Source organism: Bufo bufo, chromosome 7 (genome assembly GCF_905171765.1).
Source record: "Bufo bufo chromosome 7, aBufBuf1.1, whole genome shotgun sequence".
NCBI classification, from domain to species: Eukaryota; Metazoa; Chordata; class Amphibia; order Anura; family Bufonidae; genus Bufo; species Bufo bufo.
In genome coordinates, this window is record NC_053395.1 from 65,723,585 (window position 1) to 65,867,763 (window position 144,179).

Here is a 144,179-nt window from a genome sequence, read left to right on the forward strand (position 1 = left end):
ACATGCATAAATCAGGCAGTTCCACTGGCTTAGGAACAAGTGACGGTGAAAAGGGGCGTCGTTCTCTTCTCTCAGGATAGTGTGAGGGAACAGGGGCGCTGACCTGGTGCAGCGTATCAGTGATACCAGGATAGTCCATAGATACCAACTAGGCCTGCTTACACATTACACAGGGGAATCTTGCATATAAAAACACATTAGAAAATACATTAAATGCACAATTAGATATAACATTTCTGTCCCTTGTGAGTAGGAGTAACGCGCACACCAATTGACCCTTGTGTAGTGCCCACGCCTATCTAGTGGGACACTACATATACACTGCTCAAAAAAATAAAGGGAACACTTAAACAACACAATGTAACTCCAAGTCAATCACACTTCTGTGAAATCAAACTGTTCACTTAGGAAGCAACACTGAGTGACAATCAATTTCACATGCTGTTGTGCAAATGGGATAGACAACAGGTGGAAATTATAGGCAATTAGCAAGACACCCCCAATAAAGGAGTGGTTCTGCAGGTGGTTACCACAGACCATTTCTCAGTTCCTATGCTTCCTGGCTGATGTTTTGGTCACTTTTGAATGCTGGCGGTGCTTTCACACTAGTGGTAGCATGAGACGGAGTCTACAACCCACACAAGTGGCTCAGGTAGTGCAGCTTATCCAGGATGGCACTTCAATGCGAGCTGTGGCAAGAAGGTTTGCTGTGGAGACACCAGGAGACAGGCCAGTACATCAGGAGATGTAGAGGAGGCCGTAGGAGGGCAACAACCCAGCAGCAGGACCGCTACCTCCGCCTTTTTGCAAGGAGGAACAGGAGGAGCACTGCCAGAGCCCTGCAAAATGACCTCCAGCAGGCCACAAATGTGCATGTGTCTGCTCAAACGGTCAGAAACATACTCCATGAGGGTGATATAAGGGCCCGACGTCCACAGGTGGGGGTTGTGCTTACAGCCCAACACCGTGCAGGACGTTTGGCATTTGCCAGAGAACACCAAGATTGGCAAATTCGCCACTGGCGCACTGTGCTCTTCACAGATGAAAGCAGGTTCACACTGAGCACATGTGACAGAAGTGACAGAGTCTGGAGATGCCGTGGAGAACGTTCTGCTGCCTGCAACATCCTCCAGCATGACCAGTTTGGCATTGGGTCAGTAATGGTGTGGGGTGGCATTTCTTTGGAGGGCCGCACAGCCCTCCATGTGCTCGCCAGAGGAAGCCTGACTGCCATTAGGTACCGAGATGAGATCCTCAGATCCCTTGTGAGACCATATGCTGGTGCGGTTGGCCCTGGGTTCCTCCTAATGCAAGACAATGCTAGACCTCATGTGGCTGGATTGTGTCAGCAGTTCCTGCAAGACGAAGGCATTGATGCTATGGACCGGCCCGCCTGTTCCCCAGACCTGAATCCAATTGAGCACATCTGGGACATCATGTCTCGCTCTATCCACCAATGTCACGTTGCACCACAGACTGTCCAGGAGTTGGCAGATGCTTTAGTCCAGGTCTGGGAGGAGATCCCTCAGGAGACCGTGCGCCACCTCATCAGGAGCATGCACAGGCGTTGTAGGGAGGTCATACAGGCACGTGGAGGCCACACACACTACTGAGCCTCATTTTGACTTGTTTTATGGACATTACATCAAAGTTGGATCAACCTGTAGTGTGTTTTTCCACTTTAATTTTGAGTGTGACTCCAAATCAAGACCTCCATGGGTTGAAAAATTTGATTTCCATTTTTAAATTTTTGTGTGATTTTGTTGTCAGTACATTCAACTATGTAAAGAACAAAGTATTTCAGAAGAATATTTAATTAACTCAGATCTAGGATGTGTTTTTTTTGTGTTCCCTTTATTTTTTTGAGCAGTGTATATATATATGTTAACTGTGTAATGTAATACAACAAAGCACAGAGCACAGCAATGGCACTGCTGTCTCTTTCATAACTGCAATAAACTTTAGAAAATGGCTGCTAGGGAGTTTCTTATATAATAAGGGGTGGGCAACTTTTCTATCGGTTGCTAGGGATGTTGCTAAGCTGTGACAAAGCCTTCTCATTGGCCCACAAGCTGGAAGAAGGGAGGGATGATCACCTGAAAAAAAAAAAAAAAAAAAAAGTGGAATCTGTGGATAACATGGATGTCACAGTTAAGGGGTGGGGGTCTGTGGATGGCACTGTTATGGGCTGGGGGGGGGGGGGGGGGTCTGTGGATGGCACTGTTATGGGGTGGGGGGGGTCTGTGGATGGCACATATATAACAGTGCCATCCACAGATCCCCCCTGTAACAGTGCCAGCCACAGATCCCCCCTGTAACAGTGTTCGTCATCCACAGATCCCCCCATAACAGTGTCCGTCATCCACAGATCCCCCCATAAGTGTCCGTCATCCACAGATCCCCCCATAAGTGTCCGTCATCCACAGATCCCCCCATAAGTGTCCGTCATCCACAGATCCCCCCATAAGTGTCCGTCATCCACAGATCCCCCCATAAGTGTCCGTCATCCACAGATCCCCCCCATGAGTGTCCGTCATCCACAGATCCCCCCATAACAGTGTCCGTCATCCACAGATCCTCCCATTACAGTGTCCGTCATCCACTGATCCCCCCCATAACAGTGTCCGTCATCCACAGATCCCCCCATAACAGTGTCCGTCATCCACAGATCCCCCATAACAGTGTCCTTCACAGATCCCCAGTAATAGTGCCATCCACAGACCATCATTAGTTCCAACCCCACCAAAAGCACACCTTTTGGTTAAAACATTTTTTTTCTCTTATTTTCCTCCCCAAAAACCTAGGTGAAAACCTAGAAAAATACGGTAGTTAATAGATATTTTCTAGCTTGTGACTTGTGCCACACACGTTTTTTGATATGATGCCCCCTTCTGCCCTATGATGATGTCTAATCTGCATCTGTTAATGAATAGCATTATTGATGTAAATGGCCATAGTAGCTAAAGGAACTGGAAGTAAAGGATGGACCTCACCTACAATCTTCTGTGTTTATTCAGGTGTGACAACTGAGTCATCAGACCTGAAGTGACAAGATTGTTGACCTGTTTAAACCATCCATAATTTGGATACCTCCTTTCCATCAATTATCTAACCCAGGGATGCCCTCCAGCTGTTGCAAAACTACAACTCCCAGCATTCCTGGACAGCCTACTGCTATCAGCCTGCAGCAGGGCATGGTAGGAGTTGTAGTTTTACAACAGCTGGAGGGCCGCAGGTTGAGCATCCCTAATCTAATCTAAAGCAGTGAGTCCTTGTTGATCATTTATCTTGATACCTTTTAATTGATCACTTGATATATAACTATGTCCATCCAGTTCAGCCTGTTATCCTGAAAAGTTGATACAGAGGAAGGCAGAAAAAAACCTCTTATTAGCTAATTTTCCTCATTTTAGGGGAAAAAATTCCTTTCCAACTCCAGTCAGGAAATCAGAATAAGTTCCTGGATCAACGAGCCTTCTCCAGAATTCTACTGACTGTAACCTGTTATATTATTACACTCCACATCTGTGGATGTAGTGTTTTTGGATTTTGCAAAGGCTTTTGATACTGTCCCTCATAGACGCTTAAAGGGCTTCTGTCACCCCACTAAATATGTCACCCCAACTATAATATGCAAATTACCTGCAGCCGCATCCTCCTCTCATAAAGATGCCTCCTCCTCATGTTGATTGACAGGGCCAGCTGACGCGCTCGTTCTCTGCTGGCGTTCAAAAATCTGGCGCCGGCGCCGTACCTGACTTCAGTCGGCGCAGGCGCACTGAGGGGAGGACGCTCGCTCGGCCGCTCCTTCCTCAGTGCGCCTGCCCCGGGTGTAGATGTGACGTCACCGGCGCAGGCGCATTGAGGATGGAGCGGCCGTGCGAGCGTCCTCCCCTCAGTGCGCCTGCGCCGACTGAAGACAGGTACGGCGCCGGCGCCAGATTTTGAATGCAGACAGGGCCAGCAGAGAACGAGCGCGTCCGCTGGCCCTGTCAATCAACATGAGGAGGGGGCGTCTTTATGAGAGGAGGATGCGGCTGCTACCAGCAAGTAGCCACCCTACTTGCTGGTAGACAGGTAATTAGCATATTATAAAAGTAAGTTTTTTGCAGTATCTACTGAACCAAAATGATTAATTACATTATGTATGGATAAATCGCAGTATAGGGATTATAAGTACCCCCCCCCCCAAAAAAATGACCCTTTAATAGGTAAAGTAAGGTCTATAGCCTTGGAAAGTATAGTTTGTAATTGGATTGAAAACTGGCTGAAGGACCGTGTCCAGAGAGTTGTGGTCAATGATTCCTATTCAGAATGGTTCCGGGTTATAAGTGGTAAACCCCAAGGTTCGGTGCTGGGCCCTTTATTATTTATTTATTAATGATATTGAGGATGGGATTAATAGCACTATATCTATTTTTGCAGATGACACTGAGCTGTGTAGTACTGTACAGTCTATGGAAGATGTCCATAAACTACAAGCTGACTTGAACACTCTGAGTGATTCGGCATCAACTATTAACTTGGCAAATGAGGTTCAATGTGGACAAATGTAAAGTTATGCATCTTGGTAGTAATAATCTCTGTGATTCATATTTCCTAGGTGATGTAGCACTGGGAGAGTCACTTATAGAGATGGATTTGGGTGTCCTTGTGGATGGTAGATTAAATTACAGCATACAATGTCAATCAGCTGCTTCTAAGGCCACCAGGATATTATCATGCATTAAACCAGGCATGGACTCGCGGAGCAGGTATGTAATATTACCACTTTACAAAGCATTGGTGCGGCCTCATCTGGAACATGCAGTTCAGTTCTGGGCACCAGTCTATAGAAAGGACGCTCTGTAGCAAAAAGTAGAGAGTAGAGAGACTAAACTGATAATATAGAGGGATGAAGGGTCTTAGTTATGAAGAAAGATAAAAAAAAATTTTTTAATTAATCTTGAGAAGAGACGTCTAAGGGGGGACATGATTAACCTATACAAATATATAAATGGGCCATACAAAAAATACAGTAACATAGTAACATAGTACATAAGGCCGAAAAAAGACATTTGTCCATCCAGTTCGGCCTGTTATCCTGCAAGTTGATCCAGAGGAAGGCAAAAAAAACCTGTGAGGTAGAAGACAATTTTCCTCACTTTAGGGGATTAAAAATTCCTTCCCGACTCCAATCAGGCAATCAGAATAACTCCCTGGATCAACGACCCCTCTCTAGTAGCTATAGCCTGTAATATTATTACGCTCTAGAAATACATCCAGGCCCCTCTTGAATTCCTTTATTGTACTCACCATCACCACCTCCTCAGGCAGAGAGTTCCATAGTCTCACTGCTCTTACCATAAAGAATCCTCTTCTATATTTGTGTACAAACCTTCTTTCCTCCAGACGCAGAGGATGTCCCCTCGTCACAGTCACAGTCCTGGGGATAAATAGATGATGGGATAGATCTCTGTACTGACCCCTGATATATTTATACATAGTAATTAGATCTCCCCTCAGTCGTCTTTTTTCTAACGTGAATAACCCTAATTTTGATAATCTTTCAGGGTACTGTAGTTGCCCCATTTCAGTTATTACTTTAGTTGCCCTCCTCTGGACCCTCTCCAGCACTGCTATGTCTGCCTTGTTCACTGGAGCCCAGAACTGTACACAGTACTCCATGTGTAGTCTGAAAAGCTGTTTCATGTAAAATGCGCTCAAAAGACAAGGGGGCACTGCCTCCGATTGGAGAGGAAAAAGTTCAGTCTCCAGAAGCGTCAACGCTTCTTTACTGTAAGAACTGTGAAGCTGTAGAATAGACTTCCTCAGGACGTGGTCACAGCAGGAACAGTGGACAGTTTCAAAAAGGGTTTAGATGAATTCTTAAAAGTAAAAAACATTAATGCTTAGGAAAACGTGTAGAAATCTGAGTCTCAATTCCTTTTGGGATTCGCATCCCCACCTATCCCTTGGTTGAACTTGATGGACACATGTCCTTTTTTAGCCGTATTACCTACAGTATGTAACTATGTAACTGGAATCTTAATATATTATAGTCACTATTTCCCAGGGCTCCCTCAACCTGCACATCTGTTGTTCTGTCAGGTCAATTGGTTAATACTAAGTCCAGTATGGCTGTCCCTCTAGTTGGGTTCTAAACCAGTCAGGAAAGGTAATTGTCTTTAGTTATTGCCAAGAACCTGTTTTCTTTATGAGGCCTATGGGTTTCAGTTTCCCAGTCTATATTTGGGTAGTTAAAGTCGCCTGTAATAACAACCTCATTATGATTTGCCACCTCATCTATTTCCCTTATTTGTAGATTTTCTGTGGACTCTATTATATTAGGTGGCTTTTCAAGTCTTTGGGGTCCGATCTGGTGTAGATAGCGTGGCTGATCACAGAGCTGTGGGATTCATGCTGCTGCGGGTCGTATGGATCCCACAGCTCTATGATCAGCCACGCTATCTACACCAGCTCGGACACCAAAAACTTGAAAAAGGAGCATATTCACTCCGAAACGCGTTGTCGCTCTGTACCAATCGAAAATAAAAAAATTATTTTATATACATCCAATGAGGTTGTGTATTTGCGCCAAGAGGTATCATATTTGTGCACTATCCTAGTACACATGCCCCCCACTGCACTCTACATCATTCCTCTGGAGGACCGGCAACTACACTTCCGTGGACTGAAAGATACCGGCAGCACCGACCCTTCGCCCTCACGAGTGTTGTGCCTGCGTATGCACAACACCAAAAGGTGAGTATAACGGCTAACACTTTTTTTTTCATAAACATCGTTTATTCTACATACTACCCTATGAGCGCCTTTCCCCTTTCTGCCACATTTACTAAAGAGTCTCATGTGGCAGTGGAGCTGCCACAGGGGCATTGAAATGGTGTTTTCTCACCCAGAGGAAGCTGGATGAGAAGAAGAAAGGCTGGGGAAATAGTGTTTTTCCTCAGTGTGTATCAGCCAGGCTGTTAATGAGAGGTAATTAGCAGCCAGCTGAAGAGCTCAGGTAAATGTTGACTGGGCTTCTCAATCAGGGCTCCCCTCTGGGGAAGGAGCAGGCTTTGCCAAGGCCTGTGGGAGCCGGGACTCTCTAACCCTGTGTGGGATAATCACTGAGTTGTGTTTTGGGGAGCTGGGTGGTAGACCCAGAACCTGATAGAGAGGGAAAATTACTGTGTAGTCAGTGGCCAGACGGCCGAGAATTTATGTTTATGATTTATGTTTTGATGCCTGAAAAGTGATAATAAAGCTGGTCGTGGCCAGTTTTTCACCCAAATCTGCAGTGTTGGAGTGGCTTCTTGAGGTGTTCCAACCGTCTAAGGTGAGAAGAACGCGATCCTGGAGAGCTAAGTGACCCCGAGTTGTTACTCTCCATATAGGACTAGTCTCTTCAAGGACATTCATTACCCTGCCTAAGTAAATTAAATTTAGAAACTCACAAGGCATCATTTTATATAAAACCAGAACATATCAGAAAATGAAATAGGAAATACAAGCAAACATTATTTGAATTTGCAACAACTGAGCAACTATTTTTCAACATGGTAAAGCATTCCATTCTTTACATTTATGTCCTGTGACCTTCAGTGGGAGGATAGTGTGCGAGAACAAGATGTACTGACTGCTTTGTGCTATCTGTGGATTACCATGACAGGGGTGGCAGTAGCAGTCCCACCTTGACTTTAACAATATGCCCATGAATTGATACACTTTATCATGTTAGGAAAGAACGAAGGGCACCATATAATCTCTGTTATGCATTTCCAACATTCATCAAATAAAGACATACAGTAGATAAATGTTTAATAGGTATGTTAAATAAAACCACCTACATAAAATGCAGTTACACAGATAAACCTACCTTAGAACATGTACAAATTCAACTTAAAGTCATAATTGAATAAATCTCTACTCTACATTTAATATTATTAAATGTAATAATTAGTATTAAGCGAATCGAAGCATCCAAAGTGGAATTCAATCCAAAGTTCAGGAAAAATTAGATTTTTCATAAATCCAAATTTCCTTGCGATTTCTGGTAACGAATCGTTTCTTTTCCCCTAAAATGGCAGCTGCACGTTTTACACAGTGAAAGTAAGAAGCCCGGGAACGCAAGTTCACCCATAATGCTGTGCAGCCAGCCAATCCGCTGTTAGCCACCCCACTGTGGTGTCACAGCCCTATAAAAACTTCATCCTGTGTGGTCTTCACCATTTCACTGTGAGAGACCTGGCAAGCAGGGCCGTTTCTGCAGTGAAGGAAAGCACTGATTTATGAAGGATGGAAGGAAATGTCACCACTTTTCTGGTAAAAATGTTTTTAAACAAGTTCCTGCTGCACACCGCTCTGGTCCTCTGCACTGCCTCCGCTGCCTCCATCTTCCAGTCCCCATGCTGTTTACACCTGGCAGTGCATTGCCATGGTCACTGGCAATTGGGGCAATGCGAAGGACTGGAGTGGTGGGGAGCAGGTGGGGCTATGCTGCCGCACAATATTTGGGAAAATTACTGGGAAAAAGTGTTCATAGGAGCGCTCATATCTTATATCTGGCCAGTATAATCCTGCAGCTGATCAGTCAATAAACAAGGAATTGATCATTAGTTGGCTGATTTGCATATTTTATCAGAAATGACTGTGGCAGCGATCAATCCTTCCCAGTCACTTTGCACTGGCTTGTGTAATAGGCAGATGAGGGCAGATCAACATTTTTTTATTTGCGGCCCCCAGACCACAAAAGATTGTGCACCCCTGCCTTAGAGGAAATCTGTCACCAGTAAATACACAGTTAAATCAGGCATAATGCCTTCTAGGGCTAGCACCGCTGAATTTAGTTAGCCACCCCACTGTGATGTCACAGCCCTATAAAAACTTCATCCTGTGTGGTCTTCGCCATTTCACTGTGAGCTGAGCATAGGGAGAGACCTGGCAAGCAGGGCCGTTTCTGCCATGAGGTGGCAGTTTTCAGTATATTTGAGGGGGTGCATCCACTCAGCAGTTAAACACTCCTGGTGGATGCCGCAAGTGTTCCCTTTAAGCTGCATGACCAGAGGGCATTGCTACTATAAAGGGGGCACAGACGGCATTGCTACTATAAAGGGGCACAGAAGGCATTACTACTATAAAGGGGGCACAGATGTGTCTGTTCCTGTGTGTGTGTGTGTCTGTCACTGTGTGTCTGTCACTATGTGTGTCTGTCACTGTGTGTGTGTGTCACTATCACCATGCCCACAGTGTTCCTATGTCTTGACGCAGCTTCATCAGGACGTTCTGTGTGGGGCAAGAAGAAGGAAGAGGTGGTAGCGCCGCTAGCATGGAGTCCAGTGGGAGAGGCACACTAAGAATGTAGGTAACACTACCACATGATCTGCACTAGTGTTATCTGTGGTTTTTCATAGGACTGCAGGTAACACTACCACATGATCAGTAGTGTTATCTGTGGTTTTACATAGGACTGCAGGTAACACTAACACATTATCGGCACTAGTGTTATCTGTGGATTTATATAGGACTGCAGGTAACACTACCACATTATCAGCACTAGTGTTATCTGTGGTTTTACATAGGACTGCAGGTAACACTACTACATTTTGTGTACTCAAATAGCCATCACTGTGTTATCTGTGCTGTTACATAGGACTACAGGTGACATCTACTATAGTATCTGTACTCAGAGTTTTATCGCTGTGTTACCTGTAGTGTTACATAGGACTGCAGGTAAAATCAACAACATTATCTGTACTTGTACCCCCCAGATGTGGCAGGACAGTCTCGGGGGATCAGTGGCTACTTGGCTTTCATACAATTTTTTAATGGGAGAGGGGCACCATTAAAATTTTTGCCTCAGGCAGCAGAAGAGCTAGAATCAGCCCTGCTGGCAAGCACACATACACTAGGGACAGTGTTGCTGAAAACAGTTTAAAAAAGAATATTGGATAGGGAAAGTGCAGGGACAGTGCAGAGGGAGAGTTTTTTGAAACTGTAGGGAGAGCATAGGGAAACAGCAGGGACAGTGCAGATAGAGTGTAATAATTGTGTGCATCTTGTTGAACTGCTGCGAAATTCATAATTAATCTGTTATTTTATAGATAAACTTCTTGTGCCTCAGTATTAAAGGACGGTCTAATTTCTCGTCGCTTGCATCCTGTTCATCTACTGCCACATGTATAGTTAATCCGTTACTTTACAGATAGACTTACTGTGCCTCAGTAGTAAAGGGCGGTCTAAAATCTCGCCGTGTTTATCTTGTTCAATTGCTGTGGCATTCATGGTTAGTCTGTTATTTTACAGATAGTTAATGTGCCAAGGAATTAAAGTGCAGTCTAATCTATCGCTGTGTGCATCTTGTTCAACTGCTGCCACATTCATAGTTAATCCGTTACTTTACACATAGACTTACAGTGCCTTAGTATTAAAGGTCGGTCTAATATCTCGTAGAGTGCATCTTGTTCAACTGCTGCAACATTCATAGTTAATCCATTACTTTGCAGATAGTCTTACTATGCCTCATTATTTAACGGTGGTCAAATATTGTATATCATCGCATGCATCTTCTTCAACTGCTGCCACATTCATAGTTAATCCGTTACATTACTGATACAGTTACTGTTCACTGTGGCCCAAAAAACAGATGCCTGGGCCTCCAAAGGAACGGGCAGTGGCAAAAATGTTGCTGCAGCTTGCACAAGTAGCAGCAGAAGAAGGGGGGGAAGGTGGTAGTAGCCACAGCAACAGGCCAGAGCTGCCACTGTCATCCTGCAGTCGTGTTTTGACCAACAATCCAGCTGTACTGAAATGGTTGATTTGCTCTTCAACATCATCTCAAGTGACAACGGATACACACAGCCAGGAATCAGTGGGTTCCTCTGACACCAACAGTTGGCATGGCCCAGGAACTGCCTATGTGCTCTCACCTGTTCTGAATCTGCCTCTTACTTTTACTGCTCCTTTTGCTAGCTATGTAATGTATGCTGCCAGCTCGGCTACGCTTTTCAGTGAGGATGAGCTTGTGAGGACAGTCAGCAGTTACAGACCAGCACAGACTTGGAGATGATGATGTAGCTGATCGCATGTGGGAGCCAGTTAAAGAGGGGCATCGTCATCATCAGATGGCGAGGGTAGCAATGTTCCTGTAACGGTCGCTTACACACACACACACGGGGGAGGGAAGTGACCACTGCGCTCCACCCTTACCCCTGGCCCTGCCTGCTTGCCTCGCAAGTCCTAATGACAGGGGACAACTGGACGGCAATCCCTAACTTGGAGTAAGTGCAGGGATGACAGACAGACAAACAACAGGACGTGAACGGACCGAGTCAATACCAGGAAAGCTGCAAAGTACAAATGGAGCAAGCAGAGAATTGTCAGGAGAAGCCGGGGTCATAAATACCAGGAGAGCAGAGAAGTACAAGAGGAGTCCTAAGAGAGTAGTCAGGTGGGAGCCGAGGTCACAATACCAGGACGGATGCGCAGTACAGGAGGATCAGGCAAAAGGATGGTCAAGGAACAGGATCAGGTAAGTATTCAGCAGTCCAACAAATACCAGGAACCTAGAAATTAACAGGCAACCTGTAGCCAGCAGGCTGCCTGTATTTATAGTGGGGAGTGAGGGTCATGTGACGTGGCCAGCGTCACATGACCGACAGACCAACCAGTCGAGCACCGAGTGATCAGCTCGGCGCTCAAGGCAGACTTAGGAGCAAGGAGCCACCCAGCTAGTAAAGCCGCCCTGGGAATGAGGTCAAACACAGAACCTCACTCCAAAAGCTAAGCAACAGTTCTGCGGGCAATGGGGGACCGAGTGCACCTTCGGAACCCCGTGACAGTACCCCCCCTTTTACGAGGGGCCACCGGACCCAAGACTTCAGGCGATGGCTTTTCAGGGTGTTCTAAATGAAATTTACGAACAAGTCTAGGAGCATGAACCTCCCTGGCAGGTACCCAAGATCTCTCTTCAGGTCCATACCCATTCCAGTGAATCAGGTACTGCAAGGAATTACGCACCTTCCTGACATCCACTATTTTAGACACCACATACTCGACAGCATCATTAACAAGAACTGGCGGAGGCGAGGCTTTTGATGGTACTACCGGTTCAAAATATTTTTTAAGCAGAGATTTATGGAACACATTATGAATGTGGAATGACTCAGGCAGCTCCAACCTAAAAGATACCGGGTTAATCACTTCCGTGATCTTATATGGTCCAATAAATCGAGGAGCAAATTTTTTAGAAGTTACCTTGAGAGATAGATTCTTGGAGGACAACCATACTTTATCCCCAACCTGAAAGTTTACCCCCCTTGAACGTCTCCTATCGGCCTTGAGTTTTTGAGAACATTGAGCCTTTTCTAGGTTCGATTGAACCCGGGCCCAAACTGTGCACAGTTCGGAGGAGAGTTTATCAGCTTCAGGGTTAGAGGAGGAGACGGACGACCCAGAATGAAAACGGGGATGAAAACCATGGTTACAAAAGAAAGGGGAGACCCCAGCAGAAGAATTGACACGGTTATTCAGAGCAAATTCAGCCAACGGAAGGAATTTGACCCATAATTGCTGGTCATCAGCAACATACAACCTCAGGAATTGTTCCACAGACTGATTAAGGCGTTCAGTCTGCCCATTACTCTCAGGATGGTAGGCGGAAGAAAAAGACAACGAAATTTTACATCTTTGACAGAAGGCCCTCCAGAATTTGGACACAAACTGCACACCCCTGTCCGAAACAATATTTTCCGGGATACCATGCAATCGAACAATTTCTTTCACAAAAATAGACGCCAGGGTTTTGGCATTCGGGAGTTTAGACAGGGGAATGAAATGGACCATCTTGCTAAACCTATCCACCACTACCCACACTACAGTCTTACCCTCCGCCAGTGGTAGGTCAGTTATAAAGTCCATCGAGATATGGGACCAGGGTCTACTGGGAATGGGTAGGGGTCGTAGGTTACCAGCAGGGCGAGTCCTAGGTGTCTTGGACCTGGCACAAACCTCACAGGCTGACACATAGGACTTGACATCCCTAGTTAGAGTGGGCCACCAATAAGATCTAGAAACCAGATCCTTAGTGCCCTCAACACCCGGATGTCCACAAAAGGCAGAATCGTGACACTCACCCAACAGCTGGAGACGAAATTGTACGGGAACAAACAACTTATCTGTTGGGGTGGATACCGGTGCCAGATGTTGTTCCGACCTAATGCGAGCCAAGATATCCTGGGTAAGAGCTGCTAAGAAGATTTTTGCTGGTAGGATGGATTCAGGTGGTACCTCAGTAGGTTGAAAAGCCTGGAAGCTCCGAGATAATGCGTCCGCCTTCACATTTTTACTTCCCGGCCTGAACGTGATGGAAAAATCAAAACGAGTAAAAAACAGAGCCCATCTGGCTTGACGGGGATTCAACCTCTTAGCAGACTCGAGAAACATAAGGTTTTTATGGTCAGTGACAACAGTTACACAATGCCTTGCCCCCTCCAGAAAATGCCTCCACTCCTCAAATGCCCATTTAATGGCCAGCAGCTCCCTATTCCCTATGTCGTAGTTTCTCTCCGTGGGAGAGAATTTCCTGGAGAAGAAGGCACATGGTCTCAGATTAGTCAGGCTGGCAGGACCTTGTGAAAGAACTGCTCCTGCGCCGTCCTCGGACGCATCCACCTCCACAATAAAAGGTCTCTCCTGATCAGGCTGGATCAGAATGGGAGCGCTACTGAATGCCTTTTTTAATTTTTCAAATGAAGAAATGGCCTCAGTAGACCAATTCTCCAAACCCGCCCCTTTCTTAGTAAGGTCGGTCAACGGTTTAGCAATTACAGAAAAATTCATAATAAATTTACGATAGTAATTGGCGAAACCTAAGAACCGTTGTAAGGCCTTTAAGGATGAAGGTCTTACCCATTCCTTAATTGCTAGTACCTTACCAGGATCCATCTTGAAAGGTGTGAGGAGTCAGAACATGCCCTAGAAACAGAATCTCCTGCACACCAAAGACACATTTCTCTTGTTTAGCGGATAGCTGATTCTCCCTCAACACCTCTAATACTTGTCTAACATGAGACACATGGGATTCGAAGTCAGGAGAGAATATCAAAATGTCGTCAAGATAGACAATAACAAATTTACCTAAGAACTCCCTAAGAATGTCATTCATGAAGTTTTGGAACACAGCTGGGGCATTGCTGAGTCCAAAAGGCATCACCTGATATTCAAAGTGTCCTACCGGAGTATTGAACGCCGTCTTCCATTCGTCTCCCTCCTTGATTCGGATTAGATTGTATGCCCCTTTCAGGTCAATTTTGGAAAACCAGGTTGCCCCCAGGACCTGGTTAAATAAATCCGGAATCAATGGGAGGGAGTATTTATTCTGGACAGTGATTTTATTTAATCTCCGGTAATCGATACATGGCCTAAGACCACCATCTTTTTTCTTAACGAAGAAAAACCCCGCCCCCATAGGAGAGACAGAAGGTCTAATATGCCCTTTACCAAGGCTCTCCTTAATATAATCTTCCATGGCCTTGCGTTCGGGCATAGAAAGATTATAAATTCGTCCTTTAGGAAACTTGGCCCCCTCTACTAGCTCTATGGTACAATCATAAGGTCTATGGGGGGGTAGAACCTCCGGGGTTGGTGATGAGAATACATCAGAATATTCTCTAACAACAGAGGGTAAAGTATCAGACTTTACTGAGACCCCAGCCTGTACCACGGACAGGCACGAGTCACACTTAGGCCCCCATCTCACCAACTCCCCATTGGACCAATCTATAGTGGGGTTATGTAGTCGGAGCCAAGGCAACCCTAGTACCACCTCAGCAGGTAGGTTCTCCAGGACTAGAAGCGAACATCTCTCTGAGTGGCACACACCCACGGTTAGAGAAATCTCCGAGGTACATAAGCTCACCGTACCACCAATAAGAGGAGTAGCATCAATAGCCATGACATGGATAGGAGTTGGTAAGGCAAACATAGGAATACCCAATCTAACAGCATACTCAGAGTCAATAAAGCTAACCGCTGAGCCAGAATCAATAAAGGCCTTACCCGGCCATTTATCTACTCCCAGAGAAATCGTAATGGGTACCGAAAGCTTACATTTAGAAAATTCAGGGTGTACCTGGTCTTTAGGTTGCCTTGCCTTAGGAGACTTGACAGAGAGGACCTTCTTAGGACACTGGTTGATCCAATGGTCAGAATCTCCACAGTAAAAGCATTCTCCACGTCTGCGGCGAAGATTCCCTCGGGTCATGCCAACCTGCATAGGTTCCTCGGTGGAGACCTCAGCATTGTCTCTGGGATAGGCCTCTGGCTGGACCACCATCTGGGAAGAGAACTGTTGTTCCTGTCGTCTCTCTCTAACCCGTCGGTCAAGTCGGACAACAAGGGTCATCATCTCCTCTAAGGTCTCCATCCTGAGGGGACACACCACTTTCTGAATTGGGTGCAATAATCCTCCGCTGGTAAATTGCCCTGAACCAGTGCCTTTAGGGCCGTCTTGGCTACTAGAGCCCTGTCTGGTTCATCATAGAGGGTACCTAGGGCCTGAAAGAACCCCTCCACAGAATATAAACAACTGGCGCCAGCAGGTAAAGAGAACGCCCAGTCCTGGGGATCACCCTGTAATCGGGAAATGATAATGCCCACGCGTTGACTCTCGGGGCCAGAGGACACGGGGCGCAAACAGAAGTAAAGTTTGCAACTCTCCTTAAAAGAGAGAAACTTCTTCCGGTCTCCAGAAAAGGTTTCTGGGAGCTTAATCTGGGGCTCAAAATGCGGAATGGAGGCCTGAGGAGTGGAAGAGCCTTGCCCTAACTCAAAAGAGCTGAGTTTTTCCCCTAAATCCTGCACCATCTGCGTCAGATTAGAGACATAGTCAGTCAGGGTCACCAGAGGATTCATAATACAGTGGTTATTGGGCCTGTTAATCTGTAACGGTCGCTTACACACACACACAGGGGGGAGGGAAGTGACCACTGCGCTCCACCCTTACCCCTGGCCCTGCCTACTTGCCTCGCGAGTCCTAATGACAGGGGACAACTGGACGGCAATCCCTAACTTGGAGTAAGTGCAGGGATGACAGACAGACAAACAACAGGACGTGAACGGACCGAGTCAATACCAGGAAAGCTGCAAAGTACAAATGGAGCAAGCAGAGAATTGTCAGGAGAAGCCGGGGTCATAAATACCAGGAGAGCAGAGAAGTACAAGAGGAGTCCTAAGAGAGTAGTCAGGTGGGAGCCGAGGTCACAATACCAGGACGGATGCGCAGTACAGGAGGATCAGGCAAAAGGATGGTCAAGGAACAGGATCAGGTAAGTATTCAGCAGTCCAACAAATACCAGGAACCTAGAAATTAACAGGCAACCTGTAGCCAGCAGGCTGCCTGTATTTATAGTGGGGAGTGAGGGTCATGTGACGTGGCCAGCATCACATGACCGACAGACCAACTAGTCGAGCACCGAGTGATCAGCTCGGCGCTCAAGGCAGACTTAGGAGCAAGGAGCCACCCAGCTAGTAAAGCGCCCTGGGAATGAGGTCAAACACAGAACCTCACTCCAAAAGCTAAGCAACAGTTCTGCGGGCAATGGGGGACCGAGTGCACCTTCGGAACCCCGTGACAGTGCCTGTGAGACAGCAGGCTGGAAGCAGTGGGAGATCTGCAGCCAAATGTGGGAGGAGTACACACTCTGCTAATCCAGAGACTACCTGTGGAGAACACACTAGCAATGCACGGATTCATAAAAGCAGCGTAGGGCAGGCATCACTCAGTGGTGGAGGGAAAATGCCATACTCACCTGTGTGGGAATTTTTCACCAAGTTGCTAGGGGACGTAAGCATGGCGGTATGCATGATGTGTGGACAGAAAGTGAAACACGGCCAGGGTGCTAATATTGGAACGACAGCCCTGCGTCAACACATGGAAGCGTCACAAAAAATTGTAGTGGGAAAACCATGCCACTCATTCAGTGTTACAGCCTGATGCAGCAACCGTTGCATCTCCCACCGGCCTCACCTTCTCTCCAGCAGTCAGGGCTCGACAACCTCAGCAAAAGGAACCTGTTGTTCCTTCCCATTGACTTATTTGTCATCTATTGCTTCTGATGCTCCCCCTCCTCCCCTTCCTATTCCTCATCATTGTTTTTGACAGCAATTGATCACTGAGGCGATTGCAAAAATACAACAGTATGCGTACACTCAACCAACTGCGCAGAAGTTGAACATGGATCTAGCCAAGTTGCTGGTACTACAGTCCCTCCCTTTCCATGTAGTTGACTCTGCCATTTCAGAGAGTCCCAAGCTGACATTACTTTTCTAAAAAAGCTGTACTAGCCCTGCACACGTATGTTGAGCAGAAGATTGGCTAGTCCTGGGGCCTCTCGTTGTCCGGTAGAGTTCACGCCAATGCTGATGTATGAAGTTTTAACTGTGGTCATGGAAAATATATATCGTTCACAGCCCACTGGGTAAATGTCGTTCCAGGCCAGGCACACCAACAACTTGTCCAGGAATTGGCAATGCCACCTCCGTGTTGTAATCATGGGATTTCTGCTCCAATGTCCTCCTCTGCCTCCTCACCCTCCACCTTGTCTTCATCCCCCCCTCTAGGCACAGTTCACAGTGATCCCCCATCATATCACTATGCAAAGCTAGGTGTTGTCACTTGGTTCTGCACCTGGTCAGCCTTGGCAAACTGAGCCACACTAGGGAGGAACTGCTGTGCCCCAACTGGAGATAGGAACAATGGTTACTGATAACAGGAAGAACATTTTGTCTGCACTGTGTCAGGGAGGACTGAACTGCAAGAGCTGTTAAAAATGTCCAGGAAATTGTGCATGCACTTCAGCCACTCTTACCCTGAAAAACACACCCTCCTTGAGCTGCAAAGGCAAAATGCTTTTCCCCAACATCGCCTCATATGCAATGTTAACTTTCCACCCATTGGAACTTTACGCTACCTATGTTAGACTGCCTATACGAGCAGACAAGTCTACTTCCCAGTGTAGCTTCTCACACTAGCGTCGCTGGATTCCAGCAGGCAGTTCCGTCAGATACGGCAATCTGTATGCAAACGGATACCATTTGTAGATGGATCCGGATGCGGATCCTTCTCACAAGTTTATTGCAATACTGGATCCGTCTCTCCGGTTGTCATCCCAAAAAAATGGATCCGGTAATTATCTTTTTCACATTTAAAAAAATGTACTAAATAAAAGAGTGTTCACTGTCCCGCAACAGTCTTTTTATGACCCTTGGGGGACATATTATGTGGCAAAAAGATATTTAACAAATAATAGAAAATTCTACAAAAAAAAATAAAAGAATAAAATAAAATACAAATAAAATGAAATAAAAAGAAAATTAAAAAAAGAAAAAAATAATAAAATTCAAATAAAATAAAAAATAAAAAGGAAAAATGTTCATTGTCCTCCAACAGTTTTTTTTGTGACCTCTTGTAATATAAATAATGTCCCATATTATGTGGCAAAAGTATATATAAAAAAAGTAATAAACCAATTATAAAAAAATAATACAATATAATAATAATAAAATGTAATAATACAATATTACTAAAATACAAATAAAAGGAAAAAATAAAATAGGTCTTTTTATGACCTATTATGTAGCAGAAATATATTAAAAATGAAGTTAAAAAAAGATAATAAAAAAATTAAAATACATAAAAGAAAAAACACCCACACCAACCAAAACCGTCACCATTACCGCCCCATTCACGTAAAACTATGCATATTATATAACAAAACGGCCTACACAAAATAGGGAACTAATTATAATAATTCATTTTGGTGTCAGTTTGCATATTTAAAGAATAAAAAGCTTTAGTTTGAAAAAAATACATTTTAAAAACGTTTTGTATAGTTTCCCCCAAATAAAAATTGTTTTGGTAGTCCAACAAATAATAGATTTTTTACAAACGTTTGAACCACCACGTGCGCTAAATAAATAAAAAAATGTCTGGTCATTAAGGCCTTTTCAGGCCTGGTCATTAAAGTGTTAACCAATAAGCGCCTTCCCCACTAGCAAGGTAAAGTTCTTACTGGTTACTGCAGGGCACCTATAACTGGATTGGCAGGAAATGGTGGTAACCAGTGACCTCCATCCTCTGCAGTGAAGGAAAACACAGATTTATGAATAGGAGGCAGGATGGAAGGAAATGTCACTTTTCTGGTAAAAATGTTTTTAAACAAGTTCCTGCAGCATGGCCTATGAAATTGAAGATTCATAATTACCTGCTCCACACCGCTCTGGTCCTCTGCGCTGCCTCCTCTGCCTCCATCTTCCAGTCAGGGCCGGCCTTTGGGGTGTGCGGGCTGTGCGGCCGCACAGGGCGCCATAGCAACAGGGGCGCCGGTCGGCCGACAGCTCGCAATGTAATATGCGGCAGGCGAGGCGGCACTTGTGTTCTCCATCGGGGCGGGGTAGGCCCCCCGCCCCCTCCATCTCCCCCTCCCCTGTCTGACCTGATTCCTCCTCCCCTGTGTCTGACCTGTCACCTGATGATCCTCTGTGCCGTGCGTCTGGCACGTCTGCACCATTTCACAGTTCACACCGGCCAATCAGCTTTTCGCAGCGCAAAGATCCTGCTGCTGATTGGCCAGTGTGTAGGACTGGAGCAGCAGGCGCTCCGCTCGCATCCCGCTTGTTCCTGTGTCACTTACCACGTCAAGGTCTGCCGACTACAGCCCGCCCCAGCCCAGACAGACTGAAGGACTGCTCCGGAGACTGTCGAACCGGACTATAAGGTAAGTTACCTTATAGTAATTTACATGCACTAGAAAACTGATCCATACCCTGCCCAATTTAGCAAAGTGGCAAGACTAAGCAAAAAGTCACAATTGTTTGAGCAAAACAAAGCTTGTGCAAAAATATGTGGCTTCTTAGTGCCACAATTCTGGTGCAGGGGGAATGATAAATCTTCCCATTGTGTTTTCTAGCACCTTCTGAACTATGTTATAGGCACAGGTGCTAACATTGTTGTGCCCATGGAGGGAAAAGTAGGGTAAATTAATGATGGCACACCAGGGCCGGTGTAACGTTATACTTCCCTACCTCGTGAGATTTCCCTACTCTCGTCACTTCCGGTCGCACCAGACATGACGTGAGGAGGTGTTCAGCACCGCGCAGGCACACAACGACGGGTTAGGGAAATTTCACAGCAGAGTGCGCATGCACCGGGAGCCTGCAGCGCCGCGCAGGCGCACAGCGACGGGTTAGGGAAATTTCACAGCAGAGTGAGCATGCGCTGGGAGCCTCGCCGGCGGTTAGGGTAGGGAAAAATTATGGGCCAGTGCACAGGCGCGGTGATTGGATGGATGTTCTCAGCTGGACACGTACGTAATTTTTCCCTTCCCTAACCGCTGGTGAGGCTCCCGGTGCATGCGCAGTGTCGGCCGGTGTCCAGCTGAGAACATCCATCCGATCACTGCGCCTGTGCACTGGCCCATAGTTTTTCCCTACCCTAACCGCCGGCGAGGCTCCTGGCGCATGCGCACTCTGCTGTGAAATTTCCCTAACCTGTCGTTGTGCGCCTGCGCGGCGCTGCACACCTCCTCACGTCATGTCCGGTGCGACCGAAAGTGACGAGGGTAGGGAAATCTCACGAAGTAGGGAAGTATAACATTACACCGGCCTTTAGGGTGTGCGGGCTGGTAACTACCTGGTTGAATAGTCAGCCAGCCTATGCCATGATGCCAGCAACAAGCAGTGTTTTTTTTTTTTTGGGGGGGGCGCCACAAGGTTAGCTCGCACAGGGCGCCTGAACACCTAAGGCCGGCCCTGCTTCCAGTCCCCATGCTGTTTACACCTGGTAGTGCATTGCCATGGTCACTGGCAATTGGGTTGGGGCAGTGTGAAGGACCGGAGTGGTGGGGAGCAGGTGGGGCTATGCTGCAGCACGATATTTGGGAAAATTACTGGGAAAAAGTGTTCATAAGATAGCTCATATCTTATAGCTGGCCAGTATAATCCTGCAGCTGATCAGTCAATAAACAAGGAATTGATCATTAGTTGGCTGATTTGCATATTTTATCAGAAATGACTGTGGCAGCGATCAATCCTTCCCAGTCACTTTGCACTGGCTTGTGTAATAGGCAGATGAGCACCGATCAACATTTTTTTATTTGCGGCCCCCAGACAAGAGTGATGGGACAATGCGGCCCCCAGACCAAAAAAGATTGTGCACCCCTGCCTTAGAGGAAATCTGTCACCAGTAAATACACAGTTAAATCAGGCATAATGCCTTCTAGGGCTAGCACCGCTGAATTTAATGATACCTTTCATTTAGTGAAGCATTGCTTCATTCTGGAGAAAGGGTACTTTTAATATTTATGTTAAGTGCACCAAGAGTAGGATCAAACCACTCTGCACACCCTTGCTTTTCCAGCTTCCTCTGGCAGCCTCACCTTTTCCTTCTTGACTGACAGAGCGAGGTTCCTGCATAGTCACGTAACACAGCAGTGATGTGATGCTTGTCGACATGTCTCTAATGAGGCCAGTCATTAGCTGCAGTCGCTCATGTGACCCTATCCATGCAGAAGTTAAAGGATAACTGTCATATTTTAAATTTTTTATTTTTTTGGGAGTATTGGATTGTGGTGATTAATATCACCTTGGTGGCCCTATTTCAACTTTTCACTGTGTATTCAATTACCCCTTAATTCCACATTTTTGTTCCCTGTACTGCCTACTTTTACCTGTGCTTAAAATAGGGTTGCTAGGTATGGTCCGTCTGTCTGCGCAGAAGCAGGCAGCGTGCATGGTCAGATTTCTGACAGCTAGGGACTGTAAGTAAATGATTAAAGCCAGGTGCTCCCCAGCAGCTGATAACAGTGCCTGGGCTGTGTGCACTTCTCCCTGTCCCTGCGCTTGGCAGACGCTCCCTCACTCAGCAGAGCTGGAGAATGCAGAGTTGGAGCAGTGCACAACAGGGAAGGGAGATCTGCCGTCTGCTCAGTGTATAAATGAAAGCAACATGTGGTAAGAGGACCCTTTTGTGCTGCAGGAGATTAACCCTTTAGGGGGGAGGGCTCTGGTTACTTTACTTTTGGGGGGCTATTGTTACTGGCTAGTGAGGGCAGGCGGGATTAGCCTCAGGGTGAGGGCAGTGGCGGCCATCTTAACTGAATAGTGAAATTGCAGTTTTATGCAGACTGGTTGCTAAGGGCTGAATCTTATTAAATATGGGGTAAGTCAGTCAAATAGTAACTGATTCTGGAATATCATGTTATTAGTAACTACATATATGACAATTGAAATTAGGGTCTAAATGTGACAGTTATCCTTTAATAAAAAGGCACTGAAAGTCCAGTGAAGACAGGCTTGGAGCAACAGAACAGAGCAGTGGAAACTAGGTAAGTATAGATTTCTTTTCAGGTACCGCTAGTTGGGGTCGGGGAGGGAAAAGAAAAAAAAATCTGAACAACCCCTGTAGGGGGTTTCATTCAACTTTGCATAAATCAATAGTACAGGCCAATATAGGAACCTTTATGATATATCTTATCTGGGAAAAATGCCTCTTTCTCCACTTATCAGTTTATGTTATGCCCTTCTCAAGCTAACTTTCTCCATCTTGAGAGAGTGAGATGGACTGTCACCCTCCTCTGCATCTAATCTGATCTATTAGCAAGTTGACAGTCCATCTTGCCCTTCTAATCTGCAGGATATTAGTTTAGGAGAGGGAAAAGAGCCTGACAAGTGAAGAATGAGGCAAGTTTCTTGTATTCAGTTGTAATATTGATTTATGCAAAGTTTGTGTAAGTTAGTGACCATTTAAAGATTTTGACGATGAAAACAAAAAACGTTATTTTACTTTGTGCGACTGTAATAACATAACAAAGTATCCATTGCTACCACCATGTTGATCCTCACTTCACATGGATTCTTTGCCAAGGTTCCTTGAAACCTGAGCAGCACGTAGAAACACATCTCTGATACAGTTATCCCTCAATTATACATACACTGTCACAGGTCAGGACCTTAAGCAAGGTCATTTACTATTCAGTGGTGCATGAAATAAGAATGGAGCTGGGACAATGTACTATTGATTGTTGTTAAATGGAAAAAGTTTGCTGCAATTAACAGATGAAGTAAAATAATAAGTGAAGAAACACGCTGACCTCTGAATGTACAATCAAACCTAAAACTTGATACAGATACGAATAAAGGGATCATGATTAAAGGGAAATGTGTGTTAAGATCAGTTCATGCTTTATATGGGCACAGGGAGACAATAGATCCCCTGTAGTGATTGACTCTGTCTGTGGAGGACAATGGGTGTCCATTTATCACATAGACAGGCATTGACTGGAATTGGCTTTATGCAATTCTTAAAGGGAACCTGTCACCGGGATTTTGGGTATAGAGCTGAGGACATGGGTTGCTAGATGGCCGCTAGCACATCCGCAATACCCAGTCCCCATAGCTCTGTGTGCTTTTATTGTGTAAAAAAAACAATTTGATACATATGCAAATTAACCTGAGATGAGTCCTGTACGTGAGATGAGTCAGGGACAGGACTCATCTCAGGTTAATTTGCATATCTTTAAAATCGTTTTTTTACACAACAAAAGCACACAGAGCTATGGGGACTGGGTATTGCGGATGTGCTAGCGGCCATCTAGCAACCCATGACCTCAGCTCTATACACAAAATCCCGGTGACAGGTTCCCTTTAATTTTCCTTCCAGCTAGGCTGGTGGGGAAACATGCATCTATTGAATGGTTCTCCCATTTAAAGCATGGGGACCTGCTTAATCAGTTCAAGACAATGCAATTTACCCATCTTCCTTCACAGGTGTATTTTCAGTTTTTTTTTTCAGTGCACACACATCTTTGAAAAACATAACTTTTTTTCTGTTTGGTTATGTAAATAATGTTTGCATCTTTTTAGGTGACATACTGTTTGGGGTGTTTCTTTTTACTTTTTCATATATTTTTTACTAAAATACTTTTTACAAAAAAAAATTATGTCCCCCTTCCAAAATGCTCATTTTGATATAAGAGGTTTATGGGTTATAGTCTCTGGGGGCAGGACTAGAACATGCAGTGGGGCATGTGGTGGCGAGATTTTTTTAGGTCTTTAATTTATTTTTAATTTTACACTTAGTATACCAGTTATTGCACTTTGTGCTTTTATTTTACCTTTAAAAGAAAAGTATTGTTAAATGCCCCCCAAATGCAATGTATGACCTTATAGTGGACATTTAACAACACAATTTCTCCTGTCTTCAAACACTTGTGAGCACTGTGACTATTTTTCACAGCACTCACATGCCTTGCAAACCGTAATGATTGATCTCCAGGGTAAAACCCCATGATCTCAGCTGCCTGGAGACCGCAGGATCACGGAGGTGCTCTATGCAGATCTTATCAAGGTAGGACTAGCTCATCAGAGTAAAAGAATGTCCTCTGGTGGGCCCAGTCATAGTGGGCCCCAAAGGTCCAGGAGAAAAGGATGGGGAGGTGGTCCAAATATTTGTGAGTCTCTGACTGGCTGTCACAGAGATCACAAGCTAGAGATACCTCTTATTGGTCTTCAGGATAAAACTCCAGTGATCTCAGCTGTCTGTAGTCAGTGGGATCACAGAAGTGAAGGTTGCATGTAGCAACCACAGTACAAGCCTTTGTGATTGCTGTGACTGTCACATTCATCACAAGTCAGGGTAACTCAGGGCAACTCAGCTGTCCAAATATGTCGAATATGTCCAAAGTTGACAACACTTTTGCGCTAATAAAATAATGGAGGGCTTATGTACATTGGAAAAATCTATACCACAAACTGACCACATATACTTAACCTCCCTGATCACATGGTGACAATGGATTTCCATAGCAAGGGGGGCCCAACAAATGCCCCCACGTCAGCCATGAGTATCAGCCTATTAGACAATGCTAGAGGTGTTGCCTAATATATAGTCTGTTAGTATTACACTGACAGGCTATAATGATTTGGAATACTAAGCATTACAGAAAATTATATATGTGATCAAATTATAAAGTTTAATAAAGTTTAGTGAAAAAAAATTAAATAAATGATCAGGCACCTTCACATATGTAATGACCTGCAGAATAAAGTTATCATATTATGTACATTGGACAGTGTATGGAGTAAAAAATAAAAAGGTTGAATTTGCCATTTGTACCCCATTATCCTCTGTAGGAAGGTGCAAGGGACCGTCATTGACGGAAGGTATGTGTCACCGAGGTTCCTGGCTCATGTGTCAGCAGCAGTTGCTGTTTGACACCTTGCTATTTAGTATAGCTGTAATAGCTGATCCGGGACGGCTCTTACTGGGAGCAGTTAAAGTGCTGGGTGGGTGACTACTCCACATATTCCAGGCCCACGTCTTGACTGGCCTATATAAAAAACACAGCCAGCAGTGTCAGCTGGTGGCAATTACCTCTCCCTCTGACAGAGGAGCTCTGGCAATCTCTGGATTGGGATCTGAGCCGTGTGCTAGGCTGGAGGCCTGAGTTTGGGTGGTCTGTTCTCTCCTGAGCAATGATGAGCGGGTGTGAACTAACACCTAGGATAACAGGTGACTGTTTTGCTGTATGAACTGTAGGTGTGAACGAACACCAAAAATGCAAATCGCTGTTGTACTGCTTTGTTGCCATAAGTGTGAATAAAACACTGAATTGTTTGAGTTACAAACTGGTCTCTGCCTCTATACTGGGTCTGCTTGTCCTGTCTCCACACCGTCTACCCCAAAATTTATTTTAAAAAAAATTCAATAAATTATATGCATCCAAAAATTGTACAAATGAAAACTTCATCACATCAATCCCAAAATTGTCATTCAACTATGTTGAGGGAAAAATGGGAGTTGTGCTCCCTAAAATGAATAATAAACCAGTCTATTCTACACGAGTCTGCACACTATGTAAAACCGTACAACACAGCTGTATAAAATGGACTCCTGCAGTACCTCGCGAATATTGTACCTTAATTCCTGGCTGATGTAATTGAACTCATGCACATTTGAGGACCATGCACTGAAAGAAGTCTACATCAGCAAAGGACATAGAGAATTGAACCCATTTAGCAGGAGAGAAGGAAGTAGCCACCTCCTTGGCCTGTACACATCAGCCAGGGGTGTACGTAGGTATGATTACCCTACTTCAGGAACCTACTTTTTACGGTTGTGTTGTACGGTATTCCATAGTGCATAGCGGTGTTATCACAATTGGACTCTGAGAACTGACTTATTTTTATTATTTTAGGGAGCATGAGTCTTTTTTTTATTATTATATTCTGTAGAAACTTCTGTAATTCCTTAATGGATGGCACTGAGACTTGCAGCACCCCGTCCATTGTATTGCAACACATGCCATGCCTATGCAGTAAGAGGTAGTGCCAGTACTGACAAAAAAAAAGGCAGAATTGCTCTTTATTTCATCCCTCTAAAAACCTGTAATAAAAGCTAATCAATAAATGATATTACCCTATAGTGGTGTCATTGGACATCTCTATAGGGTAATATAAAATTTCCCTTATGCAGCTACATTATCAGAAAAATGTAAAATGTAAAAATTTTAGCTCTTGGAATGTGACAAGGAAAAAAATCCATGGTCTGTAAGGTTCAAAACAGGTGAGACATAAAGTGGGTAATGCCCTTCAAGTAAACCTGCCTATTGTACCTGGTTACAGTTGTCTTTCTCACAGCTGGGGATTGTAGGGACTGTATCCGTCTTATACAGTATGTGATGATAGCTAGTATTGAGCGAATTGAAGTGTCCGAAGACTTCAATCTGAATGTCAAGAAAAATTTGATTTGACGTGAAGCCAAATTTCCTCGTGCTTCGTGGTAACTAATTAATTTTCCTTGAAATGGCGAAAAAAATAAAAAAAAAATACCTCATCTATTTGCACAGCGGCCATCTTGATTGAAAATACAGCTCAAAATCTCGCACAAGATTTTTGTGAAATTCGATGAAGCAGCTGAATCGAATTTTCCTTAACTTCGCTCACCTCTAATGGTAGCTATTAACCTCAATTCTCAGAAAGACCTAGATTACATTTATGAGATTTGAGGAGGCAACAGAGGATGGTTTGGATTAGTAGAATTGTTCTGGAGTAGGGGCTTTCTAGATAGATTGGGCATCCAATCTGCTTGTTTCTCAGTTCTTTAGATGCCTGATCAGGCAGGCTGTTCTAGCAGAGTACAGCCTACCACCCACTCATTCTGGAAAAAGGCCAGATCTCCGCTACATCCCAGTGTAGTCTATGGGGTGCAGAGGCGAATGTCAGTATCGGGCAATGCCACATCCATGAACTTTGGCAGGCTGCTTTAACAGCTTGTCGGATCAGGTTACTGGAGATGTAAATATAGCCTAAGGCCTCATGCACATGACCGTTGTTTGCGGCTAGGTTGTGGTCCCATTCACTTTAAAGGGGCTACAAAAGATGTGGTGGGCACTCCGTATGCTGTCCGCATCTGTTGGCTCCATTCCTTGGCCCTGCAAAAAAATAGAGCATGTCCTATTCTTGTCCGTTTTGCGGCGTTTCCATAACAGGACGCCTGTCCTGTGCATGTAGCCTAACTCCAATACTTCTTTAAACCAAACTGAGAATTTCTTCCAAACTTCTGTTTGTGTCACACTCCTTGTTCTGTCCCCAGATTCAGATCCAGTTGTTTCTGTGTGTTTATCAGTTGACATTGCATTTAACTGTGTTGTAATTCATTTGCATTACATTGTATGGTAACAGCACCATCTACTGATGAGTAGAGTTGAGCAGACACCTGGATGTTCGGGTTCGGCCGAACTTCACAAAAAAGTTCGAGTTCGGGACCCGAACTTGACCTCGAACCCGAACCCCATTGAAGTCAACGGGGACCCGAACTTTTGAGCACTAAAATGGCTGTAAAAATGTCATGGAAAGGGTTAGAGGGCTGCAAATGGCATCAAAATGTGAATAGGGAAATGACTTTAAATAACATAAAATACATAAAAATAAAAAATTATATTCTTGATCTAGGAGGACGAGGTCCATATATAGGAGGTTGAGGAGGCGGTGAATGTGGCGGTGTAGGTTGAAGAGGCGGTGGAGGAGGAGGAGGTAGCCTACACTGCTTTTTGGTTTTAAATTTATTTATATTTTTTTAAATTAGGGTACACCCCAAAACATTGGGAAATATAACCTGTGATAACCCTCTCCAGTCGTGCTAAACACACGTTCAGACAATACACTGGCTGCAGGGCAGGCCAGCACCTCCAAGGGTTAAAGGGCAAGCTCAGTGTCACGACCATGGTCATGGTCGTGACTCTTTGGTCGCAAAAGCAGAAGTCTGAGGGGTACTTCAGCCATGGTTAGCTGGAGTATTCCTCCTGGTTTATATTCCGTCTGCCAGTGAGGGCCACCCTTGTGGTCATACTGTCACGGCTGAGGATGGGGGAAACCCTCAGCCGTGCGATGTCAGAAGATGTAGTGGCTGCTCGGCCAGGACGACAGAATTAGGGAGCAGGTCACCTCCTAACGCATCCCTAATCTGACCCTGACTCCTAACCATATGAGCCAACCCTGATGGTGGGAGGGCTCATACACTGGAACCTAATAATCCCTGCTAGCCCTCAGGATTGCCCTGGAACAAGGAGCAGGGTAAGACGACCTGTTCCTTTTAGATGTGGAGGAACAGGAGTCTCACTGCTCCTTGTTCCAGGGCAATCCTGAGAGCTAGCAGGGATTATTAGGTTCCGGTGTATGAGCCCTCCCACCATCAGGGTTGGCTCATATGGTTAGGAGTCAGGGTCAGATTAGGGATGCATTAGGAGGTGACCTGCTCCCTAATTCTGTCGTCCTGGCCGAGCAGCCACTACATCTTCTGACATCGCACGGCTGAGGGTTTCCCCCATCCTCAGCCGTGACAGTATGACCACAAGGGTGGCCCTCACTGGCAGACGGAATATAAACCCGGAGGAAGACTCCAGCTAACCATGGCTGAAGTACCCCTCAGACTTCTGCTCTTGCGACCAAAGAGTCATGACCATGACCATGGTCGTGACACTCAGGCCATGTACCCAATTTGGAGACTCAGAAGTTGCAGGGGCTGACCCCTGTCAGTCAGTTCGTTTAGGCGTGTGCACACTTACTGCCCCACCATGTCGCCCGTCCCCGTGATGTTCACGATCCAATTTGATATCTGCTCTATCAACTTTCGATGTTCTTTTATGTGCTTACCATGGTGATCACGGGTGCCGGGGAATCAGGGTTCCACGCCGGAGAGGGAGCGTGAGAACGAGAGACCACATCCAAGGGAGGATACATTTTTTCAAATTTAAAATTATAGAGCGGAATTATTGGACAAATTATTAAAAGCGTAAAAGTGGGACAACTTTTTAAAGTTTAAGCATTGAATGAAAGGAGGTGGCGCGCATCAATTAATGAAGAATTTCTGAAATTTTATTCCCTGTCACCTATGCAGAGCAGGGGTTTATTCACGTCTAAAATTGTAAAATGTTAACCCAAGAATGTAACAGAAAAACTACAGAAATGTATTAACCTGTCTACTTGGTAGAGCAGGGGTCTATAACAGAAAAAAATTGTTTATTGTCACCCGAAAATGTAAAAGAAAAAATATTGAAATTTATTAAGCTGTCAACTAGGTAGAGGAGGGTATATTACAGCCAAAAATTTGTGAATTTCACCAGAGAATGTAACAGACAATTTTTTTAATATATTTTTTACCTGTCTAATAGGTATAGCAGTGGTACATCACACCCAAAAATTGTTTAATTTCAACCGAAAATGTAACTGACAATTTTTTTTTTTTAACCTGTCTACTAGGTATAGCAGTGGTACTTCACACCCCAAAATTGGTAAATTTTACCATAAAATGTAACTGACAAAGTAGAGAAATGACATAAAATAAAAAAATGATTTATGAGGTGGAGTTCCATATGGAGTAGGAGTTTGAAGAGGCGGTGGACGTAGCGGTGTAGGTAGAAGCGGCAGTGGAGGAGGACGAGGTAGCCAACACTGATTTTTGGTTTTAATTTAATTTAATTTTTTATTAGGGTACACTCCAAAAGAGTGTGAAATATCCAAAATACAAGAATGAGCAATTGCGCTGCAGTATAACAATGGATGGTTAAGTCAGGTATACATGTCTATTCTGCACAAGGTACGGACAAGTCCTGTGGGATCCATGCCTGGTTCATTTTAATGAACGTGAGCTTGTCCTCCAAGGCGTAAAGGGCAAACTCAGGCCATGTTACCAATTTGGAGACCCAGAAGTTGAAGGGGGAAGACCCATCATTCAGTACGTGTAGGCGTGTGCACACATACTGCTCCACCATGTTGGTGAAATGCTGCCTCCTGCTAAGACGTTCCATATCAGCTGGTGGTGCTGGTTGTTGTTGCGTGCTGACAAAGCTTTTCCACATTTCGGCCATGCTAACCCTGCCTTCTGAGGTGCTGGCGGTGCCCCAGCTACGTTGGCGACATCTTCCTCTGCCTTCGCCTTGTGCTTCCATTGTGCCCCCGCTGTCAGGTGGGAATGCCACCTGCAGCGCGTCAACCAGCGTGCGCTTGTACTCGCGCATCTTACGATCGCGCTCCAGTGACGGAATTAAGGGCGGTACGTTGTCCTTGTAACGGGGATACAGCAGCGTGGCCACCCAGTAATCCCCGCAAGTTAGAATGTGGGCAACTCGGTGGTCATTGCGGAGACACTGCAGCATGTAATCACTTATGTGTGCCAGTCTGCCCAGAGGCAACGAAAAGCTGTCCTCTGGGGGAGGTGTATCGTCTGTGTCCTCTGTATCCCCCCAGCCACGCACCAGTGATGGCCATGAGCTGGTCTGGGTGCCATCCTGCTGTGAACATGGTTCCTCCTCCTCCATATCCTTCTCCTTATCCTCCACCTCGTCATCCTCCAGAACTGTGCCCTGGCTGGACAATTGTGTACCTGGCTTTTGTGGGTGCAGGAACCCACCCTCGGAGCCACTTGGGAATGACTGCCCAGAAACCCTACAAAATGATCCCTCTTCCTCCTGTGCCACGACCTCTTCTATCATCGCCAGCAGCGTTTTTTCAAGGAGGCATAGAAGTGGGATAGTTACGCTGAGAACGGCATTATCGGCACTGGCCATGTTAGTGGAGTACTCGAAACAGCGCAACAAGGAACACAGGTCTCGCATGGAGACCCAGTCATTGGTGGTGAAGTGGTGCTGTTCCGCAAAACGACTCACCCGTGCGTGCTGCAGCTGAAACTCCACTATCTCCTGCTGCTCGCACAGTCTGGCCAGCATGTGCAAGGTGGAGTTTCACCTTGTGGGCACGTCGTATATGAGGCCGAAGTTACGCTGCAGCACTGACAGGCGAGCAGCAGCAGGGTGAGAACGCCGAAAGCGCGCACAGACATCCCAGACTTTATGCAGCAGCTCTGACATATTGGGGTAATTTTTAAGGAATCTCTGCACCACCAAATTCAGCACATGCGCCAGGCAAGGGATGTGTGTCAAACCGGCTAGTCCCAGAGCTGCTACGAGATTTCACCCATTATCGGTCTGTTGTTCAAGGCCCGTCCACAGCTCCTGTGCGGTGTGGGGTTTGTCCCCCAAACAGATACATTTTAAAACTTCCTGCTGTCGTTTACCCCTGGCTGAGCTGAAGTTGGTGGTGAAGGTGTTACGCTGACCGGATGAGGAGCCGGTAGAGGGTAAGGAAGCGGAGTAGGAAAAAGAAGCAACAGGAGGCAAACTGAAGCGCCCTGCAATCCTCGGTGGTGGAAGGACATGCGCCAAACTGCTATCCGCCTCAGGCCCAGCCGCCACTGCATTTACCCAGTGTGCTGTTATGGAGATATAACGTCCCTGACCGTGCTTACTAGTCCACGTATCCGTAGTGAGGTGCACCTTGCCACAGATGGCGTTGCGCAGTGCACACCTTATTTTGTCCCCTACTTGGTTGTGCAGGGAAGGGATGGCCCGCCTGGAAAACTAGTGGCGGCTGGGCACGACGTACTGTGGGACAGCCACCGCCATAAGGCCTTTAAAACTATACGTCTCCACCAAACGGAATGACAGCATTTCAAAGACCAGTAATTTAGAAATGCTGGCATTCAGGGCTAGGGATCGCGGGTGGGTAGGGGGGTACGTCCTCTTCCTCTCTAGTGTTTGGGAGATGGAGAGCTGAACGCTTCTGTGGGACATTGTGGAGATGCTTGGTGACCCAGGTGGTGGTGTTGCTGGAAGATCTTCTGTTTGTGGGGTGGCAGGTGGCACTGTCACTCTAGAGGTGGATGAAGAGGCCGAGACTGCAGTAGAAGAGGAAGCAGGAGGATCCAGAGACCTTTCTTGGTTTTTGAGGTGTCTACTCCACTGCAGCTCGTGCTTAGCACTTAAATGCCTGGTCATGCAGGTTGTGCTCAGGTTGAGAACGTTTATACCTCGCTTCAGGCTCTGATTGCACAGCTTGCAAACCACTCGTGTCTTGTCGTCAGCACATTGTCTGAAGAACTGCCACGCCAGGGAACTCCTTGGAGCTGGTTTGGTGTGCTCGGTCCCTTGCTGCGGTGAGCAATAGCAGGCGTACTGTCTAGAGGACGGCCGCTCCGCTTTTGCACCCTGCTCCCTCTTCTGCTGTGCTGGTGGCTCTGTGCGACCACCGCCTCTTCCTCCGAACTACATAGGTCACTCGCATGACCTTGATTCCATGTGGGGTCGAGGACCTCATCGTCCTCCACATCATCTTCCACCCAGTCTTCACCCCTGCCCTCCTTGTCGGTCTGCACACTTTCAAAAGCCCCAGCAGTTGGCACCTGTGTTTCGTCATCATCCGAGACGTGCTGCGATGGTCCTCCCATGTACTCATCTTAAAAGATAAGTGGTTGGGCATTGGGGCACTCAATCTCTTCCAATTCTGGGGCAGGGCTAGGTGGATGGCCCTGGGAAACCCTGTCAACAGAGTCATCAAAAAGCAGAAGAGACTGCTGCATGACTTGGGGCTTAGACTGCTTGCCTTATTTGCAAGGGGGTGAGGTGAAAGACTGATGGACATTGGCTGCAGGTGCCAACTCTGATCTTTCAGCAGGAGACTGGGTTGCTGACAGTGCCTCCAGTTCCTTCACATTGTCTCCTACCCAATCATCTATCGCCTGTACTTGTTCAGGCCTCACCATTCGTAGAGCCGCATTAGGCCCGACCAAATACCGCTGCAGGTTCTGTCGCCTACTCGCACCTGAGGAAGGGGTTTTACTTGTGCGTGTAGCTGGCACAGATCGACCACGTCCTCTCCCTGCAACAGGAGCTCCACCAGCAGAACTACGACCTGGGCCATGTCCCTTATTTGACGCTCTCCTCATATTTCTCGAATTTAGGATCTTGCCCTAAATGGGTGTAGTGATGTCGCGAACATAAAATTTTCAGTTCGCGAACAGCGAACGCGAACTTCCGCAAATGTTCGCGAACTGGCGAACCGGGCGAACCGCCATAGACTTCAATAGACAGGCGAATTTTAAAACCCACAGGGACTCTTTCTGGCCACAATAGTGATGAGAAAGTTGTTTCAAGGGGTCTAACACCTGGACTGTGGCATGCCGGAGGGGGATCTATGGCAAAACTCCCATGGAAAATTACGTAGTGGACGCAGAGTCGGGTTTTAATCCATAAAGGGCATAAATCAACTAACATTCCTAAATTGTTTGGAATAACGTGCTTTAAAACATCCAGTGTGTGTATACGATCAGGTATGATGTTGTATCGATCAGGTAGTGTAAGGGTTACGCCCGCATCACAGACATTGACAGACCAAACTCCCCTTTTAATGCACCGCAAACAGTTCATTTGCACAACCGCAAACTCCCCATTTGCACAAGGTTGGATACCAAGCTAGCCACGTCCCGGTGATGTCATTGAAGGTTTCTTCCTCCACCCAGCCACGTACAACACCAAGGGTCCCCGAAAGGTCAATTGAATTGATTTTTCGAACGGGGAGATGGTTAAAAAAACGCTGGCTCCCTCCCCTTTGTTTTTATCCACGGTGACTGCGTCTGCGCCGTGCAATTTACTGTCACACCCGATATGAGTGGTATTTTCTGTAGTACTATTCTCATCAGTTTAATCCCTCTAACGTCCCCGACTCCCCAATCTGGGGGCCATTTATTAAACAGATTTTTCGGACGGGGAGATGGTTAAAAAAACGCTGGCTCCCTCCACTCTGTTTTAATCCACGGTGACTGCGTCTGCGCCGTGCAATTTACTGTCACACCCGATATGAGTGGTATTTTCTGTAGTACTATTCTCATCAGTTTAATCCCTCTAACGTCCCCAATCTGGGTGCCATTTATTGAATAGATTTTTCGAACGGGGAGATGGTTAAAAAAAACCTGGCTCCCTCCACTCTGTTTTAAACCACGGTGACTGCGTCTGCGCCGTGCAATTTACTGTCACACCCGATATGAGTGGTATTTTCTGTAGTACTATTCTCATCAGTTTAATCCCTCTAACGTCCCCAATCTGGGTGCCATTTATTGAATAGATTTTTCGAACGGGGAGATGGTTAAAAAAACGCTGGCTCCCTCCACTCTGTTTTAAACCACGGTGACTGCATCTGCGCCGTGCAATTTACTGTCACACCCGATATGAGTGGTATTTTCTGTAGTACTATTCTCATCAGTTTAATCCCTCTAACATCCCCAATCTGGGGGCCATTTATTAAATAGATTTTTTGAACGGGGAGATGGTTAAAAAAACGCTGGCTCCCTCCACCGATATGAGTGGTATTTTCTGTAGTATTATTCTCATCAGTTTAATCCCTGTTACGTCCCATATCAGGAATTGCCTTTTATGAAAAAAAATTTAGGCCGGGTACCTTCGACTGCCTTCACAGTGACAGACCAAACTCTCATACACTAAACTGAATTGATTTCAGGAACCGGGAGATGGAAAAAGCAGCTTGGTCGGTCCTCTTACTCCCAAATTGGGGCACTGCGCGTGCACAGAGCAATGTGCTGTGACACCCTATATGAGTGGTGTCTTAACTAGTACTATTGCTATCAGTTTAATCCCTGTTACGGACCCTATCCGGTCGAATTGATTAACCATTGTCGAATCCCCCATTGACATCCCCCTTATAAGCTGTGTAAAGCATATTTTTTAGTTTGGTTTTGAACTGCTGCATCCTTTCCGACTTTTGGTAATTTGGTAACATTTCTGCCACTTTCTGCTTATACCGGGGGTCTAGTAGCGTGGCCACCCGATCGCTTTTGGTCTGACCATAATGAAGCAACGGCCTTATCATCTGGGGTGTGGCAACATTGCCAACACACTTTTATAGAGGTGATGATGATTGCTTCATTGTGATACGCAAGCCCCTTCACCACAACAAGGTAACGATCACGAAGGGGAATTGACACTTGTATGTGCCTTTTTTTTTTGGTTTGTTTTTGCAGCCACAGTGCTGCACCATAGGACAGAAAAATTAGGCATGTACACATGCCTGAAAAATAATGGCACTGTTGCAGACGCTATTGTAGCAGCGGCCGGAAAAATTTATGTTTTCCAGGCAGAAAAGTGACTAAAACATTACGGCTTGAACCCTAGTTGGTGGTGGAGAATTCACGAAAGTCATCCGGTATGCAGACATTAAATACAGCAGCGTGGGGACCATTTTGAGGCCAAGGCATGTAATCAGGCCTTTTGTTAGTCAAACGTATCCCCCACTGTCAGTCCCTTCGGGATCCATGCCTCATTCATCTTTATGAAGGTGAGGTAATCAACACTTTTTTGACCGAGGCGACTTCTCTTGTCAGTGACAATGCCTCCTGCTGCACTGAAGCTCCTTTCTGACAGGACACTTGAAGCAGGGCAGGCCAGAAGTTCTATCGCAAACTGGGATAGCTCAGGCCACAGGTCAAGCCTGCACACCCAGTAGTGAAGGGGTTCATTGCTCCTCAGAGTGTCGATATCTGCTGTTAAGGCGAGGTAGTCTGCTACCTGTCGGTCGAGTCGTTCTCTAAGGCTGGATCCCGAAGGGCTGTGGCGATGAGTAGGACTGAAAAAGCTCCGCATGTCCTCCATCAACAACACATCTGTAAATCGTCCAGTCCTTGCCGCCGTGGTAGGAGGAGGATTACACTCACCTCTTCCCCTGTTAGATTCCCGTTGTGCTGTGACATCTCCCTTATAAGCTGTGTAAAGCATATTTTTTAGTTTGGTTTTAAACTGCTGCATCCTTTCCGACTTTCGGTAATTTGGTAACATTTCTGCCACTTTCTGCTTATACCGGGGGTCTAGTAGCGTGGTCACCCAGTACAGATCGTTCTCCTTTATCCTTTTTATACGTGGGTCCCTCAACAGACATGACAGCATGAAAGACCCCATTTGAACAAGGTTGGATGCAGAGCTTCTCATTTCCCGTTCCTCGTCCTCACTGATGTCATTGACGGTCTGTTCTTCCCCCCAGCCACGTACAACACCATGGGTCCCAGATAGGTGACAACAACGAGCACCCTGGGGTGCCTGCTGTGGTTGGTCTTCCTCCTCCTCAAAGCCGCCACATTCCTCCTCTGACTCCTCTTCCTCATACTCCTCTTCCAGCGTTGCTGCAGGTCCGGCAAGCGATGATGACAAGGCTGTTTCTGGTGGTGATGGTGACCACAACTCTTCCTCTTCCTCTTCACGCTCATCTACAGCCTGATCCAGAACTCTTCGCAGGGCACGCTCCAGGAAGAAAACAAATGGGATGAGGTCGCTGATGGTGCCTTCGGTGCGACTGACTAGGTTTGTCACCTCCTCAAAAGGACGCATAAGCCTACAGGCATTGCGCATGAGTGTCCAGTAATGTGGCAAAAAGATTCCCAGCTCCGCAGAGGCTGTCCTAGCACCCCGGTCATACAAATACTCGTTGACGGCTTTTTCTTGTTGGAGCAGGCGGTCGAACATTAGGAGTGTTGAATTCCAACGTGTCGGGCTGTCGCATATCAAGCGCCTCACTGGCATGTTGTTTCGCCGCTGAATATCGGAAAAGTGCGCCATGGCCGTGTAGGAACGCCTGAAATGGCCACACACCTTCCTGGCCTGCTTGAGGACGTCCTGTAAGCCTGGGTACTTAGACACAAAACGTTGTACGATGAGATTCAACACATGTGCCATGCACGGCACATGTGACAACTTGCCCAAATTTAATGCCGCCAACAGATTGCTTCCATTGTCACACACCACTTTGCCGATCTCCAGTTGGTGCGGGGTCAGCCACTGATCCACCTGTGCGTTCAGGGCGGACAGGAGTGCTGGTCCTGTGTGGCTCTCTGCTTTCAGGCAAGTCAACCCCAAGATAGCGTTACACTGTCGTATCCGGGATGTGGAATAGCCCCTGGGGAGCTGGGGGGAATCAGTTGATGTGCAGCCAGACGCCGCAGCAGAAGAGGACTCAGCCGAGGAGGAAATTAAAGAGGATGGAGTAGGAGTAGAGGAGGTGGCAGTAGGTCTGCCTGCAAGTCGTGGTGGTGTCACCAACTCCGCTGCAGAGCCACGCATTCCATGCTTGTCAGCTGTCAGCAGGTTGACCCAATGCGCAGTATACGTGATATACCTGCCCTGACCGTGCTTTGCAGACCAGGTATCAGTGGTCAGATGGACCCTTGCCCCAACACTGTATGCCAGAGATGCCATGACTTCCTTTTCAATGACATGGTAGAGGTTTGGGATTGCCTTTTTTGAAAAAAAATTTCGTCCGGGTACCTTCCACTGTGGTGTCCCAATAGCGACAAATTTTTTGAAGGCCTCAGACTCTACCAGCTGGTATGGTAAAAGCTGGCGGGCTAAGAGTTCCGTCAAGCCAGCTGTCAGTCGCCGGGCAAGGGGGTGACTTTGTGACATTGGCTTCTTATGCTCAAACATGTCCTTGACAGACACCTGACTGTGGGCAGATGAGCAGGAACTGCTGAAGGTGAGAGATGGAGTGGCGGGTGGTTGAGAGGGGGCAGGGAGGACAGCAGTGGTTGACGTGGCTGAAGATGCAGGACCAGGAGGAGCATGGTGGCTTTGAGTTTGTGTGCTGCTTGTACTCATGTGTTGATCCCATAGGCGTTTGTGATGTGAGATCATGTGCCTTCGCAAAGCAGTTGTACCAAGGTGGGTGTTGGACTTCCCACGACTCAGTTTCTTTTGGCACAGGTTGCAAATGGCATTGCTTTTATCAGAGGCAGACACACAAAAAAAATGCCACACTGCTGAGCTTTGCAATGACGGCATTCTAGTGGTGGCAACAGCATGCGTTGACTGGCGTGCTGTCTGGCTGACCCCAGGTGCCGATACATGCTGTCTGACTGTGCCACTAACTCCTTGCGACGACCTCCCCCTGCTTCCAACTCGTCTCCTCATTCTCTCTGTCTCCCCTTCAGAACTTTCCCCCTCTTCTTCTCTTCGAGCAGGCACCCACGTGGCATACTTGGACACATCGTCATCATCAACCGCTTCACTTGTATCTGACACCTCAGCAAAGGAAGCAGCAGCGGGTACAACATCATCATCATCACACTGTACGTCCATGTGTGTAATCCTGCCTGACTGAGACATATCCCCGTAATCTACATCATCTGGCAATAATGGTTGCGCATCACTAATTGCATCCAACTGATGTGTAAATAACTCCTCTGACGGATCAAGTGAAGCGGCTGTGGTGGCTGTGGTGGTAGTGGCGACGGGCGGGTGCGTGGTAACTTGAGAGCAGGTGACCGAAGCTGAGTTGGAGGAGGATGGTGCGTCAAGGTTCTTAGCGGAAGCTGTTGAAGATTGGGTGTCCTGTCTAAGCCAGTCAACTACGTCCTCTGAATTTTTCGGGTTCAGGGTACGTGGCCTCTGAAAACTGGGCATTATTCCAGGGACAGTGGAAATCACAGCACCACGACCACGACGGCCCCTGCGGGGTGGCCTGCCTCTGCCTGTCATTTTTTTTTTAGATAAGTGGTACTACGCGTGCTAGGTACTGTGCCACCCGGTATGAGTGGTTGGCACTGGCAGTGGGCACACTACAGTCTGTGGAAGTGGGCCTGACACACACTGGCAGCAGGCAAGCAACTGAATTTAGACTACTGTCTAAAAATTAAATGCCTTATTTATCGGCAAGCTACTGTGCCACCCGGTATCAGTGGTTGGCACTGGCAGTGGGCACACTACAGTCAGTGGAAGAGGGCCTGACACACACTGGCAGCAGGCAAGCAACTGAAATTACACTAAAGTGTAAAAATTAAATGCCTTATTTATCGGCAAGCTACTGTGCCACCCGGTATGAATGGTTGGCACTGGCAGTGGGCACACTACAGTCAGTGGAAGAGGGCCTGACACACACTGGCAGCAGGCAAGCAACTGAATTTAGACTACTGTCTAAAAATTAAATGCCTTATTTATCGGCAAGCTACTGTGCCACCCGGTATCAGTGGTTGGCACTGGCAGTGGGCACACTACAGTCAGTGGAAGCGGGCCTGACACACACTGGCAGCAGGCAAGCAACTGAAATTACACTAAAGTGTAAAAATTAAATGCCTTATTTATCGACAAGCTACTGTGCCACCCGGTATCAGTGGTTGGCACTGGCAGTGGGCACACTACAGTCAGTGGAAGCGGGCCTGACACACACTGGCAGCAGGCAAGCAACTGAATTTAGACTACTGTCTAAAAATTAAATGCCTTATTTATCGGCAAGCTACTGTGCCACCCGGTATCAGTGGTTGGCACTGGCAGTGGGCACACTACAGTCAGTAGAAGCGGGCCTGACACACACTGGCAGCAGGCAAGCAACTGAAATTACACTAAAGTGTAAAAATTAAATGCCTTATTTATCGGCAAGCTACTGTGCCACCCGGTATGAGTGGTTGGCACTGGCAGTGGGCACACTACAGTCAGTGGAAGAGGGCCTGACACACTGACTGGCAGCAGGCAAGCAACTGAATTTAGACTACTGTCTAAAAATTAAATGCCTTATTTATCGGCAAGCTACTGTGCCACCCGGTATCAGTGGTTGGCACTGGCAGTGGGCACACTACAGTCAGTGGAAGCGGGCCTGACACACACTGGCAGCAGGCAAGCAACTGAAATTACACTAAAGTGTAAAAATTAAATGCCTTATTTATCGGCAAGCTACTGTGCCACCCGGTATCAGTGGTTGGCACTGGCAGTGGGCACACTACAGTCAGTAGAAGCGGGCCTGACACACACTGGCAGCAGGCAAGCAACTGAAATTACACTAAAGTGTAAAAATTAAATGCCTTATTTATCGGCAAGCTACTGTGCCACCCGGTATGAGTGGTTGGCACTGGCAGTGGGCACACTACAGTCAGTGGAAGAGGGCCTGACACACACTGGCAGCAGGCAAGCAACTGAATTTAGACTACTGTCTAAAAATTAAATGCCTTATTTATCGGCAAGCTACTGTGCCACCCGGTATCAGTGGTTGGCACTGGCAGTGGGCACACTACAGTCAGTGGAAGCGGGCCTGACACACACTGGCAGCAGGCAAGCAACTGAATTTAGACTACTGTCTAAAAATTAAATGCCTTATTTATCGGCAAGCTACTGTGCCACCCGGTATCAGTGGTTGGCACTGGCAGTGGGCACACTACAGTCAGTTGAAGTCGGCCTGACACACACTAGCAGCAGGCAAGCAGCTGAAATTACATTAAAGTGTAAAAATTAAATGCCTTTTTTAAGCAAAGTCCTGTGCCAGCCGGTATGAGTGGTGGGCACTGGCAGTGGGCACACTACAGTCAGTGGAAGTCAGCCTGACACACACTGGCAGGCAACTAACCTTAGATTAAAGTGTAAAAATTAAGTGCCTATTTTTTAAGCAAAGTCCTGTGCCACTCGGTATGACAGGGGTGGGCACTGGCAGTGGGCACACTACAGTCAGTTGAAGTCGGCCTGACACACACTAGCAGCAGGCAAGCAGCTGAAATTACACTAAAGTGTAAAAATTAAATGCCTTTTTTATGCAAAGTCCTGTGCCAGCCGGTATGAGTGGTGGGCACTGGCAGTGGGCACACTACAGTCAGTGGAAGTCAGCCTGACACACACTGGCAGGCAACTAACCTTAGATTAAAGTGTAAAAATTAAGTGCCTATTTTTTAAGCAAAGTCCTGTGCCACTCGGTATGACAGGGGTGGGCACTGGCAGTGGGCACACTACAGTCAGTTGAAGTCGGCCTGACACACACTAGCAGCAGGCAAGCAGCTGAAATTACATTAAAGTGTAAAAATTAAATGCCTTTTTTAAGCAAAGTCCTGTGCCAGCCGGTATGAGTGGTGGGCACTGGCAGTGGGCACACTACAGTCAGTGGAAGTCAGCCTGACACACACTGGCAGGCAACTAACCTTAGATTAAAGTGTAAAAATTAAGTGCCTATTTTTTAAGCAAAGTCCTGTGCCACTCGGTATGACAGGGGTGGGCACTGGCAGTGGGCACACTACAGTCAGTTGAAGTCGGCCTGACACACACTAGCAGCAGGCAAGCAGCTGAAATTACATTAAAGTGTAAAAATTAAATGCCTTTTTTAAGCAAAGTCCTGTGCCAGCCGGTATGAGTGGTGGGCACTGGCAGTGGGCACACTACAGTCAGTGGAAGAGGGCCTGACACACACTGGCAGCAGGCAAGCAACTGAATTTAGACTACTGTCTAAAAATTAAATGCCTTATTTATCGGCAAGCTACTGTGCCACCCGGTATCAGTGGTTGGCACTGGCAGTGGGCACACTACAGTCAGTGGAAGCGGGCCTGACACACACTGGCAGCAGGCAAGCAACTGAATTTAGACTACTGTCTAAAAATTAAATGCCTTATTTATCGGCAAGCTACTGTGCCACCCGGTATCAGTGGTTGGCACTGGCAGTGGGCACACTACAGTCAGTTGAAGTCGGCCTGACACACACTAGCAGCAGGCAAGCAGCTGAAATTACATTAAAGTGTAAAAATTAAATGCCTTTTTTAAGCAAAGTCCTGTGCCAGCCGGTATGAGTGGTGGGCACTGGCAGTGGGCACACTACAGTCAGTGGAAGTCAGCCTGACACACACTGGCAGGCAACTAACCTTAGATTAAAGTGTAAAAATTAAGTGCCTATTTTTTAAGCAAAGTCCTGTGCCACTCGGTATGACAGGGGTGGGCACTGGCAGTGGGCACACTACAGTCAGTTGAAGTCGGCCTGACACACACTAGCAGCAGGCAAGCAGCTGAAATTACACTAAAGTGTAAAAATTAAATGCCTTTTTTATGCAAAGTCCTGTGCCAGCCGGTATGAGTGGTGGGCACTGGCAGTGGGCACACTACAGTCAGTGGAAGTCAGCCTGACACACACTGGCAGGCAACTAACCTTAGATTAAAGTGTAAAAATTAAGTGCCTATTTTTTAAGCAAAGTCCTGTGCCACTCGGTATGACAGGGGTGGGCACTGGCAGTGGGCACACTACAGTCAGTTGAAGTCGGCCTGACACACACTAGCAGCAGGCAAGCAGCTGAAATTACATTAAAGTGTAAAAATTAAATGCCTTTTTTAAGCAAAGTCCTGTGCCAGCCGGTATGAGTGGTGGGCACTGGCAGTGGGCACACTACAGTCAGTGGAAGTCAGCCTGACACACACTGGCAGGCAACTAACCTTAGATTAAAGTGTAAAAATTAAGTGCCTATTTTTTAAGCAAAGTCCTGTGCCACTCGGTATGACAGGGGTGGGCACTGGCAGTGGGCACACTACAGTCAGTTGAAGTCGGCCTGACACACACTAGCAGCAGGCAAGCAGCTGAAATTACACTAAAGTGTAAAAATTAAATGCCTTTTTTATGCAAAGTCCTGTGCCAGCCGGTATGAGTGGTGGGCACTGGCAGTGGGCACACTACAGTCAGTGGAAGTCAGCCTGACACACACTGGCAGGCAACTAACCTTAGATTAAAGTGTAAAAATTAAGTGCCTATTTTTTAAGCAAAGTCCTGTGCCACTCGGTATGACAGGGGTGGGCACTGGCAGTGGGCACACTACAGTCAGTTGAAGTCGGCCTGACACACACTAGCAGCAGGCAAGCAGCTGAAATTACATTAAAGTGTAAAAATTAAATGCCTTTTTTAAGCAAAGTCCTGTGCCAGCCGGTATGAGTGGTGGGCACTGGCAGTGGGCACACTACAGTCAGTGGAAGTCAGCCTGACACACACTGGCAGGCAACTAACCTTAGATTAAAGTGTAAAAATTAAGTGCCTATTTTTTAAGCAAAGTCCTGTGCCACTCGGTATGACAGGGGTGGGCACTGGCAGTGGGCACACTACAGTCAGTTGAAGTCGGCCTGACACACACTAGCAGCAGGCAAGCAGCTGAAATTACATTAAAGTGTAAAAATTAAATGCCTTTTTTAAGCAAAGTCCTGTGCCAGCCGGTATGAGTGGTGGGCACTGGCAGTGGGCACACTACAGTCAGTGGAAGTCAGCCTGACACACACTGGCAGGCAACTAACCTTAGATTAAAGTGTAAAAATTAAGTGCCTATTTTTTAAGCAAAGTCCTGTGCCACTCGGGATGACAGGGGTGGGCACTGGCAGTGGGCACACTACAGTCAGTTGAAGTCGGCCTGACACACACTGGCAGGCAACTAACCTTAGATTAAAGTGTAAAAATGAAGTGCCTTTTTTTTAAGCAAAGTCCTGTGCCACACGGGATGACAGGGGTGGGCACTGGCAGTGGGCACACTACAGTCAGTTGAAGTCGGCCTGACACACACTAGCAGCAGGCAAGCAGCTGAAATTACACTAAAGTGTAAAAATTAAATGCCTTTTTTATGCAAAGTCCTGTGCCAGCCGGTATGAGTGGTGGGCACTGGCAGTGGGCACACTACAGTCAGTGGAAGTCAGCCTGACACACACTGGCAGGCAACTAACCTTAGATTAAAGTGTAAAAATTAAGTGCCTTTTTTTAAGCAAAGTCCTGTGCCACACGGAATGACAGGGGTGAGCACTGGCAGTGGGCACACTACAGTCTGTGGGCCTGCAGCTCCTCACACACAGGCAGGCCAGGCAACTGCAATATGTATATAAAGGAAAAAAAAAAAGCAGACTAATGTTGCAGCCCTAAAAAGGGCTTTTTGGGGTGCTGTCAGGACGCTGTCCTTACAGCAGAGATCAGATGAGTCTTTCAGGACTGGAGTGGACACTGAATTCACTAGCCTAGCTATCGATTTCCCAATTAAATCAGCAGCAGTTACAGTCTCCCTCCTCTCACTAAGACTGCAGCTTCAGAATGAATCTAAAATGGATGCTGTGCAGGAGGTGGGAGGGTCTGGGAGGGAGGGTATGCTGCTGATTGGCTGGAATGTGTCTGCTGACTGTGAGGTACAGGGTCAAAGTTTGCTCAATGATGATGTATAGGGGGCGGACCGAACATCGCATGTGTTCGCCCGGCAGAGGCGAACGCGAACAAGCTATGTTCGCCGGGAACTGTTCGCCGTCGGATAGTTCGGGCCATCTCTAAATGGGTGTTTAATTAATAGTAGAATAGAACGACAGTGTGTACATGGTATATCTCACATGCCTTGAACCAGACTAGGCCTCAATTAAATTTGTTTGCCCAAAATGGCTGTATTTCAAATTCCTGAATAGAACCCCTGTATATAAAGTGTGTATCTCACACGCCCTGATCCAGACTAGGCTGCAATTAAAGATTTGTGCCCAAAATGGCTGTATTTCAAATAACTGAATATAACCCCTGTATTTAAAGGGTGTATCTCACACGCCCTGATCCAGACTAGGCCGCAATTAAAGATTTATGCCTAAAATGGCTGTATTTCAATTAACTGAATATTACCCCTGTAGATAAAGGGTGTATCTCACAGTGACATCTGCAGCAAAGGCTGCCAAATATTTTTTTTTTTTGCCCAAACGGGTGTTTGTTTAATAACTGAATATGACAGCAGTATATAACCCTGGAATTTCAAACGTCTTGATGCTGCAAGGGCGGAACAATGGTGTATTTTGGCAAAAAAGTGTGTTTTTAAAAACCCAGAAAATTATGGCTGTATTTCTAGCTTAAATTGCACACTGACTTAGTCCTCATGCACACGACCGGTTTTTTTTGCGGTCCGCAAAAACGGGTTCCGTAGTTCCGTGATCCGTGTCTGTTTTTTCATCCGTGGGTCTTCCTTGATTTTTGGAGGATCCAGGGACATGAAAAGTGAAAAAAAAACTAAGTCAAGTTTGCATTGAAAATGATAGGAAAAACAGAAACGGATCACGGACGCGGATGACTATCTTGTGTGCATCCGAGATTTTTCACGGACCCATTGACTTGAATGGGTCCGTGAACCGTTGTCCGTGAAAAAAATAGGACAGGTCCTATTTTTTTCACGGACTGGAAAAACGGATCACGGACGCGGAAGCCAAACGGTGCATTTTCCGATTTTTCCACGGATCCATTGAAAGTCAATGGGTCCGCGGAAAAAAACGGAAAACGGAACAACGGCCGCAGATGCACACAACGGTCGTGTACATGAGGCCTAATCCAGATGTTGTATATTACCAAAAAAGTTTTTTTTTTTTTTACTAACAGAATATGAAAGCTGTATATAACGTTTGAATTTCACACGTCCAGATGCAGCTAAGGATGTAAAATAGTGTATTTTGCACAAAAAGGGTGTTTTAAAAACCCAGAAAATTATGGCTGTATTTCTAGCTTAAATTGCACACTGACTAATCCTGCAAATGCACCAGATGTTGTATATTGCCAAAAAAGGGTGATTTTTTTACAACCAGATTATTAGTGCAGTTTTCCAAGATTGGATTTCAATGTCACAAAAGCTCAGATGCAGTGTTATTTTATTTCGGTCACTGGGCTCAAGGCAGGGTAAAATGATTGTGCACTGCACCCACACAACTAAATGTATGTCGATTGCTGAGTTAGATTCACGTTCTGAACCAAAGATTCTCTCCTATTCTCTCCCTGAAATCACCAGCCGCTTCCTCTCCCTACACTAGTAACAGCAGAGTGACGTGCAGCGCTACGTGACTCCAGCTTATATAGAGGCTGGGTCACATGCTGCACTGGCCAATCACAGCCATGCCATTAGTAGGCATGGCTGTGATGGCTTCTAAGGTCACACAGTTAAACGCTTGTTGATTGGCTGCTCTGCAGCCTTTCAAAAAGCGCCAAGAAAGCGCCGAACACCGAACCCGAACTTTTACTAAAATGTTCGGGTGCGGGGTCCAAAAATCCTAAAGTTCGGTACAAAGCCGAACTGTAAAGTTCGGGTTTGTACCGAACTTTAGGATTTTTGGACCCCGCACCCGAACATTTTAGTAAAAGTTCGCTCAACCCTACTGATGAGTTCATGTATTTCATCCAGCCTGTTTTTCCTATGCATTATGGGAGTCCCAGGGCATTGTGGGTAGTTCCTGGTTCTTTCTAGTCTTGTGCTGGTGCAGCAAGCAGCCACCATCTTATGTCTCAGGAGCCATACACTCTCACTGGTTTTCCTGCCCCATCATCTGTTATTCAGCCTGTTTTTAAGCATAGTCGGTAAGGACACTAACTTGTGACATTTACCATAGTTTATGTATATTACTTGTATCTGATAACTCACTATCATTGTATTATCTCATGCACTGAATGTATAGCAGATTATTCTGTGTCTTATGCCATGTACCATGGATATTTATGTTCTAAAATATTACTGTTTTATTCTGTAGTTTCACCTTTCCTGTCAATCTACTAGCAATAAAGAGAACGTTAAAGCTGAGCAGTCTCTTTTACTCAGAGGACAGAAGGTTTAGCTACATGTCAGATTACACACCGTGCTAACGTGTATGAGGACAGTGCAGTGAAACGACTGCTGAGAACAAGCTCAGAAGATCAGACTAGACAGAGCCCGCCATTATCCGCGCAGAGCCTGCATACGGATATCGCAGCAGTCTCCTAACAGTCACACCGAATATCAGACTATACGGAGCCCGCCATTATCCACGGAGAGCCTACTTACGGATATTGCAGCAGTCTCCTAACAGTCACAACATGTCTAATAGTCGAGCATCTTCAAGACAAGGTCTCAGATAAGTGGCTCTAACAGGACATTGATGAGAGAAGCTGCCGCCATTGCTCGCCCAAAAGCAGAAGCCGTAAAAGCAAAAGCCAGGTTCACAGAACAAGAGATACAGATAAAGCTAAGAGAAGCTTCCCTGAGTATGGAGAAAGCGCAACTTGAAGCAACTCTAGTAAAACTCACCGCTGATAAAGAAACAGCAGCTGCCATAGCAGAAGCAGAATATCTAGAAGCCACGGAACATCTAGAAACCAAGAGTCATCGCCGCATCGTCAATCCAGGACTTGAATTCCAAGATCCACAATACGTCTATTAACATTCCAAGTCAGACGACGACCTAGATCCACAGCTTAATACAAAGTGGTTTGTTGACAAGCTAAGCCAACCTGCTTATTCGGATCATCAGAAAGTCGACTATCAGTCTCCTTGCAGCAAACTAGAGAATACACATCAGAGTGAAACCGGCTACAACAACTTCTCTCTAGAACAAAGAATCAGAAATCCGCCCCTGCTAAAAGAGATGCCCTTTGCTTCAGAATGGTATTACACAGACCAGATTAAACCGGATACTTCCAACAAGTATGGCCGTGCACCACACATTCACTCTGACAACACAACTCCAGCCGGTTCCAGCGCAAATCAAGCCACAATGGACTTTGCCAGGTTCCTTTTCTCGACGTGAGCTGGTCACCAAGGGACTTGTAAAGTTCAGCGACCGCGCTGAGAACTAACGAGCTTGGAGAGCTTCCTTCCAAAATTCCACCAGAGACCTAGGTCTGTCATGTAGTGAGGAACTGGATCTCCTGGTAAAATGCCTGGGAAGTGAGTCCACCAAACACGCTAGAAGGATTAGAGACATCAATGTAAATTATCCAGACATTGGTCTAAAAAGGGTCTGGGATAGACTTGATGAGGTTTATGGCGCAGCAGAGGTCATAGAAAGTGCCTTATTTAAGAGAATTGAGGACTTTCCTAAGATAGCGAACAAAGGCTATGCAAAGCTTAGAGAGTTAAATGACTTATTAATGGAACTGAGTGTAGCAAAGGCAGAAGGGGATCTGGTGGGATTGACATTCCTTGACACTGCTAGAGGTGTGAATCCTATAGTTCAGAAGCTCCCATACAACCTGCAAGAGAAGTGGGTCATGTATGGTTCTCGGTATAAACAAACTTACAATGTACCATTTCCTCCATTTAATGTGTTTGTAGATTTTGTCTCTGAACAAGCAAAATTCAGAAATGATCCTAGCTTTGATTTCATGATGTCATGTGCCAGCACCTCAGTCAGTAAACCTCGTAGGGCAATGGTGGAGGTCCACAAAATTAACGTTTCTTCCACAGGTTCAGTCCAAAAGTAGTTCAGCTCCTGTCAAGGAGGAGACAAACCCAAGGACCCGAACAGGCAGTGTGGCTTACACAGGAAGCCTCATTCTCTACTCAAGTTAAGAACCTTCAGGGAAAAGTAATTTGGAAGACCGCAAGACCTTCATTAAGGAGAACAACATCTGTTTTAAATGCTGCTCTTCAACTTCGCACTTCGCCAGGGACTGTGAGGTTAGTGCAAAGTGTGCCGAATGTGACAGCACAAACCATAACACAGCTCTACACCCTGGGCCACCATTGTGGGCTTCACCCAAAACCAGAGCATAGCGGGGAGCTGAAGGACACAAATACTGACACTTTGGCAGTTACTTCTAAATGTACAGAGGTTTGCAGAGACCTCAGAGGAGGCAGATCCTGCTCTAAAATCTCCTTTCTGAAGGTTTACCCAGCAGACGACCGAAGCAAAGCCATCAAAGTGTATACAATTCTAGACGATCAAAGTAACAAGTCGTTAGCAAAGTCTGCCTTCTTTGATAGCTTCGACATCAGAGGACCCAGTGCCCCCTACTCTCTAAGAACTTGTGCTGGTACTGTGGAAACAGCCGGAAGGAGGGCAAGTGGCTACATAGTTGAGTCCAGCGAGGGTCAAGTGCGTCTGCCTTTACCAACTATACTGGAATGTAACCAGATTCCTGACAACAGGTCCGAGATACCCACGCCAGAAGTAGCAGTGCATCAGCCTCACCTGAAGCGTATAAGACACCTGATCCCGAACCTTGATCCTGAAGCTCAGATAGTCTTACTCCTCGGGAGGTATATCCTACAGGTCCACAAGGTTAGACAGCAGATCAATGGACCTCACAACGCTCCATACGCCCAGAGACTTGGCCTAGGATGGGTCATTGTAGGAGAAGTCTGTTTGGGTGGTGTACACAAACCAACAACTGTCAACAGCATGCTTACCAGTACACTTGAGAATGGACGCCCATCTCTTCTCCAACCATGCGAAAATCACTTCTTCATCAAGGAACTGTCTCAAAGCACTTCATCACCAGGTACCCTTGCAGACCCTGCCTACGATGACTTCATCTGGGATGCCAATCAAGACCACCTGGGATCCACAGTCTTCCGCAAGACTAAAGAAGACAATCGTATAGCGATGTCATTCGAAGATAGACTGTTCCTAGATATAATGGAGCAGGGAATGGTGCAGGACGAAACAAGAAGCTGGGTCGCACCTCTACCCTTTAAGCCTCAAAGACAACGCTTACCCAACAATAGAGAGCAAGTTTTCAAGCGATTTGTCTCTCTCAGGCACAGCCTACGAAGTAAACCTGAGATGAGAGATCACTTCTTTACCTTCATGGAAATGATATTCCGGAACGGTCATGCAGAGTTAGCACCCACACTTCCAGACTCAGAAGAGCACTGGTACCTGCCCATGTTTGGGGTGTATCACCCGAAGAAGCCAGGTCAGATCAGAGTAGTGTGTGACTCAAGTGCCAAGTGTAAAGGCGTATCATTAAACAACGTTTTGCTGTCAGGCCCGAATCTAAACAACAAGCTCATAGGAGTGCATCTCCGTTTTCGCAGAGACTCCGTTGCATTCACGGCTGATATCCAACAGATGTTCCATTGCTTCCTAGTTAAGAAGGAATAATAGAAGTTTCTTGAGATTCCTATGGTTCAAGGATAACTATCCCTCTAAAGATATTATAGAGTATCGTATGAAAGTTCACATCTTCGGCAATAGTCCTTCTCCTGCAGTCGCCATCTATGGATTAAGACGCGCAGCTCAGGAAGTAGAAGAAAAGTACGGAGCGGATGTCAGACTCTTTGCAGAGAAGGACTTCTATGTGGATGACTGTCTGAAATCAATGCCCTCAGATGAGACTGCAATCAGTCTTCTTAAAAGAACCCAGGAGATGCTCTCTCTGTCTAACCTGAGGCTACACAAGATCGCTTCTAACAGCCAGAAATTGATGGAAGCCTTTCCTTCTCAGGACCATTCAGGAGACTTAAAGGATTTAGATCTAGGCTGTGACTCACCTCCGATGCAACGGAGCCTTGGCCTACTATGGGACTTAAAAGCTGATACTTTCACTTTCCAGGTTAGCAGAGAAGAAAAACCCTTTACTCGCAGAGGAGTACTGTCGGCCATAAGCAGTTTATATGACCCACTGGGATTTGCAGCTCCAATACTCATCGAAGGTAAAGCTATGTTAGGAGACTTCACCAGAGAAGGGTCGAACTGGGACACTCCCCTTCCCATGAAGGAAAGAACCATGTGGTTAGACTGGAAGAATTCCCTTACAGCCTTATCTGATCTTCACATAGCTCGTCCATATGTTAATGTACCAACTACCAAGGTTGGGACACAAAAACGTTGTGTTTTCTGTGATGCTTCAGTCAAAGCAATTGCGGCTGTAGCTTACTTGAAGACGTTAGATACCAGCGGACAATGCCATGTAGGGTTCGTCATGAGTAAAGCGAAACTAATGCCACTCCAGGAACACACAATACCAAGCCTGGAACTATGTGCCGCGGTGTTAGCGGTGGAGTTAGCCAAACTCATCGCTGCAGAAATGGACCTGGAGATTAAAGACTCTGAGTTCTATACAGATAGCAAGATAGTACTGGGATATATCTGTAATGAAGCTAGACGCTTCTATGTCTACGTCAACAACAGAGTTCTAAGGATTAGAAGATCTACCTCTCCTGAACAATGGAAATATGTACCTACTCATCTCAACCCTGCGGACCAAGCAACCAGATCCGTCGCTGCTGACAGTCTCAAGGATACGATTTGGGTTACAGACCCCACCCTTTTGTACAAGCCGACGCCCAACACAGCAGAAACTACCATGTTTGAAATAGTAGACCCACATACTGATGTTGAGATACATCCTCAGATAACTGTGCTACATACGGAGACTCTCAACCACCACCTGAAATCCCACAGATTCAGTAGGTTCTCTACTTGGAGATCTCTTGTCCGTGCCATCACTTGCCTGACTCACATCGCTCGGTCGTACAAAGCAACCTCATCCGCAGATAAAAATATCTGTAGAGGTTGGCATCATTGTAAACATGTTTACACAGCTCTTGATCTAAAGCGGTCAAAAAATGTAATCATCCAGGTTGTACAGCATGAAACCTATGAAACAGAAATCGCCTGTGCGGTCAGCCAAAGACCCGTGCCCAAAGGTAGTGTTTTAAGGAAACTTGACCCAGTGATCGATGAAGATGGACTCTTAAGAGTAGGTGGACGCCTTATGGAAGCCAATGTAGGCCTAGCAGAGAAACATCCTGTGATAGTTCCTGGACAGCATCATATAGCTACTCTGCTCGTGCAACATTACCATGAACAGACAAAGCACCAAGGTCATCTGTTTACTGAAGGAGCTCTAAGAGCAGCTGGACTGTGGATAGTTGGAGCTAAAAGATGTGTATGCAGATTCATATTTAAATGTGTTACCTATCGGAAACTTCGTGGTATGTCACAGGCACCGAAGATGGCAAACCTCCCGTATGACCGACTAAGTACGGATCCACCCTTCACCAATGTTGGCCTAGACGTGTTCGGACCTTGGCCTGTGGTGGTCCGGCAAACCAGGGGAGGCCGTGCACACGGGAAACGTTGGGCGATTATGTTCTCCTGTCTGTCCATCAGAGCTGTCCATATTGAAGTAATTGAATCTATGGATACTTCCTATTTAATTAATGCTTTCCGACGTTTTATTGCCATTACAGGACCTGTCAAACACATTCATTCTGACTGAGGCACAAACTTCGTCGGAGCAGCGAGAGAACTACAACTCTCTTCCAACTTGGATGTTAACAACATAGAAAGATACCTCAGTGAACGAGGATGCACTTGGACCTTCAACCCACCACACTCTCCACACATGGGAGGTGCTTGGGAGAGGATGATAGGCATCGCACAGAGAATCCTCGACTCAATCTTTTAAAAGAAGGATCTTCAAAGCTGACTCATGAAAGCCTGACTACCTTCATGGCGGAAGTATCGGCTATCATAAATGCCAGACCGCTAACTCCGATTTCTAGCTATCCTGATGACCTAAAAGTTCTCACACCCGCCACACTGCTTACCCAAAAGACTGAACAAATTTGTGCTCCACCTGGAGAATTCAATTCCAAAGATCTTTACAAGAATCGATGGATACAAGTACAGAGTCTCTCAAACTCTTTCTGGGACAAGTGGAAAAAGCAATACATTCCCACTCTGCAACCGAGGAGAAAGTGGCAAACCAGCAAGCCTAACCTCCAGACTGGCGATGTAGTCCTAATGAAAGACTGCCAGTCACGAAGAAACGAGTGGCCATTAGGTCTTGTGACTAAGACATTCCCAAGTAAAAATGGAATTATACGCAAAGAAGAATTGAAAATACGGAGACAGGATGAGACCAAATGTTCCTCAGACCAGTAGGAGAACTCGTTCTACTGTTTGCACCCAACGAATACAATAGTGACGTCAAGCGGGGAGTGTTCTGTCCCCAGATTCAGATCCAGTTGTTTCTGTGTGTTTATCAGTTGACATTGCATTTAACTGTGTTGTAAGCCATTTGCATTACATTGTATGGTAACAGCACCATCTACTGATGAGTTCATGTAATTCATCCAGCCTGTTTTTCCTATGCATTATGGGAGTCCCAGGGCATTGTGGGTAGTTCCTGGTTCTTTCTAGTCTTGTGCTGGTGCAGCAAGCAGCCACCATCTTATGTCTCAGGAGCCATACACTCTCACTGGTTTTCCTGCCCCATCATCTGTTATTCAGCCTGTTTCTAAGCATAGTCGGTAAGGACACTATCTTGTGACATTTACCATAGTTTATGTATGTTACTTGTATCTGATAACTCACTATCATTGTATTATCTCATGTACTAAATGTATAGCAGATTATTCTGTGTCTTATGCCATGTACAATGGATATTTTTGTTCTAAAATATTACTGTTTTAGGCTACTTTCACACTAGCATTCGGGGCTCCGTTTGTGAGCTTCGTTTGAAGGGGCTCACAAGCGGCCCCGAAAGCATCTGTACTGCCCCAATGCATTCTGAGTGGATGCGGATCCGCTCAGAATGCATCAGTCTGGCAGCGTTCAGCCTCCACTCCGCTCAGCAAGCGGACAACTGAACGCTGCTTGCACCGTTCGGGTGTCCGCCTGGCGGTGCGGAGGCAAATGGATCCGTCCAGACTTACAATGTAAGTCAATGGGGACTGATCCGTTTGAATTTGACACTATAGGGCTCAATTTTCAAACGGATCCGTCCCCCATTGACTTTCAATGTAAAGTCTGGACGGATCCGTCTGAAGCTACTTTCACACTTGTAATTTTTTCTACAATATAATGCAGACGGATCCGTTCTGAATGGATCCCAAGTCTGCATTATATGAGCGGATCCGTCTGGGAAGACCCCAGACGGATCCGCTCTGAACGCTAGTGTGAAAATAGCCTTATTCTGTAGTTACACCTTTCCTGTCAATCTACTAGCAATAAAGAGAACGTTAAAGCTGAACAGTCTCTTTTTCTCAGAAGACAGAAGGTTTAGCTACATGTCAGATTACAAACCATGCTAACGTGTATGAGGACAGTATACTCCTAAAATGTATAGTAGAGATGAGAAAATATCTTGAAATTCGTTTTAAGTCTGATTTGTAGAGTTTTTCAAAAGATTCAATTTGTGTCCAAATCGATTCTACACTTATCAAATATGCTCCAGTTGGTCTTAAAATTGGTATATGACTATAATCTTTTTTAAACTCTTTATATCTTTAGAATTTTATTTTTTTACAGATTTTTGCTTTTTCTCTCCTTCTCCCCTTTAAGAATTCGAATGCAATGACAGCAATAGAAAATAATGTCAGAGTGACACTAACATATGTAACTATGGGTAAATGCAAAAACTGTCCCTTATCGGGCAGATGGTGTTTAAACACACATGGTGTTATGAAAAAAAAAAATGGCTTGTTGGGACCAAGCTTCCAAAAATTAAGCGTTAACAGGGGCAGAATGCCTGCCCATATTTATACATGCACAAGTGTTAATTGTCAGAAGAAACAGTAGCTTGTTTTGAAGAAACCTGGAATAAATCTCTCGTTTAATTGGGAGCAGCAGCAGTACAGTGTGGATCTTGAAAGGGTAGGGTAATAGTGGCATGTAGCCACTACAGCAACAACAGCAGTAACAGCAAACATGTAACAGGCAGGCAGTAGATGTGTATGCAGCTATATTTAAGGGTAGTAGCAGTAGAAGCTGTGCAGTGGTAATGGTAGTGGCAGTAAGTGTAATGGAAGTGGCAGTAGGGAGAAGCAGCTGCATCCATATGGTGCAGCAAGCCCATGAGGAGCTGGTATGGAGGATGAAGGTGGTAGTGGCTCCTGTTATACCATGGTCTATTACAGTGGATGTCCTCTCACCGTTGCTCCCCAGGGCCAGTGCAGCGCAATGAGGGGGCAATCTTTCTTCCCTCCAGGCACACCCTGATTCTGGGGCTCCTGCCTGATGGTAGCAAGAGTGCCCGTGATGTTAGGTGTTTGGATGGGTGCAAGGCAGGGTCTGTGCAAAGTGTAATGACCAGCATAAGGTATAGCAGTCAGAAAACCATGTCAGAGGTAGAACAATAAATGTCTCTTTACTGTAGTGCAAAATGGGAGTTGTAGTACATCCAACTAAAGCAGCGACAGTTCCAACTGCACACAGTGCTATTCTCTCCCAGATAATGATGTATGGATTTGAGCAAGGATGGGAGCAATGGTCCGCTTTGTACACTATCTTGCTGAAGTCTCTTCTCGGTAGAATCTATGGCAAGTGACTATTCCCTTGCATCTATGCCTGTAACAGGCACTGAGACATACTGGTTGACTGATATTGCAATGAGCAGGACCGTGGTACGGTTACACGGACGCCAAATTATGCAGTGGGTCAGGATATGGGTATAATAGTCTATAGTTTTGTTTGTGACGCCAATTGCAGTGTGCACAGGGTACTGTCACAGAGCCCTTTAAGTTGTTGTAACTCACGTACCAGGTTAGGAATGCCAGTGTGGTGTAATGTCTCTGTATGGTAGTGGTAATAGTGTCAACGGTGTCTCCTGGATCCTGGCTCACTTGCAATAAAATTAGTGTGGTGCTAGTAGGAGTAATAGAGGGATTTGCAGCAGTAAATGAGATCCAGACCTTGGGTGAAGTTCAAAATTGTCTTTACTGATGGTAACTTTCATCTAAGCAAGGTACAGCATTAGTCTTTGGTCCCAGCAGGTATTGGCAATGTGTGGCAGGAATATATCTTCTGCTCTATCATGTACCTGGATCTTTGCAGGAAAAGACGTCTGCTTAGTAGCTCTAAACTGTGGCAGGAATTTGTCTTCTGCACTTTTTATCTTCTGCTGTCTAGAGACTGACTAGCTGAGGAGGAATATGGCTTCTCCTGGGTCTCTGGACGGTACTCACAGCTATGGTCTCAGGGTATGCTTCTTCCTGGAACTGGAGTCTTCTGCTTGCTTCTACCAGCTGAGACTGAAGGGCTCAGGCTGGGGATGATGATCAATGTCTCAACCTAGACAAGATCCTGGCTTTGGATCTCTATATCTGGGAGCTCCTAACATGCACACCCTACCCCTAGCAGGGGGTGGGCTACACTCCCTCTAACTTCCTTCTCTCCCCATGAGGCAGGATGTGGGGCAACCCACTCTGCTCCCAGAGGGGGGAGCTAAACTGGAATGAACTATTCCAGTTTAGATGTGCTAAACTGACTGCCATTGAGGAAGGGGAAAGCAGTCCCCGAAACGCGTCTGGCATGATTTACCCCTGCATACTTCTATCCATTGGAAACATCAAGCTATACCTTTGTACGGACTTACCAAACAAAATCGGAGCGCTCCGAAGTCTGATATTTCCAGGATTGTTCCTTTTCAATTTGGAAATGGCAGTCACAAGTCTCGTCTCGCGATTCCTGACCCGGACCACGTGACAGCTAGCGGCAAGCGAGGATGCCGGTCAGCTATCGCAGAGACGGTCAACGCGGTGAGTAGTAGCAGTGTCTGATGTGGTACGGAACCAACAGCCGCCGATCCTTGAGAAAACATCACCGGTAAGACACCAAGTACCGTTTAATATAACATCAGCACTGGAATTATCTACTATTTCTACCTAACAATTAGACCCACATCTGACTTACAAAGTCTAGAGTTAGTCTACATCCCATCGGACTAACCAAGTTTTACTTCTGCATGACTAGCCCTAACTGTGCATTTCTGGACCAATCACCTTCAAGTTGAATACCTGGACTTATTCTCAGGAATACATCGTTTTTTCACTCTTGCGAAAACGGTACTCCCAGAACTCAGAGGGGGCCTTTTTCATTACATTATATGGACTTTAGTTTCTCTATAGTCAATTAAGGGACCTCACATGCGGTTTAAGAGAGGTACATAGTGATCCACACTCTCCCTTTTTAGGCACACCATTACTGTGAACCTGTATTATGTTTGCAAAATTAACGCCACAGGCATGAACCACTGGAGCCTTGTGTGATTCATATATTTTTATTTATTATTTTTTTGCATCCTTTTAGAGCTATTCAGTGTTTTATACTATTTTATATGTGTATTGTGTATTTTATATATTTTTTTAGACTATTCTCACGGATCATAGATTCAAAAAACTGTCATTGTTCCATATGGTACACATATGCTTGAGTGCCAGTCTTATTTTACTTATTTTGCCAATCCATTTCTTCTGAAAGGGTGATCAGTTTTGACTAGAGCACCTACTCCACACTGAGAAGGCAGTGAGCTATTCACTCTAACAACATTCAATTCTAAACTGACTTAACTCCTTGCTAACACATTGCTGCCACCTGCTGGTGAACATGAAAATTGCAACAATTATACATTTGACAAGGTTTATAATGCACAGTTGTGAGGATATTAAGTGAAATTACATGAAATGACAAGGTTAATGTTTTTAACAGATTGTAGCGGGGTAAAAAGAGTTTCATAACACAACTCTGGGGTGTTACAATATGACTGGCAGGGTCACTCCTTAACTGTGTAGGTTGTCTTAGCAGTAATCCATCCATGGCAGTAAAGTTTATATTGACTTCAATGATAGTTATCTTACTGACTGACTCTTTTCACTTGGCCATGTAGAGTTCTCCTTTCTTACTTTCTCTTTGTCTTGTTGTAGATCTTGCAACATCACGCAGAGATCTATTAGTCTCTATAGCCTGAGTCCTGAGGAGAGGGAGCACATGAACAGTGCATTCTCCCTCTACCAACTCACTCACTTGACTCTCCTTTTCTAGAACACACTAGATTTAGAAGTGGAGCCAGCCACCACCTAGCAACCACTTGCAAAGTGCTATGTCAAAGTTAGTTAACTTCGTCACTACTATATAGAGCTATGCTGGGAATATAATACATGACTATATAGCATAACATTATATTTAATAACAAAACATTTGCAGATACCCCCTGCTCCAGGGTACTGCAATGAAAGGCAGGCAGACACAGCAGTGGCATGATGGCGGCAGCAGCAGCTGCCATACGGTATGGAACATGATGGTAGGCAGACAGCGGCAGTGGCATGATGAGGCACTGTCAGCAATGACAAATCTATTCATTGGCCTCAGCTGGAGGTGTGTGAAAATCCTCATAGATCCATGCCTCATTCATTTAGAAAAAAGTGATTTTGTACACTTGCACAGGACAACTTTGTCCGTTTGGGTGTGACAACACCACCTGCCATGCTGAAAACCCTCTATGAGATGACACTGAAGGCTGGAATGTACAGTACAGAAAGAGCATACTGGGCCAGTTCAGGCCACTGTTCCATTTTCTCTGGTCAGAAGTCCTTGAGGTCAGGAAACACAGTATGCGCTGGAGAAAGGCCAGAGCTCAGTTAAGACTGAGCCTTCGTGTTCAGGTGGTACGTCTACATTTGCTGTTTGGGTGAGTCTGCCGCAGCACATGAAGAAATTGCTTTATCATGTTGATGATCCTGAACCAGCTGCTATGACTTCCTGCTGCTTGTGGTAGCAGAGACAGTGAGAGGTGAGTGACTCTGAGGGGGGCAGGAAGGGGCCTTCTGGTCAGACACGTGGGCAGCAGGCGTCTACTTGCCAAAAGCTGCGGCAAGCTGTGTACACAGTGGATCCTGGTGGTAACACAATTTTGCCACCCTTTTAGCAACAGGAAAACATTGGCAGCTTGCTTAATGACCAAACTCTTTCCAGCTCCGCCCCAATGAGATAATTGGTCATCATAGCTGGCATCATTTTCATCATTATCAGCCTCATCCTCATGCACAAGCAAACTGATCCTTCTCCTGTGGCTCCTTCTCTTCCTCCAGTGGTAGCTCCTTGTCCTCTACTTCCTCCTCCATTGGCCTTTCTCTGTGTGGGTCCCCAACAACTACAGGGTGGCCAGCAAAATGCATAAGTTTCGCTTCATCTGCCGTCCCTTGTTGCATCAGTGCGACTCTGAGATAATTATCACAGGGATGAAAATGTTGATGCTGCAATCTTCCATACTGATAAATCCAGTGGCGTTGCTAGGGCTGGTGTCACCTGGTGCAGATATGAGACTCTTTGCTTGAACATCCTCAAACATGCCTGCTACTTCCATCATGGCTCTTAATCTGGTCTGGAGTTCCAAATGAAAGCGATCAGTGCACTTAAGCATCGCCCTCTTATTTTCTTCTTGGAGACTTGTGCTTCCAGCATCTCTTTCCAGTTCCCCTGCCATCCTCTTCTTGAACCTGGCTCTTCTCTCTACTGCAATTCCATATTCATCAGCTTTTAAAAGTGCCTGCTGAAGTGCATTGCATTGCACCACTTTATCGAGACTTAAGCCCTTAGTCTGCAGGTACTGCTGTGCATCATTAACTTCCCTCAGTACATTAGACCAGAAGTGCAGGTAGCATAGAAAAGTAAAGTCACAGTCAGCAAGTAGAAGACCTTGTGCTGCTCCTCTTGTGTCCATATTTTCACAAGGATCACAAAGAGCTTCAAGTGCCGACACAAACATGTCAAATTTTTCTTTTACTGGCTTAACTGCAGCATAATGAGCACTCCAGCGTATTGTGGATAGTCTTTTTACCGACACTCCAGCATGGTCAATTAACACATCCCATTGATGGGTGGAAGCAGCAAAAAAAGAAAACATTGCATAGTTCCAAAAAAGGTCACGCAAGATGCATTTTGAGCAAAAGAGTGCTGACCACACAAGTTAAGGGAATGGTCCACACAGGGCCGGCGCCACCAGTAAGGCGACTTAGGCAGTCGCCTAGGGCGCCATTTAGCAGGGGGCGTCCGTTGCGGTGTGGTGTAAAAAAAAAAAAGAAAGTTGGTTATATAAGTTTGGCCGGCCGGCGGCGCCCCTCATGCTGCGCCTCCTGAGCGGCTGAGCGCTTGCCGCTCCTCTAAAGAATCTCCGGGGGGGGGGAATGGAAATGAAAGTGACAAGGGGGGTATGGAAATGAGAGTGACAAGGGGGAGAATGGAAATGAGAGTGACAAGGGGGGTATGGAAATGAGAGTGACAAGGGGGGGGGAATGAGAGTGACAAAGGGGGGGAAATGAGTGTGACAAGGGGGGGGCAATGGAAATGAGAGTGACAAGGGGGGGGATGGAAATGAGAGTGACAAGGGGGGGGGGATGGAAATGAGAGTGACAAGGGGGGGGATGGAAATGAGAGTGACAAGGGGGGGGAATGGAAATGAGAGTGACAAGGGGGGTATGGAAATGAGAGTGACAAGGGGGGTATGGAAATGAGAGTGACAAGGGGGGTATGGAAATGAGAGTGACAAGGGGGGAAATAAATTAGTGTGACAAGGGGGGGAATGGAAATGAGAGTGACAAGGGGGGGGTGGAAATGAGAGTGACAAGGGGGGGGGGAATGGAAATGAGAGTGACAAGGGAGGGGGGTAGAATGAGAGTGACAAGGGAGGGGGGTAGAATGAGAGTGACAAGGGGGGGGATGGAAATGAGAGTGACAAGGGGGAGGAAATGAGAGTGACAAAGGGGGGGAAATGAGTGTGACAAGGGGGGGGGGGGCAATGGAAATGAGAGTGACAAGGGGGGGAATGGAAATAAGAGTGACAAGGGGGGGATGGAAATGAGAGTGACAAGGGGGGGGGGATGGAAATGAGAGTGACAAGGGGGGAAATTAGTGTGACAAGGGGGGGAATGGAAATGAGAGTGACAAGGGGGGGGGAATGGAAATGAGAGTGACAAGGGGGGGGGGAATGGAAATGAGAGTGACAAGGGGGGGAGGAGGAAATGAGAGTGACAAGGGAGGGGGGTAGAATGAGAGTGACAAGGGAGGGGGGTAGAATGAGAGTGACAAGGAGGGGGGAATGGAAATGAGAGTGACAAGGGGGGTATGGAAATGAGAGTGACAAGGGGGGGGAAATGAGAGTGACAAAGGGGGGGAAATGAGTGTGACAAGGGGGGGGCAATGGAAATGAGAGTGACAAGGGGGGGGAATGGAAATAAGAGTGACAAGGGGGGGGATGGAAATGAGAGTGACAAGGGGGGGGATGGAAATGAGAGTGACAAGGGGGGGGAATGGAAATGAGAGTGACAAGGGGGGTATGGAAATGAGAGTGACAAGGGGGGGGGGAAATGAGAGTGACAAGGGGGGAAATTAGTGTGACAAGGGGGGGAATGGAAATAAGAGTGACAAGGGGGGGGTGGAAATGAGAGTGACAAGGGGGGGGAAATGGAAATGAGAGTGACAAGGGGGGGGAGGAAATGAGAGTGACAAGGGAGGGGGGTAGAATGAGAGTGACAAGGGAGGGGGTAGAATGAGAGTGACAAGGGAGGGGGTAGAATGAGAGTGACAAGGGGGGGTAAAATGAGAGTGACGAGGGAGGGGGGGGTATGGAAATGAGAGTGACAAGGGGGGTATGGAAATGAGAGTGACAAGGGGGGTATGGAAATGAGAGTGACAAGGGGGGAAATAAATTAGTGTGACAAGGGGGGGAATGGAAATGAGAGTGACAAGGGGGGGGTGGAAATGAGAGTGACAAGGGGGGGGGGGGGAATGGAAATAAGAGTGACAAGGGAGGGGGGTAGAATGAGAGTGACAAGGGAGGGGGGTAGAATGAGAGTGACAAGGGGGGGGAATGGAAATGAGAGTGACAAGGGGGGTATGGAAATGAGAGTGACAAGGGGGGAGGAAATGAGAGTGACAAAGGGGGGGAAATGAGTGTGACAAGGGGGGGGGCAATGGAAATGAGAGTGACAAGGGGGGGAATGGAAATAAGAGTGACAAGGGGGGGATGGAAATGAGAGTGACAAGGGGGGGGGATGGAAATGAGAGTGACAAGGGGGGAAATTAGTGTGACAAGGGGGGGAATGGAAATGAGAGTGACAAGGGGGGGGGAATGGAAATGAGAGTGACAAGGGGGGGGGGAATGGAAATGAGAGTGACAAGGGGGGGAGGAGGAAATGAGAGTGACAAGGGAGGGGGGTAGAATGAGAGTGACAAGGGAGGGGGGTAGAATGAGAGTGACAAGGGGGGGGGAATGGAAATGAGAGTGACAAGGGGGGTATGGAAATGAGAGTGACAAGGGGGGGGAAATGAGAGTGACAAAGGGGGGGAAATGAGTGTGACAAGGGGGGGGGGCAATGGAAATGAGAGTGACAAGGGGGGGAATGGAAATAAGAGTGACAAGGGGGGGATGGAAATGAGAGTGACAAGGGGGGGGATGGAAATGAGAGTGACAAGGGGGGGGAATGGAAATGAGAGTGACAAGGGGGGTATGGAAATGAGAGTGACAAGGGGGGGGGAAATGAGAGTGACAAGGGGGGAAATTAGTGTGACAAGGGGGGGAATGGAAATAAGAGTGACAAGGGGGGGGTGGAAATGAGAGTGACAAGGGGGGGAAATGGAAATGAGAGTGACAAGGGGGGGGAGGAAATGAGAGTGACAAGGGAGGGGGGTAGAATGAGAGTGACAAGGGAGGGGGTAGAATGAAAGTGACAAGGGAGGGGGTAGAATGAGAGTGACAAGGGGGGGTAGAATGAGAGTGACGAGGGAGGGGGGGGGGTAGAATGAGAGTGACAAGGGAGGGAGGGGGGGGGGGTAGAGAGTGACAAAGAAGTCCCCAGAGCCAGACTGCAGCCAGAGACCAGATCATCTTATTGTCCTGGTGGTCAGTAGACAATGCAATATGTTTATTATGTAATTGTTTAGTTATTAATACTACATTGGAAACTAATTTACCTCACATTTAGGGTCCATTCACACATCCGTGTGTGTTTTGCAGATCCACAAAACACGGACAGCGGCAATGTGCGTTCCGCATTTTGCGGACTGCACATTGCCGGCACTAAGAGAATATGCCTATTCTTGTCCACTACTGTGGACAAGAATAGGAGATGTTCTATTTTTTTCAGGACCGGAATTGCGGATCCGGGGCCGCACGATAGAAATGTATGGGTCTGCAATTCCGTTCCGCAAAAAGAGACAGCTACAAGAAGCTTGATTAACCGTAAGGGAAGCATAGCAGTTCTTTTAATTTAAAAGCTGAGAAAGGGGTGGAACATGTGTGATGTCTGATAAGGGGAGGGGGGGGCGGCAATTTTTATCTTGCCTAGGGCGGCAAAAATCCTTGCACCGGCCCTGGGTCCACACATCCATTAAAAATAGCCTTCCTGTTTTTTTCCTTCAGAATGGATTGTACACCTCCATGGATTCCAGCCATAGTAGCAGCATTATCATAACCCTGAGAGCGGCACATCATTATGTCTAGTCCATCACTTTCTAATTTTTTAAGAATGTCAGAACTGAGGTCAGCAGCTTTTTTCCCCTTTAAAGGGAAAAATAAAAATAAAAAAACTCTTTTACTTTAACTTTCATGTTGGTTATGTGTACATATCTGATCACTTCAGACATCTGATCAGTATGCGATACATCAGGTGTGCTGTCAAACAGAGGGAAAAAGGGGGGGGAGGGGGAAAAAAAGGGAAGAGTGATGTGCCAATGCAAGGATGAAAATTTAATGAAGACATGATTGCCATATTCAAAGTAAGATATACATATTGAACACATACATAAAGGAAAAACAATCATGATGACAAAATAAATAAATATGTAATGTGCAGACAAGCAGGTGCTAAACACATATCTGTAAAGTTGACAATCCAGCAAATGCTCAGTGGCAAAAAGGAACAGACTGAAGAGAAGTTCAATTATTGCCGGCATGAGTAGATAGAAGATGTGAAGATGTGACGTCCTATACAAAAATAATGATGGAGAAAGAGAGCATGTTAGAAAAACTAATTAAAAATAATGATAACTTAAAAAGTTTAAAAATAATAATGGGATCCACAGGCGTGGTCCCAGCGGCTACAGGAAAGATGAAAAACCCAAATTGTCATTTAGGCCCCTGGGGCGTAAAGTCCCAAGGGTCCAAATCCAGCGGCTCTCCTTTTGAGCCAGCCTCTTGAATACACTGCCTGCACGTAAATCGACCTGGACACAGTCGATCCCTCTAACCTTTAGAAGTCTGGGATTGCATGAGTGAAACTCTTTGAAATGTCTCGCAATTGGTTTAGGAATTTCATCCTCTTTTATTTCCTGTGCACTGAGGATGTCTTTTACATGTTCACGTACGCGGATCTTTAGTTCACGTGTTGTCAAGCCCACATATATCTTGGGACATGGGCATGACGCGTAGTATACCACCCTCGAACTAGAACATGTAAGAGAATGATGAATCTTAAAGGACCTAGTTCCAGAGGAGTCCACAAAGTCAAAAGATCGTTCCATATTGGGACATGCTGCCACATGGTCTAAAACCGGTCTTTGGTCTGCCTTGTCCAACACAAAGTTGGGGAGATGCTGGTTGTAAATAACTTCTGACTAAGTTATCTCTCAGGGTATTAGCCCTACGTGCTGTAACTAGAGGTCGCATAGACAGAAGTTTTTCTAAAATGGGATCTGTCAGCAAAATGGGCCAATGTAGGGCCAGACACTTCCTCATTTCATCCCAACGTGAGTGGTATGTGCTTATAAATCTAATTTTTTTGTCGGGTACCTTATCTCTTTTAGTTTGCAGCAGTTGTGTTTGTTGTTGTGTCTTGGCTTGCCAGTATGCCTTTTTAATAGAGCGATGGCTGTAGCCTCTCCTAAGGAAACGATCCTTTAGTTCGCTAGCTTGTTTTTCAAAGGTCGCATCGTCGGAACATATCCGACGAATGCGCAAAAATTGGCCAACAGGAATGGCAGAGATGGTGTTTTTGGGGTGCAGAGAAGTCGCATGCAAGTAAGCATTGATGGCAGTCTCTTTACGGAAGACATCAGTCCTGAGATGGCCGCCAGCATCCCTGAACACGGATACATCTAGAAAATCAATTCTCTGTTTGTGATGCACATAGGTGAGTTTGATGTTTCTGGAATTATTGTTGAGTAATTCGAAAAAATCATGAAGTTGTCCCTCAGTTCCCTGCCAGATCAAGAAAACGTCATCAATGTACCGCGCCCATAGAATTGCGCGGTCCATGATGACGTGTCTATCTGACAGGAAAAGGTCCCTCTCCCACAGCCCCAGGAACAGATTCGCATACGAGGGCGCACATGCTGCCCCCATAACTGTCCCCTGGAGCTGTAGGAAGAAGGACCCATTGAAGGAGAAAAATTTACTCAGGAGTACAAACTTGAGCAGTTGTAACAAAAATGAAGAAAAATCCCTCGGCATATTGCTGGCAGAAAGAAAATATTCTACTGCCTGCAAGCCATCCGAATGTTGAATACTGGTGTAGAGGGATTCTACATCGCAAGTCACCATAAGGGCATCTTCATCAAGAGTGATTCCCTGTATCCTCTGCAGAAAGTCAGATGTGTCCCTAACATATGAGGGCAAAGTTTCCACGATTGGTTTAAGGTGGAAATCCAGCAATTTACAGATATTTTCTACCATACTATTACACCCTGATATGATTGGCCTACCTGGAGGTACAGAGGTTTTCTTGTGGACTTTAGGTAGCAAGTATAAAGTTGGAATGGAGGGTTCCTGAACGATGAGGGCTTCATACATCTGTTTGAAGATGATGTTCCTCTCCAAACCAGTGTCCAAAATGTTCATTAATTCACCTCTGAAGGAAATCAAGGGGTTAAAAGTTAGTTTCTGGTAGCAGGTTTGATTCTTCAGTTGTCGGTAGGCTTCTGCCAAATACATGTTCCGGGGCCAAACCACTAAATTTCCCCCTTTGTCGGCAGGTTTATAAATCACATCCGACATGTTTCTGAGTCTTCCAAGACTTTGTTGCTGGTCCCTATCAAGATTATCATGGCGAACAGACGTAGAGATTTTCTCAAAGTCTTTGACCATTTTAACAAAATGTTTGGGCATCAATGGTTTCATGCAGCCTCAGTCCTGCTGCCAAAGTTTTCTACTTTTCCAGAGAGTATAAGTGCTCTTCGGATGTCTCATGATTATATACTTTTGGGCTCAGTTTCCACCACTTCTGGAACCCAGTGACAAATTTGGATGTTGTATCTGTAGTACAGATGGCAAAGAGTCGGCAACAAAAGCAATATAAATTCCCGCTGACAGGTGAGTAAACCATCCATGTCCTCAGAATTTTCTCTCCGTTTGGCATGACCTTGTAAAACCACACTTTTGAAAGCTGACACACTTCTCCCTTTGCTGCAGCTTTTGCATCGGGCCTTTTTGTGACACTAAAAGGACCATCTTGGTTCTGGAAAGAAGCACTTCCTCTTTTCACAATTTCTACCCGAAAATGATCTGGAACCGGTATCTCCCAGAAGGACACATCAGATAAAATTTGCAAATCTTTCTCATTAACTGCACTCATGTCTTTCATAGTATCAGGACTATGGCTTGAGTCACTTTCCGCATTCTCTTCTGCTTCAGATTCTGTCATTTCCATTCCTTGCTCTTCTGCTTGAAATTCTTCTATTTCCCCTCCTTGCTCTTCAGATTCTACCATTTCCACGTCTTGCTCCTCTGCAGAAAGCTTTCCAGCAAAAGCATCAGAAGAATAAGCTTGATCAATTGGCGCAGTGTCTTTTGATGAACCCTGGCCATCATCTGGTCTTTTGACATACTTGAGCATGGATCCAGCAAGGGTTTGACTTCATTTTTGCCTCTTTTGTTCTCCTTTGCTGGTATCCACTTGGCCTCTTTGACTTATGCACTCCATGTGGCATGGTGGAATATTCCCTTAGCAATTCAGACTTTGCTTTCTGAAACCCATTTGAAAAAAAGAGGACAGAATGAAAACATATAATTTGTTTCTTGTGCTTCTCATATGTTGCTAACGGTATGGATAAGTGGTAGGCAATTGAGATTGCCATGTTTGTGAGAGGGGAGGCTTCTTATACCTGCCTCACCTGCTGCCACTCGTCGGTTCGAATGCTTTCGGATCGGCTCACACGTGAATCGTCACTTCCAGGCGCTGGACTGAGGGAGGCTGTAGCAGGTTTGCATGGTCGCGTGTTCCGAGCTGTTTCACTACTGCATAGGTAGGCCGGGCAGGGGGCTGCTCTGGGCAGGCACGTATGTGCTCATGGTACTTGGCATCCCCCGCTATCCCCTAGTGTCCGGCCGGCTCGCTGGTTTCATCCCTCCTCCCCCGTCTCATACCCTGTAGTGCGTGCTCAGCGGTGCGTTCCACTCTGGGACGCACTTCTCGTTCACTGCGTCCACCCCCCCACCAGTTCTGCCTCACCAGTTCTAGGTTCACCCCCTCAGTTCTGCCTCACCAATACCTCGCCGGTTCCCTAATGGTTTCACACTGCTTACCGGCTTCCCTGGCGTGGGGTCTCGGAGCAGCTGGGTCCGGCCGGCAGGCAGTAGCGCTCGCTAGTAGCATGCACAAGGGGTGGGCGCCACCTGCCGGCCATTCCTGGCATTGCAGCCTATAAGTAGTGTCTTTATAGTTTCAGCAGGTGCTTTAAGGCAAAACTGAAAACTTGTCAATGCTTCTGAACATAGTGTAATTAAATGTCAAATGCTATTGTGTGGTAAAGCAATGTAATGATTATTCTATAGTGATTAATAAATAGCTACAGGCAATTACGTCCGTATTCTGTACCGGTAAGGGGGAGAGCCTCTTGGCGACTTTGTCAGCTTATACTCTTGCATGCTTTGTTTAGTCGGTTTCTTTATTTTCAGAGCGCAGGCGCTGTATATGGGTTGCGGGTAGGGGCGCCATAGCCTGCGTACGTTTTAGTTATCCGTATGTTGTTGTTTATTCAGGTCCGCAATTCGGTCAGCTACTAGTGATGAGCGGCAGGGGCAATATTCGAATTTGCGATATTTCGCGAATATTTGGGCGAATATTCGAGAATTCGCGAATTCATTATCTCTAAGCATTATTTTCTTGATTGCGAAAATTCGCATAAAATTCGCCTAAAGAATTTGCATAAAAATTCGCATGAACTGGTATTTGAAAAAAATCAAATATTCGCGATTACGAATATATTTCGCGATATTCTAAATATTCATGAATTTTCGAAGTGCCAATATTCGCGATTAAAATTCGCAATTCGAATATTCGTGATCAACACTATCAGCTACTCCGCTGTTGCACTGCAGTTATAGGTTGCTGAGATGGCCACAAGGTGAGTTTAAGGCGTGCCTCCTATGCTTAGGCACTCTTTAATTCGTTTACGGTTTTGGGGGGGCGGGTGCCGCCGCCTTTCCATGCACGCGGCCACGCAGCCCCACTTGTATTAATTCCGGACGGTGGCGCCTACTGTCGTGGCCACTGTTAAAAAATAAATGTATTTAAAAAAAAGAAAAAATAAAGATTTAAAAAAAAAAAAAAGAAAAAAAAAGAATAAAACCCGATTGAGCCTGTCACGGCTACAGGCGGGTACTGCCAGGTCTGTCACGACTACAGACTCGTTATAAAGCCCTGCCATGACTGCAGGCGTTAGTCTGTCACGACTACAGACTCGATATAAAGTCCTGTCACGACTACAGACATTAGTCTGTCACGACTATAGACTCGATATGGGCTCCTGTCATGACTACAGGCACTTGTCAGTCACGTCTACAGACTCGTATAAAGTTCTGTCACTACTACAGACTCGTTTAGTCACGTCACGTCCATACACGCTGGTCTACCATGACTACAGATATTAGCCCGGTCACGTGTCACGGGGGTATCAAGAGCCACGTCTGACTCCGTTATACCCGGGGTCAGGAAGTCGCAGCGGGTGGCTGCGCGCTCTATATCTAAAGATCACGGTGTTTCTTAGTTATTGTTTTCTGTGTTTGCCTTGCTATCCTTTTTGTCTCTCTCAGGGATCCGTAGCTTCTCCTCCTCAGCTGTTTCTTGTCTGCCACTCCCTACCTCCTTATATTCTCCCCTCACACTTCTCTAGTTGCCAGTTATAGAGCTTCCTGCCTGGACATCTATACTGACCCACTGGAGTGGTTAATCCTGGTTGTTGTTCCTGTGTGCTACCCTCCGGATCCCTGTTTGGCTTATTGTTGTCTCCTGTTGTCGCCCACCTGGGAATATATGTTGAGTCTGTGTTGTCTGTCCTCCCCTTGGTGTTTTCCCTTAGAGTTAGTGGTGCGGACTAGTGTTCCCATCGCCCTGTTCACTACCTAGGGCTCAGCTCAGGGAAAGCCAGGGCTTTAGGCACGTGATCGGCGTACGGGTGAGGAACCCGTCTAGGGACGTCAGGGCAGCCAGGTGCCAGCCGCCAGGTGAGTCAGGGGTCACCATCTTCCCTCTCACTTGGGCAGGGCCTTCCTCGTTCCCTCCCTCTGTGTCACGTATGTGATAGCCACGCCGACCGTGATATTATAACTGGCCCTTACTTTTTGAGAAAAAAAAAATAATTTTAATTTTTTGTTTGTTGTTTTTTTTTCTCTCTCTACTTAGAATCCAATATGGATCCTATTGATGCCTTGGCAGAACAGCTTTAAAGCCTGTCTTTGGAGGTGGCAGGATTGAAGGCGTCTGTTCTCCAACAACAGCAGCAAATGCAGCAGACCGCACCCCCAGCGGTTGCTATGGGTAACCAGGTTGTCACTGAACCCAAGGTTGCTCTTCCCGACAGATTTTCTGGGGGAAGGGACAAATTTGCGACGTTCCGTGAGGCCTGCAAATTATATTTTAAGTTGCGCCCTTACTCCTCAGGTCATGAAGAACAGCGGGTAGGGATTGTCATTTCCCTGCTTCAGGGGGATCCGCAATCCTGGGCGTTCTCGTTACCCCCTGGTTCTCAGGCTCTTCGGTCAGTGGAGGGATTTTTTGGGGCTTTGGGTCTCATATATGATGACCCTGACCGAGTCGCCCTGGCTGAGTCGAAGTTAGGGAGACTCCTACAGGGAGATCGGTCAGCAGAGGAATATTGCTCAGAGTTCCGTAGGTGGGCTACAGATACTCAGTGGAACGACCCGGCTCTCAGGAGTCAGTTCTGCTCTGGGTTATCTGAAAGGGTTAAGGATGCACTGGCGCTGTATGAGACCCCCCTTTCCCTTGATGCTGTTATGTCCCTCTCTATCAGAATAGATGGACGTCTAAGGGAGAGATCGAAAATTCCGGAGCAATTGGTTACCTCTCCCATGCAACAGTCAGCCTGTACTGACTTAGATGAGCCTATGCAGCTAGGTGGAACTTCTCGTCAGGTCCGTCCTCCCGAGGTTCGCCGTAGGGGGCGTGGCTTGTTTTTTCTGTGGGGGGAGGGGTCATTTCATTAATGTCTGTCCCTCCTTTCTCAAAAACAAAAGACCGTCGGAAAACTACTAACCCCGGGCTGTGCGGAGGATGTCAGCCGGGGGGTATACGTTTCCTCCATACGAACATCTCAATTTGTGTTACCAGCGGTCATTGTTTTTGGTGTTAAGACGGAGTCTATTTCTGTTTTTCTAGACAGTGGAGCAGGGGTAAACTTGATTGATGCCCATTTTGCCCGCACTATGGGTTTGTCTCTCTGTACGCTGCAGAGACCTATTCCCGTATTCGCTATAGATTCTGCTCCTCTGTCTCAGAGAAACCTCACCCACATTGTTCGTAATTTACACCTTCGGGTAGGGGACCACCATAATGAGTGTCTTTCATGTTACGTTCTGGAGGGCCTTCCCTCTCCGGTGGTATTGGGTCTTCCCTGGTTGGTAGCGCACAATCCAGTGGTGGATTGGCAGGCCAGGGAGATATTGGAGTGAGCATTGCAGAGAGAATTGCTTAAATAACAATTGCTTAATCGCCTCCATAGCTTCACTACCTACATTTATTTCGGACTTTGAGGACGTTTTTTCTGAAAAGGGTTGTCAGAAACTACCACCTCATCGTCCTTATGATTGCCCGGTTAACCTGATTCCCAGGGCAAAATTACCCAAGTCCAGGTTGTATAATCTATCGGGTCCCGAGAGCCAAGCCATGAAAGATTATATCTCCGAGAGTCTGGCTAAGGGACACATCAGACCCTCTTCTTCACCCGTGGCTGCAGGGTTTTTCTTTGTTAAAAAGAAAGATGGGGGCCTGCGTCCTTGCTTAGATTTCCGTGAGTTAAACCAGATAACCATCCGTGACCCATACCCTCTTCCTCTCATTCCTGACCTTTTTAATCAGATTGCGGGTGCTAAGTGGTTCTCCAAACTTGATCTTAGGGGGGCCTACAATCTGATTCGTATCAGGGAAGGGGATGAGTGGAAGACAGCTTTTAACACCCCTGAGGGGCATTATGAAAATCTAGTTATGCCTTTCGGTCTGACCAATGCCCCTGCTGTCTTCCAACATTTCGTTAATGATATTTTTAGTCATCTCATCGGCAGGTTTGTAGTCATATACCTAGATGATATCTTAATTTATTCGGCTGATCTGAAAACACATGAGGTGCATGTCAGGCAAGTACTGCAGGTCCTACGGACGAATAAATTATATGCGAAAATTGAAAAATGTGTCTTCGCTGTTCAGGAATTACAGTTCCTGGGATATCTATTATCTGCTTCAGGTTTCCGCATGGATCCTGGGAAGGTCCAGGCAATTTTAGATTGGGATCTTCCTGAGAACCTTAAAGCCCTACAACGGTTTTTGGGTTTCGCTAATTTCTATAGAAAGTTCATTAAAAATTATTCAGTGATCGTTAAACCCCTTACCGACATGACTAGGAAGGGGACGGATTTTTCCAAATGGTCTGACGCCGCTAAAGATGCATTTTCCTCTCTAAACGAGAGGTTTACCTCGGCACCTGTTCTAATTCAACCTGATGTCTCCCAGCCTTTTATTGTCGAGGTAGATGCGTCAGAGGTGGGAGTGGGAGCTGTATTGTCTCAGGGTCCGTCTCCTGGCAAATGGCGTCCTTGCGCTTTCTTTTCCAAAAAATTATCTTCTGCGGAGAAGAATTATGATATTGGAAATAGGGAACTGTTGGCGATTAAACTGGCGCTTGAAGAGTGGCGTCACTTCTTAGAGGGAGCAATCCACCCCGTCACGGTGATTACGGATCACAAGAACCTTCTGTACCTAGAATCGGCTAAACGTCTCACCCCTAGACAAGCTAGGTGGTCGCTATTCTTTACCAGATTTAACTTTGTAATCACCTATCGTCCTGGGGCAAAAAATACCACGGCAGACGCATTATCTCGTAGTTTCCCTGGAGGGGGTAATGTTTGTGATCCGGTACCTATTTTACAAAGAGGAGTGGTTGTCTCTGCTGTACACTCTGTTCTAGAGGGAAAGGTGTTAGAGGCTCAGGGGGACGCCCCGGCCTCTTGCCCCTCAGAGAAATTGTTTGTACCGTTAAACCTGCGTCTTGAATTATTAAAAGAACATCATAATTCGGCACTTGCTGGACACCCGGGTAGTAAAGCAACCTTGGAGCTTTTATCTCGTCGTTTTTGGTGGCCAAGGTTGCGTCAGGATGTAATGGATTTCGTGTCTACTTGTTCTACTTGTGCACGCGCGAAAGTCTCTCATACACGTCCAGCAGGGTCTTTATTGCCACTTTTCATCCCCAATAGGCCATGGACACATCTGTCAATGGATTTCATCACTGACTTACCGTTGTCGGCGGGTAATACAGTTATCTTGGTAGTAGTAGACAGGTTTAGCAAAATGGTACACTTTATTGCGCTACCCGCACTTCCTAATGCTAAAACTCTCGCTCAGGTGTTTATCAGTGAAATCGTGAAGCTTCACGGGGTCCCTTCCGATGTGGTTTCGGATCGGGGAACCCAGTTTATTTCTAAGTTTTGGAAAGCTTTTTGTTCCCGTTTGGGGGTTCACTTGTCCTTTTCCTCAGCTTTCCATCCTCAGTCGAATGGACAGACTGAGCGTACCAACCAAAACCTAGAAACATATTTAAGGTGTTTTGTGTCTGAAAACCAAGAGTTGTGGTCATCATATTTACCGTTAGCTGAGTTTGCCATAAATAATCATTATCAGGAGTCCACTGGCAAGTCACCATTCCTTGGTGCATACGGTTTTCATCCCCAATTTTGTACTTTCAAAGAGGGGGGGTCTTCTGGGGTTCCCGAAGAGGAAAGGTTTTCTTCATCTCTTTCATCGGTATGGCAGAAGGTGCAAGTTAACTTGAAAAAGATGAGTGGTAAATATAAATGCATGGCCGATAAGAAACGGTCACCAGGTCCGGACCTAGGAGTGAATGACTATGTGTGGTTGTCTACTAGGAATATTAAGTGGAAGGTTCCTTCTTGGAAACTGGGTCCTAGGTTCATTGGTCCCTATAAAATAGTAGCCGTCATTAACCCTGTGGCTTTTCGCCTGGAGCTACCTCAGACTTTTAAGATCCATAACGTCTTCCATAAATCGTTACTCAAGAAGTATGTTCCACCTCTAGAACCATCGCCGCTGCCACCTCCTCCTGTTATTGTGGATGGTAATCTGGAGTTTCAAATAGCCAGAATTGTTGATTCTCGTCGGGTCCGCCGCTCTCTTCAGTATCTTGTGCATTGGAGGGGTTACGGTCCCGAGGAAAGAATGTGGGTTCCAGCGTCAGAGGTAAACGCCAACAGGTTAATTCAGACTTTCCATGCCTCTCATCCGGAGAGACCTGGTCCTGAGTGTCCGGAGGCCCCTCGTGAAAGGGGGGTACTGTCACGAGGGTATCAAGAGCCACGTCTGACTCCGTTATACCCGGGGTCAGGAAGTCGCAGCGGGTGGCTGCGCGCTCTATATCTAAAGATCACGGTGTTTCTTAGTTATTGTTTTCTGTGTTTGCCTTGCTATCCTTTTTGTCTCTCTCAGGGATCCGTAGCTTCTCCTCCTCAGCTGTTTCTTGTCTGCCACTCCCTACCTCCTTATATTCTCCCCTCACACTTCTCTAGTTGCCAGTTATAGAGCTTCCTGCCTGGACATCTATACTGACCCACTGGAGTGGTTAATCCTGGTTGTTGTTCCTGTGTGCTACCCTCCGGATCCCTGTTTGGCTTATTGTTGTCTCCTGTTGTCGCCCACCTGGGAATATATGTTGAGTCTGTGTTGTCTGTTCTCCCCTTGGTGTTTTCCCTTAGAGTTAGTGGTGCGGACTAGTGTTCCCATCGCCCTGTTCACTACCTAGGGCTCAGCTCAGGGAAAGCCAGGGCTTTAGGCACGTGATCGGCGTACGGGTGAGGAACCCGTCTAGGGACGTCAGGGCAGCCAGGTGCCAGCCGCCAGGTGAGTCAGGGGTCACCATCTTTCCTCTCACTTGGGCAGGGCCTTCCTCGTTCCCTCCCTCTGTGTCACGTATGTGATAGCCACGCCGACCGTGATATCACGACTACAAGCATATGTCCAATCACGTCCACAGACTCCTTGTGGGATCCTGTCACGGTAGCGCCCTCATCTACGCCGGCAGGCGCAACGTCGACGTTCAATCACGTCATCAGACTCGTGTTTACACGCTGTCACGACCATAGGCTCAGCGTGGTTATATCCTCCACGTCAATCTGGCGTGTCTTCTCGTGGCTGCACACGAAGCCCCAGACAACAAGACCATATCCTGTGGGGAGGTCTCAGTAGTGCTCAAGTCTAGGGACGTCAGGTTGAACAGAAAGCTTAATATCGCTGAGTTTGTGTTGGCCTTCAGCCTCTATCGGGATGTGGTGTGCACCGTTAGCGCCCTCAGGAGGGAGGAGTTAGATCTCTACTTGTTCAAGGTCATGGATTTAGGGTACAAATACGGTGGCACTGCGTTTTACGACTACCACCACTCCTATTCGGCCAAGGCGGCAGCCACTCTCACTCAGTGTCAGCATACCCTGGATTGGTCGCAGGTAGATACTGAGCTATTTTGCCGTCATTTTGCAGGGCTTAAGGCTCCGACTTGCACTAGTTGCGGCTCCTACGCCCATACTGCTGGCTGGTGTTCGGATAGCAGTAGCTCGTCAGTGCCTTCCCAAACTAGCACTGTTCCTAGCCAGCCAGCTAGTAGGGTTCTCCCGTCCTTTGACAAGTTGGTTCGCCCGGTTAAGTATCTCGGCAAGTCACCGCTGTGCAATAACTTCAATTACTCAGTGTGCCACTGCAACCAATGTAGATTGCTACATTTATGTGCCCTTTGTTTCAGGGCCCACCCCCGCGTCGCTTGCACGCAAAAGGGTAATAGTCACGCATGACTAAGCGTGGTCAACATGGATCTCCTCGCCTGTCTCCTAGCCAGTCATCCAGACCCAGCTTGGGTGCAGTTCGTACTCAACGGCTTGCGTTACGGCTTTCACACAGGCTTGCTTGCCCTTCCTCAAGCTCCGCATGAGTGCAGGAACTTGTTGTCAGCAACCAAAGATCTCGAGGCAGTCACACGGTTGATACGGCTTGAGCTAGATAAGGGATATTTGATCAGCCCTGTTATACAGCACCCATTCGAATGTTGGAGGGTTAACCCGGTTGGTGTTGTGACTGGTAAGTTTTCTAATAAAAAGAGGTTGGTTTATGATTTGTCGGCCCCACATTCCTTACCCATACCCAGTTTAAATTCACTGATCCCCTCAGATTAGTTTTCTATGAGGTATGCCTCTATTGATGAGGCTATTCAGGTCATACTCAGGTTTGGGTAAGGCGCCTGGTTATCTAAGGCAGATATCACGGACGCATTCAAACTGCTCCCCATCCAGCCCAACCTATGGCAGTGGCATGGTATCAAGTGGCAGGAGCAGTATTACTTCGCCAACAAGTTGACCTTCGGGTCCAAGTCTAGCCGGTGGCTGTTCGACCAGTTTTCTAGTGCCCTGCATTGGGTGTTGTTGGATGCCTTTCGGGTCAGTCATGTCACACATTACCTAGATGACTTTCTCCTCATTGAACCCCCTGCACAGCAGCCTCAGGACCTACAGCTCTTGCGTACGGTGTTTTCAGATCTCAGCGTGCCTATAGCACCACACAAGGTAGAAGGTCCTAACACCGCTATTACATTCCTGGGCATTCACATTTAGACACAGTGCGCTTGCAAGCTAGTCTCCCGCCAGACAAGTTAGACTGGATTAGGGAGGTTGTGCATAGGTGAGCTCAGGTGAGGGTTGCTACCAGGGCGGATCTTCAGTCCCTGTTAGGCATGCTTAATTTCGCCATGCGCATCATTCCCCAGGGTAGGTCCTTCATTTCCAGACTCCTGGCGTTGCCCCTGCATGCCCGTGGTCAGGACGGGATGGTGAGTTTGGATACGGAGGCCATGGCAGATCTTTTAATGGGGATAGGTTTTTGTCACAGTGGAACGGAGTATCGCTCTTTATTCTGGTGGTCTCGAACCAGTCCCCGGTAATGCACACTGATGCGTTGTCGTCAGTCGGCTTCGTCGCGCTGTACGGCAGTCATTGGTTTGCTGGTCCGTGGCCGCCGGAGGTCGCGTCCATCCAAGGCTTCTCCCTATGTTCCTCATTGTTCGAGGTTTATCCTATAGTGGGGGCAGCGGTTGTATGGGGCGAGCAATAGAGGAACCGTACGGTGCTGTTCTTGACTGACAACGCGGCAGTCGCTGACATTCTCATGAAGGGCAGGTCTAGTTCAAAACAGGTCATGTCATTTGTCAGGAGGTTTTTTTGGCTATCTCTTGTGCATAATTTCCATTTTGTTTGTACGCACATTAGTGGGCAGTGTAACGTCGCAGCAGATGCTCTGTCCCGCCTTAATTTTCGACTTTTCTTTCAGGTTTGTCCAGGGGCAGATCGGTTGCCAACGCCAACTCCTCACCAGTCCCAGTTGCGGTTGGACTAGTCTCATATCTCGCCGTAGCTAGGAGTTTAAATGCCAATTCATTGTCCAGTAACACCCTGAGAGCATACAAGACGGCTTGGCGCTTGTTCCAAAATTATAAGGACACCTACCCACCTACAGGGGAAGGGCCTATAACTCACCTACTGGCTTTTGTCGGGTTTTGCCACTCTCAGTTAAACCTGGCCTATAGCACCATTAAACTGTACCTGGCAGGTATTCAACACCATTGGTACATGCTGTATCCGGACCTACCGTCACTATTCTCAGCCCACCCTATCAAGGCGGCATTAAAGGGCTTACAGAAAATGTCCGTTAAGAAACGTCATACTCGTCCGCCGTTTACCGGTAGCATGTTTAGGTTCTTAGCTAACATGTTGCAGGGTAAACCGTTTGGGCCGCAGGTTAGCGCTTTAGTTGAGACTGCCATGTACCTGGCCTTCTACGGATTCCTCAGGCCGGGCACGCCTGCTAAATTATTGCGCAAAGATCAGCTCCGCCATTGCGGCTCCATGTATATTCTTACTTTTACCTCGACCAAGACGTCTCGGCCGGGGGAATCGGTAGAGGTCAGATATTTCCCCACTGCCAATAGTTGATGTCCGGTACAGGCGCTAGATGCATGGTTGCTTAGGATCGAGGCTGAGCCGGAATGTTCTCCGTTGCTCAGGTTAGGGGCTGCGCCTCTGAATACTACGTCTTTCCTCAGGTTCATCCGCATTTTGTTGGGCAAGTTATGGGTTAATCCTTTGGCGATCACAGGGCATTCATTTCACATCGATGCAGCGGCTGCTGCCTCCATGCATAAGGTACCAGTACATGTCATTAAACAGTTGGCGCGTTGGAGTTCCTTCTGCTACACGCGCTATATCCCAGATCCCCAATATGAGATGTCACTGGCCTTTCGAGATTTGGTTTTGTAGTTATGTGTTATTAAAGTCTTCTCAATTCCTATGCATTGTCTCTTTTTGGCCCCTTTAGGCTACCCTTCGACAGCAGTTCCGGCATAACCCTGCTGCTTTCCAGGTAGGGGGGGGAGTAGGGTTAGGTAGGGTAGGTTCTCACCATGAGCCGATCCGAGCACAAGTGGTAGGCAATTGAGATTGCCGTGTTTGTGAGAGGGGAGGCGGGGTGTAGGCTTCTTATACCTGCCTCACCTGCTGCCACTCGTCGGTTCGAATGCTTTCGGCCCTCCCAAGAACCCTCCCTTCATCTCAGGTACTCATTATCGGTGTAGTCCCCTTTTAGGCTACCCTTCGACAGCAGTTCCGGCATAACCCTGCTGCTTTCCAGGTAGGGGGGGTTCTCACCATGAGCCGATCCGAGCACAAACGATATAATATGGATAAACCATATAATACACCGTCCCTCGGTTAAACTTTGCGTGAGGGGGGGGGGGGGGGGGTGTTAGGGGTGCTAGCAAGGATTTTTGCAAACACAAGCAAAGCTACATTTTGGCATGTAACTGTAGGCTATATTACAGAAGGCTGGTCCTGGTAGTCAGTGGTGTGGCCTGTGTTCTACAAGGCTCATTTACTCTACTGGGAAATACAGGCCACACTACAGCATAATATACTGGAATCTACAGTATACACTGTAAATATATTAGCCCTCCAACCAAATAATAACACCTACATACAGTGACTGGATAACACTTCCATACAGTGACTGGATAACGCCTCCATACAGTGACTGGAGTACTGGATATAGGGTATAAGGGGGCACAGTATAGCGTATTAGAGGGCACAGTACAGGGTATGGTAAGGGGGCACAATGGAGGGTATAAGAAGGCATAGATCGGGTCGTTACGGATGCGGTGATATATAACATGTGTAGGGAATTTAATTTTTTTAATTTTTAATCAGGGATAAATGTGTTATTTTTATTTTTACTTTTTTTCACTTTTAAATTTCTTAATTTTTTTACCCAGACCCACTTGGTTCTTGAAGATCCAGTGGGTCTGATGTCTGTATAATACAGTACAGTACACTATATAGTGTACTGCACTGTATTTCACTCACACTTTGAACAGATCTCTGCCTTTAGCACCGATCTGTTCAGCACCATGGACAGCAGGATGCCTGAGAAGGCGTCCTGTTGCCATGTGAACCTTCCCCGTCTGCCACAACTGAGCAGAAGGGGAAGGGGAGGGAAGAGGGCTCCCTACCTCTGTCACCCCATCCTGTCCGGGGGCTGCAAAGGCACAGCAGCCCCCCGATGGGAGAGGGAGGAAGCTCCCTCCCTCTTCACCTCTTCCATACAGCGGTCCCTACGGACCGCGGCATGGAAGGGGTTAAAACGGCGGACATCTGCACAGATGTCAGCCGTTTGAATCGGAGTGTCAGCAATGAGCTGACACTCTGATTCAACCGCTCGGCCATCCTGAAAATAAACAGGGGGCAGGCGGAAGATCGCGCACCCGCCCCCCACACTGCCGCACGCCTCCCGCCCGCACCGCCCGCACCGCCCGCAATCCTCCCCCCGCTGCGTCCGCAGGCACAAAAACACAGAGGGCTGCAGGGGGGGGGGTTAAATTTAAAAAATATGGGCACTTTGAGGTTTCTGATCCCTGCAGTCACGGACCGCAGGGATCAGAAACTTGCATAAGCGCTAAAAACCGCAGGTCTAAATTGACTTGCGGTTTGTAGCGATCGGCAATGTGGGGGGGGGGGTCACAGGACCCCCCTAGGCATTGTCACAGGGTGCCTGCTGAATGATTTCAACAGGCACCCTGTTCCGATCACTGCCGGCCGTGCAGCAGTGATCAAAACTACACAGGACGTACCGGTATGTCCTGGGTCCTTACGGACTCAGGAAACAAGGCATACCGGTACGTCCTAAGTCCTTAAAGGGTTAATATGCCCTCAGCCCACCAAGCTGCAGCTTTGAATTACCGCCCACCACCCACCTCTGCGAACCGCTGCTGTCTGCCTGCAAGCCAGAGCCAGGACCCTCCTGCTTCAGACTCCCTGCCAGCTTTGGTGAGTCTGATACCCTGGACTGTGCCCCATCCTACCCTGGACTGTTCCCCACTCTACACTGGACTGTGCCCCCTAAACATACACTGTTGGTGGCACAGTACAAGGGTATAAAGGGATACACCTGTACTGTGCTTCCTAACCTCTACTATGCCCCCTTATACCCTATAATGTGCCTCCTACCCTGTACAAAAAATTAAGAAATTTAAAAGTGAAAAAAAGTAAAAATAAAAATAACACATTTATCCCTGATTAAAAATTAAAAAAATTAAATTCCCTACACATGTTATATATCACCGCATCCGTAACGACCCGATCTATAAAATGGTCATGTTACATTCCCCGCATGGTGAACACCATAAAAAATAAAAAATAAAAACTATGATGAAATTGAAATTTTGCTCACCTTACTTCCAAAAAAAGTATGTACGCCAAAATAGTACCATTCAAACCGTCGTCTCATCCCGCAAAAAATGAGCCCCTACATGAGACAATGGCCAAAAAAATAAAAAAACTATGGCTCTCAGACTATGGAGACACTAAAACAAGTTTTTTTGGTTTAAAAAATATTATTGTGTAAAACCTTAATAAATAAAAAAAGGCACACATATTAGGTATTGCCATGTCCGTAAGAAACTGCTCTATAAAAATATCACATGATATAACCCCTCAGGTGAACAACGTAAAAATAAAAAATAAAAATGATGTGAAAAAAGCCATAATTTTGTCACCTTACTTCCAAAAAAAGGTAATAAAAGTGATCAAAAAAGTCGTTTGTACCCCAAAATCATACCATTAAAACAGTCATCTCATCCTTCAAAAAATGAGACCCTAACTAAGACAATCGCCAAAAAAATATAAAAACTATGGCTCTCAGACTATGGAGACACTAAAATTATTTTTTTTGTTTCAAAAATGAAATTATTGTGTAAGACTTAAATAAATTTTAAAAAGTTAACATATTGGGTATCCCTGTCCATAACAACCTGCTCGATAAAAATAGTACATGATCTAATCTGTCAGATGAACGTTGTAAATAATAAAAAATAAAAACGGTGCCAAAACAGGTATTGTTTGGCAAATTTTCCATTTTAATCCATTTTTTCCCGTAACAAAGCAAGGGTTAACAGCCAAATAAAACTCAATATTTATTGCCCTGATTCTTTCGTTTACAGAAACACCCCATATGTGGTCGTAAACCTCTGTACGGGCACACAGCAGGGCGCAGAAGGAAAGGAATGCCATATGGATTTTGGAAGGCAGTTTTTGCTGGACTTGTTTTTTGACTCCATGTCCCATTTGAAGCCCCCCTGATGCACCCCTAGAGTAGAAACTCCAAAAAGTTACCCCATTTAAGAAACTACACCCCTCAAGGTATTCAAAACTGATTTTACAAACTTTGTTAACCCTTTAAGTGTTCCACAAGAGTCAATGGCAAATGGAGATGAAATTTCAGAATTTCTATTTTTTGTTACTTTGCTTCACAAAAAGTGTAATATAGAGCAACCAAAAATCATATGTACCCTAAAATAGTACCAAAAACCTGCCACCTTATCCCATAGTTTCCAAAATGGGGTCACGTTTTTGGAGTTTCTACTCTAGGGGTGCATCAGGGGGCTTCAAATGGGACATGGTGTAAATAAACCAGTCCAGCCAAATCTGCCTTCCAAAAACCACACGGCGTTCCTTTCCCTCTACGCCCTGACGTGGGGCCGTACAGTGGTGTACGACCACATATCGGGTGTTTCTGTAAACCGCAGAGTCAGGGCAATGAATATAGAGTTTTGTTTGGCTGTTAACCCTTGCTTTGTTAGTGTAAAAAATGAATTAATATGGAAAATTTTAATTCAGAAATTTCATCTCCATTTGCCATCAACTCTTGGGGAACACCTAAAGGGTTAATAATGTTTGTAAAATCAGTTTTGAATACGTTGAGGGGTGTAGTTTCTAGAATGGGGTCACTTTTGGGTGGTTTCTATTATGTAAGCCTCACAAAGTGACTTCAGACCTGAACTGGTCCCTAAAAAGTGGGTTTTTGAAAATGTCAGAAAATTTTCAAGATTTGCATCTAAACTTCTAAGCCTTGTAACGTCCCCAAAAAATAAAATGGCATTCCCGAAATGATCCAAACATGAAGTAGACATTTGGGGAATGTAAACTAATAGCTATTTTTGGAGGTATTACTATGTTTTATAGAAGTAGAGAAATTGAAACTTGGAAATTTGCTAATTTTTCAAAAATCTTGGTAAATTTGGTATTTTTTTTATGAATAAAAATGAATTTTTTTTACTCTATTTTACTAGTGTTATGAAGTACAATATGTGACAAAAAAACAACCTCAGAAAGGCCTGGATAAGTAAAAGCGTTTTAAAGTTATCACCACATAAAGTGACACTGGTCAGATTTGCAAAAAATGGCCAAGTCCTTAAGGTGAAATAGGGAAAACTGCAAAAAATAGAAAACACAGGTTTGCAGCAAAAATAGAGTGTTTGTCAAATAAACCCTTCTCAGGATAACACCGAAGAGGGTCAATGGACCTACAAGCAGGGCACCTACAGGGGGAGAGTAAGTGGTAAAAATTTACAAAAGGGGGGTCGGCTGCCAATGATGGTTTTGAGTAGACTAGGCTACAGCAAGTAAGAAGCCCTAAGTTAGTACAGTACACAAGTTAATCCCTAAATTATTCTAGAAGATGGGGTATAGGCAATAGGTAAATCCAGCAGGGTATATACAGAACTCCCTTGTAAATGTGTGCGACAATTTTTTGTCACAGGTGTTTTGACGCCATTCTTGCCATTTGGGAGTGGCGGGAGCGTGATGGGGCCGGAACATCTGCCCTGACAAATTGTAAATGTTGTCAAAAAACGACCCCAGTCGTACACCAGGCGCACAGACTTCCTAAGGTGCGCCTAATTTATGATGGAACACATCCTTCAGCAGATCAGGGGGGAACTTGTGTAAAACGCCGGTCTTTGTAAATGACCCCCATGGGGGTCACCTGTGTATACAGCTGGCTATGAACATAGTCATAAGGGGTTCCCAATGCTAGTTCCAGGGAAACCAATGATAGGACATGTTGTATTTCAGTATGCCCTATCCCATGTTGATTCCGGATAAAACCCTTTAATGACTGCCATATTAGTTGTCACCTGCAGATGTTGCTCTGCCATTCAGGTCTAGGAGAGCTGTATTACTGTGGTCATACCTTCCCAAGACATAGACTTTTAACCCCTTGATAACAGAGAAGAATTGAGATGTGCTGTGATTTCAGCAGGTATAAGAAGTCCCACATGCAGTGCATCCCCAGTGACAGGTGCAAGGCTGTAAGTGACTGGCTCTGAGGAGCACTGCAGTCTGCCACCTGAGGAGGCCAGGAAGGCGCCGGGCACAGGGGTGGGGGCAGTGGGGACCGCACTGTCCTTCTCCCTATATCAGGCTGACGATGGCCGGGGAGAGGCAGATAGCCGGTCCTAGGAGATGACATACAGGGGGCCGCGGACTGTGCTGTGTGGAGGACTGGCCCTGTGGTGCCCGCGTGCTGTGACAGGTGCCCCTGGACAGGGCAGGATTTGGTGACCTCACTGACACTTGCATTATATTCTTTGCAGGACATTACCCGGTAAACCAAGCCATGTGACTGGAATGAGGGACCCAGCCATAAAGCCAGGGGCTGCACACCTGCCGTAACCTCACTTATTAGATAAATATGTACTCTGCACACCTTGGATCCAGTGTGGGTGCCTGTGAGAGTGGTTTGAACAAGTATAAGCAAGATATTGTGGGAGGGGAGGCTGATCACAAGGCTATTCATACGTACCTGTGGGAACAGGCTGGCTGATTACTAGGCTATTTATAGGCACCTGTGGGCCCAGGCTGACGCCGATTTAGCTGAATTCACTACCTGAGGGGGGGCTCCCCCGCACTGGTGCACTCTGCCAGGGAGCAGCGTGAGCTCCCCACGCGGTTATGTGTAAAGGTGCAGGGGACACCGCGTCCCCGCTCCTCATCTTCAATAAATCCTGGCACGGGCCGCCGTGCTGTTAGTTAGGCAGGGATCAGGGGTGGGAGTACTAGGCTCGGTCAGGGGGAGCAGATCATAGGCGGTGGCTGGCTTCCTTCTGCCGGCCGTACATAAGGTTTCGAAGGGGGTTATTTAGGCACAGGGTGTTAGTTAGTCCATGCAGGTGATCTGCTTTATACCATGCTCTTCATGCTCATACTCAGAGCTGTGCCCATACCATGTTTTTAGGCACCACTCGCATCCAGAGCTGCATTCACCCACTTGTTCTTACATTATGTGTTATACTCTGCTTCCACTTAACCACTTCAGCCCCCATAGCTTAAACACCCTTAATGACCAGGCCACTTTTTACACTTCTGACCTACCCTAATTTCACCGTTTATTGCTCGGTCATGCAACTTACCACCCAAATGAATTTTACCTCCTTTTCTTCTCACTAATAGAGCTTTCATTTGGTGGTATTTCATTGCTGCTGACATTTTTACTTTTTTTGTTATTAATCGAAATTTAACGATTTTTTTGCAAAAAAATGCAATTTTTCACTTTCAGTTGTAAAATTTTGCAATAAAACGACATCCATATATAAATTTTTCGCAAAATTTATTGTTCTACATGTCTTTGATAAAAAAAAAATGTTTGGGTAAAAAAAAAAAATGGTTTGGGTAAAAGTTATAGCGTTTACAAACTATGGTACAAAAATGTGAATTTCCGCTTTTTGAAGCAGCTCTGACTTTCTGAGCACCTGTCATGTTTCCTGAGGTTCTACAATGGCCAGACAGTACAAACACCCCACAAATGACCCCATTTCGGAAAGTAGACACCCTAAGGTATTCGCTGATGGGCATAGTGAGTTCATAGAACTTTTTATTTTTTGTCACAAGTTAGCGGAAAATGATGATTTTTTATTTTTTTTTCTTACAAAGTCTCATATTCCACTAACTTGTGACAAAAAATAAAAACTTCTATGAACTCACTATGCCCATCAGTGAATACCTTGGGGTGTCTTCTTTCCGAAATGGGGTCACTTGTGGGGTAAATATACTGCCCTGGCATTCTAGGGGCCCTAATGTGTGGTAAGTAGTTTGAAATCAAAATCTGTAAAAAATGGCCGGTGAAATCCGAAAGGTGCTCTTTGGAATGTGGGCCCCTTTGCCCACCTAGGCTGCAAAAAAGTGTCACACATCTGGTATCTCCGTACTCAGGAGAAGTTGGGCAATGTGTTTTGGGGTGTCATTTTACATATACCCATGCTGGGTGAGAGAAATATCTTGGCAAAAGACAACTTTTCCCATTTTTTTATACAAAGTTGGCATTTGACCAAGATATTTATCTCACCCAGCATGGGTATATGTAAAATGACACCCCAAAACACATTGCCCAACTTCTCCTGAGTACGGAGATACCACATGTGTGACACCTTTTTGCAGCCTAGGTGGGCAAAGGGGCCCACATTCCAAAGAGCACCTTTCGGATTTCACCAGTCATTTTTTACAGATTTTGATTTCAAACTACTTAACACACATTTGGGCCCCTAGAATGCCAGGGCAGTATAACTACCCCACAAGTGACCCCATTCTGGAAAGAAGACACCCCAAGGTATTCCGTGAGGGGCATGGCGAGTTCCTAGAATTTTTTATTTTTTGTCACAAGTTAGCGGAAAATGATGATTTTTTTTTTTTTCTTACAAAGTCTCATATTCCACTAACTTGTGACAAAAAATAAAAACTTCCATGAACTCACTATGCCCATCAGCGAATACCTTGGGGTGTCTTCTTTCCAAAATGGGGTCACTTGTGGGGTAGTTATACTGCTCTGGGATTCTAGGGGCCCTAATGTGTGGTAAGTAGTTTGAAATCAAAATCTGTAAAAAATGGCCGGTGAAATCCGAAAGGTGCTCTTTGGAATGTGGGCCCCTTTGCCGACCTAGGCTGCAAAAAAGTGTCACACATCTGGTATCCCCGTACTCAGGAGAAGTTGGGCAATGTGTTTTTGGGTGTCATTTTACATATACCCATGCTGGGTGAGATAAATATCTCGGTCAAATGCCAACTTTGTATAAAAAAATTGGAAAAGTTGTCTTTTGCCAAGATATTTCTCTCACCCAGCATGGGTATATGTAAAAAGACACCCCAAAACACATTGCCCAACTTCTCCTGAGTACGGGGATACCAGATGTGTGACACTTTTTTGCAGCCTAGGTGGGCAAAGGGGCCCACATTCCAAAGAGCACCTTTCGGATTTCACCGGCCATTTTTTTTTACAGATTTTAATTTCAAACCACTTCTCACGCATTCGGCCCCTAAAATGCCAGGGCAGTATAACTACCCCACAAGTGACCCCATTTTGGAAAGAAGACACCCCCAGGTATTTCGTGAGTTCGCATAGTGAGTTCATGGAAGTTTTTATTTTTTGTCACAAGTTAGTGGAATATGAGACTTTGTAAGAAAAAATAAAAAATAAAAAATCATCATTTTCCGCTAACTTGTGACAAAAAATAAAAAATTCTAGGAACTCACCATGCCCCTCACGGAATACCTTGGGGTCTCTTCTTTCCAAAATGGGGTCACTTGTGGGGTAGTTATACTGCCCTGGCATTCTAGGGGCCCTAATGTGTGGTAAGTAGGTAAATGACCTGTGAAATCCGAAAGGTGCTCTTTGGAATGTGGGCCCCTTTGCCCACCTAGGCTGCAAAAATGTGTCACACATGTGGTATCGCCGTATTCAGGAGAAGTTGAGCAATGTGTTTTGGGGTGTCTTTTTACATATACTCATGCTGAGTACAGCGATACCAGATGTGTGACACTTTTTTGCAGCCTAGATGCGCAATGGGGCCCACATTCCTTTTATGAGGGCATTTTTAGACATTTGGATCCCAGACTTCTTCTCACGCTTTAGGGCCCCTAGAATGCCAGGGCAGTATAACTACCCCACAAATGACCCCATTTCGGAAAGTAGACACCCTAAGGTATTCGCTGATGGGCATAGTGAGTTCATAGAACTTTTTATTTTTTGTCACAAGTTAGCGGAAAATGATGATTTTTTCTTTTTTTTTCTTACAAAGTCTCATATTCCACTAACTTGTGACAAAAAATAAAAACTTCTATGAACTCACTATGCCCATCAGCGAATACCTTGGGGTGTCTTCTTTCCGAAATGGGGTCACTTGTGGGGTAAATATACTGCCCTGGCATTCTAGGGGCCCTAATGTGTGGTAAGTAGTTTGAAATCAAAATCTGTAAAAAATGGCCGGTGAAATCCGAAAGGTGCTCTTTGGAATGTGGGCCCCTTTGCCCACCTAGGCTGCAAAAAAGTGTCACACATCTGGTATCTCCGTACTCAGGAGAAGTTGGGCAATGTGTTTTGGGGTGTCATTTTACATATACCCATGCTGGGTGAGAGAAATATCTTGGCAAAAGACAACTTTTCCCATTTTTTTATACAAAGTTGGCATTTGACCAAGATATTTATCTCACCCAGCATGGGTATATGTAAAATGACACCCCAAAACACATTGCCCAACTTCTCCTGAGTACGGAGATACCACATGTGTGACACCTTTTTGCAGCCTAGGTGGGCAAAGGGGCCCACATTCCAAAGAGCACCTTTCGGATTTCACCAGTCATTTTTTACAGATTTTGATTTCAAACTACTTAACACACATTTGGGCCCCTAGAATGCCAGGGCAGTATAACTACCCCACAAGTGACCCCATTCTGGAAAGAAGACACCCCAAGGTATTCCGTGAGGGGCATGGCGAGTTCCTAGAATTTTTTATTTTTTGTCACAAGTTAGCGGAAAATGATGATTTTTTTTTTTCTTACAAAGTCTCATATTCCACTAACTTGTGACAAAAAATAAAAACTTCCATGAACTCACTATGCCCATCAGCGAATACCTTGGGGTGTCTTCTTTCCAAAATGGGGTCACTTGTGGGGTAGTTATACTGCTCTGGGATTCTAGGGGCCCTAATGTGTGGTAAGTAGTTTGAAATCAAAATCTGTAAAAAATGGCCGGTGAAATCCGAAAGGTGCTCTTTGGAATGTGGGCCCCTTTGCCCACCTAGGCTGCAAAAAAGTGTCACACATCTGGTATCCCCGTACTCAGGAGAAGTTGGGCAATGTGTTTTTGGGTGTCATTTTACATATACCCATGCTGGGTGAGATAAATATCTCGGTCAAATGCCAACTTTGTATAAAAAAATTGGAAAAGTTGTCTTTTGCCAAGATATTTCTCTCACCCAGCATGGGTATATGTAAAAAGACACCCCAAAACACATTGCCCAACTTCTCCTGAGTACGGGGATACCAGATGTGTGACACTTTTTTGCAGCCTAGGTGGGCAAAGGGGCCCACATTCCAAAGAGCACCTTTCGGATTTCACCGGCCATTTTTTTTTTACAGATTTTAATTTCAAACCACTTCTCACGCATTCGGCCCCTAAAATGCCAGGGCAGTATAACTACCCCACAAGTGACCCCATTTTGGAAAGAAGACACCCCCAGGTATTTCGTGAGTTCGCATAGTGAGTTCATGGAAGTTTTTATTTTTTGTCACAAGTTAGTGGAATATGAGACTTTGTAAGAAAAAAGAAAAAATAAAAAATCATCATTTTCCGCTAACTTGTGACAAAAAATAAAAAATTCTAGGAACTCGCCATGCCCCTCACGGAATACCTTGGGGTCTCTTCTTTCCAAAATGGGGTCACTTGTGGGGTAGTTATACTGCCCTGGCATTCTAGGGGCCCTAATGTGTGGTAAGTAGGTAAATGACCTGTGAAATCCGAAAGGTGCTCTTTGGAATGTGGGCCCCTTTGCCCACCTAGGCTGCAAAAATGTGTCACACATGTGGTATCGCCGTATTCAGGAGAAGTTGAGCAATGTGTTTTGGGGTGTCTTTTTACATATACTCATGCTGAGTACAGCGATACCAGATGTGTGACACTTTTTTGCAGCCTAGATGCGCAATGGGGCCCACATTCCTTTTATGAGGGCATTTTTAGACATTTGGATCCCAGACTTCTTCTCACGCTTTAGGGCCCCTAGAATGCCAGGGCATTAAAAATACCCCACATGTGACCCCATTTTGGAAAGAAGACACCCCAAGGTATTCAATGAGGGGCATGGCGAGTTCATAGAATTATTTTTTTTTGGCACAAGTTAGCGGAAATTGATATATATTTTTTTTCTCACAAAGTCTCCCTTTCCGCTAACTTGGGACAAAAATTTCAATCTTTCATGGACTCAATATGCCCCTCACGGAATACCTTGGTGTGTCTTCTTTCCGAAATTGGGTCACATGTGGGGTATTTATACTGCCCTGGCATTCTAGGGGCCCTAAAGCGTGAGAAGAAGTCTGGAATATAAACGTCTAAAAATTTTTACGCATTTGGATTCCGTGAGGGGTATGGTTAGTTCATGTGAGATTTTATTTTTTGACACAAGTTAGTGGAATATGAGACTTTGTAAGAAAAAAAATTATAATTTCCGCTAACTTGGGCCAAAAAAAATGTCTGAATGCAGCCTTACAGGGGGGTGATCAATGACAGGGGGGTGATCAGGGAGTCTATATGGGGTGATCACCCCCCTGTCATTGATCACCCCCCTATAAGGCTCCATTCAGATGTCCGTATGTGTTTTGCGGATCCGATCCATGTATCAGTGGATCCGTAAAAATCATACGGACATCTGAATGCAGCCTTACAGGGGGGTGATCAATGACAGGGGGGTGATCAATGACAGGGGGGTGATCAGGGAGTCTATATGGGGTGATCACCCCCCTGTCATTGATCACCCCCCTATAAGGCTCCATTCAGATGTCCGTATGTGTTCTGCGGATCCGATCCATGTATCAGTGGATCTGTAAAAATCATACGGACATCTGAATGCAGCCTTACAGGGGGGTGATCAATGACAGGGGGGTGATCAATGACAGGTGGGTGATCAGGGAGTCTATATGGGGTGATCACCCCCCTGTCATTGATCTCCCCCTATAAGGCTCCATTCAGATGTCCGTATGTGTTTTGCGGATCCGATCCATGTATCAGTGGATCCGTAAAAATCATACAGACGTCTGAATGCAGCCTTACAGGGGGGTGATCAATGACAGGGGGGTGATCAATGACAGGTGGGTGATCAGGGAGTCTATATGGGGTGATCACCCCCTGTCATTGATCACCCCCCTATAAGGCTCCATTCAGATGTCCGTATGTGTTTTGCGGATCCGATCCATGTATCAGTGGATCTGTAAAAATCATACGGACATCTGAATGCAGCCTTACAGGGGGGTGATCAATGACAGGGGGGTGATCAATGACAGGGGGGTGATCAGGGAGTCTATATGGGGTGATCCCCCCCCTGTAAGGCTCCATTCAGACGCCTGTATGTGTTTTGCGGATCCGATCCATGTATCCGTGGATCCGTAAAAATCATACGGACATCTGAATGCAGCCTTACAGGGGGGTGATCAATGACAGGGGGGTGATCAATGACAGGTGGGTGATCAGGGAGTCTATATGGGGTGATCACCCCCCTGTCATTGATCACCCCCTATAAGGCTCCATTCAGATGTCCGTATGTGTTTTGCGGATCCGATCCATGTATCAGTGGATCCGTAAATATCATACAGACATCTGAATGGAGCCTTACAAGGGGGTGATCAATGACAGGGGGGTGATCAGGGAGTCTATATGGGGTGATCACCCCCTGTAAGGCTCCATTCAGACGCCTGTATGTATTTTGCGGATCCGATCCATGTATCAGTGGATCCGTAAAAAACATACGGACATCTGAATGCAGCCTGACAGGGGGGTGATCAATGACAGGGGGGTGATCAATGACTGAGGGGTGATCAGGGAGTCTATATGGGGTGATCACCCCCGTCATTGATCACCCCCCTGTAATGCTCCATTCAGATGTCCGTATGTGTTTTGCGGATCCGATCCATGTATCAGTGGATCCGTAAAAATCATACGGACGTTTGAATGGAGCCTTACAGGGGGGTGATCAATGACAGGGGGGTGATCAGGGAGTCTATATGGGTGATCACCCCCCTGTAAGGCTCCATTCAGACGTCCGTATGTGTTTTGCGGATCCGATCCATGTATCCGTGGATCCGTAAAAATCATACGGACATCTGAATGCAGCCTTACAGGGGGGTGATCAATGACAGGGGGGTGATCAATGACAGGTGGGTGATCAGGGAGTCTATATGGGGTGATCACCCCCCAGTCATTGATCACCCCCTATAAGGCTCCATTCAGATGTCCGTATGTGTTTTGCGGATCCGATCCATGTATCAGTGGATCCGTAAATATCATACAGACGTCTGAATGGAGCCTTACAAGGGGGTGATCAATGACAGGGGGGTGATCAGGGAGTCTATATGGGGTGATCACCCCCTGTAAGGCTCCATTCAGACGCCTGTATGTATTTTGCGGATCCGATCCATGTATCAGTGGATCCGTAAAAAACATACGGACATCTGAATGCAGCCTGACAGGGGGGTGATCAATGACAGGGGGGTGATCAATGACTGAGGGGTGATCAGGGAGTCTATATGGGGTGATCACCCCCGTCATTGATCACCCCCCTGTAAGGCTCCATTCAGATGTCCGTATGTGTTTTGCGGATCCGATCCATGTATCAGTGGATCCGTAAAAATCATACGGACGTTTGAATGGAGCCTTACAGGGGGGTGATCAATGACAGGGGGGTGATCAGGGAGTCTATATGGGTGATCACCCCCCTGTAAGGCTCCATTCAGACGTCCGTATGTGTTTTGCGGATCCGATCCATGTATCCGTGGATCCGTAAAAATCATACGGACGTCTGGAGCCTTACAGGGGGGTGATCAATGACAGGGGGTGATCAGGGAGTGTATATAAGGTGATCACCCCCCTGTCATTGATCACCCCCCTGTAAGGCTCCATTCAGATGTCCGTATGTGTTTTGCGGATCCGATCCATGTATCCGTGGATCCGTAAAAATCATACGGACGTTTGAATGGAGCCTTACAGGGGGGTGATCAATGACAGGGGGGTGATCAATGACAGGGGGGTGATCAATGACAGGGGGGTGATCAGGGAGTCTATATGGGGTGATCAGTGGTTCATAGGGGGTTAATAAGTGACGGGGGGGTGTAGTGTAGCGGTGTTTGGTGCTACTTTACTGAGCTGCCTGTGTCCTCTGGTGGTCGATCCAAGCAAAGGGACCACAAGAGGACCAGGTAGCAGACATATTAGACGCTGTTATCAAAACAGCGTCTAATATACCTGTTAGGGGTTAAAAAAATCACATCTCCAGCCTGCCAGCGAACGATCGCCGCTGGCAGGCTGGAGATCCACTCGCTTACCTTCCGTTCCTGTGAACGCGCGCGCCTGTGTGCGCGCGTTCACAGGAAATCTCGGCTATCGCGAGAGGACGCGTATATGCGTCCACCCAGAGTAACAGGACCGCCGCAAAGACGCAATCCTGTGTACGGCGGTCCTGAGGAGGTTAAAGCTGCATTTCTTTTCATTGCTACATTATGGTTACTCAGTATTCTTACTAGGGCAACCAGCACACCGCTCTGATACTACTCTTCCTATAAACATAGCTGCTTTCTTTTCAGGCTTACGTTTCTTTCCTCGGTGGTTTGTTACATTCCATAGGTCTACCTTTTTTGTTCACTTCGAAAAGAAGAAAAAAAAATATATATATTTTTGTGGTGTTCTTTAGTCCTGCTATGCTTTCACTTAGACTGTAACATAGTAACATAGTACATAAGGCCGAAAAAAGACATTTGTCCATCCAGTTCGGCCTGTTATCCTGCAAGTTGATCCAGAGGAAGGCCAAAAACCCTGTGAGGTAGAAGCCAATTTTCTCCACTTTAGGGGAATAAAAAATTCCTTCCCGACTCCAATCAGGCAATCAGAATAACTCCCTGGATCAACGACCCCTCTCTAGTAGCTATAGCCTGTAATATTATTAAGCTCCAGAAATACGTCCAGGCCCCTCTTGAATTCCTTTATTGTACTCACCATCACCACCTCCTCAGACTGGTCTCCTTTACTTCTGGTTCGCATTCACTCAGATTGGTCCCCTGCCCCAGTTAACCAAATAGCTCCCTAGCGGTCAGTGGGCCAATAGGAGTAAGTTCCTACTATGTTTTCACAGTTGTTCATTCGTTTGTCACGACAAGGGTCTTCTCTTAGCAAACTGCAATGCCTCTGGCTCTTGTTTTTCTCCCATCTGTTTCAATTTCGCGGTTGGTTTAATGTTTCGTTTATGCACGTGGTTCGGATCACTAATGTCTATGCATTTTCCTTTAGGTCTGGCTCACGTTGTAATTACTTATCGTCACTGTAAGGTCATCCAGTTCAGTCTCTTGGCTTCGGGGGGCCTCATGGCTTCGGGGGCCTGATGACCATTCTTCATGTTCGTTAGGTGTACAATATGGTTGTACGCTGGTTAGTGTCCTAGGTTATTGTCAGAGAGGGTCATGGTTATGCGAGTCCACAAGTCATACTGGTGCTGCATAAGTGGTTTATATTTAAAAAAAAAATAATAATAATTAAAAAATAATAATTATAATCCGCCATTAGTCTCTCACGCATGGCTTCTCCGTTTTAGGTTTACACATATGACTCCGCCATTAGAGTCTCTCACGTATGGCTTCTCCGTTTTAGGTTTACACATATGACTCCGCCATTAGAGTCTCTCACGCATGGCTTCTCCGTTTTAGGTTTACACATATGACTCCGCCATTAGAGTCTCTCACGCATGGCTTCTCCGTTTTAGTTTTACACATATGACTCCGCCATTAGTCTCTCTCGCATGGCTTCTCCGTTTTAGTGTTACACATATGACTCCGCCATTAGAGTCTCTCACGCATGGCTTCTCCGTTTTAGTGTTACACATATGACTCCGCCATTAGTCTCTCACGCATGGCTTCTCCGTTTTAGTTTAACACATATGACTCTGCCATTAGTCTCTCACGCATGGCTTCTCGTTTTAGTTTTACACATATGACTCCGCCATTAGAGTCCCTCACGCATGGCTCAGCCATCAGTCTCCCGCGCATGGCTTCTCCGTTTAAATTTTACACACATAATTCCGCCATTCGAGGCTGGCTGCGTGGTCCCACCACAAGTAGGTTCCATGTCTTTTTCTGCCTTCAGACCCGCTCGCATGGCTCGGTCATCTGTGGCTCGCAATACAATTTTTCTTGTGGTGGCTCGCACGCGTGGCTTGTGCCATTAGAGCCTCACTCACATTATTGTTTTTCTCTGACTTTTATTTTCTAGGTTGTTGGGTCTAAAAGAAAAATCATTGTTTTTCTTTATAAGCAGTCATCCCAAGCCTGCCTTTGCGGACATCACCTTCTCCCAGGCATGCTTACTTCATCTACAAACTCGGGCTCAGGGTGTTGGTGTCCGGCCTAAGTCCTGGGTATCGGTCTGTCTTCCAGTAGGAGGTACAGTAATAAGGCGCAATTTATGAAGTCTGTCACGTCTACAGATACGACAAATCTTATCACGACTACAGGAGCTGCATACATAGTTTATCACGACCTTAAGCTTATTTCCTGTCACAACTGCAGGTATGGTGTACGTTCTGTCCTTATTACAGGCAACATTAGCTCGTTAATCGAAATAGCCATGTATTCCTGTTTATGGTTCCCCAGGCCTGGTGAGTTTACACATTTCGCTTTATCTACTACTAGAGTAAGACGGCGTACGCCATGTTCTAACTTTTGGGTCCCTTATATAATAAAAATAAAATAAAAAGTGTGGCCTGGGGGATAAGTAGAGGTGAAGTATTTTGCCACCAGGAACAGTTGGTGTCCGACCAGGGCCCTTGGCGAATGGTTGGAGTTCATTTAGGCCCTTCCAACAGATTCACCATTGTCTGTTTCAGTCTGCAGCTCTCAGGATTCAGACCTTCTCGTAATATGTTCATATGTTGTTAGTCAACACAGGAGTAAATCGTTTCTGGTTACCGGCCACTCTTTCAATCGCATCAGCATTAGCCACCTCCAAGAACGATGTGCTGGTGCACATGACAAAGAGGTAAGGTAGATGGAAGTTACTGTGATATATACGGCATATTCCGCACCTTCATCGTGAAAAGTCAAAAGTGGGTGTCGTAACTGTATGTATATATTTACTCTAAACTAAGGTCTGCTCTCTTTGGCCCCTTTAGGCTGCCCTACCACAGCAGTTATGGCATAACTCTACTGCTTTTTGTAGATGGAGTTAGATAGGTTAGGTTCACCTTTTTGATAGCCGATCCGACCACAAGTATAAGCAAGATATTGCTGCATTTGTGGGATGGGAGGCTGATTACAAGGCTATTCATACGTACCTGTGGGCCCAGGCTGGCTGATTACTAGGCTATTTATAGGCACCTGTGGGCCCAGGCTGACGCCGATTCAGCTGATTTCACCCACCGACCCACACCATCTTACAGTCACTTCACATTAGGGTGGCCCCCTTTAGGCTGCCCTGCCACAGCAGTTATGGCATAACTCTACTGCTTGTTGTAGATGGGGTTAGATAGGTTAGGTTCACCTTTCTGATAGCCGGTCCGACCACAATATAAAGTTAATCCACGGCACTCCAAAAGATTTTTGTGCAAAATATATTTTCACATTTAATTCTTTTTTGCAGATTATCATTTGTATACATCCAGAGTAGTTCATTTATACATCATAAGTATATAGCCACATAAGACAAAAATTCCCGGACGTTTTGGTCTTACGACCTTCTTCAGCGGGGTCTACAAAAATATATAATATGTTTACAATGTGGTCACAGAAGATTTGGAGTATATCAGATATTCTGCTAATAATATAGAAGGGAGTGAAGAAAGGAGGAGTTAGAAGGAAATAGGTCCTATCAGAGGCTAATGAGAAGGGGAATAGGGATGTCACAGGGTAAAGATTATGTAGCGATAGCCGTAGTTGTAGTAATATGGGAGAAATAACATCATTGGTGTCATAAAATAAGGATCTAGAAACCTGGGTTAGGTAATCCTATTATGTCATATCAGGCATCAATATATGCATGCATCATGGACAGATTACATTGCTTATTATGGGTCTGGTGATGTAAGAAAATTACCTGGTGGCAGGGTAGAGAGGCAGGCGCTGGATGTTGCGTGCAGGCGGATCAGTGCGCTTTTTTTTTAAAGGCTGTCAGCCGTATTGAAGGGCGCATAGTAATGACGTTATCACGTCCGGCGCCTCTCAAGAGTGAACGCACGCGCTGGGACTGAAGGAGTGGAGATCGGCGGCTAGTGCAGGCGTCGTTTGTGCGTCATCACGTACCATCGTGCGTGCGCATGCGCACTCGATATGCGGGTGTAGTGTGGGCAAAGGTATGGGCAAGAGGGCAGGAGAGGTGAGAGAAGAAGAAGAAAGGGGCGGAGGGGCCAATCGGTATGATAGTGGTGCGTTTATACTTGAGAAGTAGTTAGAAAGAGAATAATTACGATTCTGCTAGATGGGGGAGGGATTATAAATATGGGTATGGTGTTGATGTATGTATAGAAGGGTATATACATGGGGATCACGCAATTCCTTAGTAAAAATGACCAGTCCACACCATGTGGGTCTATATTTATGAGGGCCCCCCAGAGCAAAGATTAGTAAATGTGGCCACAGCCCACAGTTCAGCAGACAGAGAGAGTGAACCCCTTATGTCTCGTCTCTCTAATAATCGCCCAGTAATTAAGCTATAATGGTGTATTATTAAATAATTAAATCGTCGGTCTAATTCTAAAAATATTTAAAAAAGTCAATATGTGCTCTCTGTGCTCGCCTCTACCTACCTCCTCCTCCCTTAGGCCCGGCGCGGCAGTGGCAGGTCTGGCTCTGGCTGGCTGTGTGAGTGAGTCACTGCTGTCAAGGGACTCACCACCCATTCATTAGCTACAGACTCCAGTCCCTGCTGGCTGCTCCTGCAGTGCAGCCGCCGCGGCGCCACTCACCAGGCAGTCACACCCCCTTTACCACGTGATGGCCTGGCCGACGTGCTTCTGAGAACCCCGGCGGGCCACGGGTGACACCCCATCAGACTGGTGTCACCCGATGCGGCCCGCACCCACCGCACCCCCCTCGCAACGCCACTGAATAAATCTGGTGGCCTATTCGAAGAGTATGTGACAGGTGTTTCTGATGCCACTCTCTTTGCCACTCTCTGACCTCCAAAACAACACATACTTCCTGATAAGTTGGTGTGGTGCATGATGAATTCATTCACCTCTTTAGGCTGCTTGAACAGACGCTCTAGCATATGTAAGGTGGAATTACAGCAAGTTAGAATGTTGTTGATCAATGATCGTTCTGTAGTTGTAAGTCCAGGGAGGAGTTCCTTGCCACATAAGAATGACTGAAATGCAAGGACAGACTCCTGGACATAGGCAGCACCCTCTTCAATTCACTGTACTTTTAAAAAAAATGTTGCACAATGCAGGTAACGTGTTATTTTCCCCAATCGCCGAGCAGTCACAATGTTCCTTCTATTGTTGCTGACCACTTTGCCCAGTTGTAGAAGGTAGAGAGCTGCCCAACAGGATGTTGGCTGCTTGATGCAGTTTAGCAACTGATCGGCTGTGTGGTTACTCTTACCCATGCCGATTAGTTCTAACAAGGCATGGCAACAATTTTACACATATGATAGGAGAAATAGGGGGTAGGAGTAATGCTCTGCCCTGCTTCTGTTGGGGATTCGAGGATGTCCATGGAGAAGGACATGGAGGATGTGCATAAGCTCCTGTTGTGAAAAACAGACCTACACAAACGTGGAGGTTTCAATAGGACCTGGCCTTATTGATACACTGCTGCTCTGCCACGACCACGAGAAATATTTACCCAGTGGGCCATGAAAAACATGTACTGTCCGTGCCCATAACAGCTGCTCTAGGTGTCCACCATGGAGTGCACCTTGCCACACAGCAACAATTGCAAAGAGCAGCTCACATTATGCACCATGGAGAGTACAAGGCAGGGATGGCGTTTTGGGAGAAATTATTCCAGCTTGATATTTTCCAGTGAGGCTGAGCACACACCATCAGCTCCCTTAAAGGGAACCTGTCATGTGGATATTTGATTATAATCTAACTAATTATATACAATTATTAACTACTAAAAAGTGCCTTAGATGTATTAACTTACTGGTGTGACAGATGGTTATCTCATAATATACACACAAAGATGCCACATGCCGCATGCTAATGAGCTGATTTGAGTCCAGCGTGATGTCATTGAGTTCAGCGTTTTTTTAATTCAGAGCTATAGCCACTCCCCTGCCCACCTGCTGCTGATTCATATGGAAAATAACTGTCATTCAGCAGCAGGTGGGCGGGGAGAGTCAGGAGCTCATGAATATTCATGACTCATCATTATCACCTGGAGCTTTTCAATACAAGATGTTGGCAGATTTACTGGGTCAATGAAAGAAAGTGACCTAGCATTTTGCTAAGAGAATCAGACACTTATTTATGTTGCCCTTATTTAGGACACCATAAAACTGGTGACAGGTTCCCTTTAAGGCAGCAGACTCGACTAAATTGCATGGCAGTGACTGCACCACCAGCAACTTGGCCAGGTGGGAGTTAAGCATAGAGTTGTTTCCTGGCCACACATTGCATTATCGATGGCTGACACATGGAGCGGAGAAGGAGTAGGAGTTTGAGCAGGAGAAGCAATAACATGTTGATGATGACAAGGACACTGCACTGCACATGGATGTGACCTGACTGCTATAAAGGAGAATGGGAGAAGGCAGACACTCTTTTTGCACTAACTACAGGCCACTTTCTCCCAAAGTAACTGGTGATTCTTATCATGTGCTGCAATAGACACGTGGTGCCTACATTTGTGTTTTATTTTCAGCCTACAGATTTGCACACAGAAATGCTTTGTCTTTCAGCACCTTGAAAAGAAACTGACTGACAGGAGATACTTGCACATTCCTCACAGAGCTAGTGGCACACTTTAATCCTGTTCTTACAGTATCAGTGGCATCACCAGTTTCCGAGCTGACCATAAATTAACCAGATATGCCATTTTTTGGGGAGGTTATAGCTGTATGTTGCCTCTGCTCTTTATTGCTGCTGCAGCCACTAACCTCATCTTCTGATTTTTCCTCCTCCTGCTACTACCAACATTCTGACTCTCGGATAACAAGGTATGGGTCTTTAGTTTTCCACTCTTTTGTTTTCCAGACATTTTATGAAGCCTATAAATAAAAAGCCATAGGTTTCTTATAAATGCGAAGTTATGGGTTTTGTACACAGACTATTAAATGGTACTAGCAAAATTACAAGTGTTTTTTTTGGTATATTAAAGACAAAGGTGCAAATACAATGTCCCTCCCCTTCTACAAACACACTGCACACTGGTATTGATAATTGACTTTAGTAATAATGCAGTTTTTGCAGTAAAGTGTGTTTGAACTACACGGTCTGTTACAGTAATGTGTTCACTAACAGTGGTATAAGGCCGAATGCACACGGACGTGGAACACGGACGTGAGTGGTCCGTGGTATCCCGGCCTGGCATCCTGCTGACAGCAGGAGCGCACGGCGTCATTGGTTGCTATGACAACGTGCGCTTCATGCCTCCGCTGCACTACAGGAGACGATCGGGATGGGGACCCGATCATTATTACTTTCCCTTATAACATGGTTATAAGGGAAAATAATAGCATTCTTAATACAGAATGCATAGTACAATAGGGCTGAAGGGGTTAAAAAAAAAAAATATATATATAACTCACCTTAATCCACTTGATCGCGCAGCCCGGCTTCTCTTCTTTCTTCTTCTTTGCTGTGCACAGGAAAAGGACCTTTGATGACGTCACTGCTCTCATCACATGGTCCGTCACATGATCCATCACCATGATAAAAGATCATGTGATGGACCGTGTGATGAGCGCAGTGACGTCATCAAAGGTCCTATTCCTCAAAGAAGAAGACAGAAGAGAAGCCGGGCTGCGCGAAGGTGAGTTAAATTATATTTTTTAACCCCTCCAGCCCTATTGTGCTATGCATTCTGTATTAAGAATGCTATTATTTTTCCTTATAACCATGTTATAAGGGAAAATAATAAAATCTACACAACACCTAACCCAAACCTGAACTTCTGTGAAGAAGTCCAGGTTCGGGTCTGGGTACCAAACATGCCGATTTTTCTCACGCGCGTGCAAAACGCATTACAATGTTTTGCACCCGCACGGAAAAAACGCAAACATGGAACGCAATCGCAGTGAAAACTGACTTGTTTTAGTGTCAAAATCGCACCATTTTCCCTGAACGCATCCGGCCCCAATCCGCAACGCCCGTGTGAGAGGGGCCATAGAGGGACCGTGACTATATATTATTTTATGGTTGGGATTATATGTATAATTATTTTATCATATATTTTATGGTTGTTTATTAAGGACCTAGGGATACTTGTGTTTTTAAGCATTATATATGAATAAAATGTGCAATTTTTTTATAGAGCCGGCCATTCTTTGAATAATATATCATAATAGCTAGGTGGTGTAGCAGACTAGGCTATATTCTGGTGAGCTCCCTTATCAAAATTGTATTAGTGTTTTTTTTTCTTGTTAGAATTCAATAAAAATGCTTTTTTTTTTTTTTGACAACCTTGACCATGTGACAAACTAACTTCAGACCGAGCAAATCCTTCTTTAATGGAATACTAGAAACTATGTAATCACTGTCTAAGAATAAAATTCAAAGAAAATATAAGCAGCTTGATTACTATTAGTATACAAGTGCTGAAATGAGCAATAATCATCATACAGTAATTATATAAAGATAAAGCTACTGTCAATGAATCGCACACCTGGACATTTCACCATATGCAATCATTCAAGTACCTGTTTCAGTCTATGTTACCACTACAAGCAGATATGTAGAGAACATTCATGTCATAATCAAACATGAGCTTCAGGTAACGTTCGGTGACTGACACTGATAACTGACCATGATAATTGCCTTTTCAATTATTGTCGTTGATTGTCAGGGTCACCTAAGCTTCCAGATTTGAAGTATACCTGACAAAGATCAATCCTTTTGGTTCCTCATTTTTCATATAACATAGCCATTTGTCATGTAATTTGTTTTAGAACTCATGCACGCAACCGTATATTTGGTTCTTGTCCGATCTGCATTTTTTGCGGTCCAGATGCAGACTCATTCATTTCTGCGGGGAAGAAAATGGGGATGTCATCTGTGCGCTGTCTGCATCCGTGCGGCCATTCCGCAGATTATAGAACATGTCCTATTCTTGTTTGTATTGTAGACAAGAATAGGCATTTCTATAATAGAGACCCAGGATAGTGCTGGATGCACACGGGTGGTATCTGTATTTTACGCATCCGCAATTTGCCTTTTTGTGATTTGTCTTTAAAAAAAAATGTGTAAATGATCATAATAACATTTAAAAATGTTCCTTCATTGTAGTTTTACCAAAAATAAATATATATATATACTGTATATGTGTTTATCTATACTATAGGAGTGAAGTACATCTTGGACAAGCTGGTCAAAAAGTGCACCTTCATTATTTTTGTTTGTTAGCCACATTTTTTTATTTTTTTTTATTTATATTTATTTATATTTTAGAAATCATAATATTAGTACATAAACCAATATTAATCACATCAGTATACATAGTATGACAATCATAAACGTCATTATAAACAAATTATACAAATCATCCTACGTTCATACCCCAGATAGTAGAAAGTCTAAGTATATCCCCCCCTCCCCCATAGGCTGTCGTCAACTCCATTCAGATAAATATATAATAATATCATTAGGTATAGCTACGTAGCTATGCGTGCAACTCTCCGTTTCCTTTCAATGTCCTCATATATTCTAATTTGTTGAAGGTATAAACCCCACTCCCTTGTCGAGGGCGGGGAGACAGAACCCCAGTACTTAACCAATATAACTTTAGCCACCATCAATCCCCTCATCCAAATCCGTCTGACCTGGGGCGGAACTTCCATTTCTGAGCCATAATCACCAAAGATCACTATCAAGCTCCCCGGATTATAGTTCATTGAAGACTCCTTTTGTAGGGTAAGGAAGACCTCATCCCAATATTTTCTTATTTTACTGCAGCTCCAGAGCAAATGGACATAGTTCGCATTAACATATCCGCATTTAGGGCAGCAACAGTCCCGGTCTTTATTTTGGGGAAATTTTCCTTGGGTTTTGGGCGTATAGTACAATCGATGGAGGATCTTAAATTGAATTGAATTAATCTATGAGCACTGGAAACTGTCGCCTTTCTCACATTCCTATAGATAGTGGACCACTGTAGTGGGGAGCAATTCAACTCTTGCTCCCACTTACTTGGGCTTTTAAAAGGCGTTACAGTTGCCAGTGCCATTCGGAGTTCAGCGTATAACCTAGATATCTTCACCTTCTCGTACTTCTGGGCGTCACAATAATCAAAGAGTATATTCTCTCGTGGAAAAATACGGCCCCTATTCCTAGAGGCTTCAAATATATGTTTCAACCGCGTATACATAAATACCTCTAATGGTGAACTATGGGTAAAACCAAATTCTGAGAGTGATTTAAAACGACCCAAATAAAAAAGGTGAGAAACCGTGTTAATACCCTTACGTGACCAATAACCAAAATCTGTAATTTTGCAGAAATCCTCCAGCCCCCCATTCTCCCACAGGGGGGTGAAGACAAACGGACCGGAAACTTTAAGAATCTCCTTCAGCTTGTTCCACACCCTCTGTAGTGAATAAGGGATCAGCAAGGACTTCCTCATTCCCATATATCCAGTCTCCAAACATGAAAAAATATTCTCTATTGGTTTATCAATGACTTTGGTCAAATACCGTGAAAGTAAGCTCTCTTTCCAATTACAACAACGCTGAATCTGTGCACATAAATAATAACCTTGAAAAAAAGAAAGTGACAGCCCACCATCTGCCTCCGACAACCATAAATATCTCTGCTTTATACGCACCCTCTTCCTTCCCCAAATTAGATCGTTAATCAAAGTCTCCAGTCTATAAAAGAAAAAATCATCGATCCAAATGGGGGAAGCACACATCGGGAACAAAACTATAGGTAAAATAATCATCTTAATCAGTGTTATTCGATCTGTCTGTGCCAATATCAATTTCCGCCAGGCGCTGATCTTGGCCTTAACTTTATTCAGAACCGGGGCCAGATTAAGCTCATAAAACCTATTTATAGGATCCCCAATCGTAACCCCCAAATAATCCAAGGTATCGTTAGGGACCAAAACACGGACTCGCTTCCCTTCATCTACAGCTTTACGGTTCAGCGGGAGGAGCGATGACTTTGTCCAATTGATCATATAGCCTGATAATTTGCCATAGTCTTCTATTACCTCCATCACATAAGGGAGGATTTTCCAACCCTGATCCAAGAACAGAATCACATCGTCAGCATATAGGCTTATTTTATCACTCTCTCCCGCCACCCCGAAACCTTCTATACCCTTATCTGAACGGATCCGAGAAGCCAACGGTTCAATGAAGAGAGCGAAGAGGAGAGGGGACAGGGGGCAACCCTGTCTCATCCCTCTCCGCATCATAACAGGGGGTGAGCTAATACCGTTAATATTAATACATGCCACTGGCTGTTCATATAGCATTTGGGTCATTTCCAAAAATACATTCCCAAGGCCAAAGTGAGACATCGTAGCCCACAAAAAAGGCCACTCCATCCTGTCAAACGCCTTTGCGGCGTCTAAAGTAATGGATGGAGTGGTCTATACCCCCCCCGACAGACAGATTCAGATATACCCTATATAAACTCATCTGAATTTGGCGGCCCGGGATAAAGCCCGTCTGATTGGGGTGAACCAGGCAAGCTATAACCCTCCTCAGGCGATTAGCCAAAATTTTTGCAAAGATCTTATAGTCCGTATTTAGGAGCGATATAGGTCTATATGACCCCATATCGCGTGGGTCCTTGTCCTTTTTTAGGACCAGGATCATAACTGCCTCTCTAAATGATGGAGGTAAAGAGCCCGATGCACAAGATTCGTTCAAAACTAGAAGTAAGATCGGCAGGAGTGTTTTAGCATGATATCTATACAATTCAAACGGCAATCCATCTGGACCGAGAGATGAATTGTATTTTAGGGATGGAAGAGTCTCTTGGAGTTCCTCCAAAAGAATAGGGGAGTCCAACGTCTCTCTATCTTGTACAGATAACTGGGGGAGCTCCAATTGTTGAAGATATTGGTCCATATCAGTAAGGCTAAGCGTAGATTCAGATTTATAGAGGGTAGCATAATATTTCACAAATTCCGCCCTAATCTCCTCTTCAGATCTCACCCCCACTCCTTGTGAATTCCTAATTTCTCTTATACTAGTAGCCTCTCTCTGGTTGGCCACCAAACGAGCCAAAAACCTGCCCGTTTTACCAGAATCACAAAAGCGATTCTGGCCTTGGAACAGGAGCTTATGTTGTGCTTTTTTATATAAGAGTGTCTTAAGCTGTGAATTAGCCTCCTTTAACTGACCAAAATATTGCTCCTTATGGGAGTCAATTAATGCAGCACGTAGACTCCTTATTGACTCTGTCAATTGTTGTTCCCTGCGCCGTAGTTCCCTTCTAAACCTATAAATTTTATTAAAGTATAAGCCCCTTATATGGGCCTTCAGAGCGTCCCACACATAGTGAATATGTGTTGAGCCTACATTGAAGGCCCAAAATTCCTTAATGTCCTGGTCAACTTGGGATTGTTCCCCTATTACATCAAACCAATGCGGATTCAATTTAAAGGTCCTTCCTAAAGTTGGGGCATCCGCAAACGCAATCAGAACTGGGGAATGATCCGAGATTCCATGAGGTTCGTACTTCATCCTCAGGACACGACCGCACAAGTCCCGACTAGCAAAAGCCAAATCAATACGGGACATTGACCCGTATGACTGGCTAAAACATGAAAAGGTTTTTTTATTGCCATAGAGGTGGCGCCAGATATCGACCAGCGCCAGCTCCTGGCACAGAGCATTCAAAGGGGACCCAGTGCGACCGTGCCCGGAAAGCGAAGAGAACCGATACAGCTCAGGGTCAGGTACTGCGTTAAAATCACCTGCCACTAGTAAGGCACATTGATTTTTTGTGGATATATATTTAGAAAACTGTGAAATGATTTGAATGGTGGGGGGATATAAATAAAGGCCAATATCACCTCCTGCCCTTTCCAATTTCCATGCAAAAATACATATCTCCCTTCTTTATCAATCACATCCCACGATGAATCACATCAAACACTCCATCCCACGATGAATATATACACTAACACCTCTTGCGTAAGAAGAGTAGCAAGCGTGGTACTCAAGAGAAGCCCATTTCCTTTTCAGTGTGTAAATCTTATCTAATGTTGCATGGGTTTCTAATAGTACCACAATCGCAGGCAGATGACGAACCACAAGATCAAATACCACCGTCCTCTTAACTCTGTCTCCCAGCCCTCTCACATTCCAGAATAGAATATTACACGGCATGTCCTATAAATAAAGGTAATTCCATGACCCCCATCTTAACAGAGAGGCACGCATAACTATGAAGCAAACAAAGGCAGCCAATCCCTCCCTTATCCCACCCCAAAAATAAAAACAGATATGTTTGTTAGCCACATTTAATATTACATATTTATATACTGCTATCCAACCAAAGAGAAAATTGGAAATCCTCAGTGATTGGAGAGTGATTAAATAGAGAGACTTCTGTATTCTTCATTACACTTGAGGTTTCCCCAAAAGAGCAAGGAGAAAATGACAGCTCAGCAATTCTTTAATTACGTACCTTCTAACATGACCCATTTTTACTATAAGGAAACAATCTGCTTCCATTTCTTCTGCTGATTTCCCAAATGCAATACCATAAGTTGAATTGAATAATTAATGTTAAGCACCTTTAACATTAATAATTTAATTCAGCGCAGGTGATTCCATATGGGATGTAGAATTAATTCAGTATGTGTTCTTGTAAAATACAACATATAATACTAACATTCACTATACAAGGCTTTTATGCATATACTGTGCAATGACTGATTGAACACATGGTTGATATACACCAAGGGTCAGCAACCAACAACACTCCAGCTGTTGGGAAACTGTAACTCCCAACATTTAAACTTACTAGGTTGTTCTTGGAACTCCCACAGAAGTGAATGAAGCATGCTGAGAGTTGTAGTTTTGCAACAACTGGAGTGCTGGAGGTTGCTGACCCCTGATATAGGTTGTTCTCTTGCAATCTTGTACAGGATTTTATGTAGTCACTTCACCTCTCCAGCACTAACTTTAATGGGAACACAGTTCATCTCTCTCTTCCCCCACTTGCTTGCACAGGCATCATGATACTCACTAGCTTGAATACTAACTCTGACTTCTTGCCACCTGCCTGACCTTAACCTGCTTGCCATCACACTGCCCTACTGCTACCTGCCCAGACTTCAGACTTGTCTCATGGATACGCTTGTATTCTGCCTGCTGTGACCTTGGCCCATCTCCAGACTATGTTTATAGCCTGATCCTTTGGTGTTTTGCACTGGTGTCCCTCAGCTGCTAACCACACTGAGTCTGGTGGCTCCTCCGCAGCAAAGTCCAGATCCTTGTATAGGGTTTAAAGGGTGAATACCGGAGGACTGCCAGGATAATGCCCTTAGAGTTAGTCCTAAGCCAAACACTGGTACAGTGGGTCCACAGTATACAGTATTTAATTGTTAAGTAAGTCTGCTCATCATGAATGGTCATTGAAGAGATCCTTATATTTTAGTGCATTTGACTGTCAAGCTTCAGGTTTGGTGTGGGTTCTTTAAATAAACATATGAAGCCTCCACCTCATTGATTCCTTAACACATACCATTTGAAAACACTGTGGTTTTAGATAATAATGTAATTATTCCTTCCCATTCTGCTCCAAGAGATCAAATCCCTAGTAGATCCATTTCAAATCCAAACCATTTAATCGAATAAATTGGAGATCTTTATTCCATTTCAATACAAATGGCATCCACAGAGTTTAGTACTGGGGTACATAGGGTCCACCAGAAGGAATGATTCTGTGGGCCTAACTGTATCTAATTTACCCTTTAAAATAATGCACTTTTGATTTATTACGATCTGAACCAAGTTCCTGATCTTCCCTGAATCACTTATTTCTTTATTTGCTGCTCAGTTATTTAATAAAACATTAAATCCCATTGCTAAATCAGCAAATCTCACATACAGGAACTGTCTAATTATCTGTAATGGACTATGAACAGTGCACAGAATAGGGACTTGCTCAAGACAATACAACAGAGCCACTGGGATAAATCTGGTGCAGGTCTACATAGCCTAAGTTTGTCATCTGTAGGATTAGTAAATCTGGTCTACTGTGTGCAAGAAATGCCAGAAAAAGGCCACAAAACGACAGGTGGTCAGGTGAGGTGATTCTGGTGTTTTTAGTGATTGTAAAGCATACATGGGCCAAATTCATGTGGGTAAAGACCCTTAAAGGGAATCTGTCACTATGACAATGCAATGCAATCTGCAGGCAGCATGTTATAGAGCAAGGAGGAGCTGAGCAGATTGATATATAGTTTAAATTTAAATTCCTGGTTATTCTTGGTTTTGAAGTCAAGGAGGTGATCCTATCAGTGATTGACAGCTAAGTGTGTATACACATTGGTCTAAGGAAGGCTGTCAATTACTGATAGGACTAAAATAATAAAATAAAAGTAATAATGAATCATTTTCCACAAAACATATGAATCTGCTCAGCTCCTCTTGCTCTATAACATGTAGTATCCAGCTCATTCACCATTTTTAATGCGACAGGTTCCTAGTAGATATAGTGAAAAGCTTAAGGGAATGTGTCAATGGACTTTTTGCCAGTTAAAGTAGATAGTGACACTTATTTTTTTTTCCAACCTGTTTTTCTTTTCTGATTGCAGCATTTAGAGATATGCTTTACAGAAGCCACATGGGCCATAGACACGATGGACAGGAGGGTCCTCAGTGAGTTCTATGGGAGAGTTTTTTTGTGACCTGAGGTCAGGAGGGAGTAGATAAGCTGTGATATGCACTATTGTGAAAGCTGGATCCTGTGTTATCTGAACAGCAGTGATATCTGCCATTGCAATCCTTCCTGTTATGTTAATGACATGACTACTGAAAAGTGATCTGTACAGACAGAGAAGTGGCGCCTATTATTAGGCTTAGTGATCAGTGTGAAAACTGCAGGATTTTAGTGTGTTTTTAAAATAGATATTGATATTGAAACAAGTTGACAAATAAAACATAACATCAGAGAAATATTCTTTAAAAATATGTCTAACATAGAAATCAGTGATTTGCGGACAGTGCTTCCCATTCACCGCTGCAGTCCCGGGCCCTGTCTGTGTAGGTGCTGTTGTTCTCGGATCCGCTCCACAGGTTCCTCTCAGCCCTGGCCACAGCATACTTGCTGCTTGTTTCCTGCAGCACTTTCTTAAGGGCCGCTGCGCGTCTCTTCCTGGGCTTTATGGGTTAGGTCATGTGACCTTGCTGACCAATCCTAGCCCTCCTGCACATATATAAGTGGCTCAGCCCCTTCCCAGATGCCTCAGTGTCAAGGTGCTCGTGTCCTGCTAAGGTTTCTGATATCCGCTTGTGTGCCTGGATTTTCCTACCTGTTTGATCCCTGCCTGCTTGCCTTAACTCTCCTGTTAAGACCCGGATTGCCTGACCTATACCTGTGCCGCCTGCCCTGACCTATTGCCTGTTTGACTTTACCTCTGCCTCATCTTTCGGTCCTGCACTGTTGCTTCTGGTAACGACTCAGCCTGCTGACAACGTCTGTAACTCTGGTACCTTTCTCAGGTACCTCCTGGTCCGCCTGGACCAGCTGCCTCGTGTGCCTATCCTCCTCAAGAGGTAGCAACCTGGTGTTCCCCTTGGGAAAGTCTATCCTCACCATCAGGGGAACTGCGAAGATCAAGGGGTTCACTTAGACAACGCCCTTAGAGGAGGGCACCCGCTGGTTCGTGACAGTACACTGAGGCCATGGACCCCACTGGTCACCCCAAGTCTGTCGTTCAGGAATAGTTACATGAAGTGAGGCATCAGAGCGTGTAACGGAACGCCTAGCACCCCGACCGGGTACCTCCGTCGATATATGCTCCTAGTGCTTCCAGAGGACTCCAAGCACTCCACTTGACACCGTACACACTGCAGACCCCACGAACCGCCGCAGCTTGGTTGGGGTCTCACCGTCCTCCACCCACGCTGGACCCAAGACTGGGCTTCAGCTTCCAGTGGGTGAACCTCTCCTACATCCAGAGAGCAGGAACCATGAACAAGCTCTCTTACAAGAGCTTATACTCAGGGGAGTATTGTGATATAGCAATCCCCAAGAGTGTAGTTATCGCATTCCCCAAACATGAGCCAAAACTTCATGAAGGTATAAAAGCAACCACTTTATTCTAACACACAAGCATTTTATACACATCTTCCAACAAGGCCACCACCCACAGGGTTTTGTAAAAACAGCCAATCACATGCATTTACAGTATTTCAAACCTCCCCAGCAATTGTACACAAAATCCCCTTCCCTCTGTCTGTAACGCAATAAACAAAATACAATTAGCATTGTCTGAGACGCAATTAACTAACTCAATGAGCATTGTCTGAGACGCAATCCACAAAATACAATTACCAAACGTAATGGACTAACTTGAACCCTGGTCTAATTCGTGGGGGTGAAAGTTCAAGTTAGTCCAAGTCCTTTGTGAACAAATGAGGCCTGGCTGATGAGAGGGCCCATAATCCTGGGGCAAGAGGCTAGTAGCCAGGCCCCTCCAAAACCCAGTGGCGAGGTTGGTTTCGCCACAGAGCAAATGTCAGGACGTCATGCAAAATGTTGCTGCTTGTCTGGATGCCATATCTTCTCCAGCTACTGCAGGGTCGCCAGTTACTGCTACCCCTGCAATTCCCAAACCGGTGAATCTGGATTTGTGTGCCGCTGGTGTGCAACTCCCTCTGCCATTACACTATGGTGGAGATCCAAAAACCTGTCATGGATTCTTGAACCAGTGTCTGATCCACTTTGAGTTGCATGGGCAGAAGTTTCCCACTGAGCGATCCAAGGTTGCCTTCATTGTGTCCCTGCTGTCTAATGAGGCCTTTGCTTGGACAAACCCTATTTGGGAACATGGAGGTCCAGAGACCACTAATCTGCAGTCTTTTCTGGATACCTTCCAGCTGGCCTTTGAAGAGCCCTGATGCATGTCCTCCGCTGCATCAGCTCTGCTGCGTCTACGACAGGGTTCCTCATCTGTGGGTCAGTACGCCATCCAGTTGTGTACCCTGGCTGTCGAACTTGCATGGAACAATGAGGCTCAACTGGCGATGTTCTGGGAGGGTCTTTCTGACCGGATTAAGGATGAATTAGCTGGTTTTGACCGTCCGTCTACTCTGAATGATCTGATCATCTTGGCCACAAGGATAGATATGCATTTCAGGGAATGTTCTAGGGAGGTCGCAGGCACCAAAAGACCTCCCCGTCTGACTCCATCCTTCCAGAGGCTGGTTCTTCCTTTTAGTGTCCATCCCATCTGAAGAGCCCATGCAAATAGAGCGACTTCAATTGTCCGACCAGGAATGTTTACGCCGCAAAGTAGAGAACCTGTGTCTGTATTGTGAAAGCAAGACCCACTTTGTGCGTAATTGTCCACAGAAGCTGGGAAAAGCCAATATCTAGGGTCAGTTGGAGAGGTGGTCCTAGACAAGGAGAAGTCCTCTCCGAAATTTTCTGTTCCGGTGACTCTCTCTCATAAGGGAGTCACACTGCCTGCGCCTGCATTCTTGGACTCTGGCTCACCCGGTAACTTCATTCAGCAAGCTCTGGTCCATCAGTACCAGCTTTCTACCATCCGTCTAGAAAGACCTCTGTCAGTGGATTCCATAAATTGACTGCCACTTTCCGAACCTGTGCTTTCTGTTACTATGCCTGTTCTGTCCTCCTTATGTGTGAAGGTACATAGCTTGACAGACAGCTAAACCTTATCCCGGCAATGAATTGACAATGGAGTAACGTCCAACTTTATCTTTATTGCAAGGATGTAAATCAGGTAAAACTGGGGAACAGAAAAAACAATGCACTTACTAATGGGGTCTGACATATAGTAATGCATATAATAAATTTCTGTGCATAGCAATGCACATACAAACAGAAATGGATATCTAAACCAGAGCATGTTACCTATCTGCATAACAAGCATGGTCCCTAGCTGCTAACTATAAGCTGCTATAAAGGAGAGGAAAAAGATATGCAAAGTACATATACAAACAGGCTGTAATGTGGCTATGTGACATACCAGTGATGCTACCGTGAGCTTAGATGTAGATGACTCAAGAGACTTCCAAGCCATGTGCTATCCTCACGCAGTGAATGATGACTGTGAATGAAGGAAATGGCTGCTATGTGCAGGGATGATGATGTCACTAAGATGTGGAAGCTAAAGTAGACCAAACTTGTAGTATGAAAAGCTGCAATTGTATGTAAAATGGCCACTAGATGGAGCTGTTACACAATCAACAGAGAATGATACAGAAAACATATTAACTATGTATGAAAGTTATGCATAAATTAACAATAAACTTGCTGAAGGCATGACCATGCCCCTTAAGTTGCAAGTAGGGGTTCTGCATTCAGAGATGATCTCCTTCTATGTGCTGCCAGTGTCTGTGAATCCGGTTATCCCTGGTCTTCCCTGGCTGCGTCAACACACTCCAGTTCTGGACTGGCACTCCGGTCAGATTCTGCGTTGGGGATCATCCTGCCAGTTCACCTGCTTATCAGAGGTCTGACCTGCTTCCTCGCCTACCACACCTGTACACATGCCTGGACTTCCGCAGCTGTATGCCAGTTTCGCAGATGTCTTCAGTAAGAAAGAGGCCGAGACTCTGCCTCCTCATCGTCTTTATGATTGTCTGATTTACCTTCTGCCTGGTGCCACTTCTACTCGTGGTCGAGTCTACCCACTCCCACTTCCTGAGACCCAAGCGATGTCTGATTACATCAAGGAGAATCTCGAGAGGGGGTTTATCCTGAAATCTAATTCACCAGCCGGTGCCGGATTCTTTTTTGCGCAGAAAAAGTTTTTGATCCTTATGGCCCTGTATCGACTATCGAGGTCTGAATAAAGTCACAGTCAAGAGTCGATACCCTCTTCCGCTAATCTCCGAACTCTTTGACAGGATCCGGGGAGCTAAGGTCTTCACAAAATTCAACCTGCGTGCCACATACAACCTTATCCGCATTCGAAAGGGCGATGAGTGGAAGACTGCTTTCAACACTTGTGATGGACACTACGAGTAACTTGTCATGCCCTTTGGTCTGTGCAATGCTCCCGCAGTATTCCAGGAGTTGATAAACTATATCTTCCGGGACCTGATCTATGTCTGCGTGATATTGTACCTGGACGATATACTGATCTATTCTCCAAATTTGACCACTCACCGGAAGCATGTACGTTCAGTGGTGTATCTTGGTTTTGAGCTGCCCTAGGCAAGACTAAACTCGGGCACCCCCTAATATAAATTTGACCCACCCCTTCCTGTCAAGGCCAAACCCCTTTCTCTCTAAACCCCACCCCTTCCTATGTGCCATCCACAGATCCCCCTCCCCTAAACAGTGCCATCCACAGATTCCCCCTCCCCTAAACAGTGCCATCCACAGATCCCCCTCCCCTAAACAGTGCCATCCACAGACCCCCCTCCCCTAAACAGTGCCATCCACAGATCCCCCTCCCCTAAACAGTGCCATCCACAGATCCCCCTCCCCTAAACAGTGCCATCCACAGATCCCCCTCCCCTAAACAGTGCCATCCACAGATCCCCCTCCCCTAAATAGTGCCATCCACAGATCCCCCTCCCCTAAATAGTGCCATCCACAGATCCCCCTCCCCTAAACAGTGCCATCCACAGATCTCCCTCCCCTAAACAGTGACATCCACAGATCCCCCTCCCCTAAACAGCAACATCCACAGATCCCCCTCCCCGACGCTCACAGGAGTACATTTATAAACTAATCAGTAACTTTAACTTTAATCATTGCTGATCTCTTTACTTGGATACCTTACTCTGTCTAAGCTCCGGTAACAGCAGGCAGTGCGGGTGGGCGGCGCTCACTCACTGACGTCACGCGCCTGCTCCTCCCACTAGGCGGCGCAGGCGCGTGACGTCAGTGAGTGAGCGCCGCCCGCCCGCACTGCCTGCTGTTACCGGAGCTAAGACAGAGTAAGGTATCCAAGTAAAGAGATTAGCAATGATTAAAGTTAAAGTTACTGATTAGTTTATAAATGTACTCCTGTGAGCGGCATGGCCCTGTATATTCTAACCCCCAGGCAAGCGTCCCTGTCACCATGGGAACGCCTAGGGGTTAGAATATACCATCGGATCTTCTGAGTATACCGGCATATAAGACGGATGGGACAAGGGGCAAACAAGGCATTTTTCTGCCCCATTGGCAAATGCTGCCATAGGCAAATGCCTTGTTTGCCTCGTGATAGATACGCCACTGTGTACGTTTGGTTTTGCAGTGGTTGAGAGAGAATCAACTTTATGCCAAACTCGAGAAATGCATCTTTGAAAAATCTACCGTACCGTTCCTCGGATGCTGGGTTGCAGATGGATCCTGAAAAACTTAATGCAGTAATGGGCTGGCCCCGCCCACAGGGTCGTCGTGCTATGCAGTGCTTCCTTGGATTTGCTAATTTCTATCGTCAGTTCATCCTGGATTTTTCATCACTTACATCTCCGATCTCTGCTCTTACTAAGAAAGGGGTGAATGCCAGAGTCTGGACTCCTGAGGCGGAGGCCGCCTTCGTTCAATTAAAAAGGTCCTTTGCTTCTGCACCTGTTCTGCATCATCCCGATGTCTCCTGCCAATTCTTTTTAGAAGTGGACGCCTCCTCCATAAGAGCCGGTGCTGTTTTACTACAGAACGGTTCCAAGGGCAAGATGTTTACATGTGGATTTTTCTCCAAGCTCTTCTCCCCTGCTGGAAGGAATTACTGTATTGGAGACAGAGAGCTTCTGACCATAAAACTTGCCTTGGAGGAGTGGCGTTATCTATTGGAGAAGGTCCAGCACCAGTGATCATCTTTACCGACTACAAGAACCTTACATATCTGCAGACGACCCAGCATCTGAACCCTCCTCAAGCCAGATGGGCACTCTTCTTCTCCCGTTTTGATTTTGAGCTTCACTTTCGCCCGGCCGAGAAGAACATCAAGGTGGATGCTCTGTCTCAGTCATTTGACTTCTCTGACCAGCAGGAGGAGCCCCAGTACATTGTAGATCCTGCTCGCTTGATCACATTCATACCATCTGCCAAGAGAAAACGTATTCTAGCTTGGGGGCACAACTCCAAACTGGCTGGTCAGCCAGGGATCCGCAAGACCACATAACTTTTGTTTCGCCACTACTGGTGGCCCACACTGTCTATAGATGTATGTGATTATGTGTCTGCCTGCACCCATCTGTGCTCAGGGAGTCTCCAGGACCAAACCACCCAGGCTGTTGTTACCTCTTCCTGTTCCTGATGCCCCATGGCAACACATTGCCATGGACTTTGTTACAGATCTGCCCTCTTCTGCTGGATGTACAGCTATCTAGGTGGTCGTGGACCAGTTCTCCAAGATGGCGAACTTCGTTCCTTTGGCTGGACTGCCCTCGGCTGCTGAACTTGCTAAACTGTTCATAAGACACATATTCTGCTTGCATGATCTACCTTGGCATATTGTTTCCGATCGCAGAGTCTAGCTTACTTCTAAGCTCTGGAGAGCTCTTTGCCAGCTGCTCAAAATTGAGCTGGACTTCTCTTCCTGTTATCATCCCCAGCCCAACGGGCAAGTAGAGCGGGTTTATCAAATATTAGAGAACTATCTATGGCCTTTTGTTTCAGCCTAACATGACAACTGGGTACAATTGCTACCTTGGGCTGAATTCTCATATAACAACCACTCTAGTGAGTCTACTGGATCCTCTCCATTCTTTGTCGTTTATGGACAACACCCTCGTACTCCTTTCCCTGTTCCTACATCTTCTGGGGTACCAGCTGTGGATTCCTTGTAGGGATTTTTTGAACATTTGTCGTGACACCAAGGACTACATCAATAAAGCGGTGACCCGCATGAAAACGAATGCAGACAAGAGAAGAAAAAAAACGCCTCAGTTCTTGTCTGGCGATAAGGATGGCTCTCCTTTAAAAACATCTGCTTAAGAGCTCATTCACACGACCATTGGTGTCCCGTTCCCGTATTGCGGACCGCATTTGCGGATCCGCAATACATGGGCACTATTCCGTTGTCATTCTGCATCACTGATGCGGACCCATTCATCTCAATGGGTCCGGAAATCCAGAGATGCATAATGGTGCGGAATGGAAGCACGGAACGGAACACTACGGAAGCACTACAGAGTGCTTTCTGGTGTTCCGTGCCTCCGCACCGCAAAAAGATCGAACATGCTCTATCTTTTTGCGGAATAGAGGGATCGCGGACCCAATTAAGTGAATGGGTTTGTGATCCCCGTGCGCCTGTCCCACGGAAGGTGCCCGTGCATTGCGGACCACAATTTGCGGTCCACAGCACGGGCACGGGCTTCACACGTTCGTGTGAATGAGCCCTAAGGGTTCCCAGTTTCAAGTTTGCTCCTAGGTTCCTTGGACCCTTTGAAGTATTGAGGAGGATCAACGGTCCAGATGGTGCATTTTCTCAGCGTGTGTGAGAAAAAGCGTACACAGTATGGAATGCTGTAACTACTCTGTCGCTGAACACACATCTGCTCACTCAGGCTGTCAGTCATAGTCACTTCCCCCTCCTGGCCTTTTTCTAAGTGCGCTTTTTCTCACACACACTGAGAAAATGCTCCATCTGGACCAGGAGACACGGATCCCCAGCACAGGTAAAAAACACCGGGTACAATACTCACATTGGGTACAATACAAGCAGCATCATATAAGTATTATCTCTGCCATCCGCATAGTAATATTATCAAAACAACTGATCATATTTTCTCCCATATGCAGTTTAAAGTTTTGATTTATTCCATATATATATTCAGAGATTTTCTAACTGTCTTTTCCAACATCAGCCTTGCCTCATACATACATATACACTCACCTAAAGAATTATTAGGAACACCATACTAATACGGTGTTGGACCCCCTTTTGCCTTCAGAACTGCCTTAATTCTATGTGGCATTGATTCCACAAGGTGCTGATAGCATTCTTTAGAAATGTTGGCCCATATTGATAGAATAGCATCTTGCAGTTGATGGAGATTTGAGGGATGCACATCCAGGGCACGAAGCTCCCGTTCCACCACATCCCAAAGATGCTCTATTGGGTTGAGATCTGGTGACTGTGGGGGCCATTTTAGTACAGTGAACTCATTGTCATGTTCAAGAAACCAATTTGAAATGATTCGAGCTTTGTGACATGGTGCATTATTCTGCTGGAAGTAGCCATCAGAGGATGGGTACATGGTGGTCATGAAGGGATGGACATGGTCAGAAACAATGCTCAGGTAGCCCGTGACATTTAAACGATGCCCAATTGGCACTAAGGGGCCTAAAGTGTGCCCAGAAAACATTCCCCACACCATTACACCACCACCACCAGCCTGCACAGTGGTAACAAGGCATGATGGATACATGTTCTCATTCTGTTTACGCCAAATTCGGACTCTACCATTTGAATGTCTCAACAGAAATCGAGACTCATCAGACCAGGCAACATTTTTCCAGTCTTCAACAGTCCAATTTTGGTGAGCTCGTGCAAATTGTAGCCTCTTTTTCCTATTTGTAGTAGAGATGAGTGGTTCCCGGTGGGGTCTTCTGCTGTTGTAGCCCATCCGCCTCAAGGTTGTGCGTGTTGTAGCTTCACAAATGCTTTGCTGCATACCTCGGTTGTAACGAGTGGTTATTTCAGTCAACGTTGCTCTTCTATCAGCTTGAATCAGTCGGCCCATTCTCCTCTGACCTCTAGCATCCACAAGACATTTTTGCCCACAGGACTGCCGCATACTGGATGTTTTTCCCTTTTCACACCATTCTTTGTAAACCCTAGAAATGGTTGTGCGTGAAAATCCCAGTAACTGAGCAGATTGTGAAATACTCAGATCGGCCCATCTGGCACCAACAACCATGCCACGCTCAAAATTGCTTAAATCACCTTTCTTTCCCATTCTGACATTCAGTTTGGAGTTCAGGAGATTGTCTTGACCAGGACCTCACCCCTAAATGCATTGAAGCAACTGTCATGTGATTGGTTGACTAGATAATTGCATTAATGAGAAATAGAACAGGTGTTCCTAATAATTCTTTAGGTGAGTGTATATCTATTGTTTGCAGCTATAACATCCATCATTTAATGTATAAAACAGTAAGGGATGGAACCCATGAGAGGGTCCACACCCTTGGTAGAGACACTGACGGCGCAACTGAACGACCAGGTGAGTATTAGATACAAACTTTTCTTTATTCAGGGTTGACAACGCGTTTCGGAGCAAACAGTGCTCCTTTTTCAAGTCTGGTGTGCCGGTGGCTGATTGTTGGTGCGTCCTGCTTGGCGCGGTGTCGAGCATCATTTAATGTATAAGATTATACCATCTCCATCAATTTGTCAGAGTGATTCTTTCACCCCAGACTCCTCCCCCTGATGCCTAAACCTGAATTCCATGATTCCCCTTATGAATTAACACTATTTTACTATTATTTATCATATTTTATATATTTAATAATTTATGAATTGACACTATTTTACTATAATTCATCTTAATAATTTGTTATTTCTAGTATACCTATGAATTATTTGAACAATTTCTGATCATTTTTAACAGCATTTTTCTGAGATGTGATTTGAGTCAAATATTCATCATGTACTTCCCCTTTTTCTTTTTTTTTTTCTTTCTCCCCTCTGCTCGATTTTTTCTTATCTTTTCTTCTTCCTATTTTCCTGTTTATATGGTATACTGTATAAGTATATGCTAGTACAGAATAGCATTTCAAATGAACCGTAACAACGGTGTTTAGGATCAATGCTGTTGGCATATGTTTAAAATGTTAATATAAAATACGAACTGTGAGTATTTGTATGCTTGGAATGATGCTTTGTATTAAAATAATACTTCTGTTCAATAAAATGAGAGTAAGGCCTCATGCACACGGCCGTTGTTTTGGCTGCTCGGATGCGGACCCATTCACTTCAATGGGGCCGCAAAAGATGCGGACAGCACTCCGTGTGCTGTCCGCATCCGTTGCTCCATTCCGTGGCCCCGCAAAAAAAATTTAACCTGTCCTATTCTTGTCCGCGCTTTGCGGACAAGAATAGGCAGTTATATTAAAGGCTGTTAGTGTCGTTCCAAATTGCGGAACGCACATGGACGCCATCCGTGTTTTGCGGATCTGCGTTTTGCGGACCACAAAAAAAAAAAAACGGTCGTGTGCCTGTAGCCTCAGGGTACTTTCACACTTGCATTGTTTGATTCCGTCAGGCAGTTTCATTGCCTGAACTGCCTGCCTGATCAGGCAAACTGTATGCAAACGCATGTAATTTTTTCTGACTGATCAGGCATTTTTCAGACTGATCAGGATCCTGATCAGTCTGAAAAATGCCTGATCAGTCAGAAAAATGCATTGCAATACTAGATCCGTTTTAGGGTACTTTCACACTTGCGGCAGAGTGATCCGGCAAAATTACCAGACATTTTTCATGCAACGGATTCGTCGTTCCGTCGACAGAAATTCAAGCCGGATCCGTCAATCCGTTGCATACCATAGAGACTTTCTGACGGATCCGTCAGCCGGATCCGTCATAATTGCGGATCCATCTGTTCCGTTTTCTTCCGTTTTTAAACGGAAAGACGGATCCGGTATTCAAATTTTAGAGATAAAAAGATGCAATCTGTTAAGCAAATACTACAAGTGGCTATAAAAGACAACCGAAGGTCACTTACCACTCAGAAGTTCCTTCTGCAGATTGCAAAGATGATGCCGGACCATATTAGTTTTGGATTTCAGGCTCTAATTCTGGTTTCGCGCTCGAGAAGACGTCTTCGAGCAAGACGGCGTAGAAAGCGTCGCTATTGGGTGCATCCAATAACCTCTGCAAGAATAAGAAGGGAAGTTTTTGAAACTCTGTTTCCCGAATTGAGGGATTATCCTGAAAAATTCTTTAACTACTTACGGATGACGGTAGAAAGTTTTGATGATCTTTTACAACGTGTGTCACCTCACATTCAAAGACAAGACACCACTTTCCGCCGCTGTGTTTCCCCAGCAGAACGCCTATTGTTGACCATAAGGTAAAGTACATACTTATTATATATAGTACCAATTAATTTCTGTCTACATTTTTTAAAACTGCTCTTTGGTAGTGTGAAATTATAAAAGTTTTTGAACCAAAATTTTTTCTGGGATCACTGTACAAAGTGCCTAATTTTGGCCACAATTGATGCTCAGCATTATTATTTTTAATTCTACATCTTGTATGTTAAAGTTTTAATCCATATAATGGTCATTAATGATGTAGAATGAACTGTGATCAATATCGGTCACCATGGAGAAGAAACCTTTATCGTTATTTATTTACAAAAAAATTTATTGGCCACATAAAAAATCTTGTCCAAAGAAAAATATTGAAATAAGGCCCCATAGAATTTTGTCCGATTGATATACAGTTGCAAGAAAAAGTATGTGAACCCTTTGGAATTATATGGATTTCTGCACAAATTGGTCATAAAATGTGATCTGATCTTCATATAAGTCACAACAATAGACAATCACAGTCTGCTTAAACTAATAACACACAATGAATTAAATGTTTCCATGTTTTTATTGAAGACCCCATGTAAACATTCACAGTGCAAGTGGAAAAAGATGGGAAACCCCTAGACTAATGACATCTCCAAGAGCTAATTGGAGTGAGATGTCAGCCAACTGGAGTCCAATCAATGAGATGAGATTGGAGGTGTTGGTTACAGCTGCCCGGCCCTATAAAAACCACACACCAGTTCTGGGTTTGCTTTTCACAAGAAGCATTGCCTGATGTGAATGATGCCGCAGACAAAAGAGCTCTCAGAAGACCTACGATTAAGAATTGTTGACTTGCATAAAGCTGAAAAAGGGTAATAAAAGTATCTCCAAAAGCCTTGCTGTTCATCAGTCTACGGTAAGACAAATTGTCTATAAATGGAGAAAGTTCAGCACTGCTGCTACTCTCCCTAGGAGTGACCGTTCTGGTAAGATGACTGCAAGAGCACAGCGCAGACTGCTCAATGAGGTGAAGAATCCTAGAGTGTCAGCTAAACACTTACAAAAGTCTCTGGCATATGCTAACATCCCTGTTAGTGAATCTACGATACCTAAAACACTAAACAAGGTCTAACACCTTAGATAGGTTCCATCCAGGGGGATCCATGAACAGTGTTGACGGGTATGGATCCTCTCTAGCTAAATTAATGGCGGAGGTTGGATGGGTAGACATGTGGCGGCTCAAACATCCCAATGATAACGTTTATTCCTGTCATTCTGCTAGTCATAATAGTCTGTCTAGAATAGATTATATTATGGGGAATTCTGATGTGTGCTCAACTAGCTATCAGATTGCATTTGGTGTGAGAGGGGTATCTGACCATTCACCAATACTCTTAACTCTTTTATCTGGACATAGGAAGGTTGGTCAGTCGATGAAGATACATCCCTTTTGGCTTACCCTTTTCTCACCCAATGATCGTATACCGGATCAGCTCGCGGTATTTGCAGAGGTTTATGATGACAATGTGGATCCCTTGCTGAGATGGGACACACTGAAAGCTTATTTGAGAGGCTGTCTAAAATCCTCCGTATCTTTTGTGAAGAAAGCCTCAGCTAGGTTGGAAGAGAAGATGGCTTCGGAATGTTCTGCTTTGGAGAGGATATATGTTGATGATCCCACTGAACAGAACAAGTAAAACTGGCTTATGATAGGGAGTCGATATTTGACCCTCCTGAAAGAGAAGGCCCAGCGCAGGTTATTTTTTACCAGACAATTTTACTTTGAATTGGGGAATCAATCCAGTAAGCTATTAGCTCATATAATCCGACAGAACCAGGCCTCCCCAGCGATTCTTAGGATTAAGGATGTAAATGGTGTCCTACTAACTGAACCTGATGCCGTTGTCAACAGATTCAGGGAGTACTACCAGACGCTGTATACTGGGAGGGCAGATTATACAACTGACGAGGTGAGGAGTTATTTATCAGACATAGAGATTCCTAAACTATCACAGGAGTCAAGGAATATATTGGAAGCCCAGATAACAACTCAAGAGATCTCGGATGCTATATCCGCACTTGCAAAAGGGAAATCCCCTGGCCCATACGGACTGCCTGTGGAGGTCTACTCCAAATATGCTGCTTCTATATCTTAATCTATGCTGCAAATGTACTTTGAGTCATTTAGACAGGGAAATTTACCACCATCCCTCTATGATGCATCTATTGTGATTTTGTTGAAACCTGGGAAGGATCCAGTGGAATGTGGCTCTTACAGGCCGATATCCCTGCTGAATCTGGATTACAAAATATTAACGAAGATTCTGGCATCAAGACTGAGTGGGGTGGTTAGCCCATTGATTCATCCAGATCAGTCGGGAGATCTACATCGGATAATATCAGAAGGGTGCAGGTGATTACGCAAGTAGGCTTGGCTAGACATCAGAGGTGGGCATTAGCTTCATTAGATGCGGCCAAGGCCTTCGACTCCATAGAATGGCCATATTTACTTACCACACTGGAACAATTTGGGATTGGTCCTAATTTCATCAAATGGATCTCCATATTATATAAGGAGCCTAGGTCCAATATCCTAGTGAATGGAATATCCTCAAGTAGCTTTCAGTTGGGTAGAGGCATGCGGCAGGGTTGCCCACTTCCCTCCTTGCTATTTGCACTGGCTATAGAGCCTCTGGCTATACGCATTAGAGAAGACAGAGTCTTTAAGGGAGTGAGTCTGGGACAAGGGGAAGACAGAACAGGTTTATACTCAGACGACATGGTGCTTTTTATGTCTGATGTAGAAACTACTCTTCCTAGAGCTGTAACATTAATTGAAGGATTTAGTCGCTTCTCTGGTCTCCTAATCAATTGGACCAAGTCCATACTTTTTCCTTTATATGACATGGACCCTGTGCAGCTTCTTAATGGGGACTTACCCATAGTATCTAGCTTTAAATATCTGGGTATTACTATCACAAAATATGCAGTCTCCTTTCATGCTTCCAATATTGGACCTCTACTAGACTTCTGTAAGGAGAAATTTAAGGTTTGGGGAGGCCTGCCATTATCGGTAGCAGGTCGCATCAACTCGATCAAACTAGTTGTTCTACCCAAATTCTTATATGTTATGGAACATGCATCTTATATTATCCCAAAAAAGGTTTTTCAACAATACAAATCTATGCTAGCGCCTTTTTTGTGGGGACCTAACAGACACAAGCTGTCGGTGGATACCTTATGCCGTCAGAGGGGATGTGGGGGCATGTCTTTACCGGACATATATACCTACTATTTAGCAGGGCAATTACGCTATTTGAAAGCATGGTTAAATATGGATATCCAAGCACCTAGATCAGAATATCTCCTTGCTGAATTTTTGGACCTAAAATCACTGTGGCCTGTTCTAGAAAAACCGAGTTTATTCCCTAGATGACTATTACCAATACATAGACTGGGTGTCCAGGTGTGGAAAGCATGTAAATCCTTATATGAATATTCGGACCACATACCAGAAGTCCCTCTGTGGGATAACCCCATGTTCCCATCTCTACTATCACTTCCCGGAATTCAATTTTGGAAACTGCATAATGTGCATCTGTTAGGAGATGTATATGACGGTAATAGTTTTTCTACTTATGACACTTTGTGCAGTAAATTTGATTTACCTAGGAGTTCATTTCATAAGTTCCTACAGATACGTCATGCTTTGCAGACACATTTTGGTGCGTCCCAAATTCAGATAACCAAATTCCCTATGATTGGTGTAATCCGATCTCAAGGTCCCAAAGGATTTATCTCAGGGTCATACACCCATCTTCTGAATGCTAAGTGTAAGCTAGTTCCATTGAAGGTTCTATCAAAATGGCAAACATTGATACCAGACCGAACTGATGAAGATATTGAAGATTTACTAGAATCCCCAGTATTGGTATCTCCGGCCATAAACAATAAGTTTATACAGTTATGTATAATACACCAGGGGTACTTATCTCATTCGCGTTTGTATAAAATGGGTGTACTCACACACTCTTGTTGCCATAGATGCTCCATAGAAGGTGCTGACTTTTGGCATCCGATGTGTTCACACATTCAGAGGTTTTGGACAAAAGTTACTGATTTCTTAACTACTCTTTTGGGGCGTCCAGTTTCTATGGACCCCAAAATATGCATCTTTGGTATTTTAGATGACGAGTTATGGGATCATTACGAGAGAATATTTTTGAGGGAGACCTTGTTTTTGGCACGGAAAGCAGTAGCAATTCGGTGGATGGGGGAGAGAGGGCCCACATTGAATCAATGGAAAAACTTAGTGAATAGCATCATCCCATACGAGAATATAGTATACAAAAATAGGGGATGTGCCTCGAAGTCTGCTAAAATATGGGAGAGGTGGTGCTCCTCACCACAGTCGATGTACGCTAGGCAGGATCTTACTAACTCTTTGGCTGAAGTGTCGAGATAATTGTGAACTCATGTCCTACATTAAATGTACTGTAAGCATTCCTAACAATATATATAGAAATGTGTCTTAGGTAACGTGATTGACCAACATTACATGTACGGATTGTATTTGTGATTTTTGTACGGTACATACCGTTGTATGTACTTTGTATAATTTGTGTATTTTTATGCTCAATAAAAAGAATTAAAAAAATAAAAAAACACTAAACAAGAATAGATTTCATGGGAGGATACCACAGAGGAAGACACTGCTGTCCAAATAAAAACATTGCTGCACGTTTAAAGTTTGAACAAGAGCACCTGGATGTTCCACAGCAGTACTGGCAAAATATTCTGTGGACAGATGAAACCAAAGTTGAGTTGTTTGGAAGAAACACACAACACTATGTGTGGAGAAAAAGAGGCACAGCACACCAACATCAAAACCTCATCCCAACTGTGAAGTTTGGTGGTGGGGGCATCATGGTTTGGGGCTGCTTTGCTGCGTCAGGGCCTGGACAGATTGCTATCATCAAAGGAAAAATGAATTTCTAAGTTTATCAAGACATTTGGCAGGAGAACTGAAGGCCATCTGTCCACCAGCTAAAGCTCAACAGAAGATGGGTGTTGCAACAGGACAACAACCCATATCATAGAAGTAAATCAACAACAGAATGGCTTAAACAGAAGAAAATACACCTTCTGGAGTGGCCCAGTCAGAGTCCTGACCTCAACCTGATTGAGATACTGTGACATGACCTCAAGAAAGCGATTCACACCAGACATACCAAGAATATTGTTGAACTGAAACAGTTCTGTAAAGAGGAATGGTCAAGAATTACTCCTGACCGTTGTGCACGGCTGATCTGCAACTACAGGAAACGTTTGGTTGGTTATTGCTGCCAAAGGAGGTTCAACAAGTTATTAAATCCAAGGGTTCACATACTTTTTCCACCTGCACTGTGAATGTTTACATGGTGTGTTCAATAAAAACCTGGTAACATTTAATTATTTGTGTGTTATTAGTTTAGGCAGACTGTGATTGTCTATTGTTGTGACTTAGATGAAGATCAGATCACATTTTATGACCAATTTGTGCAGAAATCCATATCATTCCAAAGGGTTCACATACTTTTTCTTGCAACTGTACCTTGTATATTATGTTTTTTTTTAAATCTAATAACCTAATATTTTTATTTTTTTAGGTTTCTTGCAAGTGGAGAAAGTTTCAGCTCACTCCATTTTCAATTTTGCCTTGGCATATCGACTGTCTCCATAATTGTGAAGGAGACATGCCGTGTTTTGTGGGATCAACTGCATGATGAATTTATTCTACAGGGTGGGCCATTTATATGGATACCCCCTTAATAAAATGGGAATGGTTGGTGATATTAACTTCCTGTTTGTGGCACATTAGTATATGTGAGGGGGGAAACTTTTCAAGATGGGTGGTGACCATGGCGGCCATTTTGAAGTCGGCCATTTTGAATCCAACTTTTGTTTTTTCAATAGGAAGAGGGTCATGTGACACATCAAACTTATTGGGAATTTCACAAGAAAAACAATGGTGTGCTTGGTTTTAACTTAACTTTATTCTTTCATGAGTTATCTACAAGTTTCTGACCACTTATAAAATGTGTTCAATGTGCTGCCCATTGTGTTGGATTGTCAATGCAACCCTCTTCTCCTACTCTTCACACACTGATAGCAACACCGCAGGAAAAATGCTAGCACAGGCTTCCAGTATCCATAGTTTCAGGTGCTGCACATCTCGTATCTTCACAGCATAGACAATTGCCTTCAGATGACCCCAAAGATAAAAGTCTAAGGGGGTCACTGGATATGCGAAATTGCTACATGATGATGTGTTTCCCTCTTTATGCACTGAAGCTGGCACGTTCCCTGAGTTTTTCCAGCAAGATGGTGCACCACCACATTATGGGTGTCAGGTCCGAGCATTCCTAGATGAACAGTTTCCTGGAAAGTGGATTGGTCATCGTGGGCCAGTTGAATGGCCCCCAAGGTCTCCCGAACTGACCCCCTTAGAATTTTATCTTTGGGGTCATCTGAAGGAAATTGTCTATGCTGTGAAGATACGAGATGTGCAGCACCTGACAATCCCCCTCCCTCTATTTAGGTTAATAGCTGGGTTGTTATGGAAACCTGGTGTAAAACTGTGTGTATGTGGAGACTAAGGACCTGCGAGCTTCTATTGGCTGATAAGGGACATGTGACCGTGTGTATGGCATTTGGGATATGAAGAGAAAGACCTGCAGGCTTCTATTGGCTAATGTAGGTCATGTGATGTGCCATATTTGCATTTTTTGGGGGAATATCTCAGGAACGGTACGTGCTAGAGAGCTGTGACCCCACAAGATTTCTTTCCAGGTAGCAAGGGATGTGTATACCAAGTTTCGTTGAAATCGATGGTTGCGTTTTTGAGTGATCATTTTTGAGTGAACATACATACATATATACGTCCTTCTTTATATATAGATATTACCAATTTTTTATTTACGGTGTGTTTCTATGGCATGATTTTATTAATAATATTACTATCAATTTAAAGACTTCTTAAACCTCTTAATCATCATTATATTTTTCATTTCATATTTTTGATCATAATATTATTATCATTATTATATCATCATCACCCATTCAAATTTTATTTTATTTAGTGGAATTTGACTACCACCTATTTTTAGACTTGAAAACTGAGTGTTTTCAACTCCGAAACGCGTTGTCATCTATAGTTAAATAAAAGGAATCATCTTCAACTGCTTGAGGTCGTGTTATTGCACCAGGAGGTATCGAAAACTGTGGACCCCATTTTCTCCCCACCCATATATTGTCTTTCATATCACTCCTCTGGAGGACTGGCAACTCCACAAGTGAGGACTGAACGATACCGGCAGCACCGACCATCATCCAAATATACGCCTACACTAGTGTTGTGTCTACGTTTGCACAACACCAAAAGGTTAGCCCTAACCATCTTTTATTTCAATCAATCGACTAAAAACGTACTACCCTATGAACTCCTCTCCCTTTTTTGCCACATATACAAAACTGCTATAGAATTGTCACCATAAAATAGTACTGTAAGTAGATTTCTTATGTGTGTGCTGGCTACTTAATTAAACTGCAGAACCGAGCACTACTGTTCAGTAAAATTTAATTTGCTAAACCTCAGTGTTTCAAATAATCTAAGCAGTACAGTATGTCTCCTCTAAGCTTTGTTGCCTATTAAAAAATCTCAACAGTTCATAAATCTTGGTAAATGCATATTTCTAAACGCAACATCAAAGGAATCAATTTTATTTGTTTATTTCCAATTTATTCACTAGTACTATGCTGGTAAAACAAACCGAGGACTTATAATTACCATGGAAGACAAACAAGAAATTGGTATCAATTTATTTCCAGTGTCTGATGCTCTGAATGTATTTCTCGATGCAATATATGACTGAGGGATTTATCTAAAGGTTTAGGTAGGACACCTTGAAATTGAAGGGCATTCATTAAATTGTTGTTATTTATATTATGGATGCAACATATCATTCTGAACACCAGGGACCAGATACTGAATATGCAATTAACCAAAAACTATTATACTGTATGTATAGCAATGAAAAAAAAAAAAAAAGCCCAAAGAAATTTGTCATTTGCTATGCATATGGGAGCAGAGGTCAGATGCTTTACAAACCCATTATCCATAAAATCTAAGGGAAACTGCACAGATAAACACTAGTGTTGATTGAGCACCAAAGTTCTCGGGTGCTCAGGCGCTCGAGTAGAACACTTCAGGATGCTCGTGTGCTCTACCGAGCACCCGAGCACAATGGAAGTCAATGGGAGAACCCGAGCATTAAACCAGGCACCCGCCGCTCTGAAGAGGGGAGGGTGTCTGGCTCACAGGAAAAGGTAAGAAATGGATGGAAACACCACTGAAATGGTTCGGTAACAGCATGGGGAGGATGTCTGGATGCATCTTGGACTCCCAGGTCGCTGCTGGGAACGATGTTGTCCGAGTAGTACGCCACTGTTATAGACTGACAATAATACGCACAAAACCGAAGATAAAACGATTTTAGAGGAAAAATAGTTAGGAAGCATTCTTTCCTGTATATTTAGCTGTATATAAAGTGCAAGTGCTGCCAAAAATTACAAGGAAGGGGCACTCCGATACAACCTGTATATCACATAAAGGAGGGCCTCAGTCACATTGTGGTACAATTGTTCAGGTAGTGGGACTCCTAAACTCATAAAGCCTATGCACTAAGTGAAAGGACTGCCAAAAATTACAAGGAATCGGCAATCCAATACACCCTTTATTACACATAAAGGATTGCATCATACACACCCTTGAAAAATTATGATTGATGGCCTTCTGATGACCCTCAAAAACATTAGGAGCAAGGGTCTGCTGGTAACCCTCTAAAACATTAGGGGTGAGGGCCTGCTGCTGATCTGACCATCTAAAACATTAGGGGTGAGGGTCTGCTACTGAGCTGATCATCAAAAAAATTAGGGGTGAGGGTCTGCTGCTGATCTGACCTTCTAAAACATTAGGGGTGAGGGCCTGCTGCTGAGCTGACCATCTTAAATTTAGGGGTGAGTGTTTGCTGCTGAGCTGACCATCTAAAAAATTAGAGGGAGGGTGTGCTGCTGATTTGACCTTCTAAAACAGGCATCCTCAAACTGCGGCCCTCCAGCTGTTGTAAAACTACAACTCCCACAATGCCCTGCTGTAGGCTGATACCTATAGGCTGTTCGGGCATGCTGGGAGTTGTAGTTTTTCAACAGCTGGAGGGCCGCAGTTTGAGGATGCCTGTTCTAAAACAATAGGGGTGAGGGTTTGCTGCTGATCTGACCATCTAAAACATGAGCAGTGAGGGTCTGCTGCTGATATGACCTTCTAAAACATTAGGGGGAGGGTGTGCTGCTGATCTGACCATCTAAAAAATTAGGGATGAGGGCCTGCTGTTGATTTGACCTTCTAAAACATTAGGGGTGAGGGTCTGCTGCTGATCTGACCTTCTAAAACATTAAGGGTGAGGGTCTGCTGCTGAGCTGACCATCTAAAAGATTAGGGGTAAGGGTCTGCTACTGAGCTGACCATCGAAAAAATTAGGGGTGAGGGTCTTCTGCTGAGCCGACCATCTAAAAAATTAAGGATGAGGGTCTGCTGCTGAGCTGACCATCTAAAAAAATAGGGGTGAGGGTCTGCTGCTGAGCTGACCATCTAAAAAATTAGTGGTGAGGGTCTGCTGCTGAGCTGACCCTCTAAAAATTAGGGGTGAGGGTCTTCTGCTGAGCTAACCATCTAAAACATTAGGGGTGAGGGTTTGCTGGTGAGCTGACCATCTAAAAAATTAGGGGTGAGGGTCTGCTGCTGATCTGACCTTCTAAAACATTAGGGGTGAGGGCCTGCTGCTGACCTGATAATCTAAAACATTAGGGGGAGGGTGTGCTGCTGATCTGACCTTCTAAAACAATAGGGGGGAGGGTCTGCTGCTGAGCTGATTATCTAAAAAATTAGGGGTGAGGGTCTGCTGCTTATCTGACCTTCTAAAACATTAGGGGGAGGGTGTGCTGCTGATCTGACCTTCTAAAACATTAGGGGTGAGGGTCTGCTGCTGAATTGACCATCTAAAACATTAGGGGTGAGGGTCTGCTGCTGATCTGACCTTCTAAAACATTAGGAGCGAGGGTCTGCTGCTGAGCTGACCATCTAAAATTAGGGGTGAGATTTTACTGCTGAGCTGACCATCTAAAAAATTAGGGGTGGGGGTCTGCTGCTGAGCTGACCATCTACATAATTAGGGTTGAGGGTCTGCTGCTAAGCTAACCATCTAAAAAAATAGGGGTGAGGGTCTGCTGCTGATCTGACCTTCTAAAACATTAGGGGTGAGGGTCTGCTGCTAATCTGACCATCTAAAACATTAGGGGTGAGGGTCTGCTGCTGAGCTGACCATCGAAAGAAATAGGGGTGAGGGTCTGCTACTGAGCTGACCATCGAAAAAATTAGGGGTGATGGTCTGCTGCTGATCTGACCTTCTAAAACATTAGGGGTGAGGGTCTGCTGCGGAGCTGACCATCTAACAAATTAGGGGTGAGGATCTGCTGTTGAGCTGACCATCTAAAAAATTAGGGGTGAGGGTCTGCTGCTGAGCTGACCATCTAAAAAGTTAGGGGTGAGGGTCTGCTGCTGATCTGACCTTCTAAAACATTAGGGGTGAGGGTCTGCTGCTGAGCTGAGCTGACCATCTAAAAAAATAGGGGTGAGGGTCTGCTGCTGATCTGACCATCTAAAACATTAAGGGTGAGGGTCTGCTGCTGATCTTACCTTCTAAAACATTAGGGGTGAGGGTCTGCTGCTGAGCTGACTCTATAAAACATTAGGGGCAAGTGCCTGCTGCCGAGCTGACCAGCAAAAAAACTATGGTTGAGGGCCTGCTGCTGAGCTGATTATCGAAAGAATTATGGTTGAGGGTCTGCTGGTGAGCTGACTCTCTAAAACATTAGGGGCGAGTGCCTGCTGCTAATCTGACCATGGAAAAAATTATGGGTGAATGTCTGCTGCTGAGCTGACCATCGAAAAAATTATGGTTGAGGAACTGCTGCTGAGCTGACCTTCTAAAACATTAGGGATGAGGGTCTGCTGCTGATCTTACCTTTTAAAACATTAGGGGTGAGGGTCTACTGCTGAGCTGACCTTCTAAAATATTATGGGCGAGGGCCTGCTGCTGAGATGACCATCTAAAATATTACGGGTGAGGGTCTGCTGCTGAGCTGACTCTCTAAAACATTAGGGGCGAGTGCCTGCTGCTGAGCTGACCAGCAAAAATATTATGGTTGAGGGCCTGCTACTAAGCAGCCTAATAAGCATGTTGATTTAGGAGGAGGAGGATGAGAAAAGGAAGATTGAACCATATACCTTTTTTTGTGGTGGAACGGGTACATGGGAATACAGTGTATTCAATACACCATAAAAGCCACATTTAAAGTGCCATTATGTTCAGCCTCTTTTTTCTGGTGGAGTAGAGAATTATTGGGCAATCCAGGCCTGGTTCATTTTGATAAGAGTCAACCGGTCAGCATTTTCAGTTGACAGGCGGATGCGCTTATCAGTTATTATGCCCCCAGCAGCACTAAATACCTGCTCTGACAAAACTCTGGCAGCAGGGCAGGCTAGCATCTCCAAGGCATAGAGCGCCAGTTCGTGCCACATGTCCAGCTTGGACACCCAATAGTTGTAAGGCACAGAGGGATCATTGAGGACGCTGACACGGTCTGCTACGTACTCCTTCACCATCCTCCAAAATGTTTCCCTCCTTGTGACAGTAGGCCACAAATCAGGGTGCGGGTGCTGGCAGGGTGTCCCAGGCCTTGGAGAGTGTTGCCTTGCCTCTGTTGGAACTTCTGTGTGTTCCCCTCGTCTCCCCTCCTCGGGTTCCCAAGGAACTACGTACTCTGCCGCCAGCATTGTCAGCTGGAAATATTTGGAGCAATTTTTCCACAAGGACCTTCTGGTATTGCACTATTTTGCTAGTCCTCTCCACCACAGGAATGAGAGATGAGAAGTTCTCTTTGTAGCGGGGGTCGAGAAGGGTGAACAACCAGTAATCGGTGTTGGCCAAAATGCGTACGACGCGAGGATCACAGGAAAGGCAGCATAACATAAAGTCAGTCCCAACAGACAAGATTTCGCTGTCCTCATCAGGAGGATCACTCTCAATCTCTTCATCCTCATCCTCCTTTTCTGCCCATCCACGCTGAACCGATGGAATAAACCTGCTATGGGTACTACCCTCTGTAGTGGAGGCAACCGTCTCCTGCTCCTCCGCCTCCTCCTCATCCTCATCCAATTCGCGCTGAGAAGATGAACTAAGGGTGGTCTGGCTATCACCCTGTGTACGGTCTTCCCCCATTTCCACCTCCTTCCGCCTTCATTATGAGCAGCGAGCGTTTCAGTAGACACAGAAGTGGGATGGTTACGCTGATAATAGCGGCATCGCTTCTCACCATCTGTGTTGATTCCTCAAAGTTGCGTAAAACCTCACAGAGGTCAGACATCCATGCCCACTCGTCGCTAGTGAAGATGATGACCATGTTGCAGCTGGTATTCCACCACTACCCTCTGCTGCTCACAAAGCCTGGCCAACATGTGGAACTTGAAGTTCCAGCGTGTGCTCAAGTCGCACAACAGTCGGTGAGCTGGCAATTGCAAGCGCTGCTGCAGCGCTGCCAGACCGGTGGCAGCTGTAGATGACTTTCGGAAATGGCCACACATTCGGCACACCTTCACCAGTAGCTCAGGCAAATTGGGGAAGGTTTTGAGAAACCGCTGAACTACTAAGTTTAACACGTGGGCTAGGCATGGTATGTGTGTGAGCTTGCCAAGCTGCAAAGTCGCCACCAAGTTACGGCCATTATCAGACACAACCATGCCTGGTTGTAGGTTGAGTGGCGAGAGCCACAGCTCAGTCTGGTCCCTTATACCCTGCCACAGCTCTGCGGCGGTGTGCTGTTTGTCACTTAAGCAAATTAGTTTCAGCACGGCCTGTTTCGCATTCCCCACTGCAGTGCTACACTGCTTCCGGCTACTGATTGATGGCTGACTGGTGCTGCAAGATGAGAATTCAGAGGTGGAAGTGGAGGAGGAGGTGGAGGAGAAGAAGAGGGGGTTGCAGCCACTAATGTAGGTAGTGGCGGAAATCCTGATGGAAGTAGGGCCCGCAATCCTTGGAGTTGGTAGACCTGTGCCATCCCAGGGTATGACTCGCTCCCGGATTCCACAACGTTCACCCAGTGTGCCGTCAGGGAAATGTAGCATCCCTGGCCACAAGCACTTGTCCATTTGTCAGTTGTTAAGTGAACCTTCCCTATAACTGCCTTGGTCAGGGCACGGTTGATGTTACAGGACACATGCTGGTGTAAGGCGGGGATGGCACACCAGGCAAAATAGTGCCGGCTGGGGACTGAGTAACGAGGGACGGCTGCTGCCATCAGGCTGCGGAAAGCCTCAGTATCCACAAGCCTAAATGGAAATTTCCAGGGCCAGCAATTTGGAAAGGTGCGCATTTTGTGCTATGGCCTGTGGGTGGGTGGCTGGGTATTTGCACTTTCGTTAAAAGGCCTGGGGTATGGACATCTGTATGCTGCGCTGGGACACAGAAGTGGATGTGCTAGCTGATGGTGCTTGCAAAAGTCCATGTGCAGGGCGGGAGGCATCTGGGCCTGCGTCTTGGACAGGGGATTGGCCAGCACATAACACAGGTTAAGAGGAGGCAGTGGTGTACCCGCAGACACTGATTGTGGACCCAGGCATTCAGCCCACTTATTAGGGTGCTTTGATGCCATGTGGTGGATCATGCTTGTGGTGGTGAGGTTACCAGTGTTCACGCCTCTCCTCATTTTGGTACGGCACAGGTTGCAAATGACAATTCTTTTATCGTCCGCACTTTCATCAAAAAAGCGCCAGACTGCGTAACACCTATCCCTTGGCAAGGGAGATTTCCGCAAGGGGGTGCTCCGGGCCTGTTTGGTGTGGCCTGCCTTCTCTTTTTGCCCACTGCCTCTTCCAGCCTGTTGCGGTGCTGTGGATCCCTCCACCTCTGTACTGCTGTCCTCGCTCGGCTTGCCACCTTACTAGGTTTGGTCAGTGATTTCATCGTCCACCACCTCCTCTTCCACTTCCTCACTCTGGTCATCCTCCTGACTTGTTGACCTAACAACAACCTCACTTATTGAAAACTGTTTCTCATCCTCATCATCAGCCTCTTGAGACACTAATTGCGGTTGACTTATTGGCAACTGTGTCTCATCATAATCATCCACCTCGTGAAACACTAATTGCTGTTCCCCACCAAATGTCAGTGGTGGGGAACGGCTCAGGAAGTGAACCGAAGATCCGATTCATGAATCGGTTCTTTTGAATGAACTGATTTAAATAAACCGATTCATGAAAATGATCCGAACTTCCCATCTCTACTGGGAAGAGGTGAAGGACCTGTGGTGACATCACAGGTCATGTAATAAACAGCAAAACAGGCTGTGATAGGATGACCTGGATGATGTCACCATCATGTGACCAGTGCAGGATTGGAGAGGAGAAGGAGCCTAATGCTGATGTCTGTATATGAGGAGAGGTAAGTGAAGGGAGAGGCAGAGCAATGCTGGGGGTCTTAGTTATTTAACTAGGATGTATGTTAGGGCTGAAGGGAGGGATGTTATTGACATGGAACTGTGTGCTTGAGGTGGCTGGGGGAGGGAGTGATGTTATTTACATGGGACTGTATGTTGAAAGTGGATGGTGGGGGGGAATGATGTTTATGTACATGGGACTTAATATTTAGGCTACGTTCACACTTGCGTTTGGGGATCTGCTTGTGAGATCCGTTTCAAGGCTCTCACAAGCAGCCCCAAATGCATCAGTTTAACCCCAATGCATTCTGAATGGATGCGGATCCATTCAGAATGCATTTGTTCGGCTCCGTACGGCACCCTGTTCCGTTTTGGAGGCGGACCCCAAAATGCTGCAAGCAGCGTTTTTGTGTCCGCATGGCCTTGCGGAGCCAAACGGATCCGTCCTGACTTACAATGTAAGTAAATGGGGACGGATCCCTTTGCATTGACACAAAATGGTGCAATTGTAAACGGATCCGTCCCCCATTGACTTTCAATGTAAGTCAGGACGGATCCGTATTGGGACTTAGAAATTCAAATCTAATACAAATGAATCGGTCCTGAACGGATGCATTCGTTTGTATTATCGGTGCGGATCCGTCCTGTACAAGTACAGGACAGATCTGCACGAACGCAAGTGTGAAAGTAGCCTTAGGGGGTGATGTTTACATGGGATTGTGCGTTGGAGGCGGCTGGGGAGGAGGTGATGTTAATTATATGGGACTGTATGGTGGAGGGAGGATTATAACTGCAGGGGGCACTGCAGATCCAGGGGACATTATAGGTGGTCTTATTACTACTGGGGGCTCTATAGGAGGGTCTTATAGATCCGCCTTTTTTCTACTAAGCGCACTATGGGGGCCTTATTACTACTGAGGGGTCTGTAGGCACTGGGGCAGCAATAGATGGCCTTATTTCTACTGGGGACTCTGTGAGGGTATTATTAATATGGGAGGGCTCTTCTAAAAATGGGGGCATTGTTGAGGAGCATTATCACGGTTGGGGCAGTGTTAATAATGAGGGCATTCTAGAAGGGAATTACTATTGGTGGGACTATGAGGAGCACTATTACTATGGGGGTCAGTAATGTTTCTTCAGGATAGTATTGTGGGGGGGGGGTCAGGGGCGTAACTAAAGGCCCTTGGGCTCCGGTGCAAGAGTTCAGCTTGGGCCCCCCTTCCCTCAGTGCTTTGCGTGTCTTTTTATGTGGCACAAGTGTCTTTGGCACATTAAGCAGCAGGATAACACTGTGGGGACTCCAGTTGGGGGATAATGATAGAATGTGAGGAAGCTAAGATGTCTGTGTGTCACACTCTGCAGAGACGAGGCGGCTGAGAGAAGTTGTCCAGACCGAGTGGAGAAGATGATGAGAGAGAAGATCTACAGAGAAGATGATGACAGAGAGGAGACGTCACCTGGAGGCCCTGGACGTGACAGGTAAGTGCTGCTGTATAGCAAGTACAGCAAAGTGCGGGGGGGGGGGGGTTCCAGGGGGCACAAGTAAATTCTTGCCCAGGGTCCAATCAATATTAAAGACGGCCCTGCCCCTCAAGGTATTCAAAACTGATTTTACTAACTTTTTTAACCCTTTAGGTGTTGCACAAGAGTTATTGGCAAATGGAGATTAAATTTTGGGGGGCATATAACTTTTTGATCGCTTGCTATTACAATTTTTGTGATGTAAGGTGACAAAAAAATACCTTTTTTTTTGCACCTTTTTAATTTATTTTTTTGACCGTGTTCATCTAAGGGGTTAGGGGGGGTATTTTCATAGAGAAGATTCTTACGGATGCGTGATACCTAATATGTCTACTTTTTCTATTTATTTTAGTTTTACTAAATATTTTTAAAAAATTTTTGTTTTTGTTTTAGTGTCTCAAGTCTGAGAACCATAGTTTTTTATCCGATTGTCAGTGGCTAAATTGGGATATAAATTTAGCAATCCATGGAAGTGTGGTACTCCCTGAAGCAACCAATAATGCAGAGGCCCGGATGATCGGGGCACGTGTCACACTGAGTAGTGGTGTCCTTCCATATCCCCCTCCTTTGACACACTCTGCACCTTTTTTGGGTCCGTCCCTTCTTTCCAGTATGGGGGACCACACCTAGAAAGTGTCGGCCAGGGACGATCCGGACGCCTCCAGTTCCCGAGGTACTCCGGCCTGCTCTTTCCCGGTTCGAAAAGATCAGGTCCTTGAGGACTGCTTCATAGAACTGAAGGAATGTCCCTGTGTTGCCAGCGCTCCGGGACAGCACAAAAGAGTTGTACAAGGCAACCTGCACCAAGTAGACCGCAACTTTTTTGTACCATGCCTGGGTTTTGCGCATGGCGTTATATGGCTTGAGGACTTGATCAGATAAATCAACTCCTCCCATATACCGATTGTAGTCGATGATACAATCAGGCTTGAGGACCGTTGCCGCGGTACCTCGCACAGGGACAGGGGTGATGCCGTTACCATAAATTGTGGACAGTACAAGGACATCCCTCTTGTCTTTATATCTGACCAGCAACAGGTTTCCACTGGTAAGGGCACGGGTCTCACCCCTTGGGATAGGTACCTGGAGGGGGTGTGTAGGGAGGCCACGTTGATTTTTCTGCACGGTCCCACAAGCGGATGTGGATCTGGCAGCAAGGGACTGGAACAAGGGGATACTAGTATAAAAGTTATCCACGTACAGGTGGTAACCCTTATCTAGCAGTGGGTGCATAAGGTCCCACACAAGTTTCCCGCTAACACCCAGAGTGGGGGACATTCTGGGAGTTGAATACGGGAATCTCGCCCCTCGTACACACGAAACTTGTAAGTGTACCCAGAGGTACTCTCACAAAGTTTGTACAGCTTCACGCCATACCTCGCCCGCTTAGAGGGAACATACTGGCGGAAAATGAGTCTCCCCTTGAAAACAATGAGAGATTCACCTACCGTGACCTCCCTTCCAGGTACATAGGCCTGTACAAATTTGGTCGATGACCGGCCTGATTTTGTACAGGCGGTCATAGGCAGGATCACCTTGGGGGGGACATGCTGCATTATCTGAATAATGCAGGCATTTCTGGATGGCCTCAAACCAGGAGGGTGTCATAGCCGTACTGTGAAGGGGGGTCTGGTAGAGGACGTCCCCACTCCAGTAATGCCTGACACTAGGCAGCACCCTTGGGGGGTCTAGGGTCACGCAGCTGTGCTGTGGACCCCAGACACCGATTTAGGGTAATGCAATTACAAATTGTGTTTTTTTTTCTTCTCACTAACTTTCCCTAAAATATCCCTGCCTAACCTAACCTTTCCCTAACCTTTCCCTAATTTCCTGGCTGCTGGGGCACAGATGGGGGTGCTGGGGCACAGATGGGGGTGCTGGGGTGCTGGCTGGAGATCCGTGCAGCTCTGGCGATCCGACGTGCAGCGCTCCTCTCTCCTCGGCTCCCGGAAGCAAAAGGAGGAGGAGAGTAGCGCTGTGGTAATTTGAACCTCCCGCCCGCCCAGCTGACCAATGAGAGCGATCCTGAGAGGTGATGTCACCATCACCTCTCAGGATCGCAGGATGGTGATTGATGGTGTATTATCACACCACCGATCACCATCCTGTTCCGGGTCCCCAGAGACCCGAATAACTCAGAAACGCAGCAAACCACAGGTCTGAATTGACCTGCGGTTTGCTGCAATCGCCGACATGGGGGGGTCACAGGAACCCCCAGCGCATTGAGCCAAGGTGCCTGCTCAATGATTTGGGCAGGCACCGGGTTCCGATCACTGCCATACCGGTACGTCATGTGTCCGGAACAGGTTACACTAAACATTTTTACTAATAAATCAAAACTTTACATTGGTCGCTAAGGGTCCCGAATCCTGGAGTCTACATTTTCCCACCTTTAATTTAAAACAACAATGATAGGATCGCCCAGGTTTTCTTGCCACTGATTACTGAGAATATTTGACATCACAGGACATCCTGAATATTTCAACAGTTTGGGACACCCTAGTATTGTGATGGCTAACCTCCGGCACTCAACCTGTGGTAAAACTACAACTACCAAGATGTACATTTGCTTGGCTGTTCTATAACTCCATATAAATGAATGAAGCATGCTGGGAGTCGTATTTTCACCACACCTGGAGTGCTGGAGGTTAGCCATCACTGCCCTAGTATATAAACAGATTTCGAAGAGCTGAGTGTGCCATCTTTCACAATGTCATGTCTACAATATCTTCAGTGGTGGTCTGTCAGCCCCTGGGACCTCCACCAATCACATGTTTATAGGTTACCCTAAGAATTGGAAGAACAAACTCCTTTAGTCCCCCAAATGAATGGAAAGATCACAACAACAAACCCTATGTGTAAAATAACATACTAACACTTTTTAGTAGGCTAGGTTTATTTTAAGGATCATGAAAGGTCAGCAATTGTGTTGAAGTGTCAATTTTGACAGATCTTGAGACGACAATAGTATTTGAAAGGTTAGGAATCCTCCTACCTCAGCATATCATTATTAGCTTAACAAATAAGGTATATTTAGAAAATCATGATGTAAGGGGTTTTACTTGTTAACCATATATGTTTGTTAGAATGTTAAATATAGGATACAATATGACTCTATGGAGATGCAGACTTTAAAAAGGGCTTCGTCTCATGACATGGAGAGAGCATTCTTTGACAGACACCTGTTGCTCTCTACACACACAGATTCACACATACACGTTACTTTGGGAAATTACTTTTTCACTCATTTTAAATTGTTAATTGATTGCTTGTTACTTTTTGAGATTAATTTGCTACGCTTTATTTTTCTCTTCCTAAATTTGTAACCTTTTCATTTTATGCAAATTAAATCCTTTTAACTTTTATCTTTCATCAAGAACTCTCCATATTTTGTTGGGCTCCTTCTGAAGCATTTCTTGAAAAATTAAGAAATGCTGGACGATATTTAACACTATGTGACATATTTCTCACTCTGACTGTCAGGACAAATCTTCAAAGAGAAGACCTTTATAGGAAATGTTCACAGACCTTATGTTATGGAAAATGTGCACATCTGGGCACTAATGCTTTGTCCCTCCAAAAATGGCATCTGGACAACTCCCAGGGGCGTAGCTATAGGGGGTGCAGAGGTAGTAGTCGCTACTGGGCCCAGGAACCTGAGGGGGCCCAAAGACCCTTGTGCCGCATAAGAAGACAACGGTATTATAGAAAGTGCATGCTAATCAAGTTGCACCTCTGTCTGGAGAGAAGGGGTTAGAAGAAGAATTTGGCATGGGGAAGGGGGTGCCGTTACAATTTTTGCCTCAGGCACCACAAAGGCTATGTGCTTCCCTACCCCTGGCCACAAAGCACTGAGGGAAGGGGGGCCCAAGCTGAACTCTTGCACCAGGGCCCATGAGCCTTTAGCTACGTTCCTGACAACCCCTATATGAGAACTCCCTGGCAACCACTGGGGGGACATTGCTGTCTCTCCAGTACAAAGGTGGTATTTTAATGGCCCACTTTCAAATGGCAGAAAACAGGTGTAGAATGTGCAAAGTTCTAAACCAGAATCACCTTGGTTCATTTCAGTTTGAAGAGGACACATCCACACCCAGTGTGAAGCATTTGAAGAGAACAAGTCCAGGAAATTAGCTCTCCACTCAGTGCTTTAAGATTGTAAACTCTGAGGAGCAGGATGTCTATTGTTGTATTATGCTCCATTCACACGTCCGCAAGTGTGGTCCGCATTCATTCTTTATGGGGACGAAATGGATGCGGAGAGCACACTATGTACTCTCCGCATTTCTGGAGCGCGGCCCCGAACTTCCGGTCTGCGGCTCTGCAAGAAAATAGAGCATGTCCTATTCTTGTCCGCAGCTGTGGACAAGAATAGGACTTCTCTATTTAGTGCCAGCCATGTGCGGCTCGGTGTATTGCGGATCCGCAATACACCACGGATGTGTGAATGGACCCTTAGACTTTAAGATCCGAGGAGAAGGACATGTGTTGTATATTAGATTGTAAGCTCATAGGAGCAGAGGTTGTATTGCATATTAGACTGTAAGATCGAAGGATCAGGGCATGTACTGTATATTAGATTGTAAGCTCTGAGGAGCAGGGTTTCTATTGTTCTTTACTGTAAGATGCGAGGAGCAGTAAATGAATTGTATATTAGACTGTAAGCTCTTAGAAGCAGAGCTTGTATTGCATATTAAATTGTAAGCTCTTAGGATCAGGTCATGTCTTGTATATTAGATTGTAAGCTCTTACGACCAGGTTGTCTCTTCCTTTCCAGGGTCAGCTCTCCGGAGAATTATATTATATACATATATACAGCAATATGCAGCAGGACAGATGTAATCCAGGGAGGTATCTGATCGCCTCATCTGGGGTCAGGAAGGGATTTCCCTCCCCCCTAAGGTTAAACTCTCGAGGGGGTTTGTTCGCCTTCCTCTGGATCTTTGGATCGGTGGTTCTCATCTCAGGACAGTAGTGGACTGGTCCGAATGACCGCAGCAAGTTCTGTGGTCTCCACCGGTTCTGGCCTTTTATTGCAATGTTGCTTATTGCTATTCCAATAATAAAAATGATATATTGTGGTGTTTGTTTTTTTGTCTTGTTTTTTTTTGTCCTTACAGAATGACCACGATGGGACTGATTGTTATAGCTCAGTGTTTTAGAACTATACGTAGCTGCTGATCCAGTAAGTAATAAAGTGTATCATCTCCTAAACACATGGTGGCAACTGTTGCAGGAACAGGAGCTATAGGGGGTTCTAATATAATGAAGTGTATCATCTCCTAAACAAATGGCGCAGCAGCTGCAGGACCAGGAGCTGTAGGGGACTCCATTATAATAAAGTGCATCTTCCCCTAAACACATAGTGGTAGCTTCTGCAGGACCAGGGACTAAAGAATTATCCATTAAAATTAGAGATGAGCAAATCAAAGTTGATGAAGTGGAATTTGATCCGAATTTCAGGAAAAATTTGATTCGCACCGAATACGAATTTCCTCACACTTCGTGGTAATGAATTGCATTTTTTCCTAAAATGGCTGCTGCATATGCAGCCAGCCAACCCTGTCCATGGATTCTGCCATTTTCCAGGGTACTTAGTGCAGGGAGAGACGTCAGCAGGCGCTAGGGACAGAGCTAGGAAAGACTTCATTGTGCTAAAAAAAACTATTTACAAGTTCAGGGAAAGATTATTCAAGGTGTAGGGAAAGGATAGGGAGGAATCATTCCACAGCATTTATGTGGCACAGGGTTCAGTAGGGGAGTTTACAGCCTGGGTAATAATAATAATCCTATTACATCTTCCTGCACTGACTGGGGACCCAAATTGCCATTATACAGCTCTGTAATTCCAGCAAACCGTTCTTGTTATTGGGGTGCAAGTGCTGTTTCATACAGGCATTGACAGGGTTTATTACAAGGAAATATTTATATGTCTTATTTGCCCTTGTGCAGCGCAGTTATGTTCTAAAGCATTTTTTGGCTTGTATTAGTGGGAAAAAAAGGGCTTATTAGCCGTTGTGTGGTGAAGTGCGAAAATGACACCTTTTTGGCGTGTATTAGTGGCACAAAAAAATATGTATTTTCTGTTCAGCGGTGCAGTTATATGTTCTAAAGCCCTTTTTGTCATGTATTAGTGGCAAAAGAAAAATATATTTGCTGTTCAGCGGTACAGTTATATGTTCTAAAGCCTTTTATGGAGTGTATAAATGGAAAAAAGAAAAATATATTTACTGTTCAGCGGTGCAGTTATATGTTCTAAAGCCCTTTTTGTCGTGTATTAGTGGCAAAAGAAAAATATATTTGCTGTTCAGCGGTACAGTTATATGTTCTAAAGCCTTTTGTGGAGTGTATAGGTGGAAAAAAGAAAAATATATTTGCCGTTTAGCGATGCAGTTATATGTTCTAAAGCCCTTTTTGTCGTGCATTAGTGGCAAAAGAAAAATATATTTGTGTCACGGGGTTCCGAAGGTGCACTCGGTCCCCCATTGCCCGCAGACCTGTTGCTTAGCTTTGGGAATGAGGATTTGTGCTTGACCTCATTCCCAGGGCGGCTTTGCTGGCTGGGTGGCTCCCTGCTCCTAGTCTGCCTTGAGCGCCGAGCTGATCACTCGGTGCTCGACTGGTTGGCCTGTCGGTCATGTGACGCTGGCCACGTCACATGACCCTCACTCCCCACTATAAATACAGGCAGCCTGCTGGCCACAGGTTGCCTGTTAATTTCTAGGTTCCTGGCTATTTGTTGGACTACTGAATACTTACCTGATCCTGTTCCCTGACGATCCTCTGCCTGCTCCTCCTGTACTGCGCATCCATCCTGGTATTGTGACCTCGGCTCCCACCTGACTACTCTCTTAGGACTCCTCTTGTACTTCGCTACTCTCCTGGTATTTGACCCCGGCTTCTCCTCACAATTCTTTGCTTAATCCGTTGTACTGCGTAGCTCTCTTGGTTCTGACCCGGTCCGTTCATGTTCCGTATTTTGTCTTGTCTGTCTTCCCTGCACATATCCTAAGTTAGGGACTGCCGTCCAGTTGTCCCCTGTCATCAGGACTCGTGAGGCAAGTAGGCAGGGCCAGGGGTGAGGGTGGAGCGCAGTGGTCACTACCCTTCCCCCTGTGTGTGTGTGGACGTGACCGTTACAGATTAACAGGCCTAACAACCACTGTATCATGAATCCTCTTATTACCCTGACTGACCATGTCTTTAACTTGACACAGATGGTGCAGGAGCTAGGAGGTAAACTCCGTTCTTTTGAGTTAGGGCAAGGTTCTTCCACTCCTCTGCCCCCCAGTCCACATGTTGAACCCCAGATCAAGCTCCCAGAACCCTTTTCTGGAGACCAGAGGATGTTTCTCTCCTTTAAGGAGAGTTGCAAACTCTACTTCCGTTTGCGCCCCGTGTCCTCCGGTCCCGAGAGCCAATGCGTGGGGATTATTATTTCTCTACTACAGGGTGATCCCCAGGACTGGGCATTCTCATTACCTCCTGGGGCCAGTTGTCTGACTTCCGTGGAGGGGTTTTTTCAGGCCCAGGGTACCCTCTATGATGAACCAGACAGGGCCCTGGTAGCCGAGACGGCTCTTAGGGCACTGGTTCAGGGCCATCTCCCTGTGGAGGAGTATTGCACCCAATTCAGACGGTGGTGTGTCCCCTCTGGATGGAATGAACCAGCCCTGAAGAGTCAGTTTAGGTCTGGTCTGTCTGATATTTTAAAAGATCTATTAGTCAGTTATCAAGTTCCAGAGACCTTAGAGGAGATGATGACCCTAGTTGTCCGACTTGACCGACGAGTTAGAGAGAGACGACAGGAGCGACAGTTCTGTTCTCAGATGGTGGTCCAGCCAGAGGCCTTTTCCAGGGACAACACTGAGGTCACCACCGAGGATCCCATGCAGGTTGGCATGACCCGGGGTAATCTTCGTCGCAGATGTGGAGAGTGCTTCTACTGTGGAGATCCTGGCCATTGGATCAACAAGTGTCCTAAGAGGGTCCTCTCTGACAAGTCTCCTAAGGCAAGACAACCTAAAGACCAGGTACACCCTGATTTTTCTAAATATAAGCTTTTGGTACCCATAACAATTTCTCTGGGGGTTAATAAGTGGCCGGGTAAGGCCTTTATTGATTCCGGTTCAGCGGCCAGCTTTATTGACTTAGAATTTGCTAGTAAATTGGGTATTCCAATGTTTGCTTTACCTACACCTATCCATGTCATGGCTAGTGATGCTACTCCCCTGATTGGTGGTACGGTGAGGTCATGTACCTCTGAAATTTCTCTGACCGTGGGTGTGTGCCACTCTGAGAGATGTTCTCTTTTTGTCTTGGAGAACCTACCGGTTGAGGTGGTACTAGGGTTGCCTTGGCTCTGTTTACATAACCCCACAATTGATTGGTTCAAAGGAGAGTTGGTGAAATGGGGACCTAAGTGTGACTCATGCTTGTCCGTGGTCCAGGCTGGGGTTTCAGTAAGGTCTAATACATTACCTTTAGTTATTAAAGAATATTCAGATGTATTCTCATCCCCTATTCCAGAGGTTCTACCGCCCCATAGACGTATGATTGCGCCATAGAGCTAATAGAGGGTGCCGAATTTCCTAAAGGGCGAATTTATAATCTTTCAGGGCCCGAACGCAAGGCTATGGAAGATTATATTAAAGAGAGCCTTGCTAATGGGCATATTAGACCTTCAGTCTCTCCTATGGGAGCATGGTTTTTCTTTGTTAAAAAGAGGGATGGTGGTCTTAGGCCTTGTATTGATTACCGGAGACTAAATAAGATCACTGTCCAAAATAGATACTCTCTCCCATTGATTCCGGATTTATTTAACCAGGTTCTGGGGGCAACCTGGTTTTCCAAGATTGACCTGAAAGGGGCATACAATCTAATCCGAATCAAGGAGGGAGACGAATGGAAGACAGCGTTCAATACTCCGATAGGACACTTTGAATATCAGGTGATGCCTTTTGGACTCAGCAATGCCCCAGCTGTGTTCCAAAACTTAATGAACGATATTCTTAGAGAGTTTTTAGGTAAATTTATTATTGTCTATCTTGACGACATTTTGATATTCTCTCCTGATTTCGAATCTCATGTGTCTCATGTCAAACAAGTATTAGAGGTGTTGAGGGAGAACCAGCTATCCGCTAAGCAAGAGAAATGTGTCTTTGGTGTACAGGAGATACTGTTTCTAGGGCATGTCTTGACTCCTCACGCCTTTAAGATGGATCCTGGTAAGGTTTTAGCAATTAAGGAATGGGTAAGGCCTTCATCCTTAAA